This window comes from Microtus oregoni, unplaced genomic scaffold (assembly GCF_018167655.1).
Source record: "Microtus oregoni isolate MIOR12 unplaced genomic scaffold, Mior012 000054F_ref0000373, whole genome shotgun sequence".
NCBI lineage: Eukaryota > Metazoa > Chordata > Mammalia > Rodentia > Cricetidae > Microtus > Microtus oregoni.
In genome coordinates this window covers 14,838,637-14,981,348 of record NW_024543830.1, presented here as the reverse complement: position 1 = coordinate 14,981,348, position 142,712 = coordinate 14,838,637, and the positions used below count along the sequence as shown (strand labels likewise).

General features: G+C 44.8%; 3 protein-coding genes and 1 long non-coding RNA gene across 6 annotated transcripts; 2 read left to right on the top strand and 2 right to left on the bottom strand.

Moving 5' to 3' along the window:
- Nucleotides 1-27,695: 27,695 nt before the first annotated feature.
- On the top strand, nt 27,696-61,987 carry LOC121437833 (S-adenosylhomocysteine hydrolase-like protein 1). 3 transcript variants are annotated; one of them, XM_041637891.1, is made up of 17 exons: nt 27,696-28,084; nt 47,566-47,677; nt 49,936-50,079; nt 50,902-51,002; nt 51,423-51,525; nt 52,589-52,683; nt 53,512-53,618; nt 54,429-54,545; nt 54,792-54,855; nt 55,734-55,822; nt 56,200-56,270; nt 56,579-56,673; nt 56,753-56,851; nt 57,262-57,330; nt 57,646-57,724; nt 59,441-59,561; nt 59,985-61,987. In XM_041637891.1, exons 1-17 carry the CDS (start codon nt 27,965-27,967, stop codon nt 59,989-59,991), a joined length of 1,593 nt encoding a protein of 530 aa, XP_041493825.1. In that variant the 5' UTR covers nt 27,696-27,964; the 3' UTR covers nt 59,992-61,987. The 3 variants fall into 3 exon arrangements, with proteins under 3 accessions (XP_041493825.1, XP_041493826.1, XP_041493827.1); XM_041637892.1 differs by lacking the exon at nt 59,985-61,987 and having other exon boundaries at nt 59,441-59,565; XM_041637893.1 differs by lacking the exons at nt 27,696-28,084; nt 47,566-47,677; nt 49,936-50,079; ... (2 more) ...; nt 53,512-53,618; nt 59,985-61,987 and having other exon boundaries at nt 52,625-52,683; nt 59,441-59,565.
- A 14,196-nt stretch (nt 61,988-76,183) lies between these two features.
- Nucleotides 76,184-90,230, bottom strand: LOC121437737. Its single transcript, XR_005973008.1, has 4 exons — nt 90,181-90,230; nt 88,526-88,612; nt 77,017-77,431; nt 76,184-76,196 (listed from the first exon to the last, which is right to left on the bottom strand). It is a non-coding gene; the product is annotated as an uncharacterized LOC121437737 (long non-coding RNA).
- A 181-nt stretch (nt 90,231-90,411) lies between these two features.
- On the top strand, nt 90,412-109,410 carry LOC121437876 (striatin-interacting protein 1-like). Its single transcript, XM_041637986.1, has 21 exons — nt 90,412-90,588; nt 93,640-93,709; nt 94,405-94,479; nt 94,817-94,951; nt 95,051-95,171; nt 96,186-96,254; nt 97,217-97,323; nt 97,433-97,560; nt 99,885-100,067; nt 100,404-100,621; nt 101,488-101,553; nt 101,658-101,721; nt 102,634-102,705; nt 103,372-103,446; nt 103,618-103,715; nt 104,782-104,908; nt 105,124-105,224; nt 105,925-105,991; nt 106,458-106,562; nt 107,081-107,285; nt 108,492-109,410. Exons 3-21 carry the CDS (start codon nt 94,440-94,442, stop codon nt 108,737-108,739), a joined length of 2,229 nt encoding a protein of 742 aa, XP_041493920.1. The 5' UTR covers nt 90,412-90,588; nt 93,640-93,709; nt 94,405-94,439; the 3' UTR covers nt 108,740-109,410.
- Nucleotides 109,411-116,358: 6,948 nt separating this feature from the next.
- On the bottom strand, nt 116,359-126,001 carry LOC121438074 (homeobox protein aristaless-like 3). Its single transcript, XM_041638293.1, has 4 exons — nt 125,720-126,001; nt 120,363-120,679; nt 117,077-117,205; nt 116,359-116,667 (listed from the first exon to the last, which is right to left on the bottom strand). The coding sequence occupies exons 1-4, from the start codon at nt 125,994-125,996 to the stop codon at nt 116,359-116,361; spliced, it is 1,032 nt and encodes a 343-aa protein (XP_041494227.1). The 5' UTR covers nt 125,997-126,001.
- Between the last annotated feature and the right edge of the window lie 16,711 nt (nt 126,002-142,712).

Here is a 142,712-nt window from a genome sequence, read left to right as displayed (position 1 = left end):
CCAAGAGATTCAAGTGTAGCTTTAGTTTTCTTTGTCTCAGATTTTTGCATGTCTTTAACATCAGTGGGCATCTAAAACTTAAGAATTGATCATCATTCTTTGTCCAATATATGTTTTCATGATCATGCTCATAACTGTAAAATCTCTTTTATTTGGTATCATGTTTTGTTATTTTCACTAGAGAACTCAGGATACTCTTCTCATACTAGCCTCCATTTTTAGAAAAGTCAGGTTTTAATTATTTTTACTGTAGATAATGGCTACTTATATTTCTTTTCTAACTCAGTCTTTAAGTTTATTGTGTTCTCTGAGGAAACTTTATCTTCTCGGCATGTAATATAAGTGACACACTGATACAATCTTTTTGCCCCCTCTTCCATGGTGTTCCCTGAGCCTTAGATGAGGATTATTTGATAGATGTATTTAGGATAGCCTTTCAAGCTTAAAAGAACCAACACTAAATTCTGTTCTTCCTACAGACAGCTCCATCCCAGTAAAACCCATTACTATGGCAAACTGCTAATGGTTTGCCTCCCAATAATAATTTGTCCCCTAAATTCACCTCTCCTGCATTATTCTTGACCCTTTATTTTCTTTGTCTGATCTTTGTCAGGGAGGAGAAACATTTATGTTTCTCTTTGGTGTTTATATTTTGATGTTATAGAATTCTTTTGAGAGTCTAGAATCTAGACTCTGGATTGTTGATGGGATTTGGCAGATGTCTGAATTGCAGGCCTAATCTTGCCTAGATGTCATTTACAGGGAATAATGAATCCAGCAGTGGACGCTACATTCATTTGCAAGCTTTGGAGAGCAGGGAGGTTAAGTGTCTTGTCAATGCTGTACATCTTGTCAATGGTAGAACTGTCGTTAAAATTTTATTTTTATATTACCAGTGGCTTTACTTTGATTTGTTAACCTTGCCTTTCAGCAATTCTATTTTTCTCCTCAGATGCATCTGAAACAGCAACTACTGCTGGTGAAGAGATTCCTGAACCCTGCCTCAGTTTACCAAGCCAGAAATTCTGACCAAGTGTGGTGATGCACACCTTTTGCCTTGCACTCAGAAGGTAAGAAGTGTCTTAAGTTCAAAGCCAGTCAGGGACTGTGCTGGCTAATTTTATATCAACTTGACACAGGGTAGAGTCATGTGAGAGAAGGGAACCCCACACGAGGAAATGCCTCCATGAGATTGGTCTGTAGGCTAGCCTGTAGTGCATTTTCCTAACTAGTAATTGATGGGGGAAGGCCTGGTCCATGGTGAGTGGTGCCATTCCTAGACTGTTGGTCTCCACCAAAGAACTCCTACAGCTGATAAACACCTTTAGTAATGTGGCAGGATACAAGATCAACTCCAAAAAATCAGTTGCCTTCCTATACACTAAGGATAAGGAAGCAGAGAGGGAAATCAGAGAAGCATCACCTTTCACGATAGCCACAAATAGCATAAAATATCTTGGGGTAACTCTGACCAAGGAAGTGAAAGATCTATTTGACAAGAACTTTAAGTCTTTGAAGAAAGAAATTGAAGAGGACACCAGTAAATGGAAGGACCTCCCTTGCTCTTGGATTGGGAGGATCAACATAGTAAAAATGGCAATTCTACCAAAAGCAATCTATAGATTCAATGCAATCCCCATCAAAATCCCATGAAAATTCTTCACAGATCTGGAGAAGACAATAATCAACTTTATATGGAAAAACAAAAAACCCAGGATAGCCAAAACAATCTTATACAATAAAGGATTGTCTGGAGGTATTACCATCCCTGACTTCAAACTCTATTACAGAGCTACAGTATTGAAAACAGCTTGGTATTGGCATAAAAACAGAGAAGTCGACCAATGGAATCGAATAGAAGACCCTGACTTTAACCCACAAACCTATGAACACCTGATCTTCGATAAAGGAGCTAAAAGTATACAATGGAAAAAAGAGAGCATCTTCAACAAATTGTGCTGGCAAAACTGGATGTCAATCTGTAGAAGAATGAAAATAGATCCATATCTATCACCTTGCACAAAACTCAAGTCCAAATGGATTAAAGACCTCAATATCAGTCCGAACACACTGAACCTGATAGAAGAGAAAGTGGGAAGTACTCTACAACACATGGGCACAGGAGACCACTTCCTACGTATAACCCCAGCAGCACAGACATTAAGGGCCTCATTGAATAAATGGGACCTCCTGAGACTGAGAAGCTTCTGTAAAGCAAAGGACACTGTCACTAAGACAAAAAGGCAACCCACTTACTGGGAGAAGATCTTCACCAACCCCGCAACTGACAAAGGCCTGATCTCCAAAATATATAAAGAACTCAAGAAACTAGACCATAAAAGGCTAATCAACCCAATTATAAAATGGGGCACTGAGATGAACAGAGAATTCTCAACAGAAGAACTTCAAATGGCCAAAAGACACTTAAGGTCATGCTCAATTTCCTTAGCGATCAGGGAAATGCAAATCAAGACAACTTTAAGATACCGTCTTACACCTGTCAGAATGGCTAAAATCAAAAACACCAATGATAGCCTTTGCTGGAGAGGTTGTGGAGAAAGGGGTACACTCATCCATTTCTGGTGGGAATGCAAACTTGTGCAACCACTCTGGAAAGCAGTGTGGCGGTTTCTCAGGAAATTCGGGATCAACCTACCCCTGGACCCAGCAATACCACTCTTGGGAATATACCCAAGAGAGGCCCTATCATACAACAAAAGTATATGCTCAACTATGTTCATAGCAGCATTGTTTGTAATAGCCAGAACCTGGAAACAACCTAGATGCCCTTCAATGGAAGAATGGATGAAGAAAGTATGGAATATATACATATTAGAGTATTACTCAACAGTAAAAAACAAGGACTTCTTGAATTTTGCATACAAATAGATGGAAATAGAAAACACTATCCTGAGTGAGGTAAGCAAGATCCAAAAAGAGGAACATGGGATGTACTCACTCATATTTGGTTTCTAGCCATAAATAAAGGACATTGAGCTTATAATTCGTGATCCCAGAGAAGCTAAATAAGAAGGTGAATCCAAAGACAAACATATAGGCATCCTCCTGAATATTAACCTTCATCAGGCGATGAAAGGAGACAGAGACCCACATTGGAGCACCGGACAGAAATCTCAAGGTCCAAATCAGGACCAGAAGGAGAGGGAGCACGAGCAAGGAACTCAGGACCGAGAGAGGTACACCCACACACTGAGACAATGGGGATGTTCTATCGGGAACCCACCAAGGCCAGCTGGCCTGGGTCTGAAAAAGCATGGGATAAAACCGGACTTGCTGAACATAGCGGACAATGAGGACTACTGAGAATTCAAGAACAATGGCAATGGGTCTTTGATCCTACTGCACGTACTGGCTTTGTGGGAGCCTAGGCAGTTTGGATGCTCACCTTACTAGACCTGGATGGAGGTGGGCGGTCCTTGGACTTCCCCACAGGTCAGGGAACCCTGATTGCTCTTTGAGCTGATGAGGGAGGGGGATTTGACTGGGGGAGGGGGAGGGAAATGGGAGGCTGTGGCGGGGAGGAGGCAGAAATCCTTAATAAATAAATAAATTTAAAAAAATAGGGGAAAAAAAAAGAACGGCAAAAAAAAAAAAAAGTAGGCTGAGCAAACCATGAGGAACAAATCAGTAAGCAGCACTCCTCACAGCCTCTGTATCAGCTCCCGCCTCCAGGTTCCTGCTCTGTTTGAGTTCACGTCCCTCTGTGATGGACTGTTACTTGGAAGTGTAAACAAAATATAGCCTTTCTCCCCAAGCTGCTTTCGGTCATGGTGTTTCATCACAGCAATAGTAACCCTATTATAATAGTAAACTTGTTTCCTAAATAAGAGAGGGAAATACAGTAAGATCCTGTCAAGAAAAGAAAGGGAAAAAGGAAAAGAAAAGACAAGAAAAGAAAAGACAAGACAAGAAAAGAAAAGAAAAGAAAAGAAAAGAAGATATGGGGACAAGTCCCAGGAACCTTAACTATTAGTAGTCTGGCAGGTGATCCTGATGCAAACTTGAGTTTGACACAGTCGATTTCCTCTGTCAGATTCACCCAAGGATGTACTATCTCTTTGTTCCCTTCAGAACAGGCAGAATCAGTGATTTTTGCCTAACAACAGAAAATAGTAATGATAGGCATGTGATTAACATTCCATGTTAGGTTGTGAGATATTATATCACTTGATGGAAGACTGTCTTGAAGAACCAGAGAAGGGAATTTTCTTGTGGTTCTTGTTGTAAAACATTTCAAGACACAGGGCCTAGTGCTCCTGGAGTTTTAAAGTCATGGGGGCAATGCCCCTGAAGGGAATTGCAGGGTACTGATCCCATCCTCTCTTTCTTATTCTTCCTACCACTCTGAGGTGAGTAGCTTGAACCACATCCTCCCACCATAAGGTTCTGCTTTGCCACAGGCTCCAAAACTCCCAACCGTGAATTGAAACTCCTAGAACAGAGAGTCAAAGTAAACTTCCTTTTTGCTGTGATTGCCTCAGGTGTTCTGTCGGTCATAGAAAGTAACACACCCCTATTCGAATTCCAGTACCCAACCTTCTCACAGTGCTACTTCCAGGCTTGAGGGGAGAGGCTCTAGCCATCATTTATTTATGTTTTTACCTTTAAATGTATCTTTCAAAGTAGTTAACACATCACCATATATTCATTATATCATTTTAAAAACCAACAGAGCCAAGAATTCATGAGTTCAAATTCTCCTATTAGGGGTGGAAAATGGTGTGATCATTCTGGAAAACTGGCATTTCTTTCAAAATCAGCATACACCTACCATATAATTTAGCAAATGCACTCCTAAATATTTATTTCCCCTCAAAAAAAATTTAAAATGTATTTCCACTCAGATTTGTACACAAATGTTCCTAACAGCTTTATTTACATAGTCTATATCTGTAAACAACCCAAATATTCCTCCATAGTTGGCTGAGTAAATAAAATGTGGTACATTCATAAAACAGAACAGAGCCTATTACTTATAAAAACATAAATAAGTCTTAAAATCACATACTACGTGCAGAAGCAAGATATAAAAGAGCATTCATTGTACGACCCCATTTACATAAAATAAAAATGAGCCTTTCATGACAGAAGCAGATCAGTGGTTTCTGGGGCCAAGACCCATTGGGATGAAGGCACAAGGAATCTTCCAAGGATCACGTACATGTTATGTTTTGATGGTGGTGGTGATGGTTTTGCAGGAAGACATAACTTTTAAAAGTCATTGCATTGTGCACTTTAAATTATTGTGATTTAACTGTATGTAAACAATTCCTCAGTGAGCTGAAAAGCAGGTAACCCAGCTTCACAGTACACAACTGAAAAGGTAGAGTCAGTGCAGAGAAAGTCTGCTCAGCCCAGCGGCAGCCTCTGTGACTAGCTTCCTGCATATATTTCTCAAAACATTTTTACTTAACACAAATTTTAGATTTTTATATGTCAGTACTTTTAAGTCACTTTTTAAAAAGATTACATAATGGTTCATTTATGCACGTGCCATAATTTACTGAGTCTGATTCTAATGGATGTGTGCTGGACTATTTCCATTCTTTTTTATAAACAGTGAACATAGACTTGCTAGGCTAAAGACTATGCATGCTCTGAAGACACTATTAAATCACTCTCCACTGAAGCAATGCCAGTGTGTATCTCCAGCAGCAGTGGGTGTCGGCTGACACAGCACTCTAACTTGACTCTACAATCCCTATTAGGAGTACCACTGAACATCTTTTCCCAGGGTTTTTGTTTTTTGGTTTTTTTTTTGGTTTGGGTTTTGTTTTGTTTTTTGTTTGTTTGTTTGTTTGTTTTTGAGACAGGGTTTCTCTGTGTAATAGTCCTAGCTGTCCTGGAACTAGCTCTGTAGACCATGCTGGCCTAGAACTCAGAGATCCTCCTGCCTCTGGCTCCTGAGTGCTGGGATGAAAGGCATGTGCCACCACCGCCTGGCCTTTTCCCAGTTTTAAGAGCAATTTACATTCATAGTTAGTTTTCCCCCCATAAACTGCTCATCTCTTCCAGTTTTTTTTTAATAGAGTTTTGGTCTTTCCATGTGGTTTCATGATAGTTCTATATTTATGATCTTGGCTCAGACTCTCTAAGAAATAAAGCTTAGATGCTAATGATTTATTGAGTGAGCACAATCCTAAGATAACAAGAGTGAAGGGAAAATAAAAGTAAAGTCAAGAAAGGAGGAAAATATTAAGCTGTCACCTCATCAAGTGGACCAGTGTCATGAGCAGACGTTGCTCAGTGAACTGAATGTCAAAGGTGGGCAATTGTGGTGAAGGGGTTACAAACAAGACACCCCCAAATGGGCTGGACTGGCGCATTGGTTACTGATGTCGATGCACAAGCTGTCACTGCAGAAAGTGCTAGCCAGCCCTCCTTTCCATGCTTGCACCAGGCTATAACGATTCCTTTGGGAGAGGTGTCATCTCTGTTCCCAGACCAAACAAACAAACAGAGTTTATTACAAGACTGGGAATGCTGCAGCAATAAACTAACACACTCAGTAAAGTAACTCTTACTTTCACCAGCTTCATATCTCCCACCACAGCTCTCTTAGTAACCACCCTAGAATTTACTGCCTCTAGATCAGGTCATTCAGCCCTGCAATTTCCTTATAAATTTATTTTTTGTATGAAAAACCTTAGAGCTTTGGATCTTTCCTTCTTTATGAGAATCCCATTGATAAAACATGTGTACATTCTGCCAGACAAACTGCCTTGTGTCATTTGATTGCTACACCCTGCTGAAGGTTCTACCTAAGATCTGATGTGGATAGAGGCAATGATCAGCCCTTCCTACCATAGGAGTATGGAGGAGAGGATTTCATTGCAGTCTCTGTTGACATGTATCCCATAGGACAATAGCTTTGTTATCCTTGTGAGATGCATTGCCCTGCTCAGTGGGTGAGGAAGCCAGATCTCAAGTCCAGTGGAAATCATCAGTGCAGTTGTGGTCCTCACTTAACCATCACCCTAGTGCAGTGCAAAATGATGATAAAATACAGATGTGCAATGTATAGTTAGTATTACAATATTCATTTGCTGTATTCTAAGTTTCTGACCTCTTCCTAAACCTACTGCTACATACTGGGTCTGAGGTTTGCGAAGTCTGAGAAATGAATCATGCAATCGGAGAGCTAAACTTGATGCTAAGCTACTGTCCACTTCATAGAGGGCAACAGTGGTCAAGTAATATACAGTTTGAATGTGATTAGTAATGCACTCATCTCCTTAGTTTTACCAAGATGGTGTTAATTATGGAGACATCATCCTATGTTGATGTATTATTGTTTAAATTATAGCTTCTTTCCCAGGAAAATGCTGTAAAATACAATGTAGCTTTACATATGCTATTTTTACTTGGCATGGTCTGTGAGACATCCTCAGAGTATTTAAAGAGGAAAAAAGTCCAGCAAGATAGGAATGAATAGACAAAAACATATTTAAAGTAAACTGGACTTCCAGAAGAACCTTTGCCCTATAGAATTAACCACTTCCTCAATGGCTGCCCATTCACCCAACCACCCTCACCACCAAAGTGCTCTTACATTCTTCTGGCATAATCTCCATACAATTTTAATGGCATTTGACTAATTATGGGCCTTCTTTCCTGGCTGGACTATGAATCCTTAAGGGCATAGACTGGAAGAGACTATGTCTCAGTTTAGACTTGGGCTTTGCCTATAACCCGTAACAGAAAAGTTGCTTAAACTTAAAGCACATTTCTAGATGACTGATATAATGAATCAACTCAAACTGTCTCCTTTGAAAGCCTTACCCGATATGGTCACACCTCCACTCAACACCGCCATTCTGAACTCTGGGTCCCCTAGTTCCTGAGTCCCCACTTTCCTATATATGTGTCTATCTTCTCCACAGAGAATGAGCTCTTTGAAGATACAGGCTGTCTTAACCATTTTAAGATCCCCAGCACATACTACACACCCAGTAAGCATTTGCTGAGCAAGTGAACAAACGAACGAATGAAAGAAGTGCATTTACAGTGGCAGACTAAGTGAAAAGGTCTAACCATCTTAGGAAGAAACTAATGTGTCTGCTCACTGTGCTCAGAAAAGAGAGCGCTCTCTTCTCTGAGGAAAAATGCAGGTAAAAAGAGGCCGGAGGGGGGGGGGGGGGGCACATGCTTTTGACCCCAGTACTGGGGAGGCAGAAGCAGTTTGCTCTCTCTGAGTTTAAGGCCAGCCTGGTCTACAAAGTTAGTTCCAGGACAGCCAGGGTGGTTACACAGAGAAACTCCGTCTCAAAAAACCAAAACCAAAAAAGTAGGTAAGTAGAAAGAGCATGTGCTTTGGCGATCAATGACCAAAGTTGTGATTCCGACTCTGCCCTTGCTTTGTGTAAGTCCCTTCTCTTTTCTGAGCGTCAGTTTCTTGCACTGCAAGTCAGAAATATACAGGAGGGTGAAGGGTGATAGCAACTGGAAGGTCCCACCACAGGACATGGGATGAGGCTACAGCTGAGTTCTACACTACGATTATTCATAGTTACTGTTATTATTCATAACAACATAGCTATTATGAGGTAGGAAGTAGAGGCTGAAGCACTGTTACATTTATGGTTGAATGACCTTGAAGAAGAAATTTTAGATAGAGAATGGAGTGGTTTGGTGACCTTCAGAAATCATGGTGGCAATAGTCATTCATAATGACTGCCAATTCTGTCAGGTGTGCCACACACATCTTACATAAAATGTTTACAACTAACCATCAGTTCTGTTACCCCACCTATCAAAACGGGGAAACTGAACTTTAGAGTGTCTCTGAGTCCCAAGGTCACAGAGCTAGCTGTGCTGAAAAGACTTCAAAGCCGCTCAATCCTTCCGATTTCAGAGCACACTTCAGGCTTAACACATCTCTTGTTCTGAACAAATGAGAAGCTGGGAATATTGTGGAAATTAAACTTAACGACTTAGATTGTAAATTAAGATAGGCTAAGATGTTGATGGATTACAAGGCTGCATAAGCCGGTTTGTCGGCTCCTACAATTATCACTCCTATTGTTGCAAACATGTCTTGGCATTTTCAACAAGAAAGCCAGATGTAGTTCTGGATGGGGACCCAGTGCTCAGAGGAAAGTCTGCACCTGAACCACCGCATTCAGCAGTGGAGGCAGAGCTCTACCCGCTGAACATAATAGCAACTACGGTCTTAGTCAGAAGAGCTGTGACTACCTGCAAGAGACCCTCAAGATGAGGCCTGGTGACAGTCCCTCCTAGAAGAAAGGATTGAGAGCCATAAGCCCCCATCTGAGATTCCAGACATTCTCTCCTGGATTGCCCCTTCTTGTTGTATGTATTTCTGCCCACGTTTACAAAGTTTCAGAGGGCTCTTTGAGTACACAGAGGGTGAAAGGGCAGGAGAGAAACATAAACATCAATGGGGTAACCATCCTCCATACTGGGGGGAGACTGTGCTTCTTTAAAGAACTCAGTAAGTTCTTGGTTCACCAAGCTAGACTAGGGTAGATTTGTTCCTTCGCTCTGTCACTGGAGCCCCACCTAGAGTGAGAAGACACATATTCATATTTTCCCAGGAAAAAGCCCTCAAGGAGAAAGTCCTCTGTGTCGTTGGGAAAGCTGCCTTTTGGAGGACTTCATTAGGCCCGGGTATCACGTAAACAGAGAATTCCGCTGGTTTGCCTTTTCCTAGCCCCTGTCAGCTGTTTACTTTCTCATACCATACATTCTCAAAACATATGAGAAACGGAGATACCCCTCAGGCCCTACTGGCCAGAGCTTCATCCTGCTGCTGCCCCTTTCATCCTTGCTCCTAGTGGACAAGCTCATCTTAGTCATGGATTCTTTTTCTACGATACCAAAATTTAGAAGCCGATTCTGAATTCCTGTGCGATGCTTGCTGATGCTGCAACTGTCCTCGACTCCAGCCAGAGGCTTCTAGATGTGCTCTGACCACCAGTGTGCCCTAGACTGAGGGCTCACTTGACTCAGCAGAGTCTAGCAGCAATACTTCTTGGCATCAACATGATCTGGCCTTGCTATTCAGGAGGAGGTGGTAGAACAGGAATGACTTCTCTAAAATTTCTCCTTTTGTATACATGCCTCCCCTGCAGAGAGTCAGGGCAGAAATAAACATAACTTTCCCTGTGTGTCTCCATCACAGGAGGAGCATATGGTTGGATGCGACTGGCTTCTCTGAAAGCCTTTCCAAAGAACACAATCTCGTTACTCAGCAAATATTTACTGAGCAACATGGAAGGAGGAAGAGCATTCCAGGGAGAGGCCAGTGAAAGGGAAGAAACTGAATAATCTGCAGAGGACTAAAACAACAAGGCTGTGTAAGGAGCACAGTGAGGAGGGAAGCTCTAAAGAGAAGGGAACAACTAGGTACAGCTCTGGATGCCCTGGAAAGGACTTAGAGCTTCTTCAACAGGTAAGAGGGACTCCATAAGATGCAGAACAAGTAGCAGACATGCTCACAATGATCAGCAGAATTAAATGGGACCAAGGTAAAGAATAATAATAATATAAAACAGTCATCAAAAGCTAAGTACTTACTTTGCACCAGCAGACTACCAAGGACATGACATAGATTGTCTTGTTTAATAAAAGCAACAGTGAGTTCCAGGACAGCTAGGGCTGTTACACAGAGAAACCCTATCTCGAAAAACAGAAACAAAACAGAAAAGAAGTAAGAGTGCACTGACGACACATTGCTGGCCCAGGTGTCTTCAGTCCTCCCAGCCATCTCCTGAGTTGAGTGTTACTGCCTCAGTTTGGCAGACAGGCCTGCAGCTGAGAGACAAATGTACTATTCTCAAGGTCAGGTGGCTACAAGGGCAGAGCTGTGACTTAATTTCAGGTTATTCTGATTCCAAATCTGACTTTTAAGGAGATGTTAGGAAACAATCGCAGGATTCTGGGAAGTGGTGATGAACTATGGAAGGGGCAAGAGAGACAGAGAAGGGAAAACAGATATGTAACTAAGCTATGGACGCATAATAGACACGTCAATAGTGGTCAAAGATGAGCTAAGGTTTGGAACATAGGTAGCTAACAGAAATATATTATGTATACTAAAACTCAAGAACACAGGAAGAGCTGGGCAGTAGTGGCGCATGCCTTTAATCCCAGCACTCAGGAGGTAAAGGCAGGCGGATCTCTGAGTTTGGAAACAGCCTGGTCTACAAAGCGAGTTCCAGGACAGCTGGAACTACACAGAGGAACCCTGTCTTGGAAAAACAACAACACTAACAACAACAAAGAAGAACACAGGAAGTCAGGTAAGTGCTGTGGTTTGAGATGTCCTCCAAGGTTCCTAATTTGGGTTCCTAATAGTGCATTTTCCAAGTGCACTATTCTGAGATGCTGTGGGACCTTACAAAGGAGGGTATGGCTAGCTGAAATATATCAATAGGAATGAGCCTTGGAAGGTTATACCTGATCCCCAAGTCCTAATTCTCTTTCTATGCTCTCTAGCTAGCAATGATATGAACAGCCTCTGCCACATGTTCCTGCTGCCATGCCTTCCTTACCACAGTCTGAAACCCTCTAAAACCATAAGCTAAAAGAAATCCTAACTTAAAATGCTTCTGCCAGGTGTTATGGCTACAGTAATGCAAAAGCGACCAATACAGTAAGTTAAAGGATTCCAAATATGTTGAATTTGATGTAATGGTGGTATAAACGAGAAGAGGTATTCTGCAAACATTTGAAAAAGTCATCTTGCTCCTTATATCTGTTCCTCATTTACCAACTCCTTATTTATCTATTTTAGAATTTTAAAAATATGATAAAATTTATTATTTTAACCCCTTAAATTGTGTTGATTAGCAGTTTGTCTCCAGTGTGTAAAGAGCTGGGAAGTCATCACTTCATCTCAGCAAGTAAAACTCTCAACAAATTGAAAAATCAGCAAGTATTCTTGGATCCCTTAAAGCAAGGGGGGTCACAGGGAAAACTATGCCCACACAGACACATCAAAAATGTAGAAACAGAGAATTACAATTAATCATAGAAACTGTAAAGAAAGCTCGCCAAGAAGCAGGGTAAGAAAGCCTAGACTATAACTGAGGACTTGCTAGCACAAAGTGTAGAGCCAGCCTGAGCACTGAAGACTGCAGTAAGTCCCAGTCTGTGGAGCAGAGTGGGGAAATCTTCATTACTTTCAGTCCAGGAACTCTTCTAGCTTTTCTCAAGGACTAGAGAGCAGTGGTTCTCAACTCGCTGATCAGTACCCCTTTGGGGGTCAAATGACCCTTTCACAGGGATTGCCTACCACCATCAGAAAATACAGATATTTACATCATGATCATAACAGGAGCAAAATTACAGTTATGAAGTAGCGATGAAAATCATTTTATGGTTGGGGTCACCACAACTTGAGGAACCGTATTAAAGGGTCACAGCATTAGGAAGGTTGAGAACCAGTGCCCTAGAAGAAAAAGAAATCTGACACTTCTAGGGAAGAGCAGCCTTGAAATACCAAGGCCAGGACTGCCCTCAAGGGAACTATTTTTCCAGTGTCTCACCTAAAGAAGTTTCCCAGTGTCCAAGAACATGGATAAGGGAGACACTCAGCTACAGCCATCCTGTCTCTCAGTGAGACTAAGAAGCAATGTATGATCCTAGCTCAGTGACAAGATTGCTACTGATTATTTGCTTCCAATATGTACACATCTGCACGCATGAATGGCCTCTTTCCCAGAGTTCCTTTCAAAACCAGTACAACCCATCTGAGACAGAAAAGGGAATGAAGCCGGGCGGTGGTGGTGGCACACGCCTTTAATCCCAACACTTGGGGGACAGAGGCAGACAGATCTCTGTGAGTTGGAGGCCAACCTGATCTACAAGAAAAGGGAATGAATAGTAATGAGGAAATAAACATCAACAGTAACAAAAGATAGACCTAGTATATTTAAACTTCAGAAAATTAAAAAAAAAAACTTGAAAAGAGGATAAAGAGCCTTATCTATTCAGGAGCAAAAACAGGAATTATTATATTGAATTTTTCTAAAGCCACGAAAATGAAAAAAGAGTAGAGTGAAATATTTAATATGTTGAAAGGGAGAGAAAAACTAGTCTAGAATTCTGGGAAGGGGGCCTTCCAAAGTGAAGAAAGTGGGTACAGCGGGTATATTCCTGGAGACCCAGCAGCAGAAGGCTAAGGCAGGTGAAGGATGACTTGAGTCCAGGAGTATGAGACCAGCCTGGGCAACATTCAAGATTCCGTTTCTTAAAAAAAGGGGAAAAGAAATAAAGATTTCTCAGATGAACAAAAACTGAGGAAATTTCTTGACTGCCTTGCATGAATTGTTAAAAGATCTTCAGAGACAAGAAAAGGGAAGAATCCACAGACAGACAGACCTACTAGGGAATAAAAGAACATCAGAGAAGGATCCTCGGTGTGTATGATTAAAGTGTGTAATTAAAGTAATTAGGTGAAGGTAATTTAAAAATGTTTTTGTAAAAGGTAATTGATACAAGAAAAAAGAAGGAGATTTAGGGGGACAAGGTCTCGGGGTATAGTTCAGTTGGTAGTGTGCCTACCTACCGTGCCTGAGACTTTGGGCTCAATTATTGGCACCACATTAACCCCTATATCTGACTCTGGGTTTTTATTATTAAGAACAATTAGAATAATTAGAATTTGTGCTACAATGGACCAATTACTAGGAAAACAGCCTTCCATAACTTATACAGAAAGTAAAAGAAAAAAATGAATAAGTGTGTCTATGAAAGAAATTAAATCAATAATTAATAACATTGCAAAACAGAAAACCTCAGGCCCATATAGTAAATGCTACAAACATTTCAAGGGACAAAATTCATGAAATCTCCACAATCCCTTTTACAAGACAAAAGTGAAGAGAATGTTCTTACCACCTCCTATAAAACCAGCACACTCTGACGCCCAAAGCAGATAAGCCATGACAAGAAAAGAAAGCACAAATCAAAACATCCCCACAGATATAAAAATCCTCAACAAAATAATAGATAAGCTGAATCCTACAGCGTATTAAAAGAATTATGCAGCCAGGTGATGGTGGCACACACCTTTAATTCCAGTACTGAGGAGGCAGAGGCAGGCGGATCTCTGTGAGTTCGAGACCAGCCTGGTCTACAAGAGCTAGTTCCAGGACAGGCTCCAAAAGCTACAGAGAAACCCTATATGGAAAAACAAAAACAAAAAAAGAATTATGCACAACAGTGAAGTGGGACACAGAAGTACACACTGGCTCAACATACAAAGTTAAGATGCTGATCCAAAAAGCGGCTGATGTGATTCATTACATAAGCAGTCTAAATAATAAAAATTATATCAATATTTGTAGACAAAATTCAACACTTATTTATTCTTGATAAAATCTGATATAAAGAGAACTTTCTCAGCTTGATGGAGAATGAATGTTTACAAAAACCCTAGAGTTAACCTCATAATTAAAGAGGAAATAGCTTTCACTAAAATGAGGAACAAATTAAGATGTCCTCTCTCATTCTTTTTCAACATTATACTGCAAGTGCTAGCTAATAAAAAAAAAGGCAAGAAAAAAACAAAAGGTATTTCTATTAAAAAGGAGAAAGGGGAACTGTCTTTGTTCACAGATGGCACAATTGTGTACAAATTATGAAAGGATCAAAAACAGAGACGAAGCCTTGGAAGTAGTAAGTGGTTACGTTAAAGCTGCAGGATACAAGGCTACGTATAGAACGGCAGCTCCTCCATACACAAGCAAGGAAAAGTGCATATGAAATGCGGAACAATCCCATTTTCTCTTGCTTCTGTCAGAATGAAATACTTTGGAATGAAATCTAATAAAATACGCACAAGATCTAAGTGAGGAAAACTACAAAGCCCATATGAAATAAGGTGCTTAATACAAGTGATGTTTGAGCAAAGGACAGAAAACGTTCAGGGCAGGGAATGTGCTCTGCATGATACTGCCACAGCATATACATGGCAGCATGCACTTTTGAAAACCCATATACAACACCAAAAGTGAGTCCTGATTCAAGCTGCAGATCTAAAACAACAGTGTGCACTAATGGGGATTCACTGCACGAGTTACTCTGTTCATTCCTGTAGCAGACATACCTGGGAGAACAGAAATACCTTACAAGAGTAGAGACTCATTTTAACACGGTTTCAGAGGGCTAGAGGAGCATGTGACAGCACCACCTCACCTATGGGGCAAGCAGAGAGATAGAAACAGTCAAGAGTGCACCTAAGGGCTCCCTACCCCCAGTGACATAGTTTTTCTAGTTAGGACTTACTTCCTAACATTTCCAGAACCTTCCAAAATGGGTCAACCTGCTAGTGGTAAGCCCCAACATATGAACTTGCGGGGGACATTTTATATTCAAAACAAAACACTTAACAACTGGAACAAATGTACCACGTTGGTGGGACATAACTGAAGACCCATCATATGGGAGGGCAGCGGCTTTGTAAGAAATCTCCTTATCTCCTCCAGTTGCCCCACATACACCCCACCAATGTGGGAGTTGGTTCTCTCCTTCCTCCATGTGGGTTTGGAGGAGTAAACTCAGGTTGTCAAGCATGGCAGCAAGTGGTCTTACCCACTGAGCCACCTCACCTGCTCCTGTTCCATTTTTCTGTAACCCAAAAGTTGCTCTGAAAATGAATCTTTTTAAATTTAGCATTAAGCTGAATTGATGTGCATGTGAATAATTATGAAACTTGTGTAACGAACATCATATTCACTATATAGAACATTGCCATCACTCCTGGGATTTCTTCACACCTTCCCTTTGCAATTACATATCTCTAACACTTGACAGAAACTGATTATGTTCTCTATCACTGGAGAATGTCATATCACTGGAATCAGACATCATGCAACTTTTAAGACTGGCTTCTTGCACTCAACTTAATTCTTTTGGGATACATCAAGGCTGTTCCATGTGTCGACGGCTTATTCCTCTTTAATGCATGGATAAACCAATTTGTTTATCCATTACTTTCTGAAGAACATTTGGATTGTATCAGTTTGGACAATTATGAATAGATCTGTTATGCTCTTGTACAGGTTTTTGTATGAATACAAATTTTCATTTATCAGGACAGTTACCTGTAAATGTAATTGCTAGGTTACATTGTGTTTTGTTTAATAAAAAACTACCCAGTGTTTCCGGTAGCTAAGCCATGTTTGCGTTCTCACCAGCGTGTTATGAGGGTTTTAGATATGAGTGCATGTTTGTCATCGTCTGGCATTTTACTTTAGTCATTCTAATATTTGTGTCATTATCTCATTGAGGTCTTAGTTTGTATTTTCCTAATGACTAACGATGCTGAACATTTTCGTTTTCATATTCTCTTTAGTAAAATGTCTGCTTATTTCTGAGTCAGTTTTGACGGGATTGTTTGTTTTCTTACTGTCTAATTTTGAGAATTCCTCATATATTCTTTATATGAAAGATGTTTCTGTGTGTGTGTGTGTCTGTGTGTGTGTGTGTGTGTGTGTGTGCGTTCATGTGCATTACATGTTAGCAGGAGCCTGCGGGGGCCAGAGAAGGGTTTCAAATCCCTAGAATTGGAGTTACAGGTTGTTGTAAGCTGCCATTTGGGCAATGGGAACCAAACTCAGATCATCTATAAAAGCAGTGCTCTTATCTTTGGCCTGGTTGGTAGATTTGAGTGTAGGGGTGGCATTAAAACAGACAGAAAACAACTATTCTCAATCTTATGTGCATCTGCATATATTTTAGGTTGGGTCTTTTAAAGGGTTTTGATTGAAACCACTGTAATGGTTTGAATAAGAATGGACTCATATATTCGAATGTTTAGTCATCAGAGAGTGGCACTATTTGAGAAGGATTAGGAGGTGTGGCCTTGTTGGAGTACGTGTGGCCTTACAGGAAGAAATGTGTCACAGCGGATGGGCTTTCCGGCTTCTAATGCCCATGCCAGGCCCAGCTCTCTCTCCTCCAGAGGCTTTCAGATCAGGGTGTAGCTCTCAGCTACTGCTCCAGTGCCATGTGTGCAGCCATGCTCCCTGCCATAATGACAATGGACTGAACATCCAAAACTGTAAGCCAGTCCCCAATTATATGCTGTCCTTTATAAGAACTGCCTTCCTCATGGTTTATCTTCACAATAATCAAACAGTGACTAATAGGACAAAGTTCAATTTAGTTAGCAATTTGGAGGACAATCTGTTGAGTCTTCAAATCTCCAACATGATATTTGGATCTTATATTATTTTTTTTCTGTCAATGTTTTGTAGTAAAAACTTCATGTAGTTCCTGGACTTGTTTTAGGATGTAAAAATATTGCATTATTTGCTATTTTAAATGACACTACTTTTTGACTTTTACTTTCCAGCTTTTATTGCTAATACATAAAAAATATGATTGATGACAAGGATTCTGCAAATATCTCAGATCGTATAGTTCCTGGAGTCTGAGCTGGCCACATTTGCTGGCCTGTGAACTGGATATGGCTTTATAGTTTGCTTCTGAATCTAAGACACAAGATGGAGTCATATATTCTCCATGGAAACACACTTTTGTCCTCTGCCTTTTTGCTGACTGTAAAAACTAGTCTCCCCAGACGACGTGTATTCCAATGATTGACGCAGCAGATGTTTACACTTTCCCACAGCTTCCTTATCAATCTGTTCTTCTGCTTGGCTGCCACACCTATGCTAAAATCTACAAACCAAGACAGCCAAGACTACCAAGCAGTTCACAACTGTGGAGCGTTCCAGGTCCAGACATACCTGTTTCTTTTTGCTCCATAAAAGTACAAAGTGCAGCCTGGCATGTGGCATATGCTAGTAATCCCAATACCTGAAAGGCAGAGGCAGGACTGCCATGAGTTTAAGGCAAGCCTATACTATTAGAAGGAGGCCTCATCTCAAAACCTAACTCACAAAAACAAACAAAAAAAACGCTGCTACCACCACCACCACAAAACAAACGAACAAACAAACATAGATACAAACTGAGTTAACAAGGAACAGCACGGCCTGTGGTTGGTCCCTTCAGGGTAAGGCTGCCCCAAGCCGTCAGCTGAGGCAGAGGAAAGCAGCAAAAGGAGAACCCTCCACAAGGAAGCCCTGGACAGAAAGTTAGTTGTTCACTGGCCCGCTGTAGAGTACTATTGCTTACTCAATAGAGTGGGAGATAAATAAATAAGTTAAAATTTATGTAGAACTTTCTCCTTACCAAAAAGAGGTCATACACATTCATTGCAGAAATTTCTAGAATATGGAAAAAAGCAAAAATGAGAAAAATGTGTGACCTATAACCTCATCCAAGGAGACAAGCATTTTTATTTTTACCTTTTAGCTCTCGCTTTTCCTTTATATAAACATGTAATTTTATGTTTGCTCAAAAGTAGGCTACACTGTGATGCTGTTTTAAAAGTTAAATTTTTTCAGGTAGTAAAATTATCACACGTGTCATTAATTACCTTTCTATCTGGCTGCACAGTATCACCTGTCACAAATTTTTCTTTTGCTTTTGGAAGTGTAACAGAGTGGTTAATTACACATGAACTGCGGTAGAGAAACCTGATTGGGAAATCAACCATATCTAGCTTTCTTGGCTGTGGATACTTCAGAAAGGAATGTGAGGTATTTTCCCCACATCCTCCCAAGAGAGGCCAGGACTCACATCTGGTAGGTTAAAGATGGAGAGGTGGTTTTTTACTTGGGAAGTTAGCTTATCTATGATAGTAGATTCTAGCAAGTGGGGAGAGGGTCAGAGGTCACGAGTGACCAAGGATAGCAGACATTGAGACCCAGATGGGTCCCCTTTCCCTCCCTAAATCTGGTATGCAAAACCTGGTATGCAGATGGCTAAGAGGAACTGGAAGAAAGGCTTTGAAATGGCTAAGGGCACACACGGTGAGTGGGCAGCTCAGCAACCTACCTGGTGGGGCAGTCCCATAGAAAGGAAAGGCCAGTATCCCACAGGTAGCCGTGGAGCAGCCATTTACTGCCTAAGCCCCTTCAAATGAGGGCCAGCTGTCCAGTTAGTCTTTAATTTGCCTGCTTAGGGATTTCATTTTAGTTTACATTTAAAAAAAAATCAAATGAGTCATGGGGACGATCCCTTAATAATTCTATTAGACCTCTAACTAACTGTGAATCTGATTTGGAACTAGATTTAAATAAATTTCAAGAAAATAAAGAATATGATCCTTTCTTTCCTGTCTACTGTCACGAAGCTATTCATTCCTTGCTGCATGCCATGCCATGATGAACACTCTGACTGGATGTTCACCTGTGATCACTGGCTGTTTACCTCTGATGGCTTCTTGGCCCCTAAGGAGTGGCAAGGTCTGTTGGCTCAACCAACCCTGTAGCCTAAGGCCCTGGATTATGAAAGCTGAACTGGGCCAAGGCAGAAATGGCAAGAGAATGAGTCCGGCCCTAGCACCCTCTCAGACATGCTTTAGAGCACAGAGAAAGTTTCTTCACCCCAACCCTCCATTTTCTGATCTGCAAAGCTCCGCAAACTGAAAGGCCTTTGCCACTTTGCAGTACTCATTCTATATAAAATCTGGACAGACACATCCACAGAAGGGATAAGCAGCTTGGAGTCTCCCATGTGTTTCAGTCAAACCAGATACTATTGACCTGTTCCCAAATAATGAGGTTGACACTTGCGTAGATCTGGCACTCCCCTTGCTATTCCTTCCATTCAGCACGGGTATGCCTCACTGCCTTTTCAAGTCCTATTCATTCTTGAAGATTCAACTCAATGACTCCCTTTCATAGGGCCACCATTACGTCTCCCATGGGGATCCATCTTTCTTTCCTCTCTAACAGGCATCTACTACCGTGAACAGTCGCCTGGGCACATTCTGCAAGCTCCCTGAAGGCAGGAGCTGTGCTTCACTTAATCTGTGCATTCACCCACAGGACTCAGCTCAAGATTCTGGGAGTTATTATCAGCCAGATGTTTGTGAACTAAAAGTGGGACCTAGGCTTAGGTTTGGATGCAGTTCCAAGCTATTTCAGGCCCCAGGACGGGTGGGGTAAGAAAGGGAATGCTGGGACTGGGAGATAAGAGTTCTGAATGTGAATGTGACCTGGGCTTCAGAGACTGGAACAGCCCCTAGAAGCTTGGTTCTTCCTTGTCTAACCCATCAGGAACAAGGAAACACTGTGTCCTCAGGACTCTCTTCAAGATGATTCTTGGGCCTTTTAGGGACCTTACTTCGCCCATCCCTTCCCTATGACCCAACAAATAAGTCAAAGTCCTAGGCACGTCTGTCAAAATTGGTTGGAGGGATTTTGGGGAAAGGCCAATGTCTGGGCTCCCGGTCTCTGGCTTGAGCTACATACTTGATCTTAGCCCAAAATGTTGTTGACCCTTTGTCGGGACTCTGGAGTGTGGAAGTGGCATGAGCTCATGCTGGAGGTCTGGGAGCTCTGTTCTCACCACTGCAGAATGGGACAAATTATGAGGGTGGGGATGAGGGAGGTTAACTCTTCTCCCTGGGAAGAGACCAGGCTTGCATGGGTGTGCTGGAGCCTGCAACCGCTCAAAAGCTGCGCAGGCAGAGCTTCTGGTCATTGTGGCCTGGAGAGGATTATCACCTTCAGGGCAAGGAGGACTGAAGGCTAATCCTGGAAATCCGGACTGGCACAATGAGAGTTAGGAGGGTGAACGGTTAACAGTTTGTTGAAAAACAGGGAGAGTCCCTCCTCTAGGGGCCCAGCTGGCTGCAAAGCCAGGAGCAGAGGCTCCAAGGGTGATGCAATGGGGCCCGCCCTGTACACCAGAGAGGGTGAGGAAGGCTGACTCCCACCTAGCAGCAGCCTCCACACCACCAGCTCATGACCACTCTCTCCTCCAGTTCTACAAACCAGCCATAGGGTGGGTAGGAACTCGCAGGTAAAAAAAGACCCTGTCCGCTTGAGCTGTGGGAAACTGCAGCTTCTGGCTGTCCTATTATGTCCAGCCTCTGAGCCTTTCCAGTCAAGTAAACCTTTCCACCAGCCCTCACATGTTCCGGAGTCTATCCATCAGGGTACCTAACTCGTCTAGCCAGCCATTCTCTATTTTGACTCCAAGACTACGTTCAGTCTTTGGAACAGGTGCAGGCCGAGGGTGGAGGTGTCAAGACTGTGGGAGGCACAGACAGTCTCTGATCTTGGCAAATTGGCACTTCCACCCTGTTAGCCCACTTACCATTATCCTGGAAGAGGGTATATCCTGGATAGAAACCCCCAGAAGCTTCTTAAAAAACAACAACTCATACCAGCTTTAAGGATGGGCAAGTGTCTTTGAATTCTTGAGTTATACTGTTGTTCCCTTCTCACCTTTGAAAAATGACACAGTCTCCTGAGAAATATTTCTCAGCATGGGGCGCAAAGAAAGACAGGAGAATCGGACCTCTCTAAAATATATTTGGTGACCCAGATTTTCTGACAAAGTTGTGATCTTAACTCTAAGCTCCATGAGGACAGGGCTGTGGCTGATCTGTTTTCTATGGGATCCCTAACGCATCTCCTGTCATGAGCCAAGGTTATTAAAGTGACTTACCAGGCAGAGGCTGAAGCCAATGCCAGTTTCAAAATTTCTGCTGTTATGGTAAACTCAACACACACACACACACACACACACACACACACACACACACAGAGAGAGAGAGAGAGAGAGAGAGAGAGAGACAGAGAGAGACACAGAGAGAGAGACACACACAGAGAAAGACACACACACACAGAGACACAGAGAGAGAGAGAGAGAAAGAGAGAGACAGACACACACACACACACACACACACACACACACACACGGAGGAAGGGAATTTGCATTGGAATTCTGTCAGCAGTTCCTTTAAGACCTCCAGGTTTGTTTTTTTTTTTTTTTTGCTGGGACTTACATCTTAGTAACTTATGTTTGTGTAAATTACTTTTTGCAACTTCCTCCAAGCTCCCTTGTATTTGTTATCTGATTGGATTAAGTCATCACAAGCCCTAGATGGAGAGCTATTTCTTGTTTTGCATGGGAAACAGATCCAGAAAGATCTATCTAAGATCATTGTGGCCACATTGTAAGCACAGTCTGAGCCTTCCTCTTCATCCACCCAGAACCCTGACACACACACGCATGCTCTCTCTCTCTCTCTCTCTCTCTCTCTCTCTCTCTCTGTCTCTCTCTCTCTCTCTCTCTCTCTCACACACACACACACACACACACACACACACACAGAGAGAGAGAGAGAGAGAGAGACAGACAGACAGACAGACAGACAGACATCAGAAGCTCTCAAGTTCCCAGAACAGAATCTCAGAAGCCATAAGGCAAAAAGGCACTTGATCCAGCACCTTTGGATCAACTATCATTGTTGACAACAAGAACAACTGCCCCTGCCACTTACATTTTGTTCCCTTTCTCTGTCCTGTGACCCAACTTTGTCTGTTTTGTTTGAAAGCCAATCACACCCACTCCTACTCCTCACTCCCAAACATGAAATTCAACTGCAGTGAACTGAAAATGACTCAAAATGCCCAATAACAGGGAAAAACAGTTAAACTCCTAAGGTAAATGATGAAGTGCTAGGGCAGCACAAGCCATGACAAGTATATAAACCATCCCTGTGCACGGCAAGATCTTTGCAATACTGTGATTGGAACAGATCTGAAGCTACAATGGCAGGCACCTACCAACCACTCTGTACAAACGGGCATCTGCAAATTAATAAAAAGCGACCGAGAAAGATGAATGAAAGATTTTTCTCTGTGTACGTTTCCCTATGGTGCTCAAATAATAACTATTAATAATTTCCTAACGCATGTGGCAAATATTAGCATACTAAGCAGAGAGGGCGCTGTCAGGGAGGAAGAATTCCTGCTAGAGTTGCTGAAGGGCCCTGCCCATGGTGATCTAGAGCTCTGCTCCAAGGAGACCCTCCAATATCAATAACCATGCCAATGGTGCCTCCGTGTCCAACATGGAAAAAGAGTGGGTGCAGGAAGGGTTTCTAGTATTACCCACATCACTACAATTATGGGGCACTTAAAGTGAGGCCTAGCTGACAAGAGGCAAAAGACCTACAGAACAACTATAGACTTTTGTGGGTACAGTGCCAGGCTATCTGGGAGTACAGAGGCAAAACCTAGGCTTCCCTAAGACGCAGGAGCAGTGCTCTCCACAACATATTAAACTCAAAGTGTTTCAGGCTGACCCCGTATCTCATCAGCCTCTCCGTGAAGGAGTGTTTTCCTTCCCTGTTCTCCAAATTGGTGATTACCACCAGTACTCAGCCACAGTCCACAAGGCTCTATCAGGTCTGTCTCCAGCTTCAGCTTTTGCTCTGTGCTACTCTACCTTACGTCCTAAACACGCCAAAATAGTGCCAGTGCCCATGGCATGCCAAGCTGTCTCAACTGTCCTGTCTTTCCTAAGACTGTAGCTTCAGCCTGGGTTTTCTCAACCTTACCCCACTGTCTACTGTCAAGACAGCACATGTAGCGTCTCATCTGCAAAGCCCCTTTCGCTCAGCCTGAGCCCCACAGCACCAGTTCCCAACCAGAGGCTAGTACCTCATCTTACTAGTCTCCCAAGACACATCTAGCACTATTCCTAGTACATCTTCAACACTCAGGACAGTTGTAGAACTTAACCCCCGTGTTACAGTCTGAGAACTGCATCACTGGGCAGTGTCAACACTGTTTGAACACCATACAGTATACGTTCGTGGACTGTAATCATATAGCCCAATATATGTTATATAGTACACCCACTGCATCTGGCTCTATAAAATATTACTGTGCTGAATATGTCAGGTAGCTGTCGTACAATGGTCAGTACTTAAAAACTTAAACATATCAAAAAGGTATGTTTATATCAGTACCACCATGAACATTTGAGAAATACGTAGTGCTAAAAACACAATAATAGTTGCTCTGTCGCAAGATTATAGGAATGTTTCAATGCCGTTGTAATCTTGGTTTGTTTTTGGTTTTTGTCTTGGTCTGCTTTCTATTGCTGTAATAATAATAAAAAAAAAACATGACCAAAATGAAAGTTGGGGAGGGAAGAATTTCAGTTTACTCATCCTGATCACGTTCTATTATAAAACAACTCAAGACAGGAACCTAGAGGCAGGAACTGAAGCAGAGGCTATGAACTAACATTGGTAATTGGCTTGCTCTCCATTTCTTGCTCAGCTAGCACTTTTAACCGTCCAGGACCTCCTGCTTAGTTGTCTGGCTGTCTTCATTGGGCTAGACCCGTCCACATCATCCATTAATCAGGAAAATGCCCCACGGACACGCCTATAGGCAATCTGATGCAGGCTTTTACTCAGTAGAGATTCCTCTCCCAGATAACTCCAGCTTGTTTCAAGTTGACAAAAATCTAACCAGAAGAGTTTTGGTTGTTATTGTTGAGATGGGGTCTCACTATGTATCCCAGGCTAGCCTCAAACTCACTCTGTAGTCTTGAACTCTTGGTGATCCTCCTGCCTCACCTTCCTGACTGCTTGAACTACAGGTGTGTGCTACATGTGGCTCCATGATAATCCTATGGAACCACTGTTGTATGGTGTCTGGCATTGACTTAATCACCATGCACTATATGACTATGTTTTAAGAACAAAAAAGTACCATTAATTTTAGGGTAGACTATTAGATTAATCATATCAAGCCCATGTGGAAAACTGCAATGCTGTTATACTTTAAGTATGATGATCTGATGGACCTTTGACCTCCAGCCACCCTTTTTCTAGGGCAGGGTCTCCTCTGGTCTCCAGATCTTTTGAAAACTTTCTACAACTGCATACAACAGGTAGCCTTATCCTTAGGTCCCTCCTCTTCTCAAACACTGGCCTAGGGCTATTTCTCTAGTCTCTATGTGCCTGTGATGTTCTGAGGAGCTCACTTGCTTGCTGACGAAGGTAGTGCCAGGGAGTGAGGGAGAAAAGACGGGACATTTCTTGGCATCCAGAAGGGGCGGTCTCTTCCACTGAACCGTGTGAGGTTGTCCTGAGGTTGGGCCTGAGGTAGGCAAGTACTCACTGGTTCTCACGGATGTTATGTTGCCACACTCCCTGGCTGGGCAAGCATTTTGATCTCCAGCCTACACCTTGAGGTATGGCAGTCACCAATACCTTCCACAGTGGCTGGTTTTTAGGAATGCCCAGACTTTGGGCTGGAATGACCCACAGAGACCTACTGCCTCTCCAGCATCAGAGGGGTGCCCTTCCCACTGTTAGACCAAGCATCCTTGCTCATGCCCCCTAAGGCCAAATCATCAGCCTCCCTTTAAGTCAGGCACTTGGGTGAGGGGGATCATGTGCCAGTCTCCATCTTGGCCCACTCAATAAAGTTCTACTCCCTCTAGGTCTGGTCCTGCTTAGGTCACAGCACCGGCACCGGCCCTGTGAGCCTGGAGCTAAGACGATGCTCTGGCTCCTGGAGGCGGATGAGAGAGGTACTTTTCAGTCTCAGAGAAGCTCACAGCCTGGAGGCTAAAATGCACAGAGAAAGTGCAAAGCACTTGGACAACAAACATTTTTTAAAAAAATCAAATCCAAAATACAGATACACAAGTGCTTGTTAAAGATAATGTGTCTCAAGACATATATTTTTCTATTCAAGGGACTCAGAGTTTCATAGCTGATTTCTAAAGAGTCTGCAGAATCCAAGGGCTCTAATAACAGTTTAGACACCCCCCCCCAAAAAAAAATAAACGGTCCTGAGTGGGCCAGGTGTGGTTTCAGGCCCCAACTCTAAGGAGAAAGGGGCCTACCTGGCCTGTGTGGATGTGCCTAGTGTTCTGATTTCATCTCTCTGCCCAATGGCCATAGGATTGTCCAAAAGAGAAGTCTGAACACTCAGAAGAGATGAGGGAATCCTAACGTTTTAAGACATGGGGTCCTTTCAGGCACTTCAGTGACCCTCTTCTAACATCCACATGGCTAAGGGTCTGAGTAGTTAGAACAGGCTTCTCAGAGGAAGAATTCAGTGGTTCCAGAAGGTATTTCACACCTTCCCCAACCCTGAACATAAACTGATATGGGGGGGGGGGATGGTGTCTTTTCAGATCACAGCCTTTTTCTTGATAGAGTTGATTCTTTAAAAACCTGGTAAAGTCAGGCATAAATGGAACAGGGTAAGAGTTCAAGCCAGCCTGGGCTTCAGCAGAGTGAACCCTTGTCACAAACAAACAAACAAACAAAGAAACAAACAACCACAACATGGTGAGGTGCTGGATATAAAAAAGTAGACATGGAGAGAAATCTAGGAGAAAGGTCCCAGGAAGACTTAATCTTAGCACAGTAGAGAAGAGTCTGGCTTCTCAGAGTCCACGGGAGAGAGGAGAAGGGTGAAGGAAAGGGACGAGAAGGGAGTCGCAGGAGGCAGCTAGATGTGTAGCGGAAGCGAGTTTTGTGGGATCTTGTGGCCATTGAGAAATCCCAAGGTGGTGAGACAGCCGAAATAACTTTTTGAAACATTTCAGAAATGTGATTGAAGACTGTTTGCCATGTGATGTAACCTCCTCTCCCCTGTGACCCACAAAACTTCACTAAAAGTTCTGCTACATGTTATAGCCTCATTTTTGTGGTTTAGGGGTGGGAGTTGGAAAGAGAATGGGCTGATGTGACAGCAAGAGGAACAGTCATGAGACTGGAACGGTGAATAAAATTTCAGATTAGGCCGCGAACTAGTTAGATTAGAGCCAGAGGTGACCATGAAAACCTAAGTACCCTCAGCAGTTCACAGAAATCCTGGGGACAACATTGTACTTTCCACAGGACATAGGAACTGGAGCCAATGTCATCTGAATGATTTGCAAAGGACAGACTATCTCAGCTGACACCAGCTTCCAAACAAGGTTTCCCTTTCCAAATGAACCAATTCTTGGAAAACATAAATGGGCCACATGCACCTCTGCCACCCGGGGCCTCACACGGGGACTGTACACAGTAGAATCCAGAAACTCTGAGAGCACCCTACAGGCTCACCGCAAGTGGAGCTGGCAGGGAGAGACTAATACCTAGAGAGAGCAGGCAGCGGGAGGGTCAATTTGGCCTGGGCTTTTTTTCCATCTGCCCTTAGTTCTCTACCCTCAGGCCCATCAACCCTATCGTAATGACCTCTTCACATCGGGAGCTGCAGCCAGAAGGTTTTGTAAACAGACAAGGCCCAGGAGGAGATAGTGATGGAGGTCATAAAGGGTTGTGTAGAAACCAGACGGCTCTCAGCTTGTTCTGCCCCCCTATGAAGTCAAAAAGCAAACACTGGCCCTTGAAATTGGGCTTCTGGTCCAAAGGGTCCAGCCATGGTGCGGGCTGCGAGTGAGTAGGCAATCCCAGGAAAGGTTCTAAGTCCTGTGGGACTCTGGCCTATGCGCCCAAGCAGCGCTCTTTTATACGGTGCCCCCTCCACCCCTCACCCCCACCTTTTTACCCCGAGATCTCCTGGGAAATTCAGTAGTCCAAGGTCGCTCAGTCCTGTGGCATCTTTACAGGGACCACATAGTAGGGCTGATGGCACCACCTGGTGGCGAACAAGCTACAACTCACCCTGTGAAGCTCATCACCCAGGAGCAGCCAAGGAGGAAGGAACAGACCTCGCAGCCCGGCCCAGCGTGGCGACGTCACCAGAGTGCGCCAATTCTCTCCGCCTCTTTCCCCACCCTCCTTGGGCCTGCCAGTACTTGACGTGGCGTCTCCGCCCTCTACCCTTACTTTGCGTGCGTGCTTGCGTGCAGCGGAGGTTGCTGCGCGGGCAGGTCGGAGCAGCGCGCTGCCGCTTCTGGTTGTTCCGTGGCCGCCGTCTCCGTCCGTCTGTCTTGGACTGCGGAGCCGACGAGGCGCGCGGGTCCCAGCCCTTCGGAAGCACAAGCAGCTCGGCGCGGGGCCTGGCGGGAAGGCGGGCGAGCGCGTGGCCGAGGGTGCCGCGCGGACGGGCGAGCGCCCGTGAGGGAAAGAGGCGGGGGCGGCGGGTTAGCCGCGGGTCGGGCCGGCCGGGGGATGTCGATGCCTGACGCGATGCCGCTGCCCGGTGTCGGGGAGGAGCTGAAACAGGCCAAGGAGATCGAGGACGCTGAGAAGTACTCCTTCATGGCCACAGTCACCAAGGCTCCCAAGAAGGTGCGAGGCTCTGGGTGGCGGCGGGGGCCCTCGCGGAAGGGGCGCGAGCAAGCCCCAGGCCCGGGCTCTGGTAGTTCGGGACTTCGGGCTAAGGGTTGGGGTGCTTAGGGACCACTGACACGATGTAAGGGGTGGCCGGTGAGCGGCCATGGGCCTATCTGGGGCCGAAGAGGCCGCTCTGACCTCGCTTTTCTTTGTCCCTCGGCCGGAGTCCTCCTGGATCTTTCTGAAGCCCGAGAGGGCCAGGCCTTGTATTTGCGGCTGACTTTTTCTGAATGGAAGGCCTTGAGGAAGAGATTGGGAGGGGATGAACGGCTCAGCCGACCCCTGTGACCTCTCTAGGTGCTGGAGCTGTGCAGGTAACTTCCCCTCTAGCGAGTGGGGAAATCAGGCAGCGCTTTTCAAGGCATCTCTTGGGGAGCGTTGGCCGTTTAACCAACAACTGCGTGATAGAGGCAAGAGGAAAAATTGTATGAACTGGCTTTTTTTTTTTAAATGCAGCTGAAGGCTTTAAAAGCAACAAAAGATTGAAAGTCAAAAATGATTTTCGCATCCCAGTCTTCCAGTTGCTTGGAAGTATGCGAGAAAGGGAAATTTAAGGGTTGGTGACAGTAGACACTGTCATGGATGCAGGTTGATCCCAGTCATGTGAATAGATCATTTAGACATCCCTCCAGAAAGAAGAAGCTTGGGTAGGTGGGAGAGGTGGGTGGTAAGCAATGATTGCTCATTCTTTACTGCAGCGAACAAGTTCCGCTTATTGTGCAATGGGTTGAGCTTCTCTTGCTCTTGGAAAAGGTGATCTATGGAGGGCTGAGTTTAACTAGCCCTCTCCGCGGTGGCATTGAGATCTCCGGAGCTTTCTGTCAAACATTACTCGACTTTACACCTTTGGCACCCAGTTAACAGTAGACCAAAGAACCTTTGCCAAGAGGTGACCTTCCTGAAGCCAGCGAAAACCAGGACAAACATTCCCCTCTTGTATAAAGTCATTTCAGAGCTAACCCTGTCCTACAGTACGTGTTGGGGCTCGGGGCTGGTATAAATTCAGTAGAGCAAGGTTTGCAGGGGTAGGCAGCCCCGGAGGTCCCTGCACCTGAAGTAGTTAAGCTGTTCTTAGTGCCTGAGAGGGCCTTTTCCCCTCCAGGAAACGAATTACTAGCCAAGTCTAGCAAAGAGAAGGCATCACTGTGTACTTTAGCTTAGTTTTCTCACAAAATTGAGATTGTTACCATTAGGGCCTTTAAAAGATTCTAGAAGATCCCTTGATCCTAAGGGATCCAGTCGACCTCGTTTTTAGTGCTCTCATTCCTCTGATTTGTTGGAGAAGTGACCTTTTGCAATGTGCACTATTTGGAATCGCAGTTAGAGTTCTTACAAGCAGAATGCTTATGCATAGTGCCTCAGATGAGTTAAGGGAAAGAATAGGGAAATCCTGATAGCCTGATCCCTCTGGCTCATCTCTTACCATTAGCCCACCTTTTGTCTAGTTACTTGAGAGTGTTTTCATTGTTCCTTTTCTTTATTTCGATGTAACTATATTCTTGCAAGCCAATACTGATAAACCAAAATCTGAACTATACATTGTAAACTAGAGGCAAGGACTCTTGATTATCGCCATGAAACCTAGCTCTGTACCTTGCACACAGCACTCAATTGTTAATTGCCAGTCTGGCTAACCAGTAACTGAAATGCTGAATGCCAGCAGCACTAAGATCCCTTTCCCTTTCTTCTTCCTGGGAGGAAGATCACAAATGAGTATTATTGTGAAGCCAAGTGCTAATGACTTTAGAGACTCCCATTAGCTAAAATAAGCAAGTCTGCCAGGAGTGTGGGAAGACCCTGTTGTAAGTTTCCATTTGCTATTATGTGTCTCCATGTTATTAGTCTCGTTCTTTGAACTTTATTGTGTGGCATTTACGTTGTACTTATATTGAAATGCATTGTGATGACTAATTACCCTTCCCTTAATGATGATAAAAGACATTATTTAGTTAATGGACCAGTTAAGGACTAGTCAAGGTCATGTAGTAAATTCAGGTAGTCTGTTTTTGGGTATATTATTCTTCCTCAGAATTGCAGCTGGATTTATGACTTAGATCACTTTTTGTACCTCTTCCATGTGATGATTATGTGACAAAGTATGGGAAAGGTGAGGGTGGGTGGGAGCTTGGCATGGTACTGGGTAGTGTGAGAAAATGGCCTCTTTCAAATGGTGTCGTCCTTCACCCATGAGGATTCCAGCTTGACTCTAAACCAAGTAACCCGTGGGTCATTCCCATTCCTGAGGCCCCACTGGAATTGAGGACATTCCTGGGTCAAAGAATATAGGTGACCCCAGTGCTTCTCAGTAAGATCAGATCCTAGTGTACTTTTTTTTTCTTGCCAGCTTTTATTTATTGTTTGCTTTGAGGTACAGCATATGTAAAAGCATATGCATCTTACTATTCAACGTTATTGATACCCAGTGTTGTATCCTTATTACAGGGCTTGTTGGTTTGATTAAGACTTGAAATAATTGGTGGTCAGGAAGCCAACTATTAGTTGGTATTCCCGTAAGTGAATAACTTGTGTGCCTCAGTTTCCTCATTTGCCTAATAAGTACCTGTTTGGAATAGATGTAACTAGAGACATTTGGAAGTTAAGATAACAACAGTAGTTTTTTAAAGTGTATTTTGTTACCTCTTTTTAAAATTTATTTATTTATTTTGGTTTTTTGAGACAAGGTTTCTCTGTAGCTTTGGAGCCTGTCCTGGAACTAGCTTTTGTAGACCAGGCTGGCCTCGAATTCACAGATACCCGCCTGCCTCTGCCTCCGGAGTGCTAGGATTAAAGGTGTGCACCACCACCACCCAGCTTAAAAATTTTTTACTACATTAATTTATGGAGGGAAGACACGTGTGCCACAGCATGTGGGGAGTCAGAGGATAATTTGCAGAAGTCTCTTTTCTCATTCACTTTGTGGGTGCCAGGGATCAAACTCACATCAGACTGGGCAGCAAATGTTTTTGCCTGCTGAGAATCTTGCTAGGCCTTTTCTCATTGGTAGCTTATAGGAGGTCATAAATACAATACAATGGGGAAGACAAAACTTCAGAAATAATGGGGAAAATTGTTAACTTTGAGTATAATTAATGAGATTGGCTACCACAAGCAACTCCGTATAAACATCCCTAAGAACGTGTCCCTCAGTAGACATGAGAAATAATGGAAGACATGTTTTCCTGACCAAGAATTATAAAGGCGGTTATCACGGGATCTCATTGGTTGTTTTGATATAGCTCACATGGTAAAACTTATTCACAGCTTACAGTGTTTTCGGGTAGTATGGTCCCGAAAGCTGACATGAGAAAGGAGTCCTTGAGTTGTAAGACGTATTGGCGGTAATTGGAATCAAATACATCTGCTACATTGTTGCAGAGACAGTAGCTGTTTTCGGACCTTCAGAAATTGACTTTGTATCAGATTGGTGTTTTCCGATAGAACAAACCCAAATCTCCAGTTTATTGATGAAATCTCCTTTGATGGATATGTTTCTCCAAATACCTCTCAGAATGTTGACCATTCTCTGAATTTCTGAAATCTGAGGAGGAAGGACACAGGATTTTGCTGAGTGGCATATTAAACTACTTTTGTGCATAGTTGTTGGTCTGGGTAAAGTGTATGTAGGGCTAGTTCATCCGGAGCCTTAAGAAGCACTGCTCAGAACAAAACGACAGAGGTAAAATCCGGGGTGCTCCTTTTTTCTTTAATTATCTGATGGTACAGTCTTCTTGCTGCTGTGTAGATTTTATACCTGTGCTCCTTAAAGTCATCAAAAAGAAATTAGATTGGTTGCCATTTCTCAGCTTTATGGTTTTTTGTTTGTCGGTTTTTGTTTTTTGAGACGGAGTTTCCCTGTGTAGTCCTGGCTGTCCTCTATAGACTCGGAGATCTGCCTGCCTCTGCCTCCTGAGTGCTGGAATTCAATCTCATCTTCATGTTATTATATTCTCTTTAAAGCAGCTGCTTTGTTAGTTGCAATCTTTGAATAGGAGTCAGGAGAATAAGATTTTTATTTTTATTTTTGAAGTCCTAGGAATCAAACCCAGGACCTTGGATATGCAAACCAAGTGCCCTGCCACAGAGCTATAGCCCCAGCCCAGAAGACTTCTTTTTTCCCTAGTTTCTCCACAGACAATGAATGGTTCCTCCTCTTACTTGGTTTGATTGCCTTAGATACACTCTAATTTCTAAATGAATTTGTTCAGAACTTTAGACATTTAACTTATAATAGGTTCATTGTTTACATCTTTGGCTGGTAAAATTATAAATATGGTTGTGTGTACACCTATAATCCTAGCATTCAAAAGGCTAAGACAAGAGGATCATAATAAGTTCAGAGCCAACATGGACTGCAAAGAAAGAGCCCGTCTTTAAAAACAAAAGCAAATAGAAAGTAAATGTGCTTTGGATCCATATGAAGTGTGTCACCTGGATCCAATGTTTCCCATTATAGTCTTGCAAATTATCTCAAAAAGATGTTTGAAACTTTAATCCCGTTAGGCATGTTAAACCCATCTGTGGGTAGCTATGAATGTGGTACAACTTGTGGTTCTCAAGTATAATCTTTGAACAAGCACTGGCTAGCAAGGGGTCCAGAAGGATTTGGTTTTCCCCTCCTTCCCTCCTCCCTCCCTCTTTCTTTCTTTCTTTCTTTCTTTCTTTCTTTTTCTTTCTTTTAATGATTCCGGGGTCTTTCCAAAGCAGAATCCTTGAATTGTATGAAACAGAAATACCTTTGAACTGTAATTTTGAGTTTTCCCACAGAAATGTGTCCCTTCGCTCCATAGCACCTACAGAACTAGGTGGGACACCCACACTTCTCTTGAGACTCAGACTAATTTGTTCTATCTGTGATCAGTTTCTCTAAAGATATAAGCTCAATGCTTTAATCTCAGGGTGCATGCAAATTACTGGTACTGTCTATCATCTCCATCTTTAGAAGGCCCTAAGGAAAACTCATTTGGACTCAGTTGTTAACATTATCTTAAAGATGTAGAAAAGAAGTTTATTTTGTATTTTCAAAATGGAAACCCTCATCTATGTTTCTAAGTCGAGAAGAGGTAACTACATACAGAATGTATAGATGGCAGAGAATTGAAACCAGTCTCAGTTTGGTCCGACTGAGGAAATGAGATTGTTCTTAACCTTGTGAGTCTTAATCTTTGAAAAATTTCATGAACTCATAATTTCTGTCCTTAGGAAAGTTCAGAGGAGCACAGAAACATGTTTGCTTCTAGAGGTTTTAATAGGGCTGCCTGGAACTTGCTCATATTATTCATAGATCCTACTTTAAATAGTCAGGCTTCTCCTCATAGTTACTTCCTTTCTTTAAAGATCGAGAATCTGCTTGGTTTTTTTTTTTGTTGTTGTTGTTGTTGTTGTTTGTTTGTGTTTTTTTTTAAGGTTTCTAACTTGTACTTTGTTCTTGTGGTTTAGAATCAAGCTGAGGCTGGTGGTATTGTTACCCTCCTCTTTGGGAGGCCTCTCACCTTCTCAAGGGACTCATTGCCTTGAGAGTGTAACTCAGAAACTTACACACAAAAGCCAACATTTCAGCAACTTTGGGAGGGAACAATCTCAGCCCTACTACTCTTCATAAGAGATCGTGCTTTTCAAACTGTGTTTTAAGTCTGAGCTGATGAAATCTGATTTCTTTACATAGAGCTTTTTAAGGTCAAGGACCATGCCTTACACGTAGTGTCTGAATGTTTATTGAATCAAATACTGGGAAGGGATTGTCCCCAGGAGAAAGTGAGTTAGCTCATGTGGCACCTGACTTGCTTTCCCTGTCTTCTGGCCAGAGCTATTTCCTACTAACTTAACCTCCCTTATGAATGGATAAGGCTGCAACTAGGGACAGCAGGGAGAACCTAATTAGAATTCCCACTCACTTAGCAAAGCTCTTTTTTTTTTAAAAAAAAATTTTTTTATTGAGAAAAAGAAAAAAAAAGTTTCCGCCTCCCCCCAGCCTCCCATTTCCCTCCCCCTCCAGCAAAGCTCTTTCTAATGCCACAAATGGAAGGTCAGAGAGGAAAAAGAGAATACAGAGTACATGGCCTCCTCATTTATTAGCTTGTAGCGTGGAAACATAGCCTTAGATTTGAAATTGTTACCACTTTCAGTCTTTAGCACTGGGGACCCTCTACTCGAAGTCGAGACTGATGTCCTGGATTTGAGGGGCAGGGACTTTGGTCTAGGGAGTTGCAACTTTGAAGAATAATGAAGAGTTGAACAGTAACAGTCGGATTTGGAGTGTTTGTTAGGGCTCTGAAAGTATTAACAGCCTTGCTGACAATGCTGAGCAAATTTCCCAACCTTCTTACTCTACAAATGCTGAACCAAAGGTGAACTTGACACCCAAAAGCCTGATGTACACTTGTCTTTGAAACACACCTTTAGAATTACAGTCTTCTGGGAATGGGGCCAGTGCTGTCCTAATCATGAGCTCTGATTCTGGTTGGCATTAAATTTTGTGACATTTCTGTAAAGCATGTGACTTTGGCAAGATTTGGTGGAGAGGGAGTCTTTCAAAATTCCGTTTTGGAAGATGAAATAAGTGCTTTGTAGAGATGGCAGATATGTGCGGTTGCTCTGGTAACAGATTCAGTTTCCTGTCACTGTCCAGGTGGTTCCAGCTTCTAATTCAGTACTTGAGTTTTTAGTGCCAACATCAGTACCAGACTTCTTAGCAAGCAAGACAGGAAGATTTCCAGTGTTGGCTTGTTATGAAGAGAGTGACCCAGCTGGCTTCTCATGCTGGACTTGATGAATTGTGAATCTTAATTACACTGATCAATACAGTGGCCTTGGTAACAGCCTTGTAACTGCTGTAGAATCTGTTTGCTTCGAGGTTGTAACAGAAAGAGTCTAAGTTGGTTGGGGACATCATGTTCTCACTGTAATAAGCTGTAGGCTAAGTCCAAGGAAAAACAAATCCTGGAGGGACTGACCTCACTACACCCCTTCTCCAGTATTTCCCAGGAGGAAGCATTACTCTGGAGGTGGTTTCTAATCTTATTTGCCAGTTGAGAGTAAATGTAAGTGGGGTAAAGGAAACTTCCAGGTTATAAAGGATAGATGGAGAGCACCTGTGTTGACAGGTCCCCTGTCTGCCGGTTTGTAATTGGGAATGGATGATTGATGAAATTAATCTCAGCCCTTGAGTTATCCTATTTGGAGAATATGGAGCTCATAATTTTGCACATTCCTTTCTGATTCCATAGAGAGGGGATTAGCTGAGTACTGGTCATGATTGGAATGAGAACATATTGCCAGTTTTTACTAAACTTAAACTAAACCATATTTAAAAGTCAAAAACAAAACAAAAAAGTCTCTGTCTTGATTAGATAGACTGTCATGTTCGCCTAACCTCTTAAGGATTCATCAGATGCACTGTTTGTACTGACCAGTAAGTATAGTTGGTGTTTAAAGTAGCTTCTCCAACCTGGCAGTGGTGGTGCACACCTTTAATCCCAGCACTCAGGAGACAGAGGCAGGCAGAACTCTGTGAGTTCGAGGCCAGCCTGGGCTACACAAAGAAACCCTGTCTCAAAAAGAAACAAAAAAAAAAAAATAACTTACTGCTGCTGCTTTTCTCACATTCAGAGTAAGTCTGGAGCAGAAGTTAAGGAGCCTGTCCAAGTTACACCTGTGCTAGACACAACTACAGATATGTCCTGTAGAGTTTAGATTCCCCTGAGACTATTATTTAGGCTCCCTTAACCTTTGGAGTTTAGAGCACTCTTAGAACTGTGTACATATTCTAGGCAAAAAAAAAAAGAGTAAATTAAACAATTTGTATACAGGAAATTTGTCAACCTAAAGCCTATCCAAGGACCCAGGCCAAGCACCTGGAATGATTGCTTATCTAGAATTAAGGATGTGTTAGAGTCAAAGGAAGCCCTGAGCTGTGTTCTTTGGACTTTATCTCCTAAAGGTCTTCATGAAAACAGGAAGATGATTTAAAAAAGAGTGCTGGAGGGTATCTATAGAAAAAACAGGGAACACCAGGCTTCTCTAAGCCAGTACCTTTTCTTCAGTCTAAATTACTTTGGAAATACTAAGATAATTCTAACATTTTTTTTACATACTCTTACCCCTAGTTTCTAGTTGGTCAAGTCAAAATATGAGAGTTTAAACTTTCTAGTTTATATTATGAATTCCTAGACTGAAAATAATAGTATTTTAAAGATTTTGAGAAACATTTTGGTGAAATTCTGACTTAAGAAGAAAAGCACAGAAAGGAATAGTTGATTATTGAGGAGTTAGGGAAATAACTAAAGAAAGATCAGAAGCATGTGCCAGGGAGATAGTTGATTAAACTGTGAACCATGTTACCAGCCAAAGCCATTGGGAATACTGGCTCTGGCCTTTGGCCTGAAAGAATGGCCAGGCCTGCCTCAGGATAAGTGCTGCAGGAACAGTGGTGGCTGGAACTCAGTAGGAAGACGTGTCTAGTTGAGGCTGGAGCTTTTCCTGCCTTTTCTTTGGAAGAGAAGAAATGTCCTTTACTTGAGGGGTTTTTATAGGATTCTTTTTCTTTATGGTCTTGAGAAATTTCCACGCCCAAACTCAAAGACTACCGAATAAAGGGGGTATTATCAGGGTGTTCAGAGCTAACTTTGTGTATAGACTCAGGTCCCATTAACAGAGTCTCATCTCTCCCCAGAGAAGTCAGGAGGCTCTACCCGGTACCAGTTCTAACTGCTTTCCTGTGGGAGGAAAAAAGGAAGCCTGCTGTTAACATAAGGATGTGTCGTGGTTTGCTTAGTGACGCATTAAAGCTGAGGAGATACAATTGTACACCAGTTGTCTTTCCTTACTGGCTGGAGTGGTGGCTGAACTCATGAGCATTCGTTCTGTGTTCTCCCAGAGGACAGAAATTCCATTCCTAGTGCCTAAGTCACTGCCAGTATCTCCAGCTCTAAGGGATCCAAGGCTCGCATCTGTTCATATACACAAAATAAAAATAAGTCTTTGTTTTGAATGACGGAAGGATCTTTAAGCCTCAATTTCTGGGGTCTTAAAAATCTATTTTATAAAGCTGCCGGGGGGGGGGGGGTACACGCCTTTAATCCCACCACTCGGGAGGCAGAAGCAGGCGGATATCTGAGTTTGAAGCCAACTTGAAAAACAACAATAACAAAAATATATTTTACAATTCTATTCAACTTGTATTAATATGTAGTTAAAACTAATACTCGATTTTATTTTTCTTCATCAACATTTTCAGCTTTTTGAAGATACAATTAGCAAAATTGTATTCAGTATAATGTGATACTTTGTTATTTGTACACATTGTCAAGAGATTACTCTGATCAAGTCAGTTTACATAACTATTTCCTCAGTTACCTTTTGTGAAACTTTCCAGAACACTGCCTCCAGGAAGTACTCCTTGAACTGTGAGTGAGACCCCATAGGGAGTTGAACAACCCTTTCACAGGGGTTGAAAGACCATCAGAAAACACAGATAATGAATTACGACTTATAGCAGTAGCAAAAGTACAGTTATGAAGTAGCAACAAAACTATTTTATGGAGCCGGGTGGTGGTGGCACATCCCTTTAATCCCAGCACTAGGGAGGCAGGCTGATCTCTGTGAGTTTGAGGCCAGCCTGGTCTACAAGAGCTAGTTCCAGGACAGGCTCCAAAGCTACAGAGAAACCCTGTCTCAAAAAAAAAAAAAAAAAACCCATATGTATATATATGGTTGGGGGCCACCACAACATGAGGAACTACAGTATTAAAGGGTCACAGCATTAGGAGGTTGAGAATCTCCCCAGAGCTCTGTTCATTTTAGACATCAGAATTGTATCTTTTAACCATTCCCTCAGCCCTTCTTCCTATGAGTTTGACTTTTTAGGATCTACATATGAGATTATTTAGGTAAATATTTAACATGCCTAGCATAGCTAGGGAACCAAAATTTATTATTCACATATGTTACTTAAAAGTAGATTATCTCAACAAAAGTAAAAGCCTTACAATAAGTTTTTAGATATAGTTCTGTAGCACTGTGATATTAGGAAGTAAGAATTCGTTGGTGACAACATTTTTTATTTAACTTTACCCAAAGTGAATATAACATTTTTGGTTTTTTGAGACAGGGTCTCACTTTGTAGCTCTGGCTAGAATTTGATGTATAGTCTAGGCTGTCCTGAGACTCAAAGAGATCTGCCTGCCTTTGCTTCCCCAGTGCTAGGGTTAAAGGTCAGTGTCGCTATGCCCAGCAGTATAACTTTTATTTTGTGAAAATTTAACATTGCTAGAACTTTTTTTTAAATTTATTCTTTTTTTTTTAATTTTATTTTTTTACTTATTATGTATACAACATTCTGCCTCCATGTATGCCCGCACGCCAGAAGAGGGCGCCAGATCTCATTACAGATGATTGTGAGCCACCATGTGGTTGTTGGAATTGAACTCAGGACCTCTGGAAGAGCAGCCAGTGCTCTTAACCTCTGAGCCATCTCTCCAGCCCCTAACATTGCTAGATCTTTCAGGCACATTTTAAGATTTAAAGTGACTTGAACTGGGTGCTTTTCGGGTAACACACTGCAGATGTAAAAGAACCTTTTCAATTTCAGGACATATTCTCTTTGTTAAATGTTAATATTTAAGAGAAAAACCACTATCCTTAGCCAGCACTAGACAGTTTTGTTTTGTTTTTTGTTTTTTGTTTTTTTTTTTTGTCTAACAGTCCTGGTTGTCCCGGAACTTGCTTTGTAGACCAGGCTGGCCATGAACTCAAGGATCCACCTTGCCTCTGCCTCCCAAGTGCTGGGAATATATAGGCATGCGCCACCCCCACCCTCTGGATATTTTTTTAAAAAGTACATTTAAGGACTGCAGAGATGGCTCTGAGGTTAAGAGCACTGGCTGTTCTTCTAGAGGTCCTGAGTTCAATTCCCAGCAACCCCATGGTGGCTCACAACCATCTGTAATGAAATCTGGTGCCCTCTTCTGGCCTGCAGGCATACATGCAGACAGACCACTGTATACATAATAAATCTTTTTAAAAACACATTTAAAATATACATCTGATGCATATTTTAAAGTATTATACCTCCTCCTGAAAATACTCAGTGAGTTTCTCAGGTGAACCCCCTTCCTATACACACACAAATCAGTAGTCAGTTTTAACAATACCAAATTGGAATCCTCCTTGTACAAAGATAGGTGGTTGTGATATAGATAGGATATTAATTAGAAAGTAGTCAGCACTGGATTGCCCATGCGCTGTCCTTCACTCCTAACAGGGAATCAGAGGAGCCTTTCTGCTTGCTCGGAGCTTAAGCCCTGCTGCTCCGCACAGTAGCATCTTAACAGCAGGGCATTAGCCACTTAGAACATCATCAAAAAGTTTTGTCTCTGTCCTTTCATTTATTTCACAATGTAGGTTCTGAATAACTGTTCACCTTCCCCAGAGCTCACAACTGCTTTGGTGTTATTCTCCACAAGCCTTCCTGCAACCAGACTTGAGTAGACTAGCCCCTAAAACAGCAGGAGGTGCTTTCCCTACCCAGTTCCAAAAGCAGGGAAGTGCTTCTGAGCTTGTGGCCTGTTGGGGATTTTTGTTTTTGTTTGTATATGTGTGAGTGAGTGTTCATGTAGAGGTCGAAGGACAGCATGCAGGAACTGGTTCTGTGCACCATGTTTGTCCAGGATTAAACTCTGTTCTCTCAGTTTTGGTGGCTGAATATATCCTGGAGTGATAGGTAACTCTTGTAAACAACTCCAGAGAAGCCACAACTGACAATCCTTCCCAGCTTTCACGATTCTTGGAGCCCCAGAAGGTGGTAGTTTCATACTAAGATTTTTATGTAAACTTGAAGGATGGAAACTAAAATCAGCCGAAGCTGATTTGTAGGGGTTTCATTATATCCTTTCAACTTGAAAACATAACCTGACTACAGGATGGATTGTGGAAAGGTGTCATTGGCTCCTTTAGAAATAATTGCTGTTGCTATGTAGTTACTGTTTAACATAGGATCCTGGAAGTCAGTGAGCTTATAGGAAGCAACTAACGGATGGCAGCTTAAAAGGGTTGTAGATCCTGCCTTGTTAGCCCAGGGTTCAAAACACCAGTTCTTTCCGACTTGACTGCCACACGTTGGTAGCTGCTCATAGTTCTGCCACTCATACACTACGTGGCAAAGACTTTCCCTTTCGTTCTACCCAGTTAGACATAGTCTAGCCTTCCCAAATGCTGAGCTGACTCACAGCGTGATTCATGTACTCACAGAACAAATAAATGGATTTAAAATGTAACTGGCTTTTAAACCTCATATAAACTGTACTTCTAGACCAAGGAAGGAAATTTTTCTTTTAGATATTGCCTTGTTAGGTTACGACATCACCGAATGGTGCCAGAGAATTAATTGTTTGCTTCATATTAAATTTTCTTCCCATAGACATTTGTGTGAAGTGTACAGATAGGCCTGTTTGTAAACAATTGACAAGTTTTCTTCTTTAAAAAAAAAAAAAAGAACATCTCCACATAACCTTGCTGTAGAATATGCCAGTTTAAGTTATGGGTACCCTTAGAATGAAGATCAACATAGAAAAAAAGGTTAAACATAGTAAGCTGACTTGGTCTGTCCCAGGCTAGCCTGAAACTTGTGATCATCCTGCGTCAGCTGGGATCACAGACGTATGCTGCCAAAACTCTCCTCTGACCTGATTTTTAGTACATGCTCTATGAATCTAAATAAAGTGACTTCTATGATTGGGGGTCAAAAGTGCAGGATATTTTAGATTGATAGCTTTGAAAATGCAAGAGAAGAAAAATGCAAATGTAAATATGTATTTGCTGGAAGAAAGTTAACATGAAAACATACAGAAGCCACTGATAATAGCGTGGATAGAAATGAGACTCTGGATACACACATGTGCTAAGTTTGTTTATGTCTGTTTTATACGCCAATAAGATTAAATAGAAGAGGAAAGAATTGAAGCATTACGAATCTTTAGGAACACAAGTGAGCCCAACCAAAACAGCAGACCTAAGCTAATGTAGTAATTGGTTGTGCAGGCTCCCAGCAAACAGTACTTAAACTGTACATCCTTTATGAAATGTACTGTAAGGACAAAAAGAACTTCAAGGAAATCTCTGTGCCTTTGTGTTTATGTTTGTGTGCACTGTGGCACAAGTGTAGAAGTCATTGGATAGCCACAGGTGTTGGTCCTCATTTTCCACCGTGCTTGAGACAATGGTATTTGTTCACTGCTGCATGGCCTGTGAGCTTCCCCTATCCCTTACTCACATAGAGGTGAGAAGAATGAGCTCCCTAATAATCCACTATGCTCTACGGCATATGAGTACCCCACCCCCACGTGTACCTCTTACACAACAGAAGTAAATAAAATGTTCTTAAATTTGCAGACTTACTATTAATATTCTTTTGGGTGTTTTTTGTTGTTGTTGTTGTTTGGGTTTTTTGTTTTGTTTTTTTGAGACAAGGTCTCACTCTTGTAGCTCTGGCTATTCTGGAACTCACTATGTAGACCAGGCTGAAATGCACAGGATCCATCTGCCTCAGTCTCCCAAGTGCTGAAATTAAAGATGTGTGTCACTACACCCGGCTTATTATTCTTAAGTTTTGTAATGACATTGATATTTGGTAGGAGAGTGTCTTTATTCTTTATTCTTGAATGAATTCCAAAGAAATTCCAAAAAACTGGAATTTTTATGTTTGTAAGTTTTTTTTGTTTTGACTTCAGTATATGAAAATATGCATGTGTGTGTATATGTATGTATGTATATACCACATGAAAAATTTAAAGATCCATTCTAGGTCAAAGGTATTAAAATATTTATTATACTGTTTGTTTGACCTTTTTTTCTGAGTTAAAACTGGTAAGAAATTTGGGGAAATAAGTAAAAGACACAGCAGTGGTGCTGGGAGAGGTGAGTGAACAGAGCCTAAGGACTAGGTATGCTCTAAGGACCCAGGGTTCTGATTTTTCCTTAATGAGATGCCAGCAGTTGCGGGTGAGGAGAGGGTAGGCTAGCATGATATAAGGGTAAGGCAATTAGGCATTAGCAGATTAAGTAGAGAAGGGAACTTGGTTTTTTACATACATAATGTGTTTTACATTATGTTGTAAATTGTTGGGGTTTTTTTTAGAAGATTAGGAAGCCTGTCCCTGTGTTACTTAACATGTTCAAAAAAAAAATCAACTTGCTAATTTTACCTCTAGTTGGCAATTCCTTGGTTGACTGCAGCCCTAGGGAGATAGTCAAGGCCAGTGAAGAGTTGTCTCTTGAAGGAAAGGGGTATTGGCCCATGGTGAAACCACTTGTGCTATGAGAATTTTTCCAGCGTTGTCTCTTATGATTTCAGTGACTTGGCTGTATGGCCTTGATATTACCTCCTTCTTCCTCACCGCAACCAGCCTTGATGGCATCACATTGAGTTCCTTGAAGGGGATATTTTGTCTGGCTGTGGAATTGGATTCTAGTAGCGTGTGTTACTGGTGACTGCTCAGACCCCTAAGGGTAAGTGGAAGATATGTGTTGTGATTAGTCAGCCTGCCCACCCACCCCTTCCCAGAAACTCAGACCCCATCTGGAAAGACTGAGAGCTTAAATTTGAGACAGAAGGAAAACAGGGAATAGCCAAAAACCTGCTGAGTCTCAGAAAACTGATTTCTGCACTAGGAAATGAAAGAAGAAGCTGTCTGTATCCCAAAGGTGATGTCTTTTAGATCCTTATTCTCTGGTGGATGTGTTTGAGGACAGGGCATTGGAAAGAAAAGATCCTTCATAAGGAAACCACTTTTATCTAATTGAGCTAGACTTGGGTATTTTTTTGTTTCACAATATTGGTGTTCATTGTTGTTGCTTCTAAAATGGGAATCAGACTGATCTCTGCTTAAAAGTCAAGAAAAGGTACTGCTTCTGTCTGGGCTGACTATCATGACTTTTTTTTTCTTTGAGAAGGGAGTGGCTGGGAGTAGATTAGAATTAGCAGGAAGACATGTGGAAAAGGGATTAGAAAAGGTGTAGGAGTTTTAGAACGTGTTTTAATGCACATCTTAGTAATTACCTTGTTAAATTTTCTAGTTTCTGATAGTCTATTTGACTCAGTGGTGTTACCTAAGAAAATTGTTACTCATAACTTCAAAAGCAGCAAAATTCTGTGCACAATATGCCAGGGAAGGCAATGGGATAGAGTGTATATATTTTTAAATGTCTCAGAACCAGAAAAGGATACTGACCTCTGAAGTCATCTCAGTATTAAGAAAGACTGGTCCTTCCATGTACATCTCAGGTATGTAACAAGTAGACTTCAGTCTTTGTGTGTTACAGTAGCCGGCATGTCCTAGAGGAGGAGTGAAAGTTCGTGACAAAGCCGTCTCCTCATTACATGGGCAGCCAGAGCCAGACACAGATTTTAGCAGCCCTTGTTTCGTACATAGATCTCTCCTCAGGTGACATGGGTATTTAGTGACAAGTGAATATGTTGACTAAAAGAATATAATGCACGGGGGCTGGAGAGATGGCTCAGAGGTTAAGAGCATTGCCTGCTCTTCCAGGGGTCCTGAGTTCAATTCCCAACAACCACATGGTGGCTCACAACCATCTGTAATGGGGTCTGATGCCTTCTTCTGGCCTTCAGGCATATACACAGACAGAATATTGTATACATAATAAATAATAAATGAATGAATGAATGAATAAATATTTTAAAAAAAGAAAATAATGCACTATATATATTGTCCTGCTAGTTGTCACTTAGCCATAGGGTTATAGTAGGGTTCTGGTAGTTCTTAATTTCTTCTAATTCAGCAGAGAGAAGGAAAAATGGAATAAGGTATGGTAAGGAGAAAGGGTAACTGAGCTATGCTTATGAGTGTGTAGGCCATACATTTTCAAAATTAAATTCAACTTCTGATGGTAAAAATTATTAAGATCAGTTAAGCAATTACAGTTATTTTTTTCTTGAGGTTTATAACTTTTGGGGTTGCCTGTGTTCCCTTTGTCTTGGGTAAGTTCTCTACCATTCTCGTAGCTTACTGTCACCACACCCACCTCTACATGAATATGTAAAGTAGCTGTTCCTAAATGAGCCTCAGTACTAGAAAGAAGTCAGACAACCATCATATCAACCATCATAAGTAATGCTTTAAAATAGTACACTGTACTGACGTAATGTTTAATTGGGTTTAAGACACAGCAAGTAGACATCTGTATCTGGATGTGTTATTTGGAGACTGGGTCTGTCTAGCCTAGCATTTCTCAGATGTGCGGTTAGCATAAGAGGGGACTCTGCTCGCACTTTCTCTGTTTTTCCTTCTTCCCTTCCTATGCTGACTATTGCATGTTTGATTTGGTGTTTCTTTAGATTTGAAGAAAAAAAAAGTAATACAGACAGGCAGTGGTGGTGGACCTTTAATCCCAGTGCTTGGGAGGCAGAGGCAGGTAGATCACTGTGAGTTCAAGGCCAGCCTGGTCTACAAGAGCTAGTTCCAGGACAGGCTCTAAGGCTACGGAGAAACCCTGTCTTGAAAAGCAAAAAAATAAAAAAATAAAAAAAAAAGAAGAAGAAGAAGAGATACAAACCACACTTTTGCAGTTGTCTTTGTTTTACCTTTTATCCAAAATACCATATTTTTTTTTCACTTAAATACACTGAATCTAGCCCAAACAGAAAGCTGCTATTAGATCCAATTTTGCTAGAAACTATGACATCCAGAAATTGTTTTTGGCACCAGTATCCTTATTTACAGCATAAAGGTGAACAGCATGCAAGGATACTTTCCACTGAGTGGGAAACATCTGATAGCTGGTAAGAACCTAAAGAGTTAGACTCCTGGATGAAACTGGCAGAGCCACAGCATTCTTTAGAGCTGCTGTGAGGCAGTCTCTGCAGCTTGTAGTTCAGAGGGCATGTGTCTGCTGGGTACCTTATGGACAGCTATCCACACTACTTCAAATGTGGACCATATCCATTATTTGAGAGGTGGCATGTTAGGAGCACTGTTTGCCACAGTCTAATATTTTTAGATGGGAAAGATCTTGCTAAGCTTTAGGCTGCTGATAAGCTTTATTAATAATAACTACAAGGAGAGATTATGTCTATTAATTCAGTTCTTAGGTTGCTGAAGAAATATTTCTAGCTTTCTACAACTGCTTCTCTTTATTTTTTTTATCTAAAAATCTGCAAGTGTTACTGAAGTTTCCTCCCCCACCTCACCACCATGTGGGTGGTATCTGGAAACCTGCCCAGAACCTTTTGAAAAAAAGATGAACAGGAGAGAGAATCTTAACAGCCTGGAGCAGAGAGCACTTCCGAACAGGCTGCCCATGCCAGCAACAGGGAGACTGCTTTAGGAAGTGCTGTCTCTGGAATCTGTTAAGACCACTGATGGGCTCTTGGCGGTACTTTTTTCAGAGTAACTGCCTATTAGGTTGAAATTCATTACTTGGTCAACTTTCCTTGACTTGCATCTTGCTGACTGGAGAAGTCATGTGAACATGTAATTGAAAATTCTACTTAGAAGGCAAATGCTGACTTGTGGCCATCTCAGTGAGTGGAGGGTTTACTTTTTTGTTTGTTTTTCTTCTTGAAAAGCAGTTGTACATTTGATATTTAAGGTTTTTAAAATTAAGGTTTTAACACAAAAGTAAGAAATGTCTTGGGCTGCATGAAGATACTTGTTAACCATATTCTGGTATAATATCTGTGGCTCAGCTTGATTTGTGATTGTCGTTTATCTTTTTTTATTTTATTTTTTATTATATATACAGTATTCTGTCTGTGTGTATGTCTGCAGGCCAGAAGAGGGCACCAGACCTCATTACAGATGGTTGTGAGCCACCATGTGGTTGCTGGGAATTGAACTCAGGACCTTTGGAAGAGCAGGCAATGCTCTTAACCGCTGAGCCATCTCTCCAGCCCCCTGTCGTTTATCTTAAAAGCTTAATTTGATATTACACAAGAAAGGTGTTTTAACGATTCACTCATTTTGCAGATGTTTATTAAATGCCTTCCTGCATGTTTGCCTTGCTTCTTTAAACCTTCAGTGTCTGTTTTTAGGGTTAAACAAAACAGGCTGTGGACTCTCTCCCTTCCTTGTGTCAGAGTTGCCTAAAGAAAACACTTCCCCAGTTAGATATTGAACCAAGATGAGTTCTAAACAAATACTCCCAGGTTTTTGTCTCTTGCCTGCTGTTTGATTCTGTTCTCTGCATTCGTTTTTGGTGGGAACCATGCTAGTTAGAAAGTTGAAAACACACACACCAAACAAAAAAAGTTGAAAACAACCCAGTGTCCCTTTGTTTGCTCCTTTGTGACTGTAGAGACCTACCAGTTCGGTTTTTTTGGTTTTTTTTTTTTTTCATTTGATCATATTAACTGCTTGTGCCAAGGTCTCAGACCAAAGCTTGGTTCTTATACTGCAGTCTGGTACTACCCCAGCAGAGGATGGATGTTTCAGAAGAGGAAGTTGTGCAGCTGTAATCAATGTAGCTCTTAATCTTCTAAATTTATTATTTTGTGTATATGACTGTTTTGCATGTATGTGCACGAGGTGAGTTCAGTGCCTTCAGAGGCCAAAAGGGAGTCGGATCGCCTTAGGTGAAGTTGTTAGTTGTCATGTGGGTGCTGTGAATCAGAGGATGCCAGGTCCTTCAAAAGAGCAATCAGGGCTTTGACTACCGAGTCATGGATCTACTTCCTGGTTTGTTTATATTGTGTAGCAAAGATATGTTAAATTTTTTCTGGGTCTAGAAAACTCTGGCAATACTACATTGGTTTTATGGAATACAGATGCATAGCTGGACTGTGATATTAACACTGTAATATGTTTTGCCATTGCTAAGTATTCTATCCAAAAGCTACGCCACTGCCAAATTCAGAAGAAGAATATGCTAGAAGAGACTTAGAGCAAAAAACAGATATGAGATTATATTTGTTTTCTGATAGAATTGGGAGAAAGGGTAAAGAGTTTAGTGTTGAAGATTATATAAAAGGGAAGGAAGAAAATTTGGTAAAATTGTACAGTTACTAAAATAAATTGGCTTTCAGAATTACCCTCCTCCCCTGCCAATCCAAGTCTTACTGAAATGATTGGGAAGCAACCGTAGCTGGTCTTTAAAAGAGGGTCAGCGAGCCTCCTCCTTCCTGATGAGAATTGCTGGCATAGTAGGAACTACATGATAATGTTGACTTCGGGGGAAGTTTGTGTATGGCCTTGGAAAATGAAATACATTGGACCAACAAGATGACTCGGGATAAAGATGCCTGCCACCAAGCTTGACAACTTAAGTTCCATCCCTAGGGCCCACATGCTAGAAGGAGAGAACTGACTCCCACAGTTTGTCCTCTGGCTCCAGGTGTGTGCTCATGTGCACACACACTCATGATAAATAAAACCCATAGTATTTCCTTGTACTAAGTTTTCAGCTTTTTATCTTTTTAACTCTTTTAGCAAATCCAGTTTGCTGATGACATGCAGGAGTTCACCAAATTCCCTACTAAGACTGGCCGGAGGTCTTTGTCCCGTTCCATCTCCCAGTCCTCCACAGACAGCTACAGTTCAGGTAGGTGTGAACTTCATGTCCTCTCTGTCTCCCCTGATCACTGCCTAGTGCTCTTCACTTGTCTAGACTGGAAATCCGTCCCAGCAAGACTTGTAGCGAAGATGCTTTTGTTGAGGCTCTCTTTTCCAGGCTGTTTCTGTGTGGTCTGTGAGCATTGCCCATTGGTGGTATTGGGAAGTCGCTATGTCCTCTTTACTAAGGGTAGAATCAGGAGTATTTTGGCTTTCAGAACTGGCATTTAAAAAGAAATATACTTTTAAACATAAGTTCTTTGTATAAAATACTCCCTTCCACCTGTGTTTTTCTCTTTGTCACTAAGACTGCTTGAATTATGACAACTGGTGTTTTGTCTCCTTTATTTACAAGATTACCCTTTATATTGGCTGTGTCTTCCCCTATTAACGTCTGGAATGGGAAGATATAAAGTATTATAACGTGGCTCCAGCAGCTTCCTCTCCTCCTTCTTAGCCATCTATAGAAAGTGTTTGTTCTAATTAAATTGTGCCTGTCTCAGTCGCAGAGAAGGTATTAGAGAGTAACTGGAGAGACTGGGGAGATGGCTCAGTGTAGGACTTACTAAGCACGCATGAGAACCTAAGTTCAATCCTCAGCACCCACCTAAAAAGCCAGGTATGGTGATGCATTCTTGTAGTTCCTGTACTAGGAAGACAAGAAGATTCCTAGAGTTCACTGACTGGCCAACTGCCTGTCCTAACCTAAATCATTAAGCTCCAGTTCTCAGTGAGGAAGCCTATGTCCCAAGAAAAAAAAAAGAAAGAAAAAAAAGGTGAATGGTACCCAGAGTGAACCAACTGAGACTGGGATGACTTCTCTGGACTCACACACATTCACAGAAGCTTTTGAATCATAGAAAATAGTAGGAGGAAACATTAGAGGCATCTATACCACTCCTTCATCATTCAACAGAAGAAACAGTTAAAAGATTAAGAGGTTCGTCCAAAGTCCAGATTGCTATTAAAGTTAATGAAGGATTTGTTTAGAACGCCCTTCATTGTCTCTTAATAATATTGTTTGCATTGTATTATTAACTTTAAGGGCTGGATGAGAGGTTTAAGAAATGTAAAAAAACAATTATCAAAGAAAATGTTATCTCTTTCCTATGCCACTGATAACCCATCCAATATAGGCAGGACAGGTAAGCAAGAACAAATATAGGTGTACAGGATAAACTGAAATAAATGATTGTTATGGATTCTGTGGGGGCTAAAACATGCAAGAAACAATCCCAAATACAATGCTATCATAAATAAAAAGGTATCTTGAAGTGACAAACTAAATTAGTGTGATAAGCAGAGCGGTTGCAGGTAACAGACAAGGAAATTTTATGTGGAAAACTGAGTTTTGGAAGGAAAGAAGAAGTAGAATGCATGAAATCTTCAAAGGTCTTGATGGTCATCTTACAGAAACCCTTAGAACATTTTTTAAAGCTTAGTAACAGCTGAATTGTTAGAGTGGGGAAAATGGCCTGTGGTAGTGTTTGTGTGTTGCCTGGGCTTCTGTCCCTTTGGAGGACATATCTGGAAGTCAGTAAGAGAGCCTCAGTCCAGTAGCCAGAATGCTGACCAGGAAAACGTTCAGTTCAGAGAGAAGACATGACTGCAGAGGTGACGAGTGACTGTGGCCCTATTGCACAGCTGAGGATGGACGCAAATCTTAGGTGAAGCTTTTATGTCAGACTTATCTTCTTGACAGACTTTTTCCTCAAAGCTGTCAGAAAGATCTGCTTGTTTTCTGTCCTTTCTGTATTCCTGGAGCACAGCCTGGTATAAAATCCCTTGAGAATTGCTTTCATCTTATCAGTCATTCTCAGGAGCAGCACCTGGAAACTTATTGGAAATGCTGTCTCTTGAGTACCTCCCGAAACCTACCAAATGGAAACTTTGGCCAGGGAACAAGTGTAAGTGTGAGAACTCGTGATCTCTAGAAAGAGCATTTCTTATTCCTGTTACTCCATCTTTTTCAGGATCTGGTTACAGTCCTGATGGGCCAAGTTACTGTTATGTACAGGATTAGACCCTTGTGGCGCAGTGTCGTTAGAGAGGGAGAAGGAGCTGCAGTGCTGGGAGATGTAGCTTTATTCACACCAGCTGTTAGAGCCTAGAGGAGCAAAACTGATGGTGTCAAAGGGACCTGCAATTAAAATTGTTCTCTTCACTTAAATGAGAGTCCCTAGGGGACTGCACTCAGTGGAATTTGAACCAATGAGATTTTTCTCTCTATTTCTTGGCTGGCTCTAGCTGCATCCTACACAGATAGTTCAGATGATGAGGTTTCCCCCCGAGAGAAGCAGCAAACCAACTCGAAGGGCAGCAGCAATTTCTGTGTGAAGAACATCAAGCAGGCAGAGTTTGGACGTCGGGAGATTGAGATTGCAGAGCAAGGTAAAGAGGGGAGTGAGTGGCGGACCAGAAGCCCCTTTGCACTCCTTACCAAGACCTGGGCAAGTGCAGTGTCCTGGAAAGGACAGTTTCTTGCTTTGGATAAACACTTCTCCCTGTATGGAAACTAAGCCTTAGGATGCTTACATTTGTTTTCCTTTTCCCAGTGCGTGCTAATTACAGAGTGGTTTCTGTTTTCCTCGTCATGCCACCATATTCACAGGTCAACAGTGCGTAGTCAGCAAGTGTCGGATCACAATATAGTGGTTAGTTGTGTGGGATATTTTTGTAGCTGTCAAGACCAGAGTGCCACATTCCCCAGAAGTAGCTGATGTGGCAGGGCTCTAAGCTAAGGTTGAGGCAGCCTGGGGCTCCTTAAGTCCTAGGCACCCTCTACTGGAACAAAGTAAAGGTGACTGATAATCAGCTGAATCTTGGTTTCTCTATTCCACTACTGTACTCCAGGGGTCTCTGCTCTTCTGGTTTTTTTTTTTTTTTTGTTTCATTTTGAAGGTATGTTCATTACTGCAAGAATCTTCCCCTGAAGTCAAAGTCATTCCTCCTGGTTTGATGAGGATGTACATAAATCTGTCTATAACTACTTCCCTCTCTTCTGGGGAGACTCACTGTCTACTTTGGCCAGTTTTGAAAGTTTAATTCATTCTCTTCTCAGTCCTTGTATATATAAAGCAGAAACAACATTGTAACTCTCCAATTCTCATCAGGGAAATATACTTGGCATGTTCTACCCCATCTGCTGTGGCTGGGCAGGATCAAATGGTATTGGTAGTGTGGACCTTGCTCAGATCCTTTGTTCTTCCACAGACATGTCTGCTCTGATTTCACTCAGGAAACGTGCTCAGGGAGAGAAGCCTTTGGCTGGTGCTAAAATAGTAGGCTGTACACACATCACGGCCCAGACAGCGGTAAGTTTGTTGGAAGAAAACAGAGGACTTGTAATATAAGAGGAAGAAAACATTTTTTTAATTAAAAATAATCATGCCTTTCCTACCTAGCGAATCCAAGTGCTATTAGATAGATTGGGACCTCCCTGTCCAACCATGGAGCATGCTTTACTTTTGTTCATATACTAAACCCATTTTTATCACACCTGATGGAGGAGGTTGTAAAATGATTGTTATAAAAATGCTCAAGGACTTTTAGGAATATGTCTTTCAGATATAGTTAAGTAACAGTGTGCCACACAGCTGAATTGAACTTTGGTGTAACTCTCCAGGGTAGGGCCAACTGCTGTGAAGGTATAGATATTGTGTTCTTGCTGAGATTTGTCCCCTGCTCCTGGAGAGCCCACTCTTCTCACCCTGTCTTTCTGTTCATTCATACAGGTATTGATTGAGACACTCTGTGCCCTGGGGGCCCAGTGCCGCTGGTCTGCTTGCAACATCTATTCAACTCAGAATGAAGTAGCTGCAGCACTGGCTGAAGCTGGTAAGTTCCCACTTTTTTACCAGCTTTGCTTCAGGTAATTAAAAATTACCATTATACCGTGTATTCTGGGAACTATAAACTTGAGCAGTCTTAAAACAACAGAGCTGAAGATGAAGCTCCAAGATGGAGTGTTTCCCTGACATGCGGCACAACAGTAAATTCCATCCCAACGCCACCAGAGGGGTGGAGAGAACAGGAAGAAATTTACGCTAAAATCAAGGTATACTTAAAAAAAAAAGGAAATGCCCAATTCTAAGGTCAAATGGATTAAACTGGATTCTGCTGATCTCCTCAAAAGTTTTATCAGTCTTGGCAGAATACTATGAACAGGGTCTTTTATATTGATAGTTAATTGCTTATTTGGTACTCATTAGTGCACTAAAATGTTTGTGCTGATGAGTTTAATTAATTTAAATAAATTTTTATTGTTAGAACATTCAGAAGCCCAACCGCGTGGAGTTTGTCTGAGGACCTGCCACCACCACCTTAAGATCTTCAGAAACTCACACTCTAGGGCTTGCTCTAATTCTTGCCTGATAAGCGTTTATTGTAGAAGATTTAGGAAATTCAAAATAACCAAAGATTTGGCAAGTTGCTTTCTATGCATTATATTGGTGAGCCAAATCTTAGTGTGTGCACGTTTTTATAACCTAAACGTTGCATTTTCAGAAGTAATTTTTCTTGTCACTCAAAACTGACCACATCGTTCGTTCATACGGCCACATGATTTTACTTCCTCATTGAACATTTACATTATTTTTGAGATGTCTGCTGATGTACACGTGTTCTAGAAGGAGCTTTGTTTTACATATTTAATTTTGCCTCCTTAAGATGCAGTATAAAGTAAAATTGGCCTTTATGGCTTCAAGATATTTTTGAAACAAAAACCTCTTAATTCCTAACTAAAGTAATTTCTAAACTGAAAGTACTATTTGATTTTACTTTTTACTCTTTAAGTTTCATCTTTAGAATTGTTTCTTGTCTTCTTCACATGGATTTCAGAAAGTGGTACTGATGTAGGATGCACCTCAAAGGAAGATAGCTGATTTATTTGTCTCCATAGGAGTTGCAGTGTTCGCTTGGAAGGGCGAGTCGGAAGATGATTTCTGGTGGTGCATTGACCGCTGTGTCAACATGGATGGGTGGCAAGCTAACATGGTAATAATTCATGTCCATTCCATACTTTTGACTATGGATTTATTTCCTTTTCTCCCTTAAAGCATGGTTCCCTAAATATATTTTTGTATGTTTGATCTTATTTACTGACTCTATTGCTAAAGTGTTCATAACACAATACCTACTCGGTTTGGGTCTGAGGCACACAAGGCCCTGGATTCAATCTCCAGCACCAAAAAAAGAAAGAAAGGAAGGAAGGAAGGAAGAGAAAGAGAAAGAAAGAAAAGGAAAGAAAAGAAAGAAAGGAAAGGAAAAAAGTCTCTGAGTACTGAATGGAAATGTGGGGGAAGGGTAAGCTTAGGTGGACATGGTTGAAAACACAGCAAAATGAACAGGAGGAAGTGATGTGGTCCCTCTTTGGAGTAGGACTTTTATTTCTTCCCTTCCTGCCCCAGCTCTCCTTCTGCATTCAAGGAGCTGCATATTTCAGCTAGACTGAAAATGAGTCCAAGATTTGTAAAATTTGTTTACTGTAGCTGGGCATGGTTGTGCATGCCTGTAATCCCAGCATTTGAGAGGCTAAAGCAGGAGGAGTCCTTGCTTAGACCAGCCTGAGCAACATAGCAAGATCTAATCTTCAAAACAAAACAAAATCTTTCCACTGTAACCCAGAACACATTTAGGAATTCTTTTAACCACTTTACACCAATAGATTTAACTGTTTCCACTGTCTATGCCTACTCTGTGGATCTTTAAGAAGTGCTCTTCCAAGACATACAGGGCTCTCTCACTAGTGTAGAAAGTGGGCTCAAAGTTCCCCCTAGCTCTAGCAGCCTGAATGCCCATAGAAGTCTTCTGGCTGTTCTGTAGATCCTGGATGATGGGGGAGACTTAACCCACTGGGTTTATAAGAAGTATCCAAACGTGTTTAAGAAGATCCGAGGCATTGTGGAAGAGAGCGTGACTGGTGTTCACAGGTAACAGATTCTGGAGTAGCTGCCCCTTGTGTCCTTGCCTCATCAAATTCTTCTGGTCTCTCCTAGGCTTTAGGGCTGTGTTTCAGACGTAAAATAACTAAGTGGGAGTGTCTTCCTTGGATAAAACTGAGTTTTTTACTTTTGAAAATCAAAGTTGCCTTAGAAGGAATTTTTTTTCCAGATTCTAATTCACATGTTTTTTACCTCTCCCATTTATTCCACTAAATAATTAATTATCAATTATTTGGGGGAAGGGCTGTAGCGAATATTGTGTCTTGGAAAATTGTATTCAATGTTGTATTGTAGTCTTACATTTTAAATATGGAGGGGAAAGCCTATTGCAAAACTACATGTGATGCAAGAAAAAGTAAAACTGGAGATGCACTGGTGGCTTGGTGGAAATAACTAAATGCTATCTAGGAGTATTGCTCTACTGGGGGCACACTGCACATGATTGTTCTCACAGACACAGGAAACCACATCAGAATCATTGTAATCTTTGTTTACCAGAAGTAGACATGAGTGTTTAAAGCTAGAAAAATGCTGGCCTAAGAATATAGTGTTCCTTTTGTGGAAGAGCAGTGAATTATTTGAACTGAAAATGTATATATTCCTTCCAAAATTAAAGGGTAAAGATAGAAGAAATGAGTTGAGAAATGACAAGAAAATAATCATGTTTCCAAATAAATAAGACTTAGGTGATAACCAACACTAAGAAGGGCAGCATGGAATTTGAAGCAGGTTTTGCTGTGTACTGTTTTATCACCTAACTTCGTATGTGTTTGTTTTTGTGGCTTCTTCTCCCTTTAGGCTGTATCAGCTCTCCAAAGCTGGCAAGCTCTGTGTTCCAGCCATGAATGTCAATGATTCTGTTACCAAACAGAAGTTTGATAACTTGTACTGCTGCCGAGAATCCATTTTGGATGGGTATGTTCAAATGTGTATATTCAGACTTGTAGGGAACCAGTGGGATTTGTTTGACATGCTAGTCTGATACCTACAGCTTGCCTCTGTGGTCTCCCTCCTTTACATGTCATTAAAGGGGCCTGTTTCACAGTGACCTCAGCCAGCTTCCAGTTGAATTTCTCTTGGGCATTGCCTTACGCTTTAATTTGGTACAATGGGACTGAGTTGCTAATACTGTTTGAGTTGAGTCCTTGTCTTTTTCCACAGCCTGAAGAGGACCACAGATGTGATGTTTGGTGGGAAACAAGTGGTGGTGTGTGGTTATGGTGAGGTAAATAGCTGGGCCCCTGTGTCTCTGTTTTTTCTTACCAGAAGGGCTTAATAGAAACACTGGGTGAAGGAGTCAGGCTGGAAACGTTGTTGAATTGATCAGAGTATGTTTCCATACTGTGCTTGAAAACAGTAGCTCTCGGGAGGAGAGGAAGGGGGATCTCTGTGAGGCCAGCCTGGGCTACAAAGTGAGTTCCAGGACAGCTAGGGCTACACAGAGAAACCCTGTCTTGAAAAACCAAGAAAAAAAAAAAAAGAAAATAGTAGCAAAAGTCTTCTTCATATATGTGAATTAAAGGTATAGAATGTATTGACTTTTCATATTTTGCCAGTTTTTCTTATTGATTGATGTCAACATTATTGCTTCCCTAGTTATAATCTTTTATGAAATACAATTCAAGTGAATAAGTAGCATTTTATCCCCATTTTATGACTTGCATTAGAATGGAGAAACTGACATGACATTATAGTTGACTGTCTCTAAGCTGGAATAGGGTCTAGGAAGTTTTATTATTGTCTTCAGCAATGGTCCACTAAAGTTCTTGGGCTGCTGGCTATTGAGTGGACACATTGCCAGTGAGTTCACCGGGTTTTTATGGAATACGAACTCAGAGTTGTTCTTGTTTGATCTTGTTTCCATAATGTTAACTGTTACCCAAAGCCTCCCTTTCCCCCACTCTTGTTACAACATGTCTACTAAATTATCTCTAATTGAAGTTTACAACCTGGTTTAGGTTTCTCTCTGCTCCAGCTGGGTTGGAGTGTTCACTTAAATGATGAGTAATTCAAAGAAGATTAATTCCTGCCTCCTCAGAACCTTGTCTGCCCCCAGTGATCATGTTATTAGACCTGGCAACTTGCCTTTCCTGTGTTCTGCAGGTAGGAAAGGGCTGCTGTGCTGCTCTCAAGGCCCTTGGAGCAATTGTCTACATCACAGAAATTGACCCCATCTGTGCTCTGCAGGCCTGGTAAGGCTAGAGTAATGAGTCTATTAGATTTGATATACGTGCTTTTTATTTCTGAGAGTTGATGATTGAATCACTTGGTTGTTTTTCATAGAAGTCTCCCAGGAAGAGAAGAATAATATGGCTTTGTTCCCTTCACACTAATTCTAGGGCCTCTTGACATTTTTTCTTCCTGTGTAGAATCTTGGGGCTCTGCAGGAGCCAGTATGTATGCAGTTTAGTATAACTTATCACTTACTGTTTCTGGGAGATAATGTTATCTTTTACCTCAGAAGGAGATTTTGTTTTCTAATTTCGTGATCATTTCAGAAAGTTTTATCAATGACACACACACACACACACACTTTGCTTTGCTTATAGTGTTACTTCTTTCCTTCCAGCATGGATGGGTTCAGGGTGGTGAAGCTAAATGAAGTCATCCGGCAGGTCGATGTTGTAATAACTTGCACAGGTGAGTATCAGTGCCTTGGTACATGTAGAGCAAAGTTAACTCTCAGGCTGAATCTCAAAAGGGACACAAAAGGAAATACCTGTCTGTATGAAGTCTCAGGCTTAGAGTAAGTTCTCAGAACTTTTAATGTTTTCCAAAAGAAAGAGCTTTTCCCTTGGTGATTTTTCATATTTTGTTATACATATCTTTCTCACAGTGTGTGCAAGCTCTTTTGTGGAAGCAGATGTCTCCCAGGTTCTAACTGGAAATAGCTGGTACTTGAAGTGCCCAGCATCTTCTTCTTCCTCAGCCACTCTTCTTTATTTTAGGAAATAAGAATGTGGTGACACGGGAGCATTTGGACCGAATGAAAAATAGTTGCATCGTATGCAATATGGGCCACTCCAACACGGAAATCGATGTGGTGAGGTTTCTCCTGTTAGAGCTGTGCTTTTGTCTGCTTTTCACTAGAGCCACAACGGACTAACCGTTCTTCCTTCCAGACCAGCCTCCGCACTCCAGAGCTAACATGGGAGCGAGTGCGCTCTCAGGTGGACCATGTCATTTGGCCTGATGGCAAACGAGTTGTCCTTCTTGCAGAGGTAACACACACCGAAGACTGTACAGGGTACTAGATCCACAGGGAGGGGGAGGTAACACACACCGAAGACTGTACAGGGTACTAGATCCACGGGGGGGGGGGGGCAGTGGGAAATACTAGGACCCATGTTCCTCGGAGTCCTGTCTTCCGATAAAGGTGTGTTTCCCCAACTGTCTATCCCCTAAAAGAGAAGCACTCAGGGAAACCTCCCTTTTGCTAAGTACATACACTGTTTCCTGCCCTTGACTGATTTCAGCCTTCACACAGATTTGTAAAGTACTAAAACCTGGAGTCCTGCTCTGAAACTGTAATTCTTCCTCTCCAAGTGGAGTGCAGAGGATGTAAAGTCTTTCTTTCCTGTGTTTGAGAACCTGAAAGATGGCAGCTCAGCTCATCTCTCTTCCCTTCCAGGGTCGTTTACTCAATTTGAGCTGCTCCACAGTTCCTACCTTTGTTCTCTCTATCACAGCTACAACACAGGTATGTGGTGAGATATATGGAACTGGGCACAGTACAGATCAGGGTTCTGGTGAGAATATTGCACTTCTTGTCCTAGGTTGTTGAGGCTCACACTTTCTCCTCTGATTGTGTCTCTGTATTGACTGCTCAGCTGAAATTACAGTGTTCAGCTTAGTTATTTCAGTGTGTCTCTTGTTAGAAACCAAACAAAACATCACTTGCACTTGTATCAGCTAGTGTTTATCTCAGGGCAGAGTTCTGAGTGCTCTCAGGATGAGCACTGTTATGTCCCTGTCTAAGAAGTGCTTTGTTTCCTGGTCCTCCTCCCCACTTTAGGCTTTGGCACTGATAGAACTCTATAATGCACCTGAGGGGCGCTACAAACAGGATGTGTACTTACTTCCTAAGAAAATGGGTGAGTAGAAGCTGAAACCTGCATTAATCCTGGTTGGCTGCATGACTTTGTAAAATTACTTTCCTGAAAAAAAATCACTGGATATAGTTGGGTTCTGATTGCTCTTCTAGTGCCTAATAGATGCTTGGCCTTAGGAGGCATTCTGTTAGCACCACGAGCCTCCATATTTTATGAGTAATAACATGAGAATAACACTGTGTTTTACAGAATTGTAGAATCTGAGCTAAATAAGGAAGGTGTTCTTATCCTTCCAGAGCTCATCAGATTTCCCAGTGCAACTAAGTACAGCCTAGACCAAAGTGAGAGAAACAGAAACAAGTTGTCCTATCATTCTCTTTCTCAACCTTCTGTACCTCTGTATGATTACTTAAACTTTGTTCATGTGGCATAAACATCTCTAACTCTTTGCCTTTCTTCATAGTGGTACCCAGCACATACATTTAGCTAGTCCAGATGCTTGACTAAGCTAAAAGACAGCTTGCTGGCTGGAGAGATAGATGCTAGTGGTTAAGAGCACTTGCTGCGTATGCAGAGATCTCAGGTTCAGGTCCCAGCACCCACATGGTGGCTCACAGCCATCTGTAACTCCAGTTCCAAGGGACCTAGTGCCCTCTTCTGGGCTTGATGAGCACCAGGCACACATGTGGTACAAACATGCAGGAAAAGATGTATACACATTTTAAAAAATTAAATTCTTACTCTGTTTTCTTCAAATGATTGCTCTTGGATTTTTGTTTGTTTAATTTTTTTATGTATGTGGGTGTTTTGATTTTTTTTTATGTTTATGGGTGTTTTGCCTACCTGTATATCTGACTACAGGCTTGCCTGTTGCTTGTCAAAGATAAAAGAGGGTATCAGATTGCCTGGAACTGAAGTTACAAATGAGCTGCCACATGGGTGCTGGAAATCAAACCTGGGTCTAGGAAGAACAGCAAGTGCCTTAACTTTTGAGCCATGTCTCTAGCTGCTAGATTTTTTTTTTTAAGAAGTTGTATTCATAAAAGTTAGGGAAATTTATCTATGGAACAGTAGTAAACATGTGCCTTAGAAATCCATGAGCCCCGGGCTGGAGAGATGGCTCAGAGGTTAAGAGCATTGCCTGCTCTTCCAATGGTCCTGAGTTCAATTCCCAGCAACCACATGGTGGCTCACAACCATCTGTAATGGGGTCTGGTGCCCTCCTCTGGCCTGTGGGCATACACACAGACAGAATATTGTATACATAATAAATAAATAAATATTAAAAAAAAATCCATGAGCCTAAAATTTGTGGCTTTAGGAATCTTACCCTAAATAAATGTCAGTGATAGTAGGCTCTTTTGAACCTGCTGGAATCTTCTTTGTGATTCATGATTTAAACAATAATTTAATCTAGTTAAGGAAGTTGCCACAGGAAGCTGAGTGTAGTATATGACATGGTAACCACTCAGGTGAAGCCTAATCTGACAGAGAAAGATGGGGAAGTATAAGTTACCCATGTGCTGACCTTGTAGATGGCCTTTACTTGCCCTTGTGGGTACTAAAAGAGGTAATTTCCCTCTTTGCAGCTTTGAAAGTTTTCTTAATTAATCAAATATTTCAAGTTGTGGTTTTTTTCAGGGTTATTCCATTTTTGTTGTCTTCCTAAGTGGCTTTAAAATGAAGATAGAGGGGGAGACTATCCTAGGAGGCATATCTGACTAGTCTCCTGCTCCCCTGCTACTTTTCTCTTCCTAGACGAATATGTTGCCAGCTTGCACCTGCCGTCATTTGATGCCCACCTGACCGAACTGACAGATGACCAAGCAAAGTATCTGGGACTCAACAAAAATGGGCCATTCAAACCTAATTACTACAGGTAACTAGGAAAAAGACAATAAAGAGCTTCTTCCCCAATGTTAGATCAGCCAGCACAGCCAGCTTTCTTCAGCAAAGGTGTGTCATGCCTGCTATTGAAGAGTATAAGGCCACCACTGCAAATTAGCAGGGAAATGACCAGGTTGTTGAGTCCAGTGTTTGCCTATCATAGGGAGTCACTCCATGGGTTCAGTCCCCAGCCCTGCAGAAAACCAGATTAACAAGGTAGAAAAATTGTGAATCTGCCAATAAATGTAAAGAACTAGAAGTATTCTAAAGCTTTAGAAGGGGAGCTTCACCCCAGGAGGAACCCATGTAGAAATCCCTCCAGTCTGGGCTGGGAGGAAGCTGGAGACAATACTGTAGCTGATCCCTTGATGCTCATATAGACGGCATGTTAACTGGTCCATCTCTCTCTTTTCAGATACTAATGGACGTATTACAGTGACCAGTCCACATGAACCACCCAACTCTAATAGAGTATTTTTTAAGATAACTTTTATTTTCTTCTTCTTACTTTCCTTTTGATTTTTTTCTATAATTTCATTTTTGTTTTCTCATCTCATCATTCGAGTTTTGCAGACCACACAGAAACTTGCTCCATGGCTCTTTAGGTGAAACTGAGGTTGAAGGTTTCTCACCGTAATCACTAAAGAAAGGTTTAACTCTGCAGCCCAGAAAGTCGATTCTTTAACCATTTGTGGGGACTTTGGTTGTATTTAATTATCTTATTAACAAAAAATGCTAAGATATCTCCTATGTGGAACAATCTGCAGTGTCTAAATTGCCTTAAAAGAGCCAGTTTCCTTGCTGCTGGAACTAGTGTTCTTTCACTTCTTCAGAAGAGCCAGGATGGTCCTTCCAGCCAGGTAGGTTAGATGTAGGTGGTGCATGTCCACTCCCCCTAGAAACTCTAAGCTGTGTTTCCTGTGTAAGGTGGCATGTCTGGCGCAGAGTTGTGTTGTTAAACTCAGTAGGTTCACTTGGATTTGTAGTTCAGCCCTTCCACCAGTCTCTCTCGTTGTAGTTTTTAACTAAACTGCATTCTATCAAGTTGAATTTTGTCCCTTAGCATTTATTTCTGTTGTATTTCTTTAAATTAAGGAAAAATTTTATGTTGACACTGAGGAACAGCTCAGGTGGTTACCAATATCTCTTGAACCTTTGAAGCGAAGTATGAAGAGGTGAGGCTAGAAAAATACTAGTCTCAGACTCTGATGAGCCCCTTGTGTTTCTAGCCCATAGTTTATAGCATCAGTGAACTGGAGCCATAAGCAAAATTTCCTAGCTCTGCCTCATGCAGCTTATGCTGACAGCCAATTTCTTGAGCCATTACTCAGTATAAAACACTGAGCCCCATCTTTAGGGTTTATCCTTTAAGAGCAAACTTGTGGGCAGCTGTGCTTCTGCAACCTAAACTATTTGAAGGGATGTTTGTATAGATGGGGAGAAAGAATGATAAATTGGGCCAAGGTGAAACAAATATAACTATATAATATGTCCAGAACTGTAGGCCTTGTCTGGTGTTAGCTTTATAGACATGGTGCCGCTTTTGATTGACACTTGCCACAAAAAAGTAAATGAATAAAAATTATAAGCTGAGATCTTAAGGAAGAGTTGGTAGAGAAAGTACATCCTGATTCATGTTCCAAGATAATTCCAAGAGGCCCTCTAATGATCAGAGAGATTTATTCCCAGGCCACTCACCCCGCTAGCCAGTATCTCTGCATGGTCAAACGAGCTTCATGCTCACAAGCTTTAAGTATATAATTATCCAGGATTTTAAGTCCTGAATGTGTTCTAGCTTGTGATCCTTCAAAGATGGGTTATGCGTTGTTAATTCTAGGTACTAGAAATGTTTACGTCTCTCTTTCCACTGATTAGAGAAACAGGCATCAAAAAGAGAAATACAAGAAAGGAAAGCTTTTACCCTGCATCTTCTTAGCAGGGAACAATTATCTTGCCAAAACTTTTTTGCCTTTCCTCTCCCGTTTCTCCCTACTCAGTCTCTTCTTGCTCCTTGCCAATGTGATCGTGCTTTCTTCTCTATATATGCTAACATTTGAAGACCCCGTTCCTAGGGCACTTAACCAGCCAGTCAGAACACCACATTCAGGAGGGACTTACCTTGGCCAACAACAGTGTATCCATTTGGTCAGCTGTGCTGGAGGGAAGGGGCCCAGTTCTTGCTGTCCTCTAATCTGCCCTCTGGTCCTGTGTCTATTACTGTGTCCATAGGAATAATAGGTAAGGGCTCGTCTCTGTCAAGCCATGTAACAAAGGACACTGGAAAATGTCTGGCATCAGAGGGAACATGTGGAGACCAACTTGGGAGGAAAATAATCATTTTGTATTGAATGATTTTTAATGAATGCAATATTAATCCTTGCAGATGAGCAATAATCATTAAAATCAATTAAAATGTAAGGTTTACTGGTAGTCTTGTGTTTTTTGGGGTGTTTTTTTTTTTTTTTTTTTTTTTTTTTGGTTAAATAGCAAAATTTCATTAGACCCCATTTCCTAGGATGAGACAAGCCATTTGAAGACAAGGTCTGGCTTTCATAAGCTGGCTTCAGACTTCTTGGCTTAAGTCCTCCTGACTCAGTCTTCCCTGTAGCTGGGACTATAGGCTTAAACCACTGCACTATTGTCATTGATGTCTTAAGTTGCAATGATCTGGATGTTGAACATCCTCCTAAAAGTCAGTGCATTAAGACTGACATCACTATTGAGAGGTGTACTGGAACCTTTAGGATGTAGGACGTAATAGAAGGTGCTTGGGTCACTTGAAGGACCGGAGAGTGCCCTTGGAAGGAATGGGTGTGACATCACCCATCTTTTTGCTTCCTGGCTAGTGAGATGAGTAGCTTTATTTCCACCTTAAATGTTTATCTTACTGTTAGACCCAAAGTAATTGACCAGTCAATCATGGACTAAAACATGCCTCCAGAATTTGTAAGCTAAAATAATGTTTTGTTTTTTGTCCTTAATGGTTTATTTATTTCTATTTTATGTGCATTGGTGTTTTGCCTGCATATATATCTATGTGAGGGTGTCAGATTCCCTGGAACTGGACTTACAGACAGTTGTGAACTACCACATGGGGGCTGGGCATTGAACCCAGGTCCTCTGGGAGGGCAGTCAATGCTCTTAAATGCTGAGCCATCTCTCCAGCTTCCCAAAATAATTTTTTTTATCTTTATAAGTTGGTTATCTCATCAGGCAGTGGTGGCGCACACCTTTAATCCCAGCACTCAGGAGGCAGAGGCAGGTGGATCTCTATGAGTTCAAGGCCAGCCTGGTCTACAAGAGCTAGTTCCAGGACAGGCTTCAAAGCTACAGAGAAACCCTGTCTCAAAAAACCAAAATTAATAATAAAGTTGGTTTTCTCAGGTATTTACAAGAGTGATGAAAAGCTGGCTAATACATATGGATAGCTGTCTTAGTTCTTGCTGCTTTAAAAGAACATGTGATGACTTGGTGACGTTTTTGCCTTGCGATTATGAGAACCTGTGGGCTCTGGCCCATTCTCATAACCCCAGCACAGGAGACAGAAGAGAACTCCTGGGGCAATCAAGCCTGTTGTTGAGCTCCAGGCCAATGAGTGGCCTTGTCTTGAAGGAGGGGGATTCTGTACCTAAGGATGACACCCGGGATTATTCTCTGGCCAGTAAATGCACACATATGCATATAGACCTTCACACATACACACAAAACTATTCGTGAAACTTGGTGTTCTAAAGGATAGATATTTACTCTCAACATTGCTGGAGGCTGAGATGGCCAGGATGAAGTAATCAGCAGGTTGGTGTCAGAAACAGGCTGTTCTCTGCTTCCAAGATAGTGCCTCTTGCACCCTCACAGTGAAAATCCAAACAGGACCTAACAGTTTCCCTCCAGTCCATTCATTTGGTCTCTGACCCAAATGACATAATCACTTCGTAAAAGCCCCACCCCTAATATCACATTGGTGAATCAGTTTCAACTGATGGATTTGAGGGCATATATTCAGGCCACAGAAATTCTGCCCCAGCCTCCAGGGGGAAAATCTTAGCTAGAAAATAATCTAGTAGCTTCAAAATTTCTACTCCGACACCAGTTGAAAAGTAACTCCAGAGGCTCATCCAAATCAGAAATGAGTATTAAGATATAGTTCATCCTGGGGCCAGTGGCAAAACTAATCACATCGTTTATCCAAATGCAAAGACATTATAGGCACTGGATAGCTGATGTGGGACAGCCCTCTGTATGCTGTTAATATGTTTCATTACTATTGGTTAATAAGCTGCTTTGGCCTATCGCAGGGAAAAATATAGTGAGGCTGGCAAGCCAAACTGAATACAGGAAGAAAGAAGGCAGAGTCGGATGCCAGAGAAGCAAGGTGTTAGGTAACGCCATGGCCACGTGGCAATACATGGATTAATAGAAATGGGTTAATTTAAGATTATGTAAAGGCTAGTTAATAAATAAGCCTGAGATAATAGGCCAAACAGTTTGTAATTAATATTAAGGCTTAGAATAGTTATTCGGGAACTGGTGGGCAGGAGAAAAAATGGTGCCCAACGTAGGGCATTGTACATCCACAGAAAGCCTGAGAAAGCTTTTTTAAAAAAGGATTCTAGACACACAAGGTCAGAAATGGCTTTTTGGTAGCCATATTTTTTCAGATAGGCTCTGTTTGCTTGTGGCAAGCAGATGTACAGCTCCTTTAAGATATGGCCTCCTGTTTCATGCTTTTTTTTTTTTTGAGAGATCCTGCTACAGAGCACTTAAGTAGGGTTTGTGGGCAGCATGTTATAAGCTGCTTGATGGCGGTATAGACCTGCTGCGTCCCCAGAGTTGGGTCAGTAAGCATGGCTCCCAGAGCTAGCAGTGAACATACCTCTACCATGTTAAAAAGTCAGACAGGCGAAGCCAACAGCCAAAGCCTTGGCTTTGGTCCTAACCATGCCCGCTTAGCATTTTTTAAAACTCTCCTGGTCAAAAAATGATTACAGATACACAATAAAGACAGATTTCAGACAAAACACCCTCTAAATGGGTCACAATGTATTTGATAAATATACATAGGCTTGGGAAGAAAAGGATAGAGTCATAAATTAAAAACTAAAAATAATAAACAGGTTCAAATAAATAAGCCGGGCGATAGTGGCTCACACCTTTAATCCCAGCACTCAGGAGGCAGAGGCAGGCAGATCTCTGTGAGTTCGAGACCAGCCTGGTCTACAAGAGCTAGTTCCAGGACAGGCTCCAAAGCTATAGAGAAACCCTGTCTCGAAAAAAAACAAAACCAAATAAATAATAAAGTTATAATAAGCCACATAAAAATGAGAAAATATACAGTCTGGATTATGTATACTATTGTGTTTTCTTTGGATTTTTTGACTCTTAATGAGCTAACTACAGAGAGACTTTTGATTGTGAGGGCTGTTAAGCTAAACCAACATAAAGGTATCTTGACTTCAAAATTTGGGTCTAAGTATGTTGCTTTGAAAAGAGCTTCTGCTTCTGTTTCCACAGAAGATGAGAAGCTGTGGATTCCTCCTATAATGGTTTGGTTGAGCAAGACCCTCTGAGGTATCCATGGAAGTGATGACCCAGGTGATCTAACATCCCAAACAGCGTCAAGGCTGTTGAGATTATGCAGCATCACAGACTACTACAGCCAAGACTTAACCGCAATGCTAAATTTTCTCAACCGCAATGCTAAATTTTCTCAGGATCCCCATAAGATTCTAGCATCCCCAATCAACAAAAAGTAGTATAGAAAACTATATCCAAATTCCCAAAATATTGTTTATAAGTGTTTGTTTTCATTTAAAGAGGATTGGTTATAAATGGTTAATGTTCATAGGCAATCTCTTTCTAAAGAAAAAAGGGGATATGATATAGAAATGATTTTTAGAAAGGTAGATTATTAAGTCTGTAATCAAAAAAAAAACTGTTAGTCTCAGAATACATTGGCATGAATTTTGGTTTATTAATACAAATTTAAGGTCAAATTTGCTATACTATATATTTCTACTCTTGTTTAAGGTGTTATGATTATGCAACTCGTTTAAGAATGTAATGTTTAAAAATACAAATTAAAAATCATATAATAGTCAAACTTATAGTATTAGATTTTTTAGAGATCTAGATAGATACTCTTTCATCAAAGAAAATGCAAAAATAGTAACAAGTCCTAACTAAAACCTATCTCCTGAACCTCCCCAATTTAAAACATCATTCATCTTGTGTCGCTAAGAGGCAAGGGATTTCCCAAACTGAAAGCCAGTGGACTGTGGCATGTTTTTGTAGCAGCCTTCCACTTTGGGTTCAATTCCCAGCACTCACAGGGCAGCTCACAACTGTCTTTAAGTCCAGTTCCAGGGGATACGGCACCCTCACACAGACATACATACAGGCAAAACACCAATACACATAAAAATAAATTATTTTTAAATGCTAATCATAGACATAAAAACATCCTGGTTTGTTTATTTCAGAGAACTCAATCCTGAGGAGAACTGCTCACATGCCTTCTCAGGATATGAAGAGCTCCTAATTTCTTAAAATTTAGTTCTTGTGAGCTGCTTTACAGTTGTTTATGAAAATCTTAGCCGCTCTTGAGTCCTATCTTTCTACCTCCCCAGATCTGAAGGAGCGGAAGCCTGTCCTAAGCCCCTTTGCTCCCACTAGTGTGAATCTCTTAAGGGCTCACAGGAAACAAAGGTGGCAGACTACTCTGACTGGACCTGCTACCCTAGTGAAGCCAATTATCAGATAAGTAATACAATGAAAGGCATGTGCCTGGGAGCCCCTCCTGGAAGTTTGCCTGTTAATAGTTTTTACCTGCAAGTTTCTGTGTGTTGCCAGAGGGCTTTGACAGCTTTGCTGTTGCAGGTCATGCTAGCCCCCTTCACCGTGAACACCTTCATTGTTAATAATGTCTTTCCAGATCATGTTATCCCAATTCTCCCTAACACACAAATAACGGAATAGTAATACTCATATCCTCCTAACACACGAACAATGGAAATACATCCTCCTAACACACGGATAATGGAATAGCAATACTCACATCCTTCTAACACATGAATAATGGAAATACATCCTCCTGACACACGGATAATGGAATAGCAATACCCACATCCTCCTGACACACGGATAATGGAATAGCAATACCCACATCCTCCTGACACACGGATAATGGAATAGCAATACCCACATCCTTCTAACACACAAATAATGGAAATACATCCTCCTGACACACGAATAATGGCATAGTAATAAATCCTCCTGACACACGGATACTGGAATGGCAATGCTCACATCCTCCTAACACGAATAATGGAAATACATCCTCCTAACACACGAATAATGGCATAGTAATAAATCCTAGCACACGAATAATGGAAATACATCCTCCTAACACACGAATAATGGCATAGTAATAGATCCTCCTGACACACAGATAATGGAATAGCAATGCTCACATCCTCCTGACACACGGATAATGGAATAGTAATAAATCCTCCTAACACACAAATAATGGAAATACATCCTCCCAACACACGAATAATGGAATAGTAACACTCAAATCCCCCTCACCTGTTATAGTGGGTTTGTCCCCACAGGATTATGTGTCTGAACATTCGGTCTCCATCTGGTGGCACTGTTAGGAGGTTGTGAAATCTTTTGGGGGCATGAGCTCTAGCTGTTATCAATGGTCACTGGGGGCAAGCCTGTCTCTGGTTCATATCTGCTAAGATGGCAGGCACTCGTGTTCTGAAGCCATGGATGAAAATCAGTCCTTCCTCCCTTAACGCTGCTTCTGTCTGGTATTCTGTCACAGAATGGAGAGAAAAGTAAATAATGAGTCACTTAAGCCTTAGGAGCCAAAGTCTGGCCAGTCGCTGGTGTTTTTCACCGACAGACACATCTGGGGAATCTGGCTCTTTCCTTGGAATCCCTTCATACATAAAATGTCTCCAGACAGATTCTTCTTTCATTTCTAATCCAAATCTGTGGTCTGGCTTACTAATATTGTGACATCAGTTTTATCAGAGGCCCCCTGTGTGAAGGAACTCATGCCATGAGAATGAGCCCAGGAGATCCCCAAGCCATGTTATCAAGTACTCATGGATGGAATTTAATTCGCTGTTACAATCAATTTTCTGGGGGAAATAAAAAGAAAGCACAGCCTCTCCGGCTCTGTGCTGCTTCCTTTACATGGCTGCAAGTAAAGACACTGGCCACCGCCGATGACCTGACTTCTGTCCTTGGAACCTATGTGATAGGAGGAGAGAACCAACTCGCCTACGTGGCCAGCTGACCTCCATAAGCATGCTGTGCCACACTCAACATGAAATTTTTTCAAAGTTTTTTGAAACCATCACAGAAAGTCAAGTAACAGGTGATTCACCAGACTAAGGACACAATACCCAAAAAGGAGTATGCTCTCTCAAAACACTAATGGAAACTGGGCATGTTTCTTGCCCAGTTCCAGGGTAAGGATTAGGGTAGACTTTGTGTCAGCTGGAACCAAGTGGCAGAACATTCACTTTCAACAAAACGGTAACTGTTTCTGACCATGCCTTTCCCCTGGATACTACTTTTTCATCCTCCGACCATCAGTGAGTAATTGCCAAAGGAATTCTATTATTATGAAAGCCATTCTTTTACCTCTAGTATTTGATCCCTATATTTTTAACCTTGGGTCCTAGCTTGCTTTCTACTGTCATAATAACCACAATGACCAAAAACAACTTGGCAGGAAAGAGTTTATGTATCTTACATACCCTGATCACAGTCTATCACTGAAGGAAGTCAGGGCAGGAACTGAAGCTGAGGCCTTGGAGGATTGCTGCATACTGGTTTGTTCTTCATGGCTTCCTCAGCCTATTTTCTCCAGGCCAGGACCACCCACATTGGGCTGGGCTCTCCTACATCAGTCATTAAACTTCACAGACTTGCACACCGGCTAATCTGATGGAAGCATTTTCTCAATTAAGACTCCCTCTTCCCAGATGTCTAGCTCCTGTTAAACTGACAAAAAAAAAAAAAATCTAACCATACCGTGTGCCTTCCAATCAGCATTTCTGTGTTAAAATAATAATTCTGCCAAGTTTTTAGTTCATCCCAACTTGAAAACCACCTGTGGGGCTTCTGGCTATCCTCAATTAGACAAGCAGAAATGTCTACTCTCAAAGCAGACAAGGGGAAGCCGCCTTAACTTCAGCAGGCAGAAGTTCTGAATGTCAGATGCTGCCCTTCTACAACCTTTAACTCTGAAGGGGCACAAGTCACTGAAGTAGTGGTTCTCCACCTGGGGGTCAAACAACCCTGTCACAGGGGTCACTAAGACCATCGGAAAGCACAGATATGTACACTACGACTCGTAACAGTAGCAAAATGACAGTTATGAAGTAGTAATAAAAATAATTTTATGGTCGGGGGTCACCACAACATGAACTGTATTAAAGGGTTGCAGCATCGTGAGGGTTGAGAACCATCACTCAGTCAAGGTGGCACAATCTAAGCAGCTTCAGGATGTCTAAAAGAGCATTATGTGACCGCGCGCTCCCCATGGTTTGCTCAGCCTTTCTTATAGACCCAGGACCAACGACAAACTGGCAACACCCACAATGGGCTGTGCCCTTTTCCATCAATCACTAATTAAGAAAATGCCCTACAGGTTTGCCTATGGCCAGATCTTATGGAGTCATTTTTCTCAGTCAAGACTCCCTCCTCTCTGATGACTCCAGTTCATGTCAAGTTGACATAAAACTAGCCAGTACAACATCCATATACACATAATGTAAAATTTTAATTAAAAACTTTCATAGGATTAGGCCTGGAGGGAAAGGTGATCCTGATACTATTTATGCATTTGGGTTATATTATCTTGGTCCATCAGCAGGAATGTTTCTGCATGCCAAGTTTTAGATACATTTTGTGTAGCAGGCTTATATAATAAAAGTCTTCCCCTGAAAAAGGTTCAATTAAAAAATGGCTCATATGTAAGCAATCATGTAAATTCAGTCCAAATGTCTTCTAATTCATAGGACTTGTGATGTTTTATATGAATTGTCAACTTGGTAGATTCTAGAACAACTTGAAACATACTTGAGGAGAAATATCTTTGTGTTTGTTTGCTTGTTTGTTTTGTTTTGTTTTTCTGTAGCTTTGGAGCCTGTCCTGGAACTTGCTCTGTAGACCAGGCTGGCTTCAAACTCACAGAGATCCTCCTGCCTCTGCCTCCCGAGTGCTGGGATTAAAGGCGTGCGCGACCACTGCCCAGCAGGGAGAAATATCCTGATGACAGTAATTAAGATGGGAAGAGCTGCCAACTGTAGGTGTCACCACTGCCTGGCTGGGATCCTGGCTGATCCCAGGGGAGGAGCGGGGCCAAGGCACAGCATACTTTCCCCCTCTCCGTTCTGATTGTGACTATGATTCTCACTGTGGTGGGCTGTGCCTTGAACTATGACCCAGAATAAGCCCCTGGTTCCTTAGGTGACTTTTGCCAAGGCATTTTATCATAGCATCAGATAAAGAAATGAAGACAGAACACAAAACAAATCAAACAAATTAGTTCATTAAAAGTTGATGATAAGAAAAAATAGAAGTTGATAAGAAAAAGAAAAAATAGATTCAGACAAAACTAAAAGTTTATCATGTGTCATAAGAAAGTTTGTGAAAGATAAAACTTAAGATAATTTGTAAATTATTGACTTGATTATAATTCAAGGTTACTAAAATTACCGTGACTGGAAAAATGACTCAGTGGTTAAGAGTGTTTCTTGCTCTTCCAGAGGACCCAAGTTCGATTTCCAGCACAGGTGCTGAGTGACACACAACTTGGGGGATGCAGCTCTGTCTTGTGGTCTCTGTACACTCATACTCTTACATAGACTCATCAACAAAAGATTTTTAAATATTTTTAAAACTAGCATTTCCTGTTTTTAAAAAAATCCTAAGGTCAAAATTAAACACTGATGTAAAGCTAAGCCCTAATTTTCTACTTAAAGCAGTAAGTCTTTATGTTTACAGAAGCTTAGACAAAGAGCAGAGATTTTGTTTTATCTCTTTATTGAATGGGCCATTTAAAACCTAGCAATTAGATTTTAATCCAGATTCCTTGCTGTAAGATATTGCTTTTGCACACTTTTAAAGATTTGTCACTCATATGGTTTTAATAAAATGCTTATTGCCCAATAGCCAAGCAGGATGTATGGGCAGGATAACCAGACTAGAAGAATTCCGGGAAAAGGAAAGGCAGAGACACAGTCACAAATCAGACACAGAGGAAGTAAGATGAAAATGCTGCAGTGGGAAAATACAGCAAGCCACATAGCAAAACACAGACAAAAGTAAAGGGTTAATTCAAGTTGTAAGAGCTAGTTAATAATAAACCTGAGCGAATGGGCCGAACAGTTTATAATTAATAAAAGTCTCTGTGTGTTTCTTTGGGACTGAAGAGCTGCGGAACTGAACAGGACAGAAACTTTGTCTACAATTCCTCTGGTGTGAGGATATCAGTTTGTGTGTGTGTGTTCTCATTGGGTTGAAATCTTCCCTTGTCAAAAGGCTACTGCCTGAGAAGTATGAAAAACATGTTCTTTAGAAATAATTATTTCTACTTGGGGCATTTCTGATAAATTACATAAGTATGGAACTCATTTTACCGGGCAAATGTTTAAATTTTTTGTAAAATTTGGGCTGTTATGCAATACTGTCTCTATGTCTACAGCGATCTTCAGTTCTCTGGACTGACAGCTAAATAAATATATAGCAGCATTAAAAAAAATCAGTTGCTAAAATTAATTTAAGCTCTCATCTTCCTTAGCCAAAGCATTTCCATTAATTCTAAATCTAATATTCACTTGTTTTGGAAAACATCAATTATCTCCCTGTAGAACAACTAATGGGTGTACCGGTTAGTTTTATTGTCAGCTTGACATGAACTAGAGGCACCTGGGAGAGGGAACCTCGGTTTAAGAACTGCGTGGATCGAAATTCCTGTGGACGGGTCTATGGGACACTGTCTTGACTACTAATGGCTGTAGGAGGGTCCAGCCCACTGTGGGTGCTACCATCCCCAGGCAAGTAGTTCTGAAAATATAAGAAAACAAGTAGATCAGGAATCAGAGAGCCAGCCAGTCAGTAGCATTCCTCTCTGGTTTCTGCCTTGGTGTTGTCTTCCCAACATCCCTGCTTGTAACTGGAAGAGTAAGATGAAATAAACCCTTTTCTCCCTGAAGTTGCTCTTGGAAATCGTGTTTATCAAGGAAACAGAAAGGACAATGGGACAAAGGACTGAACCATTGCCCAAAGAGAAACATTGCACACTATTTTAAGAGATTTTTAAAATAATAGCTACAGGCTGAAGAGATGACTCAGTGATTAAGAGCACTGGCTGCTTTTCCAGAGGTCCTGAATTCAATTCCCAGCAACTACATGGTGGTTCATAACCATCTATAATGGGATCCAATACCCTCTTCTGACATGGAGGTGTATATGCAGATATATGTATATGCATTCATACACATAAGATTTATAAATAAATAATCTTTAAAATAATAGCTACAATTCAAAATTGGCTACAGAGTCTTTCCACAGTGATTACTCCCAGGAGGTGACCACCTAAAGGAACGAGAACGAGAGCCAGACAATGCTGTCAACTTAATAAGACACCACATCCAAGACTCCAGTCAGCCAGGCTAGAAAGGACCCTATTGGGCACTTACAGTCTTTGTGATCTAAAGCTTCAGTATTTGTATATCTCACTTCTAACTTGTGCTGACCTCTTCTAAGGACACATCCAGGTGGTCTTGAGAAAAGCTAGCACATCTTCAAGTGCCTTAGCAATGACGTGAACCTAATTCAAAAGTCCCCAACAAGTCTCTCTTTTATAGCTTATTTCTTAAGTACTTTCACATTTAGATCTTCCTTGTAAAAGATTTATTTATTTTATGTGTATAGATGTTTGCCTGTGTGGACATATGTGCGCCGTGAGCCTGCAGTGCCCTTGAAGGCCACAGGCTGTTGAATACCTTGGAACTGGAGTCACAGTCTGTTGTGAGCCGCTCACCATGTGCGTGCTGGGAATGGAACCCGGGTCCTCTGGAAGAGCATCAATTGGTCTTAACCACTGAGCCATCTCTTCAGCCTCCTAACGTGTCTCTATTTTAGATGTAAACTCCTACAGCCAAAGTAATAAACGCCCCTACAAAAAGTAAAAACAACAGAAGGGGTTTATTATTAATTGGATCTAATCAATCAGCTGTGTTACTATGCTGTTACTGATATGGGAAATGTTAAGATACAACAAATTCCTAGTGGTCGGTGTGTTGGAGCTGCCTGTATTTCCTGTCACAGCATACCTTATCCTGATTACCTTCTGCATTGTAAATGTGGCTACCAGCCCCACTGCATGGGTCCTAACCTTATCTATCAATCACACAAACTCTAATATGTAGGTGGGATTTTGTGAACTCAAATTCTAGATGCTATACACCCTACCATCAGGCTGCGTAGGCTCTGGAAGCCCTCTGCATGACATACTAGGCTTTTTGGTTGGTTAGGGATGCCTGCTTCCTTCATCTGCTACCTTTACTGCCTTCGGACATAGACCATTCTTGATGATCTTAACTTTACGTATAATAGCTCCTATCATATATCCATGTACATGTTATGCCAGACACAAAGGACAGGAAAAAAAAGTGATACCCAGATCGTGGTGACTGATGGTGTTGAAGCAATTTAGCAGCTTCTTCCTTAAAGGCTTTAACAACTATTTCCTTTTCCTAAAGACTGACTTCTTGTCTACTCTACCTGATTTTCATCATAGCCTAGGAAGGGGCCTGCTGAGCTCTGTAGGGTGTGAAAAAAAACCAACGGGCTTCTGCAGACATAAATTGAGGTGCAACACCAGGAACTGACTAAGCCCTGCCCCCAGTCCTTCCCCCAAGCCAAAACTATGTTACATATCCTAAAGGCCGATTGAAGGATTACAGCTTTGTTCTAGGTGGTTAAGATGTTACAGGTCCTGAGCCGATTTGTCTTGGACTATCTTTAGCTCCTTTAACCCTTAATCAACTCTCCATGAATATTCCTTTACACGGTGTGAAGATATGTCACTCTGACTGGTTTAATAAAAAGCTGAACGGCCAATAGTTAGACAGGATTTGGGGGGCAGAAAAAAATGCTGGGAAGAAGGGTGGAGAAACCAGACGGATACAGGACAAGCCAGACACAGAAAATGAGATAGAGGTAAAAGCCACATGGTAAAATGAGATCAAAAAAAAAAAAAAAAGTCAATTTAAGTTCTAAGAGCTTGTTAGGAACAAGACTAAGTTATTGACCAAGTTTTCATAATTAATAAGAAATGTCTGTGTGATTATTTGGAAGCTGGCCAGTGGGACAGAAAAATCTGCTTACAGGAATCTCTCAGGGGAAACCTGTAACATACACTACCTTAAGAGATCACAGACTTACACTAACCCAAAAGCTATGAACATCGTCAGGTAGCGTCTGAGACTTATAGCAGGGATCTCCTCGTTTTCTTTAACTCACTTGCCTACTGACTCTACTAATATATTTAGTAAATTCCTTAATTTACGACTTTCTTACTATGAGGTTTCTCTTAGATGCAGAGTCGGACTTTAAGATGATCTGTGTATGCATACACATACATTTAAATTATGCCTTCATTTTGTTCTGTGACTATTAAAAGTTTCTGTAGCCAGAGCCAGAGAAACTAAGACGGGATGCTGCTCTTGGAGATGACCTGAGTTTGACTCCCAGCACCTATGTCAGACTGCTCAAGCTGCCTGCATCTCCAGCTCTAGGGGACCCAACACCCTCTTCTGAGCTCAGCAGTCTGCATCACATGCACATACCCCCCCCAATTAAAAAATTCATGAAACCACTTTCACCATGGAGTATGCTTTTCAAGGCAACTTGAATCTGAGTTCCCAAACAGTGGGAACTCATATTTGGCTGAGAATAAACTGCTTCTTATTTGGGGGTGGTAGCTGTGTTTTGCATTGGTACTGGATTCAGAACTGAGCCAGCACTCTCTCTGGAAGTACACAGCCATTGTCACCTGTTGCAACTCTCCTTAATGTCGTCCTTATGGTTGAAACACTCTAACAATGGTCAGCATGTTTTTCATCAACAGGGTTGAGTTAGAGGGATCCAAACAAGACACCCCCAGATTCTTGACTAATAGAAGCTATGAGATAATGTTTCTGTTTTAAAGTTAGGGTTACTGACTTCTCACTGACCCCAGAGGCTAATGTGTTCCACGGGGTATGCTGCACGGTGGCCACATAGCACTGCTGTTGCTCTCCTGCTGCCCTGAATGTCTTGCAGTCTTTCTCCAGCTATTGGCTCTAGAAAAGGAGCTTCCTGGCCCCTCCTCCAAAAACTGCTACCAAGGACAAGTCCATGCAGGAGTATAGAGAGTCCCCACTTAGCTTCTCAGCAGTGTCATGGTTTGACACATCTTCCCTCCGCCACTGTATCTTTTTCACCTCCCTAGGCATTACCAGGGTATCCCAACACACCTGGTAAACACAGACGTCTGCCCACGACCCTGCTCCCTGGAAAGTCTGTGGTTACACCAAGACAGCGGTGTGACAGTGAACAAATACTTCATGTCTTGGTTTCTTCTGTCTGCGAAGGGAGCTATGCCAGTGCCCAGCTCATCGCGCTGTGTGAGGACTGAGCTAGTTTAGGCCCTTGATGGTGAGCCTGCCACACCAACAGCCTACATCAATATTTGCCATTGTTATTGTTAATATCTAGAGAAACGGCAAACCAACCCTCCCTGAACAGCCGTCCCCTAAAACACAGTATTGCAATGCAGTAAGCATGACCTGGGGAAGATGGCCATGGAGCCATTCTCAAGGAGCAAAGTGAGGGATGAGCTGAGAGTTGCAAGCAGAGCCCTGGATGGCCCACAGGTCATCTGAATTCAGTGCAAGAGTAATGGGAAGGACCAAAACAGCATCGAAAAACAGCCATTTCAAAAAGAACAAAATATTTGTTGAAAATATCTTTGTAGTTAAGTTATTAATAACCTTTTTGCAAAGTCTAGGATATTAAGAATTTTTTATGTTCTTATTCCCTATTTATTTATCTTTCTTATGTGTAAACTATCCTCAGACTTTACAATTTTTATTGATTTATCTTTTTATTATTGAACTCTAAGATATTAATATTAGTGCTATATTTTAGACACAATTTTGCAAATATTTTCTTCTATTCTTAATGTCTTTTCACTGTTTTGATGGGCTCTGAAGCAAAAAATAAATTTTAACTTGATAATATTAAAAAAAAGAGTAATGGGAAGATTAGATATAAAGGGTGAAGAACAGAGAAGTTAAAGATGCAGCTAAGTTTAGGCTTAAGAAAAATAGGTATTTGGCAACATTATTTGTTGAAATAAGGAAGAGTAGTGTCTAAGTTAGGATTTCTATTGCTGTGAAGAGATACCATAACTGCAGAAATTCTTATAAAAAAACATTTAATTGGGACTGGCTTACAGTTCAGAGGTTCAGTCCATTATAATCACGGAGAGAATCATGGCAGCATGCAGGCAGACGTGGTGATGGAAAAGAAGCTGAGAGTTCTACATCTTGATCTGCAGGCAACAGAAGGAAACTGTCCCACACTGGGCATAGATTGAGCATATGAGACCTCAAAGCCCACCCCCACAGTGACACACTTCCTCCAACAAGACCACACCTAATAGCGCCACTCCCTATGGACCAAGCATTCACACACACGAGTCTATGGGCATGCCATACCTATTCAAACCATTATAGCAGGTTTAGGATGGGAGACAGAACTCAGTAAGCAGCCACGTTTGAAATATCCATGACATCTGAGAGACCAAGTCAGCCATCGGATGTGTACGTGGGTTCTTTTGACTACTTCACAGTGCTTAAAAAAAGCTGGAAGACTATGACTCAATCTGACCCAGGTTAGGGAAGAAGTTGAGTTGGTGGAGTGCTTACTTAAGCATGCAAAAAGCACTGGACTGCATAAAAACAGGCATAGTGGTGCATGCCTGTAAGCCCATCACTTGTAAGTAGAGGCAGGGAGGTCAGAAGTTCAAGGCCATCCCTGAGCTACATAGCACATTTATCTCATTAAAATATTGTTACTCTTTCATTCTTCTCATGGTTACTAATGGAAACAATTGCGTCTACCACCATGGGAGTACAGGACCAGATCCACAGATGCTCCATGGCTCATGGCTTGTATTGTGTATTTCAGTGAGCAGGAACATCTTAGCCAGGACACAGGGTGGAAATTGCCAGAAACAAGTTTACTCTACCTTCTGGCATGTACTTAGGCAGCAGTGGCTCCAAAGCACCTTGCCCAGCACCTGACACCCACGTTGTCCAGCACCTGATGACACCCCATACATTTATAACCCCAGCTGGTGTCCTACATACCTTGTGGGACAACCATCAGATTTGGGCAGCTTCTGCCATGCTGTGAAGTTCCACTATGAACTTTTGCCTCCTCCAGACTCAAACCAGGATTCCTTGTGGTGGCGGGAAAGCTTCTTGCCTTAGGCATCCCTTCTTCATAACAATAATCACTCCCATTTAAGAACAATTTTCAGAATAATTTCAAAGATCTGTCTGCTTTGATCCATAGCTTCTGAGGGTAGGTGTGATGGTCCTCGTTTTTCATACAAGCAAAAAGGGCAATACTTGAAGACACTTCTGCAGTGTCCTTTCTCCTCTTGGTTGTAGCTTCCTGGGGTTTCCTTACAAAGTGGTGGCATGAGCTGTGTCTGCAGCTGCACTGTAACGCCTTCATGTCTGGAAGTCTTCACCAGTTTGTATTAGCCTGTTTTCGATGCTAAAAAAGAAATACCACTAACTAAGTTATAAAGAAAATACTTGATTTTGTCTCATTGTTCTTTCTCAACGGATAGCCAATGGCAAAAACAGACAAACAAAAACATATTACTAAATCATCACCCTAGAGTTGAGTGTGGTGGTACCTACCTCCAGTCCCAGCACTTGGGGGGCTGAGACAGGAGGATTACCACAAGTTCAAGGACAGTCTGGCTTACATATTGAGTTCTGGGTCAGCCTATAGAATAAGAATATTTAAAGCAAATAAGCATTCATATTAATATTTCATACAAATGCTAGAGCTTCTGCATATTCTAGCTTGCGTATGCTCCGCTTGCGACTTTCTTCCTATTTCTCAAATTATATATGTCCTTACTTTATACCACCAAGAATACCCTGCCTGGAACAATTTCATCTTTATGAAAATCTCTGCTGTTTCCTTGAGATCCATAATATTACTAGGAAGTGAGTTATTGAGCCCAAATCTAGTATATGATAGTAGTATAGCATAGTAGATTCAGAATCTGCTATCCTGACTGTTTACTGAAATAGTCACGTGTGTTTCAAGGTTTAAGATGTTTCTCCCCATTAATAAAGAATGCTCAGTCTTAGAACCTGACCAAGTTATGGTCCCTAAAATGATGTGTGTGGGATCCTGTATGATTTGCTGCTTTGTGTGTGTGTGTGTGTGTGTGTGTGTGTGTGAGAGAGAGAGAGAGAGAGAGAGAGAGAGAGAGAGAGAGAGAGAGAGGGAAGCCTCTAGATACTGACACATTCTTCAAACCCCTTAGTTTAGCCCACCTGTTTGGCCTTGGCCTAACCCAGGAAGGGTAAAATGTGGACTTAGAGATATATTACTGGGTGTGAAGGGGCCCAGATAAAGCAGCCGACAGCAGGAAGGAGGAAGTAACAAATGGCAGCTCGGGATGCATTCATTAATTTACAGCACAGACTTTATAAGCACCTCGTGGGTGAGACCCACAGGAAATCACACAAGAGTTACATCACAGGAAGTCAGAGAGACTTCAGCCCGAGGCGTGAAGCAGCGAAGATGGAGCACTGGAGAGACAAAGGAGGAGGAGATACCTGTGAGGGTTTTACTGCATAGCAACAAGGGACAGTAGCAGCCACCTCAGTGGGACACATCCAACACAGAAGTCTAGACCTGTTCTTTTTCTTCTGCCTTCCATGTGTGTTAAAGATCGAAAGCATGCATGCCTGCTACTCCACTCCCTTTCAACTCTTAGACAGCTCATGACTCAGACCCAGGGAAGGGTGTCACCTCTTCTTAAATCAGGTCAACCCCCCACAGACTTGCCCACATGCCAATTTTGATCTAGACAGCTCGTCACTGAGACTCTCTTCCCAGGGCGATTCTAGATTAAGTCAAGCTGACAATTAAAGCTAGCCGTAGTGTTGCCTACACAAGACAGAAGAATTACCATGCTAAGCCAACATTCCACGCTGGTGTGAGCCGCCATCCCCTCCACCTACAGAGTCTCCTACCCTCACCTGTTCTTGCAGGGCCTCTCATTCTTTCTTCCCAAAGCAGTCAGGTTGAGTTGTAAGCACCAGACCATGGTATCTGTTTAGTTAACACTTAGGATAAAATAAGAGGTCTGTCCTTTAGGATACAGTCCCTGTATTCTCTGAGCTCCCCATAGCCTTGGGGCTGCTGCCTTTAGCTGGCCCCTCTAGCCTCGTTCCCTTCCTGGATCTTGGCTGAGCTCTCTATAATCTTTCAGAACGCTTCCAAGTTCTCATGCTCAGGCTTGCTTTCCCTGCACAGCCTGCCAGACCATAGCCACACACACTGCTGTCTTCTGATCTCTTACATTTTTTTAAAGACTTAATTATTTATTATGTGTACAGTAGTCTGCCTGCATGTATGCCTGCAGGCCAGAAGAGGGCGCCAGATCTCATTACAGATGGTTGTGAGCGGCCATGTGGTTGCTGGGAATTGAGCTCAGGACCTCTCTGGAAGAGAAGCCAGTGCTCTTAACTGCTGACCCATCTCTCCAGCACCCTGATCCCTTATACTTCTTATTTCTTTTGAAAAAAAAAAATCTTTCCCTTTGGGCCAAAATTTTGTTCTGTGTGATTGCTAATCTCGGTTGTCAACTTGACTACATCTGGGTGTGTCTGTGAGGGATTTTTCTTGATAAGTCTTGTTTTTGTTTTGTTTTTAAACAGGATCTCTCTTCACAGTCTTAGCTGTCCTGGAACTTACTACATAGACCAGCTTGCCCTCAAACTCACAGATATCTCCCGCCTTCACCTCCTGAATGCTGGGATTGAAGGTATGGGCCACCAAGCTTGGCTTTTGGCTTTTGATTAGATCATTTGAGGTGAGGAGACCCATCCTAAATCTGGGCCTTCTGGTGGCAGCTCACACCTGCTTTTCCCCTGCCAGCCCTCACTCTTGATGGCAAATTCAGCTATCCTGTTCCTGAGGCAGTCCTTTGCTGGTGTTAGAACCTTTTCATTTGGGATTCCAGCATAGACTGGAGACTGGCTGCTCTCTAGGACTTCCCGGGACTCCAGCTCCAGACCGAGACTGCTGAAACAGCCTCATGGACTGAGCCTTGGCCTTTCCATCAGCCATTGTTGTCTACTTGAACCACAGCCTGTAAGTCACTCTAATAGATCACCTTTTAATATACATGGACAGATATAGTCCTTCTAACTGTTTGTCGCTTTAAAGAACCATGGCGGACACAGTCAGGCTTCTCCAGGTCCTCTGCTTGTCTTCCATTCTCTCCTTTAGTCCAATCTGAGTAGCCCGTTAAATGTTTTAGTTTTTGTTCGTATTTTTCGGGATTCATGTTTATGTCACAGAGCCACAATTTTCTGTCAGTTACAAAGCAAGGACTCTGCAGTTAAGATCACCAGTCATATTTAGAGCGCAGACACTAGGAAGATGTTTATGTTTATGCAGTATGCATAGAGCTAGGAAAGGCAGCATTTCGATACAGTAGAACCCTTAAGACAAGAGGACAGATGTGCACTAGGATTCAGACGATGAACAGCAAAGTCCCTGTACACTCCATTTAGAACTATAATGCAGACAGAAAGGCTTTGCCTGGGAGACTTTCAGGAAATTGTTGGGCTATTTGATACATAGATAAGGACTTGAGTTTAATCATTTCCTATAGACACTTTTGTTATTATATGTGTCTGTATGTGTTGTATGTGTTAGTGTGTGTGCGCATGTGTGTGTGCAAGTATGTATGACATGTGCTGCTCATGCAAGTGGAGGCCAGAAATCAATGTCCTGTCTTCCTCTGTCACCACCCACTTTTGTCTTTGAGACAGAATGTCTCCCTCCCTGACGTGAAGCTCATCAGCTCTGCTGGGCTCGCTGGCTGATGAGATTTGGAGAGCCATCTGTTGCTCTTTGCCCCAGTTCTTGGGTTACAGGTTCACACTGGCATCTCTGGGTTTTTCCTTTTCTTCCTTTCTTCCTTTCTTTCTTTCTTTCTTTCTTTCTTAAATTTTATTCACAGTGGTGTTTTGCCTGCATGTATGTCTGTGTGAGGGGGCCAGGTCCCCTGAAACTGAGTTACAGACACTTGTGAACCGTCATACGGGTGCTGGGAATTGAACCCTGGTCCTCTGGAAGAACAGTCAGTGCTCTTAACCACTGAGCCATCTCTCCAGCCCCTTCTTTTCCTTTTTTGGATGTGGATGCTGAGGATTCAAGTTCAGGCCCTCATGCTAGCACAGTAGGCCCTTCATGCCCGAGACATCTCCTCACACTCTTTCTCTTTTATTTTTAGTTTTTATTTTTTTGTATACTTCATGTAGCTCAAGGCTCAGGGTGGCCACCAAGCCGAGTAGCTGAGGGTGAACTTTAGTTCTTGGTCCTCCTGCTTCTACCTCCCGAGTGCCAACAAACTTGGTTTATTGCAGTCTTTCAGTGTACGATGCTGATAATAGAATTCTAAAATAAGGAAAGCCTTGCTGGGTACTGTGGCCTAGACGTGTGACCCTAGTAATTTGAAGGCACACACAGGGGGATCAGGAGTTCAAGCATAACCTCAGCTGTCGTAGAGGCCAACCAGAACCATATGAGAACCGATCTCCAAAACAGTATATGTGGATAACCATAGTGCAGAAATAACTGCTAAGTGTCTTACACGAGAAAGTGCTATGGGTGGATAAAGAGAGTATTGAGAGAAATTCAGCCCACCATTGAAGATATAGTGTGCCTCTGGTTCTCACAGAAACAATTTGTTTTGCTAATAATGGCATATACTTGGGGACTATCCATTTTAATTTATCAGTAATGACATATTTTATAGTTATAGACAATTGAAGTACTATTGTTGGAAACAAATTCTACTATTTTTATTTTTAAATTAAAATAACTATTACTGATTGAAAATTGAGTCAATACTGCTAATAAAGTTTACTGCTTCATGTCTAGAAAAAAGCTAAAGAAAAATCAAATTTTATTTTTTTCAGAAGTTGCATTGGGAATATGTTATTACTATAACAAAAACATGAGTCAAAATAATAATCCTTAACATTAAGAAAATCCTGGTTTCTATGCACCTGAAAAAATGAAGTTTGATGAAAGTCCGACCCCAACCCTGCGTTGGGATACTGAAGCAGGATTTCTGTGAGTTTGAGGTTAGCTGGGCTACAACAAACTAACAAAAACAAACAAGCAAACAGATGCTTTATTTAAAAAGGAACTTATTTGTAGAAAAGGATGCTTTATTCAGAAAGTTTTAGTTGCTTTTCTGAATCTGTAATCTTGGGAAAAGATGAAAAACAACTCTGTGATTCACAGCGGTCTCAGGAGGGAAGAACCTATATCACCTGTGGTGACATCATCGTATCCTGACCATGGGCCATCAAGAGAAGTATCTAGACTGTGTCCTAGTTCGCTTTCTATTGCTGTGATAAAAACACCATGAACAAAAGCAGCTTGAAGATGAAGGGTTTATTTGGCTTACACGCCCACATCACAGTCCACCATCAAAGGAAGCTGGGCAGAAGCAGAAGTAGGGACCACAGCTATTATCTTGCTCCCAGAGTCTAGCTCAGCCTGCTTTCTTACACACCCAGGACCAGCTGCCCAAAGGTAGCATTGCCAGTAGTGGCTGGTTCCTCCCATACCAATCCTCAATCAAGAAAATGCCTTATAGACTTGCCTGCAAGCCAATCCAATGGAGGCATTTTCTCAGCTGAGACCCATCTTCCCAGTCAGACAGCTCCTGCTATTATTTTGTCAAGTTGACAAAGAGCTCATCAGGACAGACTGTGACCTGTTTGTAGGGATGTTTGTCGCCCTCAATCTATTAGCACCCTGGCTGCTTCTGTCACAAACTGCACACACTGGATAATCTTATTAATCAGATCCCCAGATGTCCTTGACGTTCCCACTGACTTCCGTGCTGAGCCTTCATTACAGATCCTCACTTCTCTATTTTGGACTCAGATTTAAGTCCACTCTCCCCTCTCTCTCCATTGCAAAACACAATCCCAGTGACTCCTAGCCATAGCATCGCCATGAATAAAATCTCTTGCCATTTTTTTTAATTTTAAAAATAATTTTCTCATGAAACCCTCTTTCAAATTCATAGCTTTTTTTAGTTGCTACATATGTACATATAAATGTATGTATATATTCTTAAGTACATAACTACAACATACTCAGTTCATATAATGCTGCTTTTATGTTTATGCTTCCAAAGCCGAACATTTGGTACTGAATAACTAATTGGTGTGTTCTTCCCTAGGGAAAACTATTTCTCCTGTTCTTAGCATCCCTTTGTTGCCTGAAGTTCTTTGTTGAGGCTTCATGAGGAGGACATGTTAGCTGTCATTCTTGTTCAGGCAGTCATGCTGGTGAGAGAGACTTCATAGGTGTAGCTGCTGACATTTCTAGGAGACACAATCTTCGCCCCCTCTTCTGTAGTAATAGTGATCCCTGGCTCTTAGGTGGGAGAAGCTGTGTTGTAGATGTAACAGTTGCAACCGCTGCTCGCCCTCTTCGAAGAAATTCTTTGGTAATTTCATACATGTACCCAATGTATTTAGATCAGGTCCTACACCCCCTCGGTTGCTTACCATTTTTAGCAAGTGGCAGAGATAATTTTTAACAATTACTTTGTGTGTGGCTCAGACAAGATTTGATTTCTCATTCAATCCCAAGACCCCAGCTGTGAGAGTCTGAAGCCTTCGTCTTGTTCCTGATGGACTGACTCATGTAATGGTTAACTTACCTGACTGAACTTAGAATTGCTTGGGAGGCGACCCCCTGGGCATGTCTGTCAAGGCATTTCCAGAAAGGATTAGCTGACAGGGGAAGATCTTCCTTAACCTGAGCAGTGCCATCCTGGAGACTGCGGGGAGGGGGTGAGAGAGAGCCAGGTAACCATTGGTCCTTTGTCTCTGTTTCTAGACTGCTGCTGCAATGTGACCAGCTGACACACCCGTCCCCAAATCTCTGCCGCCATAGACTGTACCATGGTACTGTGAATCAAAACACACCCTTCCTTACGCTGATATTATTAGGTATATTGTCATAGCGGTAAAATGACTGACGATCAAGGATCTAATGACGAGTGGAGCTGGTGCGCATCTTTGGAGCCGATGCGCATCTTTGGAGCTGGTGCGCATCTTTGAAGCTTGTGCGCATTGTTGGAGCTGGTAAGGAGCAATTATGAGTCTTAAGATTCTGAGCACAGTTTTTGAAGCGGCGGCAGAGTGTGCCCAGCTTCTTTTGAGAGGCACCTGCAGACTGGGAGGTCTTCCTGGGCCTCTTTCCTAAGTGGGAATTACTCCCCGCCTCCCTGGGTTGAAGTCCTTACTGCATCTCTGTGAGCCTTTCTGTTCTCTCCATTACCCTTCATCTCCTACGGGAACTCCTCGGTTGGCTGGATGACCTTCTTCTGTTCAGCTCCTCTGTGCACTGCCAGAATTCTCCCTTTCCCAGTCCAGAACTCGAGTCACTTGAGCTTTAGGTCCCCGCTGCTCTTAAAAGATGCAGGAATCCCCAGGAGACTGATTACAAATGGAACAAATCTTTTCTCTGTTCAGCGACGCTTTGGAAACATTCAGACAGCCAAAGCCTCCCTCCAGTCTCTCACCTAAACTAAGTCCAAAGACCCCATAAAACTGACCTCGACAAGACAAGTGTGTCTTAAACTCCTAATAATAAACCAACCCCCAAACCAAAAGAATAAAAAAGCAAATGAACAAAATAAAACACAAATTTAGAAAGCAAGTGAGGGTCTCAGAATGTATCTCAGCTGTTAAGTGCTTCTGAGCACAAATGAGGCCCTGTGCTCAGTCTTCATTACTTCAAAACAAACCAACAAGGAACATAAAACCAACGAAACCACACACATATACACGCCCACGCACGCGCGCACACACATGCACTCATGCACACACGTCTACACACATTCACACAGGTGCACACACACATGCACGCAGACACATGTGCGCACACATGCGCACACACACACACACACACACACAGAGCAGAAGAAAAACTTCTGTGTTTTAAGACAGAAATGTTCTACTTCACCACCTAGGACTTGAGGGGTATCCTCAAGAATTGAGAGTTCAGAAGAATAGAGGCAGTGAAAAAGAGGGCCTTCTGAAACAGAGCAAGCATTTTTAAATCTTCAAAGTTTGCAACACAGATCCTGGTAAGAAAGTTTTCTCTTCTTCATGGATAAACTTAACCCACCTGTCAGGAGCACGGCTTTGGTCTAACTGTTCCACAGTAGTGAGTCTGGTATAACTACTCCTGCCTACAGACTGAAGTTTTTAAGATTTGAGGCTTCTGTTTGTGTCTGTCACTATGTTTATATAAGCCATATGTGTCATATGAATGATATCCTCCCATCTCCAAAAATAACTCGTAAAAGCTCTACTTAATCAGCTTAAAACAAATAAGTTCTTACGTAATTAAGTATTTCTAAAAAAAGAACTGACCCAGACACTTAAGATTTTGAGAAAATCTTTATTAAATAAAAATACTGTTGGATTAGTGGAGCGATTTTACAGTTGGGTGTGGTAGTGCATACCTGATCCCAGCTCTCAGGAGGCTAAAACCAAAGAATCACAAATTCAAAGTTAGCCTAGAGCACATAGTGAATTCCAAGTCACCTGAACTACCTATCAGGATTTTATCTCCAAAACAACCCAACAACAACAACAAAAAAAAAAACAGTAAAATAGAAAGACAAAAGATGACCTCTCAGAGTTGTCAGCATTAAATATAATCCAGACTTATGCCTTGGATTCCACGTGGGTTTCCTAAGTAAGTTCATGTGATCTCTGTCACAAGGTTCAGAATGAGGTGACATTTAGGTGATTATTATCTCAGGAGATTTTTATTAGTAAATCAATTACAGTTGTTACAAACAATTATTAGAGAAAAGTACATAAATAAGTAAATTATTTGACTATGATTGTTTTGTTTCAAGTATGTTTTATATGTCTACTTAAAAATAACATCCTAAGCTGGGTGTGGTGGTTCACACTATGTATGGGCTGTTTCATAACGAAAAGGGAGGCAGAAGGACACAAACTAAAACAACAACAACAACAACAACAAAAAAAAACCCAAAAAACCCCGAAGTGCCATAGGAAGTTGTAGCAAGAAAAAAAAAAGGTCAAATTATCTAAGCTTAAATGCTTTTATTATAGAAGTTTTAAAATAAGCTGTAATATAAAACACACTGATACAGATAGTAAACTTTGGCCACATCTCTGTTAGGATGACAACGTTTCTCTGGAGAATTAAGGAACCAAGACTGAATAATACTGTCCTTGGCAAAACTGGCCTGATAGCTTGTTTAAAAAAAAAAAAAATGTTCCCAGCCTTACAGGGAAATAAAGAACACCACTTTCTGGTACTCCTAAAAACATGCGAATATTTAGAAGATCCCTGAAAGCAGAAGAATTAACCAAATCAAAGTCTGACATGAAGGTTGGCCTTCCTATCCTTGAGGGGTTTTAAAAGTTCCTTCTGTGATGTGGGGGATTGCTCGGTTAACACACTTTGTCTTGCCTGAGACCTTAGATTGACACACACACACACACACACACACACACACACCAGTCACATTCCATATAAAGAGTTCCAGCAAAGAATACTTCAAATGAGCCCGTGTGTGAGATGCTGTTCTTGCTGTACTTCTGCAAACAATCAGCCCACACCTGTCTTACTCTGATTATCTTTGCAGAAATGGGAGAGAGAAAGCTTGTGTTTTAGTAGAAAACTCGAACATAATCATTATGAGCCTGTAGCCCTGATCACGATCCCAAGCTTTTGTTACCTACCTATAGGTAGGTAGTAGATACCTGAATTCTTTCAGCTCCCTCCAACATCTGGCTATAAAGACCTTCAAACTAATGTTTCTGGTTTGGCTCTTGCCCTCCTGACTGTCTATCACTGGAAACTAAATCTTCTTGCTGCCTTGGAAACTAACTCTAAGACTAGATACAATCTTTTAAAACCTCACATACCAGGCCAGGCATGAGCCACCTCACAGCACTGTTGTGTGGTTATTCAGAAAGCTCACCCAAGAGTCCACTGCCCTAAACACTCACAGAGCAAACCAGGAAAATTGTCCTGGTGCAATGGCCATCCACATCCCACTGTTGAGAGATGCTTAGTGCTCAATCTAGAAATCTTGACAAACTGTCTTCCTTCTTCTTTTTATTTTCATAGAAATTCCCCCTCACCAAATGCCTGGCTGCTTCTACAATCAAGAAAATACTCACTTTTACCAAACAAACAACTAGGCTAAGCCCTTAAGGAGCAGCACACATTGTTTAAAGATTGCCTCTTCCTTCAGAAACTGGTAAAACCTCAGCTTTGACTTCCCTTTGGCAAGGCTCCCTTCAGTTCCCTCCTTGACCAGGTTCAGATGTAGTTTTCTTTCTCTGTCCTCACTGAATCTGATAAAGCCACACATAATAGCTCACATCTTCAATGCCAGTACTTGGGAAGCTGGGACAGGAGGATTGCTATGAGACCAACTTTGACTACATTGTAAACTCTAGGCCCTTTGCTCTTGGTGCCCTGGCATATTTTGGAAATAATCCTTTAAACAGTTTAGCCAGAAAACCCTCATCTTCAGTGTCACTGATTAGCAAGTTTCCATCACGGCCCCCACCCTGCTACTGTTGTTAATACTCCCTTACTCCACCTTGCTGAAGAAAAGTTAGGTCCTGTCTCTCTCATACCCTCACTCCCCCCAAAAAATCTTCCTCTCCCAGTTGCCATGGCTCCTTCTGAATAAAGCCTGACTTGCCACCTTTAACAAGTACCATTAAAAGTCCGACTTTTCTTTAATGCTTCTGAATACGTATCAACATTTTACATAACAAATGCATTTTAAATTAATGTATAATGTCTTGTGTGATGATCAAATCAAATGACTTTGCTTATCTATCATTTCAGATATTTATCATTTCTTGGCATTGAGAACATTCAAAATCCTTTTCTATAAAGTTACTTGAAATATGTTGTCAACCATAGTTAGTGTACTGTGTTAAAGAAAATGCTAGAAGTTGCTCTGTCCACTCTGAAGATACAGCTTGATGGTAGAGAGCCCTTGCTAAGCATGTACGTGGCTCTGGATTCAGTTTCGCTTCCTAGTAACACACACAAAATTATTCCATCCAACTACACTCCTGTACCTGTAACCTAAAGTTTAGGGCAAAAGTGCTGGATTTTACAGCTCCACTAGTCCAGCTCCATCACCTGCTCCAAAATGGCCAATGAAGACAGAAGCTGCTGAAAAGCAGAGATTTCATTGATATGCACATTGGAAAAGGAACCGATAAGGGGTCTAGTCACTCCAAATCTGTTTAGGGGGAATTTACAAGAGCTTTAGTTTTAGAGGAAGAATTAAGGTTCGGGACAAGAGGTAGGAATAATTGCTGGGCAGTGGTGGCACACGCCTTTAATTCTAGCACTTGGGAGGCAGAGGCAGGTGGATCTCTGTGAGTTCGAGGCCAGCCTGGTCTACAGAGCAGGCTCCAAAGCTACACACAGAAACCCTGTCTCGAAAAACAAAAACAAACAAACAAAAGAGATAGGAATAGTGAAACAGACCTGGTCAAATGCAGTCTGATTGATCATTGTCTCAGTGCTGGTTCTACTTAGGTGCCTCTTGGAGGGAAAGGCTTCTGGAAGAGGGCACTGTAAAAAGTGACAGTAGAATGTCTCAGTTACTCCTATGTGTTTGGCATTCTGATTTGAAGGAAATGAGTTTTTAGACAGATGTTCCTCGAGTATTATACCTCAGTGCAGAGGTCAGCAGGTAACCCAGAGTAAATGAGACAGCTACAAAATGAAGGCAAAGATGTCAGGGTTTTCTGCTTTTCATTACCTTTGGGCCCGAGTAAGGAGCCAATGCTTTTTAGCAAGAGCTGTGTCTAAGTGTCTGCTACATACCTTCCCCCTTCCCCATGATTTCTCTAGTGTGCATAGATTTCTATTTTGTGTTTATTTACTCATTTATCTCCCCCATGTGAATGTAAACTCCATGAAGACTGGAATTCTATCTCTTTTGTTCACTACTATAGCATTAAAGTCCCTGTCAGTGGTTTGGGGACAGAGACACAGCTCCACCCTATCCTCAGCAGCCCAAGGAGTACCCCAATCTTTCAGGGTCATAATTTAGGCCAATCCAGGATTAAGATTTTTTAAAAATGTATATGGGTTTTTGGTTTTTTTTTTTTCCTGCATGTATGTCTTTGCACTATGTGCATGCCCCCAAACCGGTTTGTGTCTTCAATGCAGAAAAGAATTTCAAGATTATCCAGTATGAAGCAGAGTTGGGGCTTTTTAGGAAATATAGACTTTAGGTGTGAAGGTTAGAAGAAAGAAAGGAAAACAAATGAGACGTGTGGGTACGTCTTCCTCAAGGACGAGTTTTCATTTAGTGTCTTTTTTTTTTTTTTTTTTTTTTTTGATTTTTCGAGACAGGGTTTCTCTGTAGCTTTTGGTTCCTGTCCTGGAACTAGCTCTTGTAGACCAGGCTGGCCTCGAACTCACAGAGATCCGCCTGCCTCTGCCTCCCGAGTGCTGGGATTAAAGTAGTGCGCTACCGCCGCCCGGGTTCATTTAGTGTCTTAGTATTAGCCATAGGTACTATTTCGGTGGCTCTCAAGTTAAGAGGCAAAGAAATCCCCGACTCATGCCCAACGGTGGTGGTATAAACCTTTAATCCCAGCACTTGGGAGGCTGAGGCCGGGGAACCTCTCTGAGTTCAAGGTCAGCCCGGTCTACAGAGCAAGTTCCGGGGCAGCCAGGGCTACACTGAGAAACCTTGTCTCGAAAAACCAACCAACCAAACAACCAAACAAACAGAAAGAAATCCCTCACTCCATCCTGCCCCCGTGATAAGTAAAATTATAACGAGGCTCCAGAGGTGCCTCGGGAGGAATTAAAATCTGATAAAACCAGGAGTCTCTAGGGTTGCACAAGGGGTTTCTTGTAGAGTCCTACAAACTTGCAGGTTTTTCAACTGGGGGCGGGGTGGAGGGAGAGGAAAAAGCCAAAACCAGTTTTTAATTGTAATGAAACTCTTCTCTGCTAGTAAGAGGCTTCAACCAGAACCATGGGTAAGGGATTCCTTTGTCTATTGATTTTCCCTTTCTGCTAGTCTCACCTTGGACAGGGTTGTGACGTCAGTGCAAAGAAATGTTAAAGAAAGGAAGAGACAGATTAGCAGAAGGTGTTAAATGTCGCCAATTAAAAGGTACCTAAAAAGGAATTCCCGCGAGTCCAGTGGCACGTCTCTTCCTTAGTTCCACAGGAAGGAGGGAAGAGAAACTAAATGACAAAGACCTGGAGGTGATTGACAGTTCCGGCTTTCAACACGCGCCGCCACACTCAACATGGCGAGTGGGGAAATTTCCTGGAGGAAATCACGCGAGAGTTGCCTGACGGAGCCCGTCCGAGAATTGAGCCGGGGGTGTGGAGCAGCCAAGATGGAGCCGGCAGCCGCCTGTTCCGGCCCTCTGATTGTGAACAACAAGCAGCCCCAGCCGCCACCTCCTCCTCCGCCTGCCACCGCACAGCCTTCTCCCGGGGCGCCGAGGGCCGCTGGAGGCCTTTTGCCGGGGGGCAAAGCTCGCGAGTTTAACCGCAACCAGCGCAAAGACTCGGAGGTCAGAGCTGCAGGGGGGCGAGGCTGCCACTGGGCTGGTGGCAGAGGGGGTCCCGGCACCCGGGCAGCTTCCGGGCCCAGCCGGGCTTCCGGGTGGCTTGACAGGCGGGCTGGGGGCTGTCACTTTACCGAGAAGCGTGCAGCTAGGGAGACTGGCAGCTCCCGCGGCCCCGGGAAGGGAAGCCCGGAGCGCTGCCTCGAACTCCTCTGCGGCCCGGGGGAAGGTCCTGGAGCCGGGGACAGCAGGTCTGCTCCCGGGGGCGTGGCCTGAGGCACAGTCCTGGGGTACGGAGTTGGTGGTCTGCTCTTAGCCCCTCATCATTTTCGGCCTGTGGTCCTGGACGGGCGGTGGGCGACGCCAGTTGTTAGCGAAGGGAGACCCAGGAGAGTTTAGAGGGCGCTTTAGGACAGAGCTTGTATCTCTAGTGCTGCGTGGCCCGTGTTGTGAGAGAGGCAGAGAGAGAGAGAGTGAGTCCTGGCTTCCCCTCCAAACTTTAGCCAGTGTAGGATCAGGCCATGGGCAGACACCGACAAGTGTCTGTATGCCCAGTGGACCCAATACTAAATTGTTAAGGATCAGAAGTACCCAAAGAGCGTCGGATTCTCCTTGCTAGTGAGCTGTGATTCCCTTTGCCCGCGCAGTATGGAGCTATTCACCTCGTCCCAAGTTAAAATTCCTCCCACTGCTTCCGTTTGCAGAATTCATGAATGAACACACACCCGTGGCAGCATTTTAGGGCTTCTTAATCAGCACATTCATTCCCAGAGCACTTACTATGCAGTCTCCACCTGGGACAACTCCCAGTGTGATGAGCAGTCAGGCACTTGCTGAGAGGGAATTCCTCATTATCCGAATTTGATGCTCCAGCTCAAACCAGAGATCAATGATACCTCTGAAATTAGTTCCTTTCAAACATTTTTGTTGCAGGCTCGAACCTTGCTAAAACATGTTGCAAATGAACAAGCCCAGAATAGAGAGACTGAGCCTAGAATGGTCTTTTTTGAAAAAGCAGAAGATGGATCCTTTAGGAATCTTTTACTGTGGAACAATGGCTCATCAGTGGCCACTTCTCAGTGATCTTTCAAGTATGGAGGAATATGAAAGTTTAAGTTTGTGAAACACCTTTAATGACCAGACTTATTCAGTTTTTCTGAAGAATACCCCAAGAATTGAACTATACCCCAGACTTTCTCTTTTAAATGTTTTAGGAGGCTGGAGAGATGGTTCCGTGGTTAAAAGCAGTTGCTGCTCTCTTAGAGGACCTGAGCTTGGATCCCAGCACCCATATTGAGCAGCTCATGACTGTCTTTAACTCCAGCTCCTAGGGATCCAGTACCCTCCTTCTGGCCTCTGTGGGAACTTGCATGCATGCATGCACTTAAACACACAGACAGACACATAAGTAAATCTTTAAGAAAATGTTTTAGGGTCGGCAAGATGACTCAGCAGGTAAAGAAGTTTTAAATTTCCCTAACTAGCCCCCAAATAGATAAATACCCTTTCATGCATTTTATTATTTTGTGATGCTGAGACTCAAATTCCAAGCCTTGTTCAAGCTTGGCAGACACCGTACTGCCGAGCTACACCCTCAACCTCTATTAGACGTTTTAATTTCTCTTTCTACCCTTTGATTTCACCACAGCCAACATCTGGAAAGCCCGTCAAATAGTGAGATCTGTCTGCTTGTGTTAGAGATGCTGATGCTGCACACGTTTCCTAGTGACAGCTGAAGTCAATGTCTAGAGGACAGGGAGGAGAGCTCAGTATGTGCTATGTCCTCAAAATTAGCCAAGGCAGCCAAGCGGGCTTCCAGTCTCAATACACAGGATGCTGAGGAAGGAGGATCAGAGCTCAAGGCCTGGGCTCCACAGTAAAACCTTGTCTCGACTTAAGTACATTGGGAGGGGATAAGAAAGGGTAATGGATTTGATTGTGAATATGATCACAATACATTATATAATGTATATGAAATTGTCAAAAAAAAGTGGTAAGAAAAGCAGATTTTTGTCATTCCCATTCCGTAAATGAGAACTCAACCTCAGTAATTTGTATTGCTGTTGATTTTATTTGTGTTTTGGTGGTGCTGGGACATGAATCCAGGACTCTACACATGTTAGGTAATCATTCTACCACTGAACTATATCCCTTGCCTAGAAACTCAGTAGCTTGTAAGTGTCCACTGTTGTCCATTACTAAGGAGTAGAGCTATTGTTTGTGGTAAATTATGTCATTTTGTCCATGGTCATTATCTTTCATAAGGTTCTCCCAGACCCAGCCTCCATCTCACTTGCTTCTTCCCCCACCCCCAATGCTGAAGAGTAAGCCTAGGGTCTAGCACATAGTAGGTGAGGTGACCTACACTGACCTCTACCCTCTGCTCTTTCAAGTACATTTTAATCAAGACTAGCTTTATCCATTTTTTTTTTCTGATCCTCTCTTCCCAGCACAAGGCTTCCAAGATGGCGTGTTCTCAGGAATCACCTATCCCTAACAGATTCTCATTGCATTTTCTCCTGTGTGTGGGAGGAAGGCCAATCTGTTCCGTTTCTGCTTTCTCTGTCTGTCAGTTCTCACTGAAAATTGAGATAAGAGCAAAGTGGCTGAGGGTTTCAGTACTCATTTTGTCCTTAGCTCTTTATAGTCCACAGTTCAGAAAGAAGATATCCGGTGCTGTGTGGAATGGTCAGGCACTGAGCAAAATAGAAGTTTTGTGTTTGTTGTTGAACAGGTGTGTAGTGAATATCATTGTTCAGCAGAACAGAGTTTCTGTTTCCAGGAACTTACCGTCTTATGGAGAGGAGGATGAGTGAAAAAAGGAATCCAGTGAATAATTCTAGTTTAGAGTAGGTGCTTTGAAGGTGAAATACAGGGTGCTGGAGAGGGCTTAAAGGGGACTTCAGCTAGCTCAGGAGACAAAATACTGTGGTAAAAGATGAAAAAAGTAGAGGCAGTAATGTCACGTAGTGCCATAGTGTCTCTGAGGTATTTGTGTTTATCCCTTTGCAAAACACTCAGGAGGATCTTTTGTGTGACGTTCTTTCCATTCATTAGGGCTATTCTGAGTCTCCGGACCTGGAGTTTGAGTATGCTGACACAGACAAGTGGGCTGCAGAGCTCGCAGGTAACGTATAGATAGACCCTTGTCCCATTTGACAGGACTTTTGACTTGGTTCTTAAGAAAATTAAGACTGGATATAATTTTTCTCTATGTATTCCTATTAATGATATCTAAAGCATTAGTTGGTTATTTAACTTGGAATGTGTATTCAGTTATTTTGGATGGTCCTTTATCTTCAGCTGAATTGGTTATCGCCCAGTCCCAGGGTAAGACAGTTAGTGGTACCCTTTGCTGAACAACAACTGGACAGATCTCTAAGGAGTGGTGAGTCCCAGGAATGCTAGCCACTGCACTCAAATCTTTGTACATCTGTCACAGCTAACGTCATCGATCTATAATATAAGGTCAGCATAAGCTGCTTCTCCTGGCTTCACGATCCTTATTCAGGAGGTGACACTGAAACGTATTCAGGGTGATGGTCAGCCTCTGACACAGCACAGTCTAATACATATCATACTAGAAATGCCCAGATTTATGCTCCGCTGACATTCCAGTTAGAGCTTCCAAGTGGCCAGTGTTGTCTGTCGAGTACATGAGAACTCTAAGACCTTCCCCACTAGTAACCAGAGAGGGTAGTCTAAGGATCCCTGTGACTCAGGCAGGAGTATAGTTGGGCTGGAAACAAATGCCTTACTTTCTCTGCTGCACCTGAGAACTGATGTGGAGTGTGGTAATGGTGAGACTTTGTTCTTTGACAGAGCTTTACAGCTATACAGAAGGACCAGAATTCCTGATGAATCGAAAATGCTTTGAGGAGGACTTCCGGATCCATGGTGAGAGCACGTCCCCCCTCTTGGTTCACTTCATATTGCATCAGGAGAGGACAGGGTTTCTCTTCATCATCAGACTGATCTAAGACATCCAGGAACATGAAAAAAAAACTGTTGTACTAGTTGTTCAAGGCCAGATGCAACATGTAGAATGTCACGTGGGCATTCTGGGCATTCTGATGGGAATTCCAATTCACAGAACAGCAGTGTGGCCTTATCCCTTATGAAGGAGTAACTTGCCTTTCTGGTCCTGTTCCTGACCTGATTTGAAAGATTAGCACAGCCCATTTTATTGTAAGGAATTATGTGGGTTCAGTTATAAGTGTCTCGTGCCCTGCAGTGACAGACAAGAAGTGGACCGAGCTGGATACCAACCAGCACCGTACCCATGCTATGAGGCTTCTGGATGGCTTGGAAGTCACTGCCCGGGAGAAAAGACTCAAGGTGGCTCGAGCAATTCTCTATGTTGCCCAAGGTATTGTGATGATGTCCCCAGGGAACCCTGACACCTCTGCCGGTGACAGTGCCTAGTTGTGTCTGGAGGGTCTTGGTAAGCTCTGCCCTGGGTTTGCAGGTACTTTTGGAGAGTGCAGCTCAGAGGCAGAAGTGCAGTTCTGGATGCGCTACAACATCTTTCTGCTCCTGGAGGTGGGCACGTTCAATGCCTTGGTGGAGCTTCTGAACATGGAAATAGAGTGAGCACTTCTGTTGAGGGCCTAAGTAGGGAAGGGAAGGGGAGGGGATGGGAGGGGAGTAGTGGGAAGTGGACTAGAGCTTGCAGAACTAACAACATTTGAGACAGCTGAATAGGCCACTTAAGGTAAAGGGTCTCTGTTCTCAGGCTATTTGGAACATATAAGGTTGAATAAGGAAGAAGCTGCTTAATGATTCCTTGGAAAATCATATAGTAGAGAGAGAGATGAGAAAATAAAATAACAGAGAGAGGTGAGAGGTTCCCATGCTGATAGAAAGTAGTGTTGGGTTCCTGTGCTGGGTCCGCATGCTCTGTAATGCTGGAGCATTGGTACCTGGGCAGGTTCCACTCATGCCCAAAACAGTCCTCAGAAGGAAACTGCTCACCTTGAGCACCCCTCTGTATTTTCCCTTCAGCAGGACACCAAGCCCAAACTTAACATGTAGGCACAACAAAGCTTGTCACCTCTGGTCTTCGTGAGCAAGGCAGCTACTGCTCAGTTAAGGATAACAGCCATCATAAATAAGGGAGATTGCTATAAGTTGAAGGCTAGCCTGGTCTACATAGTGAGTTCCAGGGTAGTTAGAGCTACTTAGTGAGATCATATCCAAAGCCAAAGAAACAACAAAATTAAAATCAAATAATTATAGTAGTAACTAAAGGCACTCACCTAGAACTACATCTTCACGCATATGTTCATCCTGTTTTCAGGACATTTTGTATACTGAATCATGTTATGACTCAAATACCGTTATCACCCTGATTCTGTAGATGAGACAACTAGACACAGAGAAATGGACTCTACCTTGTCCACGTATACTAACTAGTAAGCAGGATTCACACTTTAAGACTTGACAGTCTGGTCAAGGGCTTGAGTTCTTAACCACTGTGGTGTCCTAAGGTCTCATGTAAAGCCTAAACATAGCAGCTTCTTGTTGCCCTGTGGGACAGTACTTGTGAAGGGCATCCTTTATCTCCCTGGCCCTGTCAAGCTGATTTCAGGTCTCCTTTGCAGTAACAGTGCCGCATGCAGCAGTGCAGTGAGGAAGCCTGCCATCTCCCTGGCTGACAGCACAGACCTGAGGTGAGACAAGCTTCAAGTACCCTGAACCAGAGCGTGAGCTCAGAGCAAAGCTGAGCATCTCTTAGCTGTGTGTGCATTCCTGTTGCCCACCAGTCAGCTCAGGTGATAGGCTCACCGGAGTCATTAGTAGGCCCTGATGTCTTAGGGGAGAGAAGGGGCCTGGAAAATCCAGAGGAAATCTCGGCTCAAGTCACTTAATAGAGCAGCTAAGAAATTGGTCATAGAGTATATTTAATGTGGACAAAAACCAGGGCATTGCTCTTGGGCTCCCACCACCCACTGTGCACAGTTTGATCCCATCTATACTGGTTTTCCTGACAATTCAGCCATGCTTCGTGTCTGTACAGGACTAGAACTGCTAAAGAGAGGGTCCTCTTCCCATGTTGTAGGACTGAATTCTGGTTTTGGAGTTGGAGTGTGATTCTCCTCACTGTAGGCACTGTCTCTGCATTCACTTCCTGCTTCCACTCTCCCCGGAAACTCTGCCTTCCTTCTGATCCTGCCCTGCTTTGACCTCAGTCTCTTCCTCTAGTCAGTTTTGTTTTTTCTCTCCAGGAGGCATAGGGCAGAACATTCTGCAGGCCATTCTTGTTCATATTTGTCGGCTCTGAGTAAGCTCTGTTCAGACACTGCAGATACAGAGTGAGTTATAGTCTCGACCCGAGTAAGGATCCTCAGGTGTCGGTTCTCTTCCTGGGTGTCTCTCTGTAACAGCCTTCTACCACATGCATGAGTGTTTACATCTTAGCCAGGGGGTGTGAAAGCCCAACGGTTCCTCCTTCACATTTTGTTTGTTTGAGACAGACTCCATATATGATTTAGGCTAGCCTAGCACTCACTGTGTAGCCCAAGCTGGCCTGAAACTTGAGACCCTCCTGCCTCAGCTTTCCAAGAACTGGTATTACAAGCATATACCCCCACTCCTGGCTGAGAGTGCCCTCGGTCCCCTGTCTTGCGCTTAGGGTTCTGCTCAACATCATGTACCTGATTGTGGAGACTGTTCACCAGGATTGCGAGGGTGATAAGGCCGAGTGGAGAACAATGCGGCAGACCTTCAGAGCTGAGCTAGGTAGGGCCCTGGGGATCCTCTGTTAAGGCCTCACCTGGGAGCTGAGACTGGGGGGCTTTGGTGGGTGCTGTTACTGGCTGGGGTCCTGATATCTTTGAGTCACTTCCAGGGTCTCCCCTGTACAACAATGAGCCATTTGCCATCATGCTATTTGGGATGGTGACCAAATTTTGCAGCGGCCATGCACCCCACTTCCCCATGAAGAAAGTTCTCTTGCTGCTCTGGAAGACCGTATTGGTGAGCACCTTCTTGGGGGCACTCATATGCTAGGAGACGAGGCAGGAAAGGCATCTTTGTACAGTTGGCCCTCTGTACCTGTGGATTCTCATCCATATATGCATCCAAGTGCAGGTCATAGAATGAGGTCTGTAGACTGTACAGACCATGTTGTTATTATTCCCTAACTAGTAGCAGTGATTTACAAAGCTTTAGGTATTACAATCATCTAGGGATGATTTCAAGCTTGCAGAAGTTTATACCTAAGTTATATGCAAGTCCCATTCCATCTTCTGAGGGACGTGATACCTTCCTGTGGGAGAGGGGTGAGGGGAAATTCCTGGGGCCAGTCTCCCATGGATAATGATGAATAACTACATTTCTTGAATACTGAATTATGTGAATATGTAACTACTTAGTTTAAAAAATATTTGTTTAGTGATATTACAGATTGAATCTAGGACCTTGAACATGCTAAGTAAACAGACTATTTACTTACACTGGTACTGTTTTTGCTTATTTATTTACTTATTTCTTATGCATGTGAGTATGCATTTGGTACAGTGACATGCATGCATAGTTGCACACACCCATGCTCAGAGACCAGTTTCCTGCTCTATCTTTCTTTGGCATATTCCCTTATGGCAGGATCTAACTGAACCTGGTGCTAAACTGGCAGCCCTACTACTTCCACTCTGCTGTTGTGGTTACAGGCTAATGTGTGACTTATCTGGCTTTTTACATGGGACTGGGTTTGAAACTCAGATCCTCATCTTTTCAAGGCAGGTGCTCTTACCCATTGAGCCATCTCCTTAGCTGTTTAGTTTCTATTTTGACACAAGGTCTGGTCTTAAACTTGAAATATTCCTGCCTTAGCCTCGTCAGTATCTGCTACCAGGCTCAGTTTTTAAAAAGTTAAAGAAAAGAGATGAAAAAGAAATACAGGGCATGGTGTATGCATGCCTTTAACCGCAGGACTTAGGAGGCAGAGGCAGGCAGATCCCTGTGAGTTTGAGGCCAGCCTGGTCCACAGAGTGAGTTCTAGGACAGCAAGGACTACATGGTAAGACCTTGTCTCAAAAAAGAAAAGAAAAAAAAGCTGAGTAGGGGCAGGCAGGACATAGTCATACTAGATTGACTAGATTGGCTCCCTGACTTTTGTTGAAGCCATTTCTAATCATACAACAGCTCCATCCTCAAACAAGACGCCTCTTGGAGACCCTTCCGAAGCCTATGTTTGTAAAGTGGTTTGAGACAAAGATGGAACTGATAATAGTCCACTGGGCAGATGACTTTGGTTACCTGGGTTGAGCTTAGCTTTGAACAGTAGCGCTCTCTCTCCAACCCAGTAAGGTGTCTTTTGAAGAAACAAGAGTGAGCCTCTAGCTAGCCTGTTTCCAGAGTGTACTGTGAAGTGGACGGTTTCTCCATGGGAAGGGAATGGACACTGGGTGGACTGGCCATCACCTTTAGGATGGGGGCACTGTCAGATTCCAAACTCAGGGCAAGCAGGGAGTACTTTCTCCAGAGGAGCACCATACTAAGTGGGGGGGTCTCCCTTTTGCTCTGCAGTCAGAGCTTAGTGAGTTTAGAGCCTCTTAGGGTGTGCACAAGCTTTATCTTGACCAGACCTGCTGGTTCCTCAGGAAGCCTCACTCAGGCTGAGAGGAAGCTGAGTTACTTAGACACAGTGGCACTGAGCAGCCACAGTGACTGCCGGGCTAGAGCTTGAGCTTCTAGTGAATTTACACAGGAGGGTTTTTTGTATATTATTTTACTTGAGCAACACATAGTATGCTTTAGTTTTGTTTGGAAGACTGACATGTACGGCCTTGAAGCATTAGTCTGCTGACATTTCTAAGAACTGGCTCTACTCTAGTTTTTGTCTGTTTGGTTTAAAAACATAGTCTCTGTGTAGCCTTGAGTAGCCTGGAACTTGCTATATGCACCAGGCTGAACTTAAAATTATGGTGATCCTCCTGCTTCTGCCTCAGAAGAGTTGGGATTATAAGTTATGTGCCACCACACCCTGCTCAATCTGCTTCTTTTTAAAATTAGAGACTATATCATATGTACAGAATTGCATGTATCATGTGTCAGCTTCCACCAGCTGGTGTTTTATTTTTTTCTTGCTCCCTTTTCTCTTGTTCCTTGTACAGAGCACTGAATTCTTGGATGCCTTTAGTTTTGTTTTTCTTTTTTGTTTTTTGGTTTTTTTTTGTCCAAGGGTGGGTCTTTATGAGTCTCTATAAGGTGTGGGTTCTGATGGTGTCGTGCGTGCTTGTTAGCAAAATGATATCACCAAGGACATGGTGACCTAGGCTCTGCATCTCCGTTTTACACAGTGCACACTAGGTGGCTTTGAGGAGCTGCAGAGCATGAAGGCTGAGAAGCGTGCTCTCCTTGGCCTTCCCCCACTGCCTGAGGACAGCATCAAGGTGATCCGCAACATGAGGGCTGCCTCCCCACCAGCTTCTGCTTCAGACCTGATTGAGCAGCAGCAGAAACGGGGCCGGCGAGAACACAAGGTGAGGCAACAGAGGACCCCAGGACTCCTGAGAGATCTCAGAGTACATGGAGTGGGTGGGAGCGCATGCTCCTGAGGTAAGCTGGATATTAGAAATCAGCTCCCATCAGGCTGCATGTCTCCAGCCCCAGGCCTGTGTATAGTGGATCCTTAGATCCAGGCAGCTCATGAGGTGCTGGGGCAGGAAGTGGTCTGTCACTCTAGTCTTAGCTCCTTCTCTGTATTCGCTGGTGTCACAGCTCCCTATCTGATATCTTTCTGTTCCATGTGAACTGTTTCCCTCTGCCATCATCTCTTTAGTTGGCTAGCTTTCTTAGCTCCCTCCCCTTGCTTTCAGGCTCTGATAAAGCAGGACAATTTAGATGCCTTCAATGAGCGGGATCCCTATAAGGCTGATGACGCTCGAGAAGAGGAAGAGGAGAATGATGATGACAACAGCCTGGAGGGGGAGACGTTTCCCCTTGAGCGAGATGAGGTGATGCCTCCCCCACTACAGCACCCTCAGACTGACAGACTCACCTGCCCAAAAGGGCTCCCTTGGGCTCCCAAGGTCAGGTGAGTCTCAAGTTCTAGAGCAGTCTTGAAGTGAGCCCTCAAATCCTCAGGCAGTGCTGACCCGAGCTCCTCTGCAAGGCTTAGATGACCTTAAGTTGTCCTGTGCCGTCGGGGTTGCTTCTGGGAGGATGGCCTTGCTGACGTGACAGAAAACAACCCAGTGCAGCTCTTGCTTCAGTAATTTGAACTGGTCAAACTCAAGAGTTAAGAGAGGGAAAGAAATAAAATGTGTATTTAGGCAAACCTATCCCCACTCATATTGGAGTTGTATATGGCATTTTATATAAAATGATAGATGAAGAGTTTCACAAAACCACTTAATGCATTGAGCAGTATCCTTGGAAGTCAGAGGGGAAGGTAGCTGAAGATGTGGATCTTTATAGGCAGCAGCTCAATGAATAGATGTGTATATAAACTGATGTAAAGGGGCGAGTCCTCAGCTTTCTGGATATTGTGAGTAGAATGTAGAACAGGTCACCCCAAAGCCAAGGTGCTTCTGTTGAGACAAGAAAATGACCTTTTTGAAGTCTATAGCTCATATCTCTCAAACTTCTTGGTGTCTGAAAGTATTAAATATTACTATTGTTAGAATAATTTGTGCTTTTAAGTTTAATATACCTCCCTGAATTTGAGTCAGCCAGCCATGAATATTATAGAAATATAAACATCAAGTTTATAAACCCAACAAAATTATATAAAAAATCAAAGTAGCTGGAATTCAGATTTTTTTCCCCTTATTGTAAGAGATCTTTTCTTGTCTTGAAATCACAATTTGGAGCTGCTTTGTCTGTTAGAACACAGGCCTGTGACAGTAGCACCCCTTGAGATGGAACTTGATAAAATGCCCCTCTTCCTTCCTGTGGTAGAGAGAAAGATATCGAGATGTTCCTTGAATCCAGCCGCAGCAAGTTCATAGGCTACACTCTGGGCAGGTGAGTGTGATCTGAATTCCTTTGAAGTTCACTCACCTGGCCTTGGGGCAGCGGGCAGGTGTGTGGGTGTCTGGGCTCAGCACAAGGTCTTCTTTATTCTCCAGTGACACCAACACAGTGGTGGGGCTGCCAAGGCCAATCCACGAAAGCATCAAGACACTGAAACAAGTAAGTGGCCCAAAGGGAACTTTTGGCCTTTGGTCCCAGGTGAACAAGTGAGAAGGGACAAGCCTTTCAGGTTATTGTTTGCCAGCAATAGCCTGGGAAGCACCTCTTCTTAGCTGTGATGTCTTTTAGGGGTGTGTTATACACCAGCCTTAGAGTTCAAGATGCCTGTAAGTAGTGTAGCCTTCCCTTTGCCTGAGCCAAGTTTGAAGATTTGAGAGGAGTTGCCGGCGGAGATGACATTGTCAGCTTCACTGTCCATGGAATGGCTGGGGAGCAAGGCTTATGAGCACTATTGTGGCTGTGCTAAGAGCATACTGTAGGAATCGGGCAGCTTCAGTTACCCAGTTCCAGACAGAGAGCTACAGGCAGGCAGGACACAGGCTCTCGGCGGGCAGCCAGGTGGAGTCTAAAGACAGGGCTGGGGCCAAGAATATCATGTTTTTCTCCATGCTCACTGCTTGTGGGAGCTGTGGGTGTAAGGATGAGGTGGGGGAGACACCAGGGATCAGGAGGAGTACTTCTAATGTATTTGGATGTAATAGAGTTTACGTCCAGTTTTGAAATTAGTAGTACCAAATGGTCTCTGCAGCTAGGATTTTGAGCACACAGTTTTGCCTCTGATGTCTTTTCCCCTGTCATTTTTGCTTTTGGAAGCCCTTTCCCCCACTTTAGTTTGCGTTTTGCTTATTGACTATGAACTTACTTTTTACAGAGGCTGTCAGAAGTAGATGCCTCCTTAGAAAGCTATTATAAGTCTGCAGTTTCATAGGGATCTGTGATGTGACTTAACTCTCTCTCAGAAGACCAGAATAAAATCTTGGATCTTTGCCAGTGTGTGTGGGCAGGTGAGGGGGAGTGTGGCCAGAGAATAAGGGTGTTTTTCTCAGCACCTCCTCTCCTGCCCCTCTTCAGCACAAGTACACGTCGATTGCAGAGGTCCAGGCACAGATGGAGGAGGAATTCCTTCGCTCTCCTCTCTCAGGGGTGAGTTAAGAGGCCTACAGCCATAGAGTTCCCAACTGCTCTAGTCTCTGAGCTGGGCCTGGCCCACAAAGCTGCTCCTGAGCTTGGCCTCTCCTTGAAGAGATTCCGGTCCATGTCCTGCTCTTTCAGTCCCTGAACAACAAGCAACTCGAGCACAAAACTTGATCTCTTAGTGCTTTGTTCCCTTCCTGTGACAGATAGGCCTTTCTCTGTTATTTACTTGTTTGTTTATTTGAGATAACATCTATATATAACCCAGGTGGCTTCACTATACAGCTCAGACTGGCCTCGTAAACACCAGTCTCAGCCTAACCAGTGCTGGGGTTACATGTGTTACTATGGTACCTTATGAAGAATGTTATAATAAAAATTAACTAGACTGGGCTGGAGAGATGGCTCAGAGGTTAAGAGCACTGGTTGCTCTTGCAGAAGTCCTGATTTCAATTCCCAGCAACCACATGGTGGCTCACAGTCATCTATAATGAGTTTTGGTATGCAGACATACATATGCAGGCAGAACACCATGCACAAAAAGAATTAACTAAACTGTTGCAAGTGAGGCTCCTGGCATCATCATTAGTGTCACTCTTCACTTTGCTGCTTAGAGGGTCTAGCTCAGGAGACTGTACCTGGATGTAGGTTTTGTATCTGTGACTTGTATTAAAGGGAGAAGAGGAAGTTGAGCAAGTTCCTGCAGAAACCCTCTACCAAGGCTTGCTCCCCAGCCTGCCTCAGTATATGGTGAGTGCTCTGTGTCTGGGACCAGTCTTGGGGCCTATCAGTAGGCATCTGTGGTGAGATACCCCATAGGCTGGTCTCCTTCACCCCTGCAGACCTGCAGGAGTCCCACTTCTCAGGATTCCATTATGGTCCTGGGCTCTGATGCCCATCTAAGTGGTCTGCTTTTCCCAGATTGCCCTCCTGAAGATCCTACTGGCTGCAGCTCCCACATCAAAAGCCAAAACAGACTCAATCAATATCCTGGCAGATGTTCTGCCTGAGGAGATGCCGTGAGTATCAGTGCTATCAGTGGGTAGAAGGAAGAGGGCCAGTGTTTTTCAGGTTGCTTTCTTTTGTTGGTCCAGCTTTGCTACTTAAGTCCAGGGTATTTCTGATTCAGACGAAGGGAACTACTGGATAAGTTTCCCTGGGTAGAGAAATAGCTTAGCCTGAATCCCAGCACGGACTGTCACCGAGTGAACTTCTCAGTAAATTAGGAATGCCAGTTTTCCTTTGTAAAATAGATGGGGCAGTGAACTTCTCAGCCCTCCTAGAAACATGTGGTTGGCACACCCTGCATGGGAGAGGTAACTTCTGGTCTGCTTGTTAGCCACCACAGAGCCTGTACTGGTGTGGAGTCTCTCCTGCTGGCCGGTGAACTGGCAGGCTGAATCCTGGCAAATGTCAGAGGAGAGAGTGGAACTCCAGGGTTTGTTCACCTCTGGCTGACAGATCTTTCCATGAGAGAGAACAGCCTGAGACTGTACTACACTGAGAAAGGACCCAGGCCCACACCTGATTGGCCTGCTGGCCAGGAGTGCCTTGTTCTGAGTGGATCCCCCCTGATCTGGTGGTGATGGCCAGGTGAGGGAGATTGGCTCCTACCACAGGGAGGTTCACAGAAAGTAGGCCGTCTTGATAATGAAATACTGTGTTCCTCTTCTGAAGATTTGAAACAGCTGTAACTCAGTGCTTCCTAAATTTATCCAACTTCAGGATCCCCATCTTACCACTGTAGAGTAAAACCTCTCCGCACACTGGTGTTCCACAGAACATGCTTTGGGGAACTCAAGTTAGTAGGGTGGCCAAAGCTTAGGGAGAATTTAGAGAAGTTCCTTTTTTGGAGGAGAAGCAGAGAAAGGGACTGAGAGTGTTTTGGGTGGCATCATGGGAAGACAGACATTGTGCCAAGCTGGATCGCTTAGGAGATGGGTAGGTGGATCCCTAAGGCTGACCTCTGAAATGTTTGTGAGGTGTGAGCCTTTGGCAGAGGGTTGTGGACTCCATCCCCACTGTGGACACCTAGGAAGAAGGTGCCGTGCTCGCTGGTGACTCACCAGGCCCTTCTGTTTCTAGCACCACAGTGTTGCAGAGCATGAAGCTGGGGGTAGATGTGAACCGCCACAAGGAGGTCATCGTCAAGGCCATTTCTGCCGTGCTGCTGCTGCTGCTCAAGCACTTTAAGTTGAACCATGTCTACCAGGTACCTGTAGGGTCTGTCTGCCTTCTTGTGCACTGGACCAGCGCCCCAGTCTGTGCTGCTCTTGCCCAAGAGAATAGGGCTTGGCTTTTGATTCCACTTGAGCTCTGCATGAACATTCTAATGTGAGATTCTCCAGCCAGGCTTGGCTTTTTATCTCTAGAGGAAAGAAAATAAGGTCCCAAAGGGCATGTTTATTTATCTTCTCTTGGTTTCAGTTTGAATACATGGCCCAACACCTGGTCTTTGCCAACTGCATCCCTTTGATCCTGAAGTTCTTCAATCAAAACATCATGTCCTACATCACTGCCAAGAACAGGTGATGAGTACCAGGGGCCAAGAAAGGGTGGTATAGCTAGATGGCAGGACTTCCAGCTGGGCTCTCCGTTGAGACTGTTCAGCAGACATTTTCTGAGCATCTGTGGGTTAGTACTTTGCTAGGCAGTCAGGAGACAAAGTGAGTGACAGCGTGTCAATTTTGAGGTTGGCTATTCTCGTGTCTTTCTGTTTGACCAGGAGACTCTGTCCGAGGCTCTAGAATTGCCCTCACTACCACTCTGTTCTTCTTCCCTTTCCCTCCCAGTTCTCGGTAAGGAGCTTGGCCTTGTGCACTGTAAAGCACTGTCTGATTCTTAGCACCCACCTTGTGCCAGCTGTACCTGACAGCACCTGCTTATCGGTGTAGACTTCACAAGGGAAGTGTCTGGCTAGCTGTGGCTTCTAAGAGGGCTTGTCATAAATCTTATCATAAGTCTTGAGCCCTACCTCCCCGATTTGTGTTACGGGGAAAGCTGCAGTAGTGTGTCCCTGCCTTGCAGTTACGAATTAGATTACAAACTGGTCCAGTCACAGGGAAACTGTACACGTATTGTAGTAGATGTTTTTTCATCTTACGGTCAGGGAGACTGGGTTAGAGCAAGCAAGCTAGATTGCTACTTCTGCTTCAACTGAACCATGGCTACTCTGGCAGACCCAGCCTTTGCTCACGATGAGCACCTGGGTCTTGTTGCGTTCTGCAGCATTTCTGTCCTGGATTACCCTCACTGCGTGGTCAATGAGCTTCCAGAGCTAACTGCAGAGAGTCTGGTGAGTGGCTGGGATCCCTTGGCTATCCCTTTGCTATGCTATGAGGCTTGCCTCCCCCACATAGATAGAGGTGTCTTCCAGAAGAGGTCACCAGAAATGGCCTTAAAGTCGGGGAGGGGTGTTGTACAGCAGAGCGATTGGGGGCGGGGGTAGGGCTAGTAAAGGAGTATGTCCGGCAGGGGCTGCTGACCTAGAATTTGCCTACTCTAGTTGCTTGCATCTTCCCATTAAAGTCTGGGGCCATGGTCCCTAGTTTTGTGGCCCATGTTTCCTGCATTAAAAGTCTGTTAAGTTCTTGTTTCTCTGTCAACTTGTGGGGTGGAGTTTCCCTTTGGCTGTGAGACAAGGGAACTTTGTGCTAGAAGCATTGAAACATGGCCGCTGTCGTGTATTTGTCAAGGCCTTTGGACACTGCTGAGCAGCTTGTAGCTGTGAGAGCTGTGATGTCTCTGGCTTTTCCTTGCAGGAAGCAGGGGACAACAACCAGTTTTGCTGGAGGAACCTCTTTTCCTGCATCAACCTGCTTCGGATCTTGAACAAGCTAACGAAGTGGAAACATTCAAGGACCATGGTGAGTCAGTGCTGAGGCGTCCTGGAACTGGGGTCTCATAGAGCACTGCCACATGCTATACTTCTCCTCAGCTGGGACAGGGAGTCCTCAGGGTAGGCTGGTGAGAAGCATTGTCCTCCCTCAGACTTCTGGTTCTTTGCTGAGTAGAACTGGAAGTTGGAAGAGATTCCCAGTCATGCCCTGAAACAGATACCTTTCCCCCCTCACAATACTTTTCCATAGCCTCTTGATCCTGATTGGGAAATGATAGTCAGGAGTCCAAGAGCAGCTTTAACCCTGGGATGCCTTTGGGACAGGGCAGGTCCATGAGTTCTCAGAAATTAGATTACAGAGTGATTCATAATTAGGGTGACCAACCTTTGTGGTTTGCCTGTAAGTTCCATGTACCAGCAAGCAGGGAGTTCAAGAGAAACTGCATGGCTTGTGGCCCTGTTCCTACCCCAGAAGGGTTAAGTGACCATGTAGTGGCACACCCACCTATTCCTTTCCTCATCATCGCTGCCACTGTGCCTGCCCAGATGCTGGTGGTGTTCAAGTCGGCACCCATCCTGAAGCGGGCCCTAAAGGTGAAGCAAGCCATGATGCAGCTCTACGTGCTAAAGCTGCTCAAAGTGCAGACCAAGTACTTAGGGCGACAGTGGCGCAAGAGCAACATGAAGACAATGTCTGCCATCTACCAGAAGGTGCGACATCGGCTGAACGATGACTGGGCGTATGGCAACGGTGAGGCACTTTGAAACAGGGTTGGGAGAGGGTGGGACAAGGTGCACTTTTGACTCCTTGCCTGTGGTACCTTAGTTGTCTCTGCCCTGAGGCACAGAAAGGGGCCTGGCTCTAGTTTTTGTGGCCCCAAAAGGGAGCTCTATGTAAGACTTTGGAAAGCTTCTCAGTGTCTGTGCTCATCCATTTCTCTGTCTCTCCATTCTAAGTCATGTCATTTCTAGAAATTGCCATAACATTCTGCCTGTCTTCATCCTTGTTGCAGCTGCCTTCTGGCTGCCTAAATTCAAGAGTTCCTGACCGGCTCTGATTCTAGTTTCTGTCTCTGGTTTGACTCCTGTAATCTTTTCAACATACATACCCACCCTATACTGTTGCCTCCTGAGTAAAATTCCTGGTTAACTTCTTATTTCCCTTAGGAATGAAGTCAAACACTAAGACAGGGAAAGGACACTCACTCATTTCCCTGCTCCCATAGTCCACCACTTTCTTTTCCAACCTATTATTATCTGCTGGCAGCCGGTCTCTGTCACACCCAGGACTCTAGGCACAGAGTAGGATCCCTCAGTGTGCCCTCTGTCAGAATAGACTGCACTTAGTCCCTGAACCTTCCTGTCTCTGGATACCTATGGTATCTTGTCTCCGTCTAACTGCTGTCTGGGTGTTGTTTGTTACATTGTTACAGTCACAGCACTGCAACACTGTATCCAGCATCTGGGCTCAAGTTAGCACATGACATCTTGTCAGGGAGGTGAGGGGAGGGACAAATGAGGGAGTCTCAGGGCTGCACTTCTGTCCCCTGGAACCAAGGAGACTTAATGTTTAGAAAAGTGTTTTTTCCAGGGGCTCTCGTCTGAGTCTACATATTTTAGAGAACAAGCCTCTTTCTCAGTAGTTCTGGATTTTTCTCCTTATATTTGTCTGTCCTCTACTTCTGGGAAAGAATTTCTATTCATGAGGATGGGGCTTGGAAGTAATCTCCTGTTAACGCACGCCTTTAATCCCAGCACTCGGGAGGCAGAGGTAGGCGGATCTCTGTGAGTTCGAGACCAGCCTGGTCTACAGAGCTAGTTCCAGGACAGGCTCCAAAGCCACAGAGAAACCCTGTCTCGAAAAAACCAAAAAAAAAAAAAAAAAAGATCATAGTCTTACTCATGGGGAGCTACTATAGGGCTGGACTCCTAACTGAGATTTTTTGCTTTGTCCCAGATCTTGATGCCCGGCCTTGGGACTTCCAGGCAGAGGAGTGTGCTCTCCGTGCCAACATTGAACGCTTCAATGCCCGGCGCTATGACCGGACCCACAGCAACCCTGACTTCTTGCCAGTGGACAATTGCCTGCAGAGCGTTTTGGGCCAGCGGGTAGATCTACCTGAGGACTTCCAGATGAACTATGACCTGTGGCTAGAAAGGGAGGTCTTCTCTAAGCCTATTTCCTGGGAAGAGTTGCTGCAGTGAGGACTGAAACTTCATCTCATCACCTGTGAGGGACTGTCCTCATCATTGCTGCAGTTCTCGTCATGCCCTCCAGATGGCAGCACAGCTCCATTGAGTCCTTACAGCCAGCCCTGGGCCTGTGAGGACGTCTAGGCTGACCTCTGCCTGACTCCCAGCATCCTACTCAGGAGCAGTCACCTCCAAGCTGGAATCTACTCTTTCTCCACTTTTCCAGTTTCTACCCTCCCTTCTTGGTCATGACTGATTGCAACTTATTTCACAATTAGCCGTAGGCTGGGAAAAGCTGAGACGGGCCTTGCATCCCTTCTCATCAGCAACTGAATCTCAAGGTCACACTGACTCCTGAGCAGTTTTGACATGTCGGTTGATCAAGACGGAGAGATTGGTGTGAGAGTCAAGAACTGAAAACTGACACTTTGGTTGTGCTCTGGGGGTGACATGCCATTCCAGCATCCTGGGGAGTTTGTCCAGAAGTGATAGAAACCACAGCTTCTGCACCCTGATTTTGGATGTGATCAAAGATAGAGCAAGGCTTCCCGAAGTCAGAGGTGCCATTTTCCTCTTGATTGCCATGGCCTGTAAATATATAAAATTCTCTGTGTTCTCTTGTGTCATGGTGGGGTTTTTAATGTGTTTGTGTATTCTGTTTACATTAAAAGAAAGCAAAACTATCCCTGTTGTTGTCTATATAGGCTCTGGGGGCTAGGGTTGTAGCTCAGGGTAGAGTGCTTGATTGGCAGGTAAAAAGCCCCAGGTTTGGTCCCCAGCACCACATGGCAGTGCATACTTGTAATCTCAGCACTTGAGAGGTGGAAGCAGGAGAATCAAAGGTTCCAGGTCATCCTTGTCTACATAATTCAAGGCTAGCCTAGGCTGCATGAGATTCTCAGAAATATGGTCTGAAAATCTCCAGTTCTCAAGGACCACTTCCCACCAGCATGAGAGGCCACCCACTTGCCTGCCTGCCTGCCTCTCCTATCTAGTGTGGAGGGAAGGAGAAATTGGTACTTTGATCATCTGCCCACATCAGTCTAGGATTGCTTTAGGGTGTGGGTCACTGTAGTTCTACTACTTACTGGCCTTGCTATAGTTTCTATAGAAAACTCAGGTTTCTCTGGATCATACTCCTGAGTGTCCTCAGTCAAGCTAGTTAGTGCTCAGTTAAAGAGGAGTCAGTTGATTGGAACAGAGGTGTTGGGGACAAAGAGGAAAGTTGTATGCCCTCGGGAATCTGTCATGGTGGGAGAGTGGTGGAGAAAGTGTGTAACTTCTATGGCTAAGGAAGAAACAAGGGAAATGTGTCCGTTTGAGTCCTGGGACCTCACTTGGCTCAGGTACCTGATCATGTCTGCCTCAACCTTCTTTTCCTTCAGATTTATCCTCATTGTGACTTTAGCGACAGGGCTGATTTTTTTTTTTTTTCATAATTCCAAGAAGCTCCCTGAAGGCAACATGCATGAGGTCTTAAATCTCTAAGGGGGAGAGGGTCTTGACTGATAAAGGAAATATTCCAGGACAAGTCTGTTCTGTGGATATTTAGATTCAATGCCTGCTAGGTCTGTGACCTGCTAAGCCGCATGCTTTAATGTGGGTGCATGGTTAATAATAGGTGGAAGGGTCAGAGCTTAAAAGTCACAGAGCCTTATGGGATGGAGAGGCCCTATGATTGGCTCTTTTCCTCCAAAGTAACTGCACAGGACAAACAAGCCCTATCATTCTTGTGTGCATAGTGGATCCGTTGCTGCTTGCATGCATGGTGGATCTGCTGCTGCTTGCATGCATGGTGGATCTGCTGCTGCTTGCATGCATGGTGGATCTGCTGCTGCTTGTGTGCGTGTTGGACCTACTGTTGCTTGTATGCATGTTGGACCTACTGTTGCTTGTATACATGTTAGATCTATTGTTGCTTGTATGCATGTTGGATCTATTGTTGCTGTATGCATGGTGGATCTGCTGCTGCTAGCTGGAACGGATAGTAAGGGCAGATGCTGAGGTTTCTGTCTGGGGAAGGTGGGTTTTCGCGGTCTTACTCCAACATGTAACTCAGTTTCTGAAATTGCGTAGCCTGAGGCTTTGACCACCACTGTTCTTCTTTGTAGACTTCCCAGACTCTCTTCTGCCTTGCAGAAAAACAAGAGGCCATTGAGCCTGGGCACATGGAGGGGAGCAAAACAGCTTCTCACAACTGTGGTGTGGTACTGTCATACTGCTCCTTAGAACACAGGTCCTTGTATGTAACTATCTTGGAGACTGACTATCTCATCTAGGGGATGAGATGTACATGAAAGCATTCTGAAAATGGTTGAGTTACCCAGAAGGGTCCAGTGTTCCTTAAAGCACCAAGGGATGGATTACTCCAAGGCCGTATCCTCTCAGAGATTCACTTACTGGATGCTAAACAGGGACCAGATGCACCATTAGGTGTCTCTCAGTCGCATTTTCTGCATAGTAGTGATTAAACAGAACACCTGTCATAATAGCCTCATGGGATGGTTGCTCTTCACTGTCAGTGTGACTGGATTTAGAATCACCTAAGAAGTGCACTTCCAGGTGTATCTAATGGGGACATTTCTAGAGAGGGTTAACTGAGGAGGGAAGACTTACCATAAGCATAGACAGAGAAGAAAAGGGGAGGAAGAGGACTGAACGCCAGCATTCGTCCTTGTCTTTTTCTGACTGAGCAGACAAAGTGTGGACCAGCCACCTCACACCCCCTTCACCATCCTCCTCCATGATGCATGTGTCCCCAAAAACTATGAGCCAAGACCGTTCTTTAAGTCACTTTTGCCAGGGACATCGCCACAGCAGCAGGAAAAGCAGCGAGTGCACCACAAAGGTTGCCGCAAGCCCAGTTTTGTGAATGTGCAAGCTGCTGCAGAAGGGGGAAAGAACTTGCCCAAGGGCAGACAAAAGTAAGGGACGGAACCAGAATTCAGACAATCTCTGCAGTATCCATGTACTCCCCACCCCCACCCCCTTTAATCATTGCCATCCCTTGGCACTCGCTGCCACTGCTCAGTCCTTCATTTGTTTACCGTACTTACTTGGTATTGGCTCTGACAGGGTCCCCTAGCACAGAAGATTCATGGCAAATGCCCCTTGCTTTAGGCCCTATCTGGGCCACCCAGGCTTAGCCTTGTCTTAGCTATTGGCTAACCCTGAGTGTACCCTCACAGTAACTTGGATTACTGCTGTGTTTTGTGTTTGCGTTTTGTTCTGTTTGACACATTAGGAGATGAACCAGGGCCTTGTACACACTAAGAAGCACTTTGCCCCTGAGATCCATCCACAGCACACTCTGCTTTTTATTTTGAGGTATGATCTCAATAATTCTACTCAATCTGGTCTTGAACTGCCTTGTAACCCCAGCAGGCCTTATCTTGTAATCCTCCTGCCTCAGCCTTCCAAATAATTGGGATAACAGGTCTGTTCCATTTGGTCCAGCCTTGAGCCTGGATTTATTCCTCTCCTGGTCTCAGTGGACTCTCCTACATTAGCTACCCCTTCTGTCCTTGTTGGGTTTATTTCTCTGGAGGCTGTCTTCCCATCTGTGGTGTAATGAACCGATTACTTAATGGCAAGTAGAGGCTATCATCATTTGGTACTTGGTACAGTCAACTTTAGGTTGTCTCTCTAAAAGGGAGTTTGCTCTCTTGGGAGTCAGACAGCTCTGACTCCCCCGCCCCCCTTCTGAGATAGGGTCTCACTATGTAGTGGGTCTCACTATGTAGTTCTGGTGGCCTGGAACTAACTTCATAGTTTGACTCTGCCTCCGAAATGCTGGGTGAAAAGTGGGTACTGCCATGCCCAGGATAGCCCTGACTTTAATCCAAGCCTTGACCTTTACTCCCTGACTGTCCTTGAGCTAATGGGGCTCCCAGCCTCATTACCTGTAATGTTTGCCTTAGTGATAGCAGCTGTTGCAAAGACTGACTAGGGTAACAGGTAATGAAGTTTCATACCTGGCCGGCAAGGGACAGCTATAAATAGGTAACCATTAGCATCTCTGATGCCCTTCTAATTCTGACCTGTGAATTTGCATATGCTTCCTCTATCTCCTAGAAAACAAGTCCTTGAAGGACAGACCTTCCTTCTGTTCTCTGCCCTGGGCCAGTTGCTGTGTTAGGCATCTTGAAGGGCCAGGTGAAGAGGGTACCACAGTCTACCATTCCATCTGAAGGTCCTACCATGGGCTTCAGAGCCCCAGGCCATGGACAAGAGACTGGGCTGGGAGAGCCTACAGCCATGGAGTGGGAAGGGAGCCAAGGAGGCTGGAGGGATGGGAGCTATATGCTCCTTCAGCTGGGGCAGGAAAATGCCTACTGAAGTCCTGTCTAGGCTGGGTTCTGTTCTCTGGGGCACAGAGAGTGTGTACTTTGGGCTGGCGATTCAGGTTGATGTGTCAATGACTGAGGTAGGTGGAGAAGAATGACTTTGATGGGAAACAGTCTCTACTGCTAACTGAGGTAGAAGCCTGGACTAATGTGTCAGCTTGGCTCGGACCCTGCAATTCTTCTGTGGAGTCAATGCTCCTGCCACAACCGTGATTTAGAGATGGACTCTGTGACCCTCCTACCCTTGTCTCTTCGGCATACCCTCTTAGTGTGCACCGTCACAACAGGCATAAGCTTCAGTCTGCACTTGGCTTTCAGTGAGACCTAGAAAAGCCTCAGCAAAAACAGATTAAGTACAACTCAGCCCCTGAAGTTGGGGTTCCAGGTAGAGTCACTTCCTTTTTCCTGCCCAGGAGTGAGAGAAACCCACCGACCTTAGTAAATGACAGGATCTAGCTGGGAGTCTCCGGTCACCTCTAGAGTGAGCTTGGAGGCAGGGTATCTGGAGGCCTGGGGGCTGTGTCTTAAAGGCACGGAGGAGGAGGGGTGTATGGCTAATGGGAAGCAGGTGAGGAGCTGTCTGTGCCCCAGCCAGGGGACAGGCTGGCTGGGATGACCCAGCCGGTGGGAGGACCTGTCAGCTCACAGATAATCCCCTGAGACAGGCTCAGGGGTGCCCATTCGTATTCATTATGTGTGAAGTGGGCGGTTGTAAAGTTAGCTTTCTCTTCATCCAGTTGTCGCTGGACAGAAAAATATGAGCTGTGGGCAGATGCACCTGGATGGGAGCCAGTAGCCAGCATCCGGCCTCCCCGTGCCCTCCCCACAGGCCCTCTAAGCATTGCCCATGGCCTCTGTCGGCTCCACCGCTCTCTCACTGACTTCATCCTGGACTCAATGTCATTTTCTTCTGTCTGGTCCCATCCTTATGTCAGCTTCATTTGCTTAAGCTTCACAGAGTCTCTCTACTTCTCTCCTTCCAACTTTCTTTCTTTCTAAACTAGGAGAAAAGAAAGTGCGTTTCTTGGCCACTGCTGTCGCTGGCATAGCACATGCCTAGCATGGAGTAGGAAGGCCTTAGACATCTTTCTGCCTCTATGGCCTGCCATCCCACAGACTGGGGTCCCAGGCTGAAATAAGAAAAGCAAGCTGAGCAGCAGCACACTTTGCTGTACTTCCTAACTGTGAGCACATTGTGACAGCTGCCTCCCGCTCCAGCTGCCCTGCTTCCTCCAACACAGCAGGAACTGGGCCACAGCCGGCAGAGGCAGACAGATCTCTGAGTTTGAGGTCAGACTGGTCGACAAAGTGAGTTCCAGGACTACACAGAGAGCCCTGTCTCTGAAACAAAACAACAACCAGAACAGAAGCCTGTGCCGTGAGCCAGAATAAATCCTCACCTACTTACACTTGCTTTTGTTGGGATTTTTATCACAGCAAGAGAACCACCCAGGACAAATGGCTCTCTGGCGTTTGTAGGGCGGAAGGGTCCAAACAGCCCTGACCACTCCTTGAATGGAATGATGGCATTTCTAGTGAAGCCGTATGTCCCCTGGAATCCGAAATGGGGACTTGAGCCCCGATCCCCTTACTGACCAGGGGGTAAAGTCTAGGAGGCTCACCAGTGAGTGGCAGTCCTAGACAGGGCTCTCTTTCAGCCAGTGTCAGAAGAGAGAAGAAGGAAGTTACCAGAAGCTTTCTCTGGGAAAGGAAGAGAGAAGGAGGATCCGTCTATGGGGCTGCACAGCCATCTCATGGTAACTGTCTTGGTTAGGAAATTCAGTCTGATGGGGGACTTGTTCTCTCCTTGATAATAAACATAGCACCCATGTGTCTTTGCATGCTTGGGTTTCTCTGTGCCTGAAAGATGAGGCGTGGGGTGGGGGATGGCAGGGCTGGGCTGAGTGGAATTCTTCAGAGCAATGTGGTTGTGTTTACTGGGAGGGTGGGAGGGCCAGGCCTGCTTTTTCCCTGCCTTCCAGGCTCCAGAGATAAGGCAGGGGATGAGGGGTAGAATGGGTAATACTCTAAAACCACAAGAAAGAGTTCTGGCTTTTGTCTCTACCCCACAGCTCAGACACGCTCTCTGGGGCATCTGGGAGAAGACAGATGCCCCGCCCCCAGCACTTGGGGTCCCAGCCCACAGGCACTCAAAACCTCCATAAGATCCCTGTCCTTCGATTCTCTCCGTGGTCACTTCAACCACAAGCTTTCCTCAGCTTTCTTACTTCTGTTCCCACCTCCGAATTTCCCTACCAAATAAATGAGGCCCGACGCATTAGAGCCTCTTGGGGTCTGCCAAAGCCAGTGAGCTGATGCAGGTGACAGAGCCAAGCATGGCATCCATTGACCTTGAGGGTTCTGTCACCGACCCTGCACCTTTTATTAGAAGCCCCTGGATTCTTGCTGCTCCACAGGGGGGCTTGGCCCAACCTAGATCATAGATACAGTTTAATCCTAAAGCAACGGAGGACCACGCACGTTGGGGACAGACAGCCGCTCAGAATGAAAAAAAAAGAAAAAAGAAAAAACAAAAAACACCACTGTGTTTATTACTACAAAACAAAGGCATCTTTACAAAAATTGGGATCCGGGTCTCAGGGCCTCAGAGGCTGGAAAAATCTGTTTTATTTTGATCAACATCCAATCTGGTTTCTATGGCATAGTCCTGACCTGATTCCATGAAAACAAATCCAAATATTTAATGTTTGGTGGAATTTCTTCCCTGCCCCTTGGAGAAAATGACTCCAAGTATGTTGGTAGACTGGGCTGAGGGTAGAAAGATGTGAGGGGTGCTTGTGACAGAGGAGACCCCCACCTTTTATCAAACTGACTATAGCCTTTTGGGCAAATGTCAGCTCCAGGCACTGAGCGAATGTCCCTTGGTGGCCAACCCTAAGTGCCACAGAGAGCACCTCCCTGCTCAGTCTACCTCCTCCTTCCATCTTCCTGGACTGGCTCCCCAGATTAGAAACAGTCTTGAGGAAAAGGGCAGCGTCTGTCATCTTTCCTCTCGCGCAATTTGAATGAGGGGACCCAGTTTATAAGGAAGAGTCCTGCGTGCTTTGAAGTCTCTTCAAGTCGTCCCACCTATTCTAAGAGATAAGATTCTGTAGCCTGTTCCCTGAAGGAGGCTGAGGGTCCCAGATCCTTTCCCAAGCTTCTGGAACCACCCATGATACGGAGGCAGAAGGGTTTGCTGTCTGGTGTTCAGGTGGAGATGGGCAAGGAGCAGGTGAGAGCAGGAAGAGGAGCGGGCAGCTCAGTCTGTGTCCGTGCAAGCCATCACGTGGTCCAGTTCAGCAGGCTGGGAGACTCTTTGGGCTTCACCCTGAGCGAGACAAGGCTTGGAGACTTGTAGTCACCATCCGGAGAGGGCTCAAAGCTATGTCCTCCCAGGGCAGGAGGAAAGCCATGGATGGAATAGATGCCGGGGTGGGCTGCAGGGGAGGCTGGCACCCCCATGAAGCCAGCCACATTTCCATGGGAGTGGGAGTATGGGGACATGCATGGAGAGGGGATGCCCTCTGGAGACATGAGGCAGGGTCCCCCTGGGCTCCCAGACCCTGGACTGGGCCACAGGGAGTTCTGCAGCTGAAAAGAGAAGGGGAGAGAAAGGCTATGAATTGCTTGGCCCAGAAGCTGGCATCTTACCCTGCTGGCTCTCCCATTGTCTTTGAAGCCTCAGAAGCTTTCTAGAAGTCTCCACTAGGCCCAGGGTCACATCCCTCCTATCATCCATACTGGCATTCAGGATGTCCCCACCATGGTTTCTCAGAAACTATACTCTCTTCCTTAATTCCTCCATGTTCTGTGTGTATCAGAGTAGGCAATAGCCCTGTTCTGCCGAGGAAGAAATTAAATGATTTGCCCATATCACACAGCACCCAGATGCTGCAGGAGATGCTGCAGCCCCTCCCTCCTCCCTCGGAGCACATGTTCTCACTGGCAACCCCATAGATCAGGGACAGGCCTTGTTGAAGGGCGGGGCTAAAGGTCTCACCTGAGGATGACTGTCAGTCCGGGGCAGCACAGAGATGTCATAGGCAGTGGTGAAAGGATTCCGCCCCTCCTGCATCTTCCCATAACGCTCCCGCTTCCGCCACTTGGCTCTGCGGTTCTGGAACCAGACCTGGGGACCATTGGGGAGGGTTAAGGGGTGCCAGAGCAGCCCTGAGGACTAGAGCCTAATGGGTGAGGGTAATCACTGAGTCCTCTCCTGGGATCTAGATCCAAGTCAGAAAATCCCCAGTGGCAGGAGCGTAGAGAATCCTCACTGTTTCCAGAGCCAGTGGAGCCTGGGAGAGGCCCCATCCCAGAGCAGCACTATTGGCCCCCAGGGGCCCCAGCAAGCTTTCCCAGGCTGAGTCACTCTCTTCCTTTCCATCCTGGCTAGGTCTTGTCACAGTGTTTGTTATAGGGAAAGGGGGCCTGTGGGCTTCAGGGGCCCAGGATACCTCCTAGGTGCGCCAGTGTGTGGGTGTTGGAGTCTGGTTGATCCACCATGTAGCATCCAATGAATTAAGGCATTCCTATTCAGTTAACGCATTCCTATTGAGGTCATGGTCCTGTCTAATCCCTCAGTGGCTCCCTGGAAGCCCCGGCCTAGAGCCCATTGCCCAGCAAGGCTGCTCAGGTCTCTGCCGTCTCCATAGCCTTCTGTCCTGCCATGCAATAGCACTTGGTTCTTCCTCGATGCCTCCCAAGCTCCCACCCACCTCTCTCTTCAGACACCTGCTGTGTTGTTCCTTCCCACCTGTGTGTAAGTTCTCCCTTCCTGGACTGCCCATCTCTTCAACACGTCATCCAGTCTGGGTTCTTCTGTAATGTCCTGACCTTCCTCAGTCTCTCATCACATTCTAAGCCCATGCTCTCTTTAGGGATCTACTTCTCAGTCATTCATGTGTTCTTGGCAGGTGAGGGATCATATGTCTTATACACATCTGAGCATACGTGTGATGAATTTGGCATATACCCTATCCTATTTTATTTATTTGTATTGGCATATATAATTCTATTTCTTTCATTTAATATCATGTCAGCTGTGGAATAGATGCTGGTGATATTGAAACCAAACCAAGGTGGGTGCAGTGGCTCATGCCTGTAATTCCAGAACTTGGGAAGCAGAGGCTAGAGGATATTAGGTGTTCAAGGCCAGCTTCAGTCACGTACTGAGTTTGAAGTCAGTCTAAAATACGCATAACCCTGCCAAAATTCAAATCCAAAACCGAAGTCAAAGCCAACCACACACAAATCAACCATTGTTTTCTAGGGAGCCATGTGGAGATAAAAATAGAAAGAGCAGTGATTGTGTTTCTTATATGTGTGTAAAACCCCGCCACCCTGTCTGGGAGGAGAACATCCTCAGCTCTCGTATGGTCCCTTCTCCTTGATTACCTCTACTCATGTAGGCCAGTGACCTGATAGCTAAGAGGTCCCAGGGCAGGCCTGGCCAGGGTCAAGAGTGTCTACCATGAAAGCCCTCCTCTCTCCTCTTCCTCCTCTTCAGGCATTAGGCCTTTACTGGGAATTAGTCTTCTGTCACCGTCCATTTCCCGCTGGAGCCTCTCCACTCTGGACCTCTGCCTGGGCTTGGGACTTGCCCTCTCCGTTGTCACATGTGTGGTCTTAATTAGTCCCCTTCATGGGGTGGGGTTTATGGTAAGTGTCATGCTCCTGTCAGAGAAGAACCTCCCCGTTCTCTAGGGCCTTGGTGGTTGGGGAGGCTTCTGGACTGGGTTTGGGGGTTCCATGGGTCAGAAAGGCCTAGGAGCTGGACCTGGTGGCTCATGCCTAAAACGTGTGTTATTTTGCCAGCCCTCAGGAGGCTGTGGTAGGAGGATCTTTAGTTTGAGGCCAGCCTGGGCTGTCAAATGTATCCTGGGATAGCCTAGGTTCTAGACAGAATGAGACCCTGTTTCAAAAGCACTCCCCTCCCCCAATTAAAACAAAAGAAAAAGAAAAGGAGGAGGAGGAAGAGGGGGAGGATCGTGGAGAGGAGTGAGGGAGGTGCCCCTGCCCCACACACCACGCATTTCCACAGGGAAGAGCAATTCAGACACCACCCCAACACAACATTCCAGAGACTCCCTGTTCTGGACTTTCTTAGCTTGTAAAATCTGGGGTTGTTTCCATAGCTTGAAGAACCTTGGCGGACAGTCATAGAAGACAGTTTTAGCTGCCACCTAGACGGGACAGGAAAGCAGGAGGACACGACAGGGAGAGGAAACCACTTGAGCCTCTCCGGTCCTATCTGGCTATCAGACCTGCTTGATGGACCTTGCTGGCTTCTGTAGAGCAGCCTGTGGGGCCCCACTGTCTGTTAGAGTTGGTCCCCACCATAGCATTTTCTCGAGTCTCTAAAAGGGCCCCATCCTGGGAGTGATTAACAGGAACTTCTCTTCCCTCACAGAAGGAGAAGCAGATTCCTCTGCCAGGACGGTGATCTCACCTTTCTCTAGAACACCAAACCCTTCTCTGCCACTGGCCACTGGGAGCCTGTTCTTATTAAACTGTGAACCAAAGCAAGGCCATGGGTGACCACTCTTCCTCTAGAGCCAGACTCTCAATGAAGGTCCTCTCCACCCCAGTCCTGCTTGTCACCTTCCTGTTCTCCATCGCTTCCAACACGTTTGGGCACAGCTTTCCTTCTTCCCCTTCCAGCATCCGCTCACCCTTCTCTCCCCCTTCTTCACTGGCTGGGTTCCCCACTATGTGAGGCAGTTGCAATAGCCAAAGGCCCTAAGGGTTGGTCTTTGTACAGAAGAGCCTGTTGAGGGGAAACATTCCTGGTCAAGTCCTCCTAGCTAGAAGCTGGTTGTTGGCTCATGGTGAGCCTGACACGCCCTGAAGTCACTTTCCCACCCTGGCCAGCCACCTCAGAAGTAGCACTGTTAAGTGTTCAGGACTCACTTCTTCCACCTGGTGGCCCTCAAAATTCTCTGGCTTTCTACTGGTAATTCCTTTCCCAAAAGTGGGCAAGAGAAACACCAAATATCTAGCCAGCTGGTAAATAACAGAGGATTCCCAGGGACCATGGGACTCCAAGAGACCAATGCAAGACTATGCTTGAGCCCTAACCTAATGTAGTTCATTAGGAATAGAGAAAAGTCTGTAGCCACAGTAGAGCTAAGCATGAAGGGTGATCTCCAAAGGCCAGCCTCCAGGAGGAGCTGGGCAAGGCGACTCTGTGAGACACTAGTGCCCACCTCTCCTAGCCCTTCCTTGATCTGGTCCATGGTCTGAGCGACTGTGTCAACCAGAAAATCTGGTGCCCACCATGGCCTCACCTGTACCCGGGCCTCAGTCAGGTCTGTGCGTAAAGCCAGCTGCTCCCGGGCATACACATCGGGGTAGTGGGTTTTCTGGAAGACTTTCTCCAGTTCTTCCAGCTGGAATGTGCTGAAGGTCGTACGATTCCGGCGCTTCTTGCTCTTGCTCTTGGCCAACTCCATGGAGTCAGGAAGTCCCGGGGAAAGAGGGACACGAAGGCTGGCCAGGCAGGGACCTGGGGAACCTTGCACGTCAGAGGGCCCGTCTCTGGGACCTCCTCGGCAGTCCACGGGCAGCTGGGGGAAGCTGGCAACTTTGGAGGCCTTCTCTTCAGCTGCAATGGAAACACAAAAAGGAGGATGAAAACCTAACAGGGGGGTTTTGTGGGTGGAATCGAGGGAGGGAAAGAGCATTGAAGTTCTAGTCTCCGCCTCCTCCTCCTTCCCCTGCTCTTCCTCCTGGCAGCCACCCTCCCTGGGAGCCTGGCATTCAGAGGCCTGACTGTTGAGCCTCCAGCTGGGGAGGGGGCCCTAGGGAACTATGTGCTCTGTGGTCTGGGCAGATCTTCTAGGGCCTTAGGGGGGTTCATTTCGGGGAAGTGCTCTGTGGTGGTGTGTCCCACAGGGTGTGGAGGTGCCAGGATTGGCGCCACAGCAGGGACTGCCACCCTGGCAGGGCCAAGGGTGGGGGCAGGGGTTAAGGATGGGGTGATTGACATCTCCCACCCCTTTCTAGAGTGTTCTCTTGTTCTGGTTGTGCCGGCCTGGATTCCCAGGCCCTCCATCATGAGCTTACTACCAGGGCCAGGCAGGCATGGACAGAGATGCATAGACCACCTTTGGCTGGTTTCCCCGTGCCTCATTCTCTGAAGTCCAAGTCTCACTGACATTAGTATTAACTTTCCCAACTCTGAAGTATGAAGAGCAAGCTGGTACAATGACGATTCCATAGGAATCACGGGTCTTCATTCATTCTAAAGCTGTAAGGTCAGAGCAAGAGCTTAGGGTCCAGCACAGAAAGATGGAGGCCAGATAGGCTGTGCTTTGGCGGGGTCCTGAGGGACCAGTACCACAACCCCCTTTCCCAGTTACCCTCAGCATTGTCTGCCGCCCCCCCCCCGCCCCCAAGGAGTGTCTGAGTGCTTCCTCATCACCTCTGTTAATAGGCCAGGTGGGAATAGATCCCAGCAGCCTCCCTCTGATAGGCTCTTAGTCAGGAACCCCATATGACTGACCTGGCATGGTGAAAAACAGATCACCACATTCATCCCCCACCCTTTCCCTCTGGAAAAGACCCCCAGCGGTGTCCCCATAAAGTTTCTCCTAGACAGTCTCGGGGGATGGAAGCCACAAAGACGCCCTGCTGACTCAGAGGGCCCCTTCTTTGGTCCCAGGCCCATCTCCAATGGGGGCCTGGCCCTCAGGAGGCCTAGCTAGCTGGCACCAAGAAGCATTTCTTCCTGAAGACTTAATGTCAAGATCACAGCTGTAAGTGTGTATATGGAGGGGTACCCTGAATCAGATGAGTCCCTATCTGGAGGGCACTTTCAGCTGGAAAGTGGTCAGTGACCCCCCTTGGGATCACCCAGACTGTGAAATAAGCTTTCCAAGGGTGTCCTGAAGACCTAGGCAGTCACACCAGGCCTGGCCTCTGGCTACAGCAGCTTGTAGAGGCAGTCTCCTTCATGATGCACAGGTCATGCAGTCACACTGCAGGCCTTACTGTGCCCATCGTCACATCTTGCTAGGAAGGAGGAATCAAAAAAAGTCAAACTACATAATAAAATTGTCAGAGAGAGCCGGGAGCTTGGAATGGGTCACCCTGGAGATATCAGGACCCTCAAAAAGGCCTGGCAGGGAAGAACTTTGCTGTCTCAGGTTCTCAGGAAGGTGAGGGTAGATTTCAGGCAGAAAATGGGTGAGAGGAACCCAGGACAAGGGCTTAGGAATACGTTAGTTAACCACCACAGAGAGCTCCCGGAGGTGTTCTGGTTCCTAACTCTCAGTGTCTGTTCCCTGTTCCTAGAAGAGCCAGCTCAAAGGAATTACTCCAATCTAGGGCCCCGCCACTTGCTTTCCTGATCTTGAGCCCATAAGCCGATAAAGTCAAGAGATCAAAACCCAGCAGAGCAGTGATCCTTCAACAGAGGCTAAGCCTGCTGGCCTCTGCTCCTCTCTAAGGGCCAGACAACTGCTGCCCCTCTTCATTACTCTTTCCCTCAAACCTCCCTGCTCTAGCTGGAGGACTCCAGGAACCCAGCCGCTTTCCAGAGCTCCCCAAGCAGCTTCCAGAGGAGTCAGGCCTAGGGAGAGCAGAGACAAAAATGGGAGAAAAGGAAAGGAGCCCCCAGGAAGGCAGTCTCAGAGTTGACACCAGCAGTTCAAGCTTGCCTGGGGAAGGTGGTTCTGTCAAGGAACTCCTCTGAGGTTTGAACTATTGTCAGCTATTACAGCACATTGGGGGTGGTCCAGAGAGAGAACTCAAGTTGGTTGTTTGGCCACTGGGAGCCTGAAGCTAAGTGTAAAGAGGATCCCGAGCCTGTGCAACTGCAGGAATGCAAAAACCCTCTGTAGGAGTGAAAGCCAGGTGCAAGGACTGGGACCTCTAACATGCCAACAGGGGTCAGGATTCTTTATCTCTGACCCGGCCTTCAAGCATCCCTGACAAGGGAGAAGCACACCACAGCCCTACCACAAACTGTCTAAAGTCACCTCAAGCTGGGTTGGTGAGTAGCATCCATCCTCGTGCTCCAAAGTCCGGATGGGTGGCACTCACTGTTGTCACAGAATCAGCCACCTGGCTTTCAGCTTTCATGGCAGCTTTGCGTTAAGATGCATCATTTTTTGTCGTCATGCTGGGGTCTCTAAATGGGTCAGGTAGTTTCTGAGCTTGGGCTTCCTCAGTTCTGAGGGCTGCTTTTAGGGAAGACCTTAAGTTCATAATAAGCACTTAGTTCAGGGACGCCAGCGACGCGGTGGTGTTCTCCTTGGAGGTTCTAAGCCAAAGATTTAAATTCTACCCGGTTGGCCGGGTCTTGGGGCTGTAGGTCTCAACTGAGGCAGGCAGGCAGAACTCTAGCAGGAAACGTTTCCAGAGGATTCGTTCCCAGGTCAGAGAGCCAAGCTTAGGGACAAATTGGCAACCCTGGAAGAGCCGGAAGGAACCACCCCTGCACACATAGGTATCACCCGAGGAGGGTGGATGGGTGGCTGGAAAGGACAAAACAAGGCCCGCATCGGGAGAAGGGCAGGATGCTCTTTGCAAAGTGCGGCCGGCCGGCGGGAGACAGCCGGGGTGGGGATGCCGGGTGAGAGAGTCAAGCTCCTAGCGCAACACCCGGTCTCAGAAAAGACCAGCCAGCGCTCCGAGACCGATAATTTAAAGGCAGGGACGTGTGTGTGTGTGTGTGTGTGTGTGTGTGTGTGTGTGTGTGTGTGGTGTGTAAAGTATCTTTACTAAAGATCCATGTGCAACGAAGACCAGAACCGAAGAGCTCCAGTCAGGGCGTCAGAGGGAGCAGCGGTCAGGACCCCAGCCCAGGCTCGAGCTCGTAGCGCTTCCTTTGCGTTTGGCCTGTCTCCCCGCACAACCCAAATCCCAAATCGTTAGTTTTCGTAGCTCATTTGTTGCATTTGATGCGCGCTACCCCTTTAGGAAGTATCCCTTCTTTCGTTTGTTCTTCTCTCTCTCTCTCTCTCTCTCTCTCTCTCTCTCTCTCTCTCTCTCTGTGTGTGTGTGTGTGTGTGTGTGTGTGTGTGTCTTTTTCTTCCTCGTTTTCCCGCTTCGTTCGATCTGCGGTTTGTTGTTCTTTTCGTTCGTCCATTTACTCTCTTTAGTTTCTCTGTCCACCCCACCGATTGACTTAGCCTGTCACCTTTATTCTTCAACCTCTAATCCGTTGTTTTGTTCAAATTCCCTATCTCCCCTTGGGTTGTTGCTGGCGTGGTTTTACTTTCTTTAGCCTTGTTTCGTCGCCGCCCGCCTCACTGCTTTTGGCCATGCGACCACCAGCTTCTTGGCTGTCCAAGAACCCGAACATTAGGTGCAGGATGCTGCGCAGCGGAGATCTGGACTGTGGGGTGGGTGCTGCTGGGTGCGACACCGATCCAAGCGGGTACCTGTCGCTGGCGGTGCTCTGGGCGCTGTGCGGATGCCGCCGTCTGGCAGGGATCAGAGGAGCCAGGCCAACTGCTTCTCATTAAGTCCCAACTGTGGTTTTTATCAGGAGAGCCTCTTTCAAAGGGCATCAGACGCGAAGCTCAGCGGACTTGCTCATTTCCTTCGATGACCCCAACACACCTCCCGGGCCTCCCCTACACACTCCCACCACCCGAACCGGACGAAGGCTGGAGCTGCTCGCTGCCCAGCTAGCTACTCCAGCTACTCGAAGTGCAAGCGATTTCCGCATGGGCGGATCTCCAGAGAGATCCATCTCAGAGTCTGGGCTGCGAAATGAGGCAGCATACAAGGGGTGGGCGTGGGCGCTGAGACTCTGGTGGGTCAGCGGGTACAGTGGGCCGCAAGCCAGTCTTGCTAGACCCGGCCAGTCAGGCACATTCTCAGATAATGACAGGGGCTGACTCGCCTTAGCACACACTGCCCCTGGAGCGGGAAGCGTCCTAGGGTTTAGGACTGTCCAGGGCCGCTTCCGACGGCTCAGAGGTGGCGGTTCGGTGCTGGAATGCCAAGCGCAAGGAGGGCGGCCTTCCCCGTGACGGGAAGACAAAGTTAGTCGGAGAAACAAGAACATAATTATGCGGTCTTGACAATGGCCCCGGCACTGAAGGGGATCGATTGGCCACCTCCACTCTGCGGAGCGTCTAAGGGCAACGGCAACACCCTTTCCTGAAGAGGCTGGGCCCGACGCGGAGAGCTGGGTAAGTCCAGGCCGCAGCCCTTCGCTGGGTCCAGCTTGGCCACTAAGTCGAGACCCAGCCTATGCGCTCTGTCAACGGGCGCCAGACACAAAAGCCGAGCTCTTCTCTCCCAGCGTCGAGGCCCAGTTAGACTTCCGGGCCCTCGACCCAGTCCCCGCTTCTGGGTCGGTGGCAGCAAGAGGCCTGATTAGGGATGAGCATGATCCCTCCTTTCAGGTTCTGTCGCCTTCGAGGCAGGAATGGGCCCAAGATCGTCGCCACTCAACCCTTCTTTGACCTCCCGCCTCCCTTTGCTGCTGCTGCCGGGGACACAGGCGACTCTGCCGTCCCCAGCGCACTGGCCTTGCCTGCCCAGGCCAGTAGCGATCAAGCGAGGGAACCGTGGGAAATACGAGACGGGCCAAAGTTGAGAAGCAGAAAAGTGCGAGAGAGGGTCGGGGAAACCTAGAGGGGCCGGGGGTGTAGGGGGAACGACACCGGGTCCTGCTGCGCTTTACCTTCCGCGGGGCCCTCGTAGAAGTGGCCGCCGTTGAGCATCGGGCCTGGCCCGAGGTCCTGCAGGTACTTGGCGGGCGGCTTGGCGGGCTCTGGGAGGTAGGGTTCCAAGGGCCCGCAGGCCGGGAAGCGGCTAAGCCGCTGGCCTCGGGGTGGTGCGGGGTGCAGGTGAGGCGCTGCGTCGGGAGTCCCCTGGGGGCCTGGAGGTTCGTCCCCTGTGGCCGCATAGGGACCGGCTGCCGGCCCCACGGAGAAGGGCGCGCAGCTCTCAGGGTCCATGCCGGCTCCGGGCTCACAGGCCGCCGGGGCTCCGGGGCTCCCGCTACCCGCGCTGCCTGTGAGCGCCTGCCAAGGGGGAGGGACCTGGGCTCGGGGGCGCGGAGCCCCCGGGAGCGGCGCGCGCCGCGGGGGGTGGGGGGCAGGAGAGGGGGCCGCGCCTCTGACTTAATGCTGGAACCATCCACGTCACGTGCGGCCCCGCGCGGGTTAACCCCTCGGAGCCCAGGATCCCCCTGATTCACCCCGAGCCGATATCACAAGCAGTTGGAAGAGAGGAAGAGGAAGGCAGCTTCCTTTCGAGGGCAGGATCCCCTTTGTCTACCAGTCTGGGTGAGTTTTGGCTCTGAGCTGCACCCTTGAGTCCTGATATCCATCTCATTGGCTCTTGTCCCCAGAGAGGCGAGGCAGTGTGGGTAGACATCCTCCTCCACATATTCTCTGAGATCTGAGTGGAGAGCCCCCTACAGTGGTTACCCTTTACCTGAGTCTTCTGCGGGTGTCTTGGGGGAAAAGCAAGCACACCTCCCTTAGACACTTGTATTGCACAGACTTATGAGTGAGTGATTGGGCACTGAGGTAACAGCTCTAAGCTAACCGGGGCTTGGGGATCTTGGGCCTGGATACTATCCTTAATCTGCTGTGGCTCCTTGAACCCATCACTTAGTGTTTTCATCTGACTGTGGAGGTCCTTCTACATATTGGTGATGAGCTCCAAAGCGAGGCAGCAGACAGGTTCCCAGGGCTTCACCGCGGTCTTTCCAGGTAGCTCTTGGCGTAGGTATGGAAGAAGTAGAAGGGTCATTGTCCCTCTGAGCAGCGTGAAATAAATGCCTTTCAGAGTGTCCCGGGTCCCACTGGAAAGGGACTATTTCAGGCCTGTTATTTTGGACGGAGCGAGGGTAGGATGCGTTTCCCAGGAGGTGAGTCTCCCCAGCCCCGAGGAGACGTGGGATTAGAGTATAGTTTAGCTTTTCTGAAATAGAATGCTCTTTGCATTCTAAGAGTTGGGAAGAAATGCCAGACAGAGGTCCTTGGGACTCCAGTTTAAAAATCCCTTAGGTCTGGGTTAAACCATTTGTATTTTTAGTGCCCCTGGAGATTAGCGAGAGGGGTGGGGAGTCAGACGTCATTTGTATTTCATTTGAATTCTCAATTTTTAAAGGAATCCAAGAGGCCTGGTGTGAACACCTCCCTCTTCCGTTGGAGGCTTAGAGGGGGTTTCTTGGCTGTCCTCAGCCAGAGTTGGGCTGTAAATCAAGGCCAAACAGGAACCAGAAGCCTTGCATCTCACAAGGAGTCATTAAGCCATTATTAAACATACCATAACTTCTCTGAAGCCTTATTGGCTTAAACACCACATTGGAGGCATTATGGCCATTAGGGCCCCTAATCACAGACTGCAGGCTGGGCAGAGATGGGAGCACCTGGGGCTGCTATTTCCAGCTAAAGAAGCTTGGCTCAAAATGAGGTTTTCCCTCTGCCTGTACCGGAGGGGAGGCCACTGGATTTCAGTTGTGGACACCGTTGAATTGATTATTAATACAAGTTCTCAATACTTGTCAGTTGGATATGGTTCATTCATATGTATCCTTTTAGGACATCCGAGCAACAAAGTTACCAAGCAACTTAATCAGTTGAGAGGGTGACAGGGTGACCCAAGAAAAATGTCACTGACAGTTAAACAAGGCAGCCTGGATTAAACTCTGAGCCGTTTGCCTCCGTTTTCTTGTCATAGAAATGGGTCACAAGTATAGGGACATGGGGTTTGAGAAACACTCGCATTTTCTACGCTACATTGTTAATTTAATGACAACGGTGATTTCTCAAGAAAGTGGGAAGCCCAGATTTCAGGGTTTTGTCCCTGAATCCGTGGAAGTCTCCTGACTCCTGAAGGAATGGCCCCTGGCACTAGAGCTGAACAAAGGAGTCTGTTGCCCCACAGACCCACCCCCTTCCCAGCCCAAGAGATTCCTCCTGATGCTCTTTCCCTCTGCACAGAGGCAATATCCATGCTGTGATGGTGTTACTAACTGAACGAAGGAGACAGGAGGGCCCAGATGTCTCCTTGGAAGAGCTATCTCTTCTGGAAGGGTTTTCTCCCAGAACTGTGGGTAACAAAAAGCCCAGAGGAGCCTCTCCTGCTCCCCTTTGAATTACTGGTCCAAATGCAGGCCTCTGTCTCCAGTGGAGAACCATCTGATGAAGCAGGTGCAGAGATAGCACAGGAGAAGTCCAAGGTCTTAGTTTCTTTTCTAGGTGGACTGAGAGTTAGGGAGCCTTGGGAGACCCAGAAGCCCCTCATTTCATAGCTATGTACATGTACACAGTATGCTGGACTTAGCTTGTATATCCAACATACATGGCTTTACGTATGTTCACCACAAGTCATGAAGTAGGCACAATTATTTGGCCATCTTTACAGAGTAAGGGAGCCGTTTGTTCAAAGTGAACATAACTCGTTAGTAGAAGAACCAGAATTTGCTCACAGATCCGTTCTTCCCACCCTACAAGTTCTCTATTCTTTTCAGCCAACAAAATAAGGTAGAAATCATTTTTTATACATTCTGTTTTCCCAGTGGGAAATCTGGGACCTGTTGCCCAAAGGGCAGCTGAGACCAGATGGAGCAGAGCTGGTTTGGGCCGAGCTGCACTAGTGGCTTCAGGAGCACCAATTGGCACCCAGCTATGGTGGCCAGAAAAGGCGAGGGAGCAGTGAGGTGGTTTCTGCTAAATGGAGACCGAATGAAACACTAACACCTGAGTGTCTTTACGGCTGATTTAGATGTAGGGCGGAGTTTTGAGAGGATTCCTGAATTCACCATTCATGCTGTTTAATGGCCATTGAATTAATAGCGTTTGTTGCTGATCCATTTTCAACAGAGTAAGAGATGAGCCCATAAATCATCCAGAGAATTCTAGGTCCTGTAATCAAGAAAACAAAAAAATACCACTTAATAAAACGTTCTCCTCTTGCCAAGTAGAACAAGTTTTAAAATGGAAACGATACTTTTATTGATGATTGCTTAATTAATTCATCTCCCAGGGAGTCTGCAGGTGAAAGTTAGCTTACCAGGAGACAAAAGGTCCCCTTGCCTGCACAGGGCTTTGTTGAAGTGAAGAGGGTCACTGGTATTGAAGCAAAACGTCACTTGGATGTGAATCCGTGTGGGTCAGTCCTGGCTTCTAACCCAAGTGTAAGGTCAGCTCCTTGATGAGGGAAACAACAGTTACAGCTACCTTTCCCCTTTATTTTCTTCATCCCTCTGCCTCTACCCATGAAGTCAAATATCCTTCTGTGGATATCCAAAGGGAGCCGGAACAATGGTGCAAATGGAACCTCACATTTGGGATTTTCTTAATATATACAAGACTGCCTTCCAGTTGTTTGTTTTTCCCTTGGAAAGGAAGACAGTCAGCATTGCTCTCGTTCTATTTAGACACTGAAATCCTAAATTGATCCTTATGAAAATTCTGGGTTTGGGAGCCCAAGTGGATTGTTTCTCATTAACTACATTCTTCCTGGAAGGTCAGGCTAAGGAATGGTAAATAAACCTTAAGATCCGGTGTTCCTTGCCCATGGATGATATTTTTAAGAAAGGTTTGTATTGTGGGAATCAGGATCCTTGACTACGTTCTATCAGTGTAAGCTGGATCCTATGCTTTAGGGTGAAATTTCTGGGACGTTTAAGGACTATTTTTTCCTTCTCTATCAACTTAATATACTTGATTGAAAAGCCATTTAACCTCTTCGTAGCTAAGTTTCTATACTACTAAAGTGTGAGGAATGATTCTGTAGTCGGCTTTCCTGGGCTGGGAGAGCTAGTGTTTATACAGATGTTACTTGAGCCTAGATCTACCTTTGAACACACACACACATGCGCGTGCACACACACACACACATCTATCTATCTCACCAGGGTTAGGTGGAATGGGAGGAGAGACAGAGAGAGGTAGAAGGACGGCTGTAGGGTGCTGTGCCAGTGGACCTGAGATAGTGCTGCTCACTTGATGTGTTTGTGTGGAAAGAAATGAATTCTCTAGCAAGTGCCCCCTGTAGACCCTGTTGCCACTTTGTGGAGGAGTTTTACAGATGCAGTCTTGGTATAAAGCAGATGGGCAGTTCTAGATTTGGGGAGAGTTCTAACACCTTGATTGATCTTATGCAATGGTGTGTGATCATCAGACATGTGTTGAATGCCTGCCACATGACAGAAAGTAGGATCGGGCCAGAAATGATACCACTCACATCCGGGGCCTTTGGAGATGATTAGGAGAAGGATGCAGAGAAATAGGCTTTTGTCTCACAGAGTGTCAGTCCCATTCAGGAAGCTGAAAGGGACTCACAAGACAAATGTCTAACCCAGTAATGGGGACAGCAGGGGACAGGTGGTCATGAGGTACTCTAAGGTTGAATCTAGAAAGCAGAGTGGAAGTTTCCCAAATAAAGGTGAATGGAGGGGCCGGAAGAGAGGGTATCCCAGAAAGAGCAGCTCCTAGGTGAGAGAGGAAGCCACTGTGGGGGAACTCAGATGTGGTGAATATTGCTGGACCTAGGTTGGAGCCACGTAGAGAAGGAGCCCACAGGATCTAGAGACACTCTTGCGAGCAGGAGCATCAATCTAGTCCCTAGTGTCTGCTGAATACAGCTTCGAAAACTGTCTTCACTTACAGGAGGGGAAGAGGAGAAAGAGCCAGTCCTTGGGAATTCAGTCTACTCCAAGAGGAGGGGGTGCCCAAGACTAGCCCCCAGCCCAGCAGGCACACACTAAGTCAGCAGACAAGCAACAACGATATGAAGAGTGAGAACAGAGATCCAGAAAACACGCTCACAATGGAAGCCTTGAAGTGGAAGGGCAAAGTGTGTGATGTGGGCTAGGCAGTCCCTCTGTGCAGCCTTCTGTGGCAGGATTTTGGCTCTCACAGAGGATGCTGGCTAGGGCACCCCTTGAACTCATTTCAGCAGGAAATCCATTGGTTCCAGAGAGCAGATTCCAGATTTGTTATTTTATAGGGCTAATAAGTATGTAATTATCGCATTTGGGGCCCTCAGAAAGAAATGCAAACGTATCCTCCTGGACACCCCGAGAAATGGGAGTGGACTTACCCTAGAGTTCTTGAAGGAGCTCATCACTGTGTTTCAGGCACACCCGCTCTAGGCCAGGATCTGCCAGGCATGAAGGGAGAGAGGGCTGAGACTGGGTCTGAACTTTAGAAGGAATTGGAAATGACACAGGGTAGCAAGTAGAGGAGGCTTTGCCCAGCTTTCTCAGCTCCTCTGGCCTATTTGGGAAGGAGAGGTAGTGAACGGTGGTACCACGTCCACTGTTTACAGAGTACCCGCTGTGTGTCAGTCAAGTTTAACTTTTACAATGCTATAAACTTAGTGGAAACATTCCCATCTCACAAATGGAGAAAATGATTCAGAGCAATACATTATCAGTTTTCAATCGTCGCGTAACAAAACATCTCACGGCTTAAGGTCTGTCGGTTCCTGTGGGGAGCTGTGGGCACTGTGGGACTCAGGAAGTGTGAGTGGGTGGGTATCGCTCAGGACCTCAGCTCAGATTGAGTTTGACTGGGGCTAGGAGATCCGTTTCCAAGTGGCTTGCTCACATGTTGACAAGCTGGTGTTAGCTTACCCTGTGGCTGGTTGACTGTCACCAGGCACAAACAGGTGACTGGCTTTCCTGAACAGTGAATGGTCAGAGAGACTATTGCGGTAGCTGCAGTGCAATTTATGACCTGGGAAGAACTACCTCACCGATACTGCTTTTTCTCATCTTTCCTTTTTCTTTTCTTTAGCCCCTCCCTTCTGTGTGTGTGTGTGTGTGTGTGTGTGTGTGTGTGTGTGTGTGTGTGTATTTCAAGTGAAGGTCTCCTGAACCCAAAGCTTGAACTCTTGATTCTCCTCCGACATCTACCTCCCAACAGCTGGGAGCATAAGCATGCTCTACCATGCGCAGCTCAGCACACCACTGCTTCTGCTAGCTACCTAGGTCAGTCTCAGTTCAGCGTAAATAAGGATGACATGAGGCAAGAGCTCCTTGGAGGTCACTTCAGAGGTTTGCTACAATAGTCTGATTCAGACCGCTGCTCCATGCTTTTGAGATATCCTGAGATTGGGAGCTGGTCCTGTGTGCTGAGTCAGAGGAGTGGCTGCATTGATGGGTTAAGATGATTGGAAAGGGCATAGGGTGCTTGGTGTGTAAGTATCAAAGCCCACAAGGTGGGAACTGTCAGCCCCTGACAAAGCCCAAGCGTGCTAACAATGGGGAAAAGTGTGTTCTGCTTTTCTCTCTGCACTTATGTCCCATTGTCATAGCAAGCAAGTTCTCTGGCCTCAAATTAGATAGAGATTAGCACTTCTGAGATAGGTATTCAACACTCTGCCCATCTTACAGAGGAAGAACATGAGAAGTGTGCTTGGACTCATACATTCACTGCTGTAAGCTGGGGAAGGGAGGTCACGGCAGTCGCAGGGTACGCGTGCCCTGTCTCCAGCGTGCAGTGCTGTCAGAATCAGAATCATCTCACATGTACAGTGGCTATTGTCCTTTTGTAGCTATTTAAAGGGTCTGGGAATTCACTGGAACTGAGTCTGTACCCAATGGAATGACAGAACTAAAAATACACCCTCATGCCATAACCTGTCTGCATCCTTCTTATTAAGAGTTTTTTTCCCTTCTAGGTAGACAAGATTTAGAATTATGAATGATTCCCTAGCAACATAGTATGTTGACTGAATGTGAGCCCTTGTCTTTGATGAGAAGCAGACAGTCAGAAGGGGCCTGTCATACTGCCAGGTGACTTTCAGGTAGAGAAGAAGACCAGCTGGTCATGAGATGTCCCTGGAGTCCAGATGTGTAACTACAGAGACTAAGGCAAAAGAATTCTTCACAGTCCCCCAGAGAATCCTCAGAGGTTTTGAGCTTACAGCCTGAGAAAACACAAAGGGCCATAAAAATATGGGCAGATGGTTCCATGTGTGGAAGGCCTTGCCTGGGCACAGGGACCTGCTGACCATCTCTAGCAGAGGATTTGCTGAAGGAGAAGCAGGTGAGTTGGGCAGGATGTGAAGAATGCCTGTTTTCTTGTAGACCGCAGGGAACCAATGAATAGTGTTAAGATGCAATTGGAAGCCGGGCAGTGGTGGCGCAAGCCTTTAATCCCAGCACTCAGGAGGCAGAGGCAGGCAGATCTCTGTGAGTTCGAGGCCAGCCGGGTCTACAAGAGCTACTTTCAGGACTGGCTCCAAAGCTACAGCGGAACCCTGTCTTGAAAAAGATGCAATTGGAGCAGGGCCTGGCTTATTGTGAGGATTTGTTGGTCATATTATTTTGACTCTGTTCTTTAGTTGGAAGGTGAGAGATGTGCTTTGGTAATATAATTTTGGAAGCCTGGCCAGAATAATGATTATAACGATGAGACCTAATGTTTATTGAACACTTACTTGGGGATGAGACCCCTTTCAATGCCTTACTTTTACTTAGTTCTCTCCTTTTTATGAAGGAGTTCTCATCTTAACAAATTGAGGCACAGAGAAAGTAACTTCCCCACAGTAGCCAGTGGGCAGAATAAGCAAAGTGAACGTACTCAGTAGACGAGAGATTGGTCCAGAAAGGAGATGACGAGGCCTGCACTGGAATGTGGCTGAGGAAATGGAGAAGGATGATTAGGGGGGGAAAGGTATTTATTGAACAAAAATGACAAGACTCATCTCCACATTGGAGTAAGGTGTGCGTGTGTGTGTTAGGGAGATGTATATATGATCCAAAGACCAGAGAATAGGGGCCACAGTGCCCCTCTGGCATTAAAAAAGGGATAATTGGTTTTCCTAGGATAGAGCACAGGATCTTCAGGAGTATTGTAAACCTCTGAGCCAGACTCATGCAGGAAGGACCCAGTATACCTGTGCCTCATATGCACGGAAAACAACAATGTCAGGGCATCTGTAAGGCCTGGGGTGACTCTCTGGACTTTAGGAGTCCCCTTACTGGGGTGGGGGGATAGAAAGAGGACAGCGTAGAGTGGGTTTTCCAGGCTTAGAAACAGTACACCTAGCTGCTGAAGAGTTTAGCCCTTGGGGTCGACATGATTTCAGCAATACAAGAAGGTTGCTGAGGGAGGGGCAAAGGTCTGGGGGAGCCTGGGCCTGTGGCTGTTTTGAGTTTCCCTGCGACAATTATGAAACACACATTCCCTTTAAAGGGGTGCAGAAAGCCCAAGTCTCGCCTGCACGGGATGGGGCTCTCTCCGCAGAGATCCCGAAATTTTAGTCTGAGATGGTAGTGACGATTTTAGGAGCAGCTTCTGCTGTTGGGATGGGCTCCGTGCCAGGCTGCTTGAGACGGGGGTGTACAGGGAGGCCAGTCTGCCGTGGCACATGGGGCTTTCTAGTGAGTGAGAACATTGTGTATGTATGTGTGGCATATGTGCCTTGTGACCCTGTTCAGAAGTCCTGAAGCCCCGCATCTGCTTTGGAGGTGGGGGGGGGGGCGGGGCTTGCTGCAAGAAATGTGCAAAGCCCAGATTTTGCAGGGTGCTCACAGGGAGAGGGATCCATATCCACACAGACCCCAGGACGTCTGGGGGGAAAGCAGCTCTGTAGGCACATTCACACCAGACCCCTAGGACAAAGAGACCGGATATTTTGCTGTTTGATAAACTTCATAAAACAGCGGAGCTGAGTGATTCTGCTGCTGTCTGAATGGAAGTATCCTAAGAACCCATGCCAAGAAGATAAATAAGACCGGGACTCCAGGAGAGGAGCCGAAACAAATGTGCCCTGAGAGGTACATCAAAGTAAAACTAGTTCTCGTGACTGGGGCTCCGTGTGTGGTGAAGTGTGTGTGTGTGTATCTGAGCATGTGTGCACACAGGCGTGTGTGCGTGCGTGTGTGTGTGTGTGTGTGTTGGGGCAAATGTTTGGCAGATACTAGTCCACATGGAAGGGGCCCAGAGATATCCCCTGGGCCGCTGCCAATCCTTCCGAAGGCTGCTGTCTATGCACCAGGCCTGCCTGGAACTCAGCTAGGATTAGGCCGAGCGATGCAAGGGCACCAGGAAAACCAGCCTTGGCTATGGCTGGAGCACTTGGTCTTGTAATCAGCCACCCGAGGGGCAATTCAAACTGGAGAGACTGCACTTCGTGATCAGAAATCCCTTAGTGGGTGGGGTAGGCAGTCCTTGTTGTTTTGCTAAGAAGGAGTTACATGCCTGGGTATAAAACATCAATCTGTTCATGTTTGGCTCCAAGATCTCCAGGGGCTCTTAAAGACACAGAATAGAACAGAGTGCGAGGCCTGGATGCGTGTTTAAATGTCATATGCAAAGGTTCTTGAAGTCCTCAAGCCAGCAACAACAGCATCAGGGAAAATGTTAGGAACAAGGCAGTTTATCAGGCCCTATCTTAGACCAAGCAAAAAAAAAAAAAAAAAAAATTCCTTGCTGTAGGGCCCAGGCATTTTTGTTTTAGCATATGGTTCATCCCCAACCCCCAGGTGATTCAACTGTACTTAGGGGTTGGAGACTAGAGAGGGGACTTGGGCCAACAGCTCATAACTAATTAGGACGCTGCCACTTTCCTCCTCACCCATATGGTCTCAGCTTTTTATGTTGCAAATTACACAAGGAGGGATTTTTAATAACTTGTTTCTTAGAGGTAATTGTTGTGTGTTTATATATTTTCCATTGCTAATAAGCTATTTAGGTCACTTGTATCCCTGGTGCCCAAACTGTGTGCTCCCCCACCTTATGGTGCTGGGGGTGCAGTTCAGGACCTTGTACACGTAAGACAAGCACTCCAGGGCAGAGCGACACATCCAGCTGAATGCTGAAGTTATTCACTGTGAAGTTCAGGCTCTGGGGAGCCTGAAGGTTCCTTTCGACTTTGGCCCCAAGCCCAGTCAGTATTTCTCTAGCTAGCCCCGAAGGCACCAATACCAGGCTCTACTGGCCGGATTCTCTCTGTAACTAGCCCATGAGCTCCATGATCTCACACTGCAGATGTTTTGGTCAATAATCCCTCCCTCGGTCTGCTCTTGCCAAGTGAGGGTGAACTTAGTTTCACACACTGGTCTCTGCTGCCTTCCTGAGGAGAAGGACCTCTCTTTCCGGCTCTCACAAGTGGGCCCAGCGTATTTCCAATATCACACCCATGTTTTTTGTTTGTTTTTTTTTTTTCCAACAGGGTCACTCTGTGATGGGGCAGATTTGGTCTCTGTGTGGAAACATGTGGGTTCTTGTCAGAGGCCTTGAGAACGAGTAAAGTGAGCAGGAGTGGTCGCCCTCCACATCTGGCTTCCCTGGCTGAGCTCAGAAGGGTAGTTTCCTAGAGCCTGTGTTGGAAGGACTAAGGGGCCCTCTGAGGATTTGGGGTGAATAACTCCTTTAAAGGAGTAGAGCCACCATAGACAGTGTTTTTTTTTTTTCCTATCCATCCAGATTCTTAGGGCAGCCATATAAAAATTCTCTTTGGCTTGAATTTTCTAGTAAACAGGGAAGGAACCAGTTTGCTTTGTCCAGTAAACTGCACCTTGCTGGAGGATTTTTTTTTTTTTTATGCTGTGGAGAGGATAGAACCCCAGGCCCTGGCTTCTCCAAAGGTCTGGGAAGAGCTAGATGAGGTTGTGCTGGAGGAAACCCAATGAGGGACAGAGTTCCTGCCCTTCTTGTCAGGGTTCTTTCTCTGGCTCCAAAGCTTAACAAACCAAGCCCCTGCTCCCCCTCCCCCATCCAGGACTTTCTGAAGGAGGCGTCTTTGCCTCAGGTGTTTGTGGTGCTGAGGATGAGCCTTGTTGGGTTCATCAACATCCAAGATCTGTATTTTGTAGCTGAATAATTAGTGCCGATTCAAGTTTCCTTTTGAGGGTTTCACAAAGCCCTAGAAATCACCCGGAGCTCCCTGGAGCGTTGCAAAAGCAGGTTTGGAAATCTCAGATGAAGAGACTTCTGGCCAGTGAATGACGGACAAAGGACAGGCAACACAGGAGACGGGAAGCGGGCGAAGTCTTTAGTTTCCAGTGCATCTACCAGACTGGACTCCCGGGTCTCTGGTTGGTGATCAAGCAAGCGTTGGTTTCTCTTCATCAGAGTGGAGATTGAAATGTGGAGAGGCAGGAGACAAAGAGTCTCTGGGCCTCCTCACCCAGACAAGGATAGCCATTATCTCTTCCAAGAAGAGACACTCTGGAGTACCCAGATCGCCTTTTTCCCTGCCCTCCCAAGTACACTGGACTCGAGGGAAGCCCCTGTTTATGATTTCAAAGTCGGCTGTTTTGATTCTGGCCCCTAAAACCTTGCCTCCTGCCCCGGAAGATTTATTTTATTAAGTGGTCCACACCTGAAAGTAATTGAGTCTTGGCGTGGACGCGGGAGGCTGCAGAGTGAAGATTGCGCAGCGGCAACTCACAGCATTTGGGGAACCTCCCGGTGCCCAAGTCTCTCCTCAACCTTGCACCGCCCCAGGGCCGAATATTATTTTGAGGAGAGGTAGCTCATGTGGGGGAAGGAGAGGTATGTGGGGAAAGTGGGAGCTAAGTGTGGATGTGGAGATGGGGCTATGCCCCCGGAGCCTCTCCCGCACCCCGCGCCGCGGAGCTGAAAGGCCGGGCTGTTCCCTCCCTCGCGTCCTCGCGGGTTAGCAGGGTTTGATCCGCAGCGGCACAGTTCATCTCTAAAATAGGAATAAGAGAGAGATTGAAATAGATAAAAAGCGTTCGAAGTTTAATGTCAACTACAAGCCTCTATAAAATCAGATCAAAGGGAACCGGCGCTCGGCTTCCTCCGGGATCCAGGGACTTCGGGGCGCTTCCAGAGTCCAGCCCGCTGCCGTGGGGCGCTCTCTTCTCTCCAGCCGGGGCGAGGACTCGAGGGCCGCGGCGGGGGGCGCACGCGAATGCAACCGGGCACCGTGCTCGTGAACTTCGGGGCCGCCGCAGGGTGCCATCGGACCTCACGGACTGCTTGTAGCCAGGCGGCCGGAGGTGAAACCCGAGAGAAGGGAGCGCGGCATGCAAGGAGTCATCCACGGACCCACGATCAGAAAGACTCTCAGAGGCGGGTGCGTGACTCCCGCAGCGAGTCCCCGATGCCATTCTCGCGGTCTGAGTCACAGGCGCCGACGGGCGAGGCTCCGGCAGCCGGCAGCAAAGCACTGGGTCCCGTCGGTTATCCGTGCTGGCGACATGGGCTCGGTGCTTTCCAGGGACTTTTGGGGCCTGAGCTGTACGCGCGAGCGCTTTCGTTTTTCTCTTTTCTAATTGCACTCTTCAATAAACGTGGTATGTGTGTGTGTTTCCCACCTTTCCCTTTGTCCTTCGGAAACTCTTCTGACAAATTTCTAAGGTGGATGATAAAATGGAGATGCGAGTAGTCATGGGAAAACTAGGCTCTTAAAAAAAAGCAAAACAACAGAATAAACAAACAAATGTGAACCTAAGATCTAAATGAGCCTTCAAGGTTATGGTGAGAAGAACCGAGAATGGAGGGAAACATATTTTGAGAATAAATATGAAAAATTTTATTAGTAGTAAAATTATAGTCTCTTACTCTTGCTCCATATAAAAAAGAATTATAAATCGTGGACTTCTTTGCCTGTATCGGTTTTATGCACTGTAGCATTCCACCCCTCCCGACATAAAATTCCATGCCTGCAGAGCTTGCTTATAGGTGGAACCACATGTGTTTTGTGTGTGCCTGTGTGTGCTGGCACAGGAAGCTCGTGGCGGTGGACAGCTTGTGGTGATGCACACCGGGAGAAGGGTCCCTAATGTGCACACGGAGGGTCATTTGTGTTTGGACAACTGTGGAAATTACCCCGGACTCACGGCGATAAATAAACCAGCCCAAAGACCTTCACCTCTAAGCCGGGAGTTACAGGAAATTCACGAGCAGAAAAGGCAGGAAAACATAGAAAAATAAAAGTAAAATTAAGAAGAAAAAGCTATGAGGGGGAGTGCAGAGGAAGAGAGAGAGAGAGAGAGAGAGAGAGAGAGAGAGCACTGAAAGACAAAAGGAAAGTCACACAGATTCTGAAGGGAAAAAAGAAATGGAATACTTAGAAAAAGAAAAAAGGGAGGAGAAGAATGGATTAGTGGAAGGAAACAGAGAAAGCACAAATGTAGAAGAAATATATCAGGAGGTTTGAAGAAAAGAAGGCTCTTGCTCAAACTGGGGCTTTGGTGGCTGGGGAGAAGGCAGAAGCCTTGGTAGGTGGGAGCTTCCCCAGGGCCAGACGCCTCCCCCAAGGGCCCCTGCTTCTCAGGTTTCCCCAATGTAAGGGAAATCCAGGGGAGACTTTGTGGGCACAGTCTGCTTTCTACCCGGATCTGATGATGCTGTTCATTTGGTTTTTAAACAGTAGATTTGCAGCCTTCTGGGCTGGGACGGGGGTCTGCTAGCCATCCTCAGAACCTGCAGATTGGATTGAATTTCGGCCACTTTGATGGTCCTGTAATCGGCTCCCAGTTTTCCAATTTCCAGTCCCCTCCACCAGGCTGGGGGTTGAAAGGGACTTTAAAGACGCCTTTCCTTTGATAATGGCTCACGGTTACATATTTCCATAACAATTTTCTTTACCAGATCTGAATGTCTGATGTAGTCCCAGATGTTGGGGGGGGGGGCAGAAAAAAGGGAAGCAGTCCCCTCTGTCCCAGGCTGCCAGACACTTGAAACAGGGGGAACAGGCGTGGGGAGGCAGACTCAGACCTTCTTTGAGAGTTTCTCTGCTCTTTGGCGCCTCTGGCCCCTCCCTCCAGCTCTTCCACAGCTAAGCTGACTGTTACTTCTGAGGACACATCCTCTACACATGGCTCTGACACCACTGGACCCAAGATACTCCTTTTCCACCAAAACTTACCTATCCTGGATCCCCTCTGTGCTCTCTGGTGACAGTTGTGGAGCCCATCGACTTTATGTCTTAGGAGGTGAAATTGGTTCCAGGTGTCACTCCTGGAGCACATGAACTTCTGCCAAGCTAGCGTCCTCAGGAGCACCCGGAGACCTTTTCTTCCTTCCCCAACATTTGCTGTGGAAAGCACCCCATTGCATGGCAAAGCCAGCCAACCATCACCCCTCATCTCCAGCTCTTCATGCGGGCAGCACCTACACTCTTGGAGAAAGGAGGCAGGTATGCCATTCCGGCAAAGCCCTCGGGGTGTGAAGAATGCTGGAGAGAGGTGTCATAAAATGGACGGAGTGTTCAAAGCTTCATGGAGAACGTAGCATTTGTTCTGGCACCGGGAGGACATTCAGGGTCAGACTCTGAGATGCTGGGGGAACTTTAGGCACAGTGTTAGCACTATCAGTATGGGGAATTCTTGGGGGGACAGAGAGACATTGCCCTTCTTAGTCCCACCACAGAGCTGAGAACACTGGAGCAAGTTTCTCACGTTTATTACGTTCACCCACCATTTGTCCAACACAGCCTAGACCGGGCATGCTCTGGACTCTGGGGCATGGGAGCAGAGAGGACAGGCTCCCACTGCTCAAACACTGAGGCCTAGAGCATATTCTGGATAATTCCAGAAGCTATTTGGGGCTGTTCCACAGAGAGAGGACAAGCAGGTGGCCGCTCACCTCTGTCTCAGGCACACCCATTCCGCTTGTGCATAGTACTGGCGTTCCAGGTGAAGCTTCCTTTGGAAGAAGGCCGGCAGGAAGTGGGGAGGCTTGACTTAAAAATGAAGGAAGACAGAATGTCCCTTGTTCATCAGAGCTTGAGTGTTGTGAAAAGTAGCTAAGGACTAATTAGCCAAATACAGGTGTGAAATGTATCAGAAACCAAAGATTATGATTAAGTTCTAACCCAAGGACTGGAGACTGGAGAGATGGCTCAGTGGTTAAGAGCGCTTGCTCCTTTTGCAGAGGACCTGGGTGTGATTTCCAGAACTCATTTTGTGCCTCAGAATCCACTCTTTAACTCCACTTCCAGAGGATCGAACACCTCCTAGGGGCCTCTGTGGGCACCAGGCACATAAGTGGTGCGCAGACATCTAAGCAGGCAGAACACTCATACACATACAATAAAGCAAAAGCGAAAGTCCCTTCTCTGCTTTCCCTGTCTCTCTGGCTTGTGAATAGAGCAAGCATTAGGCTTTTTTCTGCCAGGTTCTATGGCACAGCCTCCCATATCCTGCTTTCTTCCGGTCCCCAGCTGGTTGGGAATGACTGGGCTGCAGCTGTTCCTAGAATACTCAGGGGCTCCCATCCTAATGATGAAAGACCAGGCCTGAAAACAGGGGCGACCAGCCTCCTGAGCTTGCCTTAAACACCAAGGGTTGCAATATAGAAAACTACCACTAGGGGGCAGGATACAAACACACGGCTTCCCTCTATGCTTTGGCCTTGGTCGCAGTACTCGCAGAATTTGCCAAGAGCAGAACTTCCCACAACCTGCGACCCTAAAAGACCATTGGAAAACACAGATATTTACATTACAATTCATAACAGTAGCACAATTACAGCTATGAAATAGTAACGGAAATAATTTTATGGTTGGAGATCAGCACAACATGAGGAACTGTGTAGACGGGTTGAAAGTTCCCTTTTATACAGCTCCCCCCCCCCCCCCGTCTCCCCTCCCCCCCCCCCCCCCCCCCACCTCTCCCAGCCTCTACCCTGTCTTATCTCTCAATAGCTTTTGTTGCACTATAGCTACTCACAGCTGGTTTCCTCAGACGCAGGATCCTAGGCTGGATTCTGTCCTCCCTAAATGCCGTCATGTTTACCTGGCATGTTTACTGCGGGCTCTCTGCAGGGAGGACCCTTGAAGGACCAGGATGCTAGAGCCCAAGGTCAAGATCTCAGGAGAAGCCAAGCCACTTCCCATCCCTCCACAGTCCATCTATCCCAGATGATACCTTTCTTCTGACCAAGGCTGGGCTCTGTCCAGAGGTCTGCCCGTGTCCCCCTGCTCCCCAGCCTGAGAGTGGGTGCCTGCTTCCATTTTTTTTGAAGTGTGGAAAATGTCACTTAAGATTAAGTGTTCCTGCGAGCTTGTGAGTATAGGAGGAGGGTAAGAGGCAGGGAACACTGATAAATTGCTGGGGCATCTACCTCTCCGACCTGTCCTCCGTACCCAGGCCCTATACCCAAGACAAGTACCAAGTAAGTACCTTCTTGTTCGGGTCCTTGTGCTAGGCAGCCACTGTGAAGTGGGGCAGTATTAGACACGGCCCTCACAGGGAGGAAGGTCTTCCAGACCCCCCCATGGGGGGGGGGCTGGGGAGTCAGGATCCTACCCAGGCTTTGAAGAGTATGTCATCTCCAAGTTCAGGGACAGGCTAGGGCGTGCTGTTCTTTCCCTGGGAATTCCAGGTGCCTGGTAGTGAGCATGGTACACAGTTGGCATCACATTAATGCTGTGGAATACATACAGTGGGGGGGGCAGAACAGCAGTAAAGACTTTCAGACAAGGGGAAGCGGGGTAGAGGTGGGTAGTCGCGTAGCCAGGCTGCACCTCAGGTGACCCACGATGCCATTTTTGAACCTGAGAGTCCTGGTCTGTGGAGGCTCTTGGAGTCTGAGCAAACCTGCACGGTTTGTCACCCTAACTCTCTTCCTCTTGGGAACAGGCTGCCCCTGCAGGGCCTTCCCTCTCTGGCCCCCAAGTCACCCCTTTCTCTTTCTTCTCTGCCAAGCAGGGGCTCCTCCAAGGTCCTCTGGGCTGAGCCCTGCCCCAGCCATGACCCCCCCAGCCACGATCCCCCAGCCTGA

Bases quoted from the DNA above. Each gene is read 5' to 3' on its own strand.
- LOC121437833 (XM_041637891.1), top strand. From the start codon at position 27,965: ATGTCGATGCCTGACGCGATGCCGCTGCCCGGTGTCGGGGAGGAGCTG. The intron at 54,856-55,733 runs GTAAATAGCTGG...TGTGTTCTGCAG, and splicing joins TGGTGTGTGGTTATGGTGAG to GTAGGAAAGGGCTGCTGTGC. The intron at 56,271-56,578 runs GTGAGTATCAGT...TCTTTATTTTAG, and splicing joins TGTTGTAATAACTTGCACAG to GAAATAAGAATGTGGTGACA.
- LOC121437876 (XM_041637986.1), top strand. From the start codon at position 94,440: ATGAATCGAAAATGCTTTGAGGAGGACTTCCGGATCCATG. The intron at 94,480-94,816 runs GTGAGAGCACGT...CGTGCCCTGCAG, and splicing joins GGAGGACTTCCGGATCCATG to TGACAGACAAGAAGTGGACC. The intron at 103,716-104,781 runs GTGAGTATCAGT...TTCTGTTTCTAG, and splicing joins GTTCTGCCTGAGGAGATGCC to CACCACAGTGTTGCAGAGCA.
- LOC121438074 (XM_041638293.1), bottom strand. From the start codon at position 125,996: ATGGACCCTGAGAGCTGCGCGCCCTTCTCCGTGGGGCCGGCAGCCGGT. The intron at 120,680-125,719 runs GTAAAGCGCAGC...TTTCCATTGCAG, and splicing joins CTACGAGGGCCCCGCGGAAG to CTGAAGAGAAGGCCTCCAAA. The intron at 117,206-120,362 runs GTGAGGCCATGG...AATGGTCCCCAG, and splicing joins TGACTGAGGCCCGGGTACAG to GTCTGGTTCCAGAACCGCAG.